The 144179-nt window shown below is 41.4% G+C and overlaps 2 protein-coding genes and 1 long non-coding RNA gene across 10 annotated transcripts; 1 reads left to right on the top strand and 2 right to left on the bottom strand.

Moving 5' to 3' along the window:
- Positions 1-59655: 59655 nt before the first annotated feature.
- edn1 (endothelin 1) lies at positions 59656-62606 on the bottom strand. Its single transcript, XM_033637481.2, has 5 exons — positions 62374-62606; positions 61974-62124; positions 61560-61709; positions 61226-61330; positions 59656-60621 (listed from the first exon to the last, which is right to left on the bottom strand). Exons 1-5 carry the CDS (start codon positions 62432-62434, stop codon positions 60483-60485), a joined length of 606 nt encoding a protein of 201 aa, XP_033493372.2. The 5' UTR covers positions 62435-62606; the 3' UTR covers positions 59656-60482.
- Positions 62607-67704: 5098 nt separating this feature from the next.
- Positions 67705-140391, bottom strand: hivep1 (HIVEP zinc finger 1). 8 transcript variants are annotated; one of them, XM_033637464.2, is made up of 9 exons: positions 140255-140391; positions 137792-137922; positions 82944-82997; positions 72487-78299; positions 72264-72397; positions 71965-72140; positions 70932-71033; positions 69701-70227; positions 67705-69430 (listed from the first exon to the last, which is right to left on the bottom strand). In XM_033637464.2, the coding sequence occupies exons 2-9, from the start codon at positions 137829-137831 to the stop codon at positions 68306-68308; spliced, it is 7971 nt and encodes a 2656-aa protein (XP_033493355.1). In that variant the 5' UTR covers positions 137832-137922; positions 140255-140391; the 3' UTR covers positions 67705-68305. The 8 variants fall into 8 exon arrangements, with proteins under 8 accessions (XP_033493355.1, XP_033493352.1, XP_033493350.1 ...); XM_033637461.2 differs by having other exon boundaries at positions 140276-140384; XM_033637459.2 differs by lacking the exon at positions 140255-140391 and adding an exon at positions 139911-140222.
- Positions 70980-97598, top strand: LOC144467331 (uncharacterized). The gene is made up of 3 exons (XR_013493598.1): positions 70980-71064; positions 85100-85241; positions 93283-97598. It is a non-coding gene; the product is annotated as an uncharacterized LOC144467331 (long non-coding RNA).
- Positions 140392-144179: the final 3788 nt, after the last annotated feature.

The raw sequence follows: 144179 nt of genomic DNA, 5'->3' as shown, positions 1-144179 counted from the left end.
ATCCAACAGGCAGAACGTAGCTTTCAGCACAGAGCAAACATTTGATCCCACAGCGGATCAGCACACTAACCCTCATTCCCCCATTAACCTGCTGTGTTTCACTCCATTGGTCTTTTTTACGGTGTACAGATTGAATAGATGCAATAGAGCTGATAGTAACATGGAGAAAAGATTTATTTCCTGAAGGATGACATGTACACAGCCACAACAAGCTGCTTCAAAAGAGACATCTATGCTGGTGACTTCAGTTTAGAGATTGAGACATTAGCTGTGATGGGATTTATAGGACCAGAAAGTGAAGCCTTTCAGCCCCCATGTTGGGATTTGGGGACAACTTGTTTGTTGTTGGAGAGCAGCCTGTGGTGTTAACCCATGACCCCGCTGCCCTCTGACCTACAGGACGACAGCTCCATCCACGCGTCTGGGAGAAGGGCTGTCACAGCAACATCCAGAGCACAGGCAGGGCTGAAAGGGAGAGGAGGAACAATTAGGGGTTGGTGCAGCTAACACAGGATCAAAAGCACCGCGCAAGCTAAGAGTGTCAGGCTACTGGATACATAATCTGTCTGCAGGAAAAGTGTGAATAGATACCACAGGATGGAGAGGAGTCAGGATTAAGAGCTCAGCTTTGTTAAAGGTTTCTTGGAGCAAGTGATGTGAGCAAAACGACCAGTTAAAGTTGCAGTGTTAACAATAGCAAAGATAGTTATACACTTCCACAAAAGCTCAGTGGGTCAGTACAAAGATTAAAACTTGCAATATGTTTACTGCAATAAGTTTATTAAAGGAATCCCTTATTTTTACAGTATAATTTGGCATTCATTGTCCTATTGATCCCGAAAGCAGTGTGATGTCTGGAGTTTCTTAAGTTTGTACAGTTTGCACCGATGAAGCAGATGCTCTTCTCTTCATATGTTTGTAGACTGAACATCTAAGGTTTTGGACTGTTGGTCAGACAAAACAAGAGATCTGAAGACATCCTCTTGGATTCTGGAGAAGTGGGATGCACATACAGTATTTCACAGACGTTCAACAGCCCACAGGATTCATCGGGGGAAAATAATCGTTAGTTGCGGCCTTAGAACGCTCTATAACATGAAGAAGAGAAAAAAAAATCCCAGAGCCTAAAGGAACACCTTCAAACTGCTTGTTCTGTGATTGATTGAATCACAGAGAACACTTTGTAAAAGCATGCACAAACATTAAAAAAGTTGATTATTTTTATGGTTGTTTATAAAATGTCAAAAAATTAGAAAAATGCACATTACAATGTTCCAGCGACCAGGGTAGCATCTTCAAATCACTTGTTTTGTTTGATTATCAGTGCAAATAAAACCAACATTCAGTTTCCAGTGATATAAAACGGAAAAGCCGCAAATCCTCAGGTTTGGGAAGCTGGAGCAGACAAATGTTAGACAATTTTGCTTGAAAAATGAGTTGAATGATTATTCAGTCATCAAATTTGTTGTCAATTTGTATTCCGTTAAGCACTTAATAATTTTATTTGCTTAAATCCAGATGATTTTGTTTTGTATACTTACATTTCAAGATTTTTGAAGCAGCCACATGTGCAGAATTTTAAGGGTACAGTACATGAAATCATGCACAAGATATTTAAAATGATTAAATGTAATGGTATAGCCATTAAAAAAAGTGACTTGGATGGAATATAGAACATACAGTGATTATTTTCATGATTTATCTGTTTTTTGTTTTGTTTTGTTTTTTACAATTAATCAATGAACCCATTATCAGTTTACAGTGATGCAAAATAGAGAAACACAGACAATCTTCACATCTGAGAAGCTGGAACCTGTAATTGTCTGGTTTGTGTGCTTGATAAATGTCTTAAACTATCAGCTGGTGAAATGATAATGAAAATCTGTGAGCTGTGTAATCACTTGATCAACTACGTATCTCAGCAAAGATCAAATAGAACAAAACAAAACATTTTTTATTTAGCCATTTGATACAACAGTGGAAGTTTACAAAATGGTGTCTTGGATAGAATATTTTCCGTAGTTTAAACTTTAGTTCAAGTTCAAGACATGAGGTGATTATTTTGCCCTCTAAACTGCTACAGTGTTGCCTTTTTCCTGGGTTTGTTTTGGAGAAACTGCAGGTTAAATGTTTCTTTTGAGCAAGAGCATATAGAGCATATATGGAAAGCTAGCTACTTAAAGGGAAACTTTAGGGGAACGCTTGAGTTCAAACGGTCAAAGCCTCTGCTTTTACCTTGCTGTTTATGTTATCTGAGCTCTGCATCCATCAGATTCTGATGGCTCGCTGAATTTATCTCTGTTTTTGCTGATAACCACCTTCCAGTTGGGTTAAGAAGTCCATATTTGTCATCTGTTTTTTTTCTTCAGATGACAAGTTCCCCATCTACCTTGCTGATGTGGACAAACGCTTTGTACGCCCGGCTGAGGGAGTTTTTTCTGTTCCCGTCTGTGAGACCTTCAGGCTGTCGGAGAATGTCGAGGTGGGTGACCACAAACATCCGTATGCCAGCGCAGTGCCACACATGTATCACACAGGGTCACATTATCTTCAAAGCCTGTCGCCTCCAACATGTGATACGATTCAGACCTTCAAAAAAAAGAAAAGAAAAAACGGCAGACATCTTGCATTCCTGAGCCCATTCCACAAAGTACAATAACTTCCTTGAATTCTTCGACCCTCGACAGCGGAGCCAGGGCACATCCTGTTGTCCTCGCAGCACTTCCTGCTCATGTGGCTTAATCAGTCTTCCTCGTTGCCATGGCCACTGGAAAACACTGTGCTCATGCTTAATAGGCATGCTAGCAGGAACTGCTCGGATGATTGCGGAGCAATGAGAATATCGCTTTATAATTGGCTCGTAATCCTGTGATTTCAAAACCTCCATCTACAGTGTGAGCATGGCTCATATTAGCATGATAATACCAGTGTGGTTGGTTTTTTAACCTCTTAACTTTGATTTCCTTAGTTTGATTCCCTTTTATGAGCGTTGCTGTTGTTAAAATCATCTTATTATAACACCTGTCTGACGAAAAAACATGAATATTCTGCATGAGCTTGTTCCTTCTTGTCACTGAAGCTTCATGATGTTAGACCAAGACAAACATTCAAACCCAAGGCTCCACATTTTCATGGATGCAATACATCAAATGGGAATATTCAAGATGTCTTCATGCATCATGTTGCATATATTTTGCCAAAATTCTGATATTGAGGTATCTCTGGAAACTCTGGGCTCAGGGATCAGTGAGTTTTCAGATGATAAACCGTCCAGGCATTTACTGAACTTCAAGGTTCATTTGTTGTCATTCTACAAAACAGGGTTACGCATTGAAATGCAGTTATAGTCCTTTTTAGGGCTTTTGTCCACATAGCCCTTTTTTTAAGTGTATGGGTCTTTTTTCAGTTGTTCCCAATCCCAATGTGTCAGTCAGAAACTATCACAGCAAAGACAGAAAAGCCCATTGGTGGGAGCAGATCAGCCAGACACTGAATGTTGCTGGTGCTTTTATCACGTGTCTTTGTCAAATGTGTAGTGAAACCTCGTAGCATTACGTTAGTTGCCTAGCTGAAGTTAATGTAGATATTGGTGTCGTCGAAACAAAACCCACACGTAGGACCTCATTTAAAAAAGCACTGGGAGCACTTCTCTTTGAGCGCCCTGCCACTGTTTTTTAACGAAGAAAAACTTTATGTGGACACACTCCTTTATGCTTCACAATAAAGAACAAGAACCCAAACAAAAACAGTAATGCATTCCTGCTGTGCATATTTTGAATTTGCACTGTAGGAGGGATGTTTTCTGGGTACAGTATGGCCAGTAAATCAAATTTGACCACATTTGAGCTCCAAGCATCACTGATGTAAACACAGAGTTTGCATCCTCCCATCTCACCAGAGTCCTGCACTCTGCCTTCAGCCAATGGTGCACCCATCATGCAACAACCTGATCTGGGATGTTATGATGAAGCCAGGTCTCTGCAAAGATGTTGACCCTACATGCTCTGATCTCCTGTTGCTGGGTTAGCCTGAACACTGCTTGAACATAATTTCATTCTTTCTTTATTCTCCCTGTGTCTGTCTTCCTTTGGTGATTTTAAAATTCAGAGAGCACATTTAAAGTGAGGTGCAGACCAGTGGAGGCTGAGTAAGCCATGCAACATTTGTGTGACTTGCCAAATATGTTAAATGAAAATGTCCTCTACTATTTTGGAAATGAGTTTTATAGCTTTATTTTCAAAAGTCAGTCTAATTGTCAGTCGTCTGTAGCACATAAATATGTGTTGTGCCTGTGAATACCATATGCATTATGCTTGTGTATCTGTGGACTCTGTACATCTGCATAGTGTTTGGTTGTGAAATGAACAATTCAAGTACAAGTGTGCCTCATCCAAGAAAGTCTTTGTGGTTGTGCTGAGACACTTTGACTTAAACAGTCTTAATTAGGGCCGATGCTCACTATTGTAACGCCTCCAAGAGCTGTATACTGTGTGTTTAATTTTTGGATGAGAGCTTGGTTCGTTTCATAACCACATTCTTGCTGCCAGCCCGGTGCTCATTTGTCAGCTTCCAGCACGGCAGTCCTGGCCAAACTTTCATCCTGCTTTGTCAGAGAGAGAGAAGAAAAGCAAGTAGGCTCTCGAGGGTATAGACTAACCCCAGAGGGATGCATTCAATTCTGCTTCCTGCACTGCTTCATCTTTGCAAGAGTTCACAAGGCAGAGGAAATCAGACTGGCAACAGTCCTGTTTAAACAGACGTTTAGCAGGTCAAAGGATTTTTCTGATTTTCTTCGAAAATGATGTATTGAATAAACTAGAATTTGTGTTTCCGTCGTATTCAAATGATTTCTTGGGCTTGTTTTTTAAACATCACTCCACATAAACCCCATCTGCAAAGATCCATCACTTGACACCAGCTCTGAAAGCAGAGGAGGGATGTTACAAGCCCTTATACCCTGATGGGATGAGGATGAGTGGCCATTTGAAACAGACAGTGATAGCAGATGGAGGTGGTGGTCCATGACATCATGCGCCAGGAAGGTGATACCGCCTCACCTCGAACCCACCCGTATGCCAGCAGTCTAAACGCCACACCTCCGTCTGCTGCCTGTAAACATGGTGGCTGACACACACTCTCTTGCATTAGTACAGGAATGTTCAGAATCTGTCTTATCAACCAGATAGCTGGGATTGGACAGGAATGAACACTTCCTTCTTACAGTTCATTTCAATTTTTTGCTCCAGTGTTTAACCCAGCTAATTGTTGTGCCACAACACTGCCTGCAATTCAGTCGAACAGATTTTGACATTTAGTGGACAAAGTTATAACGTTAAGGAGGCAATGAGGGTATTCGTGACTGTACACTTTCCCCATGATTTATCCCGTATCTTGTCATGCTGAGGAGTTTTCACGCCCTTTGGATGAGCCGTATCAGATGGCACACCGGATGCGTGTGTTTCGTCAAAGGCGTAGCTATGCTCGGATATTCTTGAGATCAGGTTTTTAATCTAAAATGCCCCTATGCAACCGATCCCAAACACAACACAAGCAGCATTTTAATCCAGCAACAGGAATGTATGGACATTACATATTTTGCCTAATATGGCATTTTTTAGGGTCTCTGGCACCAAATAGTTGAGTAAACCTTGTCGACTCTCAATGTGCGTCATCATTACATATCAGTATCACATTCTCCCCTCATTTCAAATGAAGTTATGGAGGTAGACAATCATTAGGGGTGATCTCTTATCTTAGATGGTGCTGAAATCTTTTTGACATTACCAGTCCTATTAACTGTGACAGTCAGGGCCAGTTTGTATAAAGCTATATGTTAGTAGTCATAATCTTAAGAATAAAGTTATTTTGCTCTTATTAAGAGTTAAGAATAAGTACCATGCATACACATGTTTAGGTCTCATTTAGAGTTCAGCATTTAAAGGTTCAGTGTGTAAGATTTAGGAGGATTTAGTGGCATCTAGTGGTGAGGGTTGCAGATTGCAACCAGCTTAAACTTCTCCCGGTTAGAATTCCTTCAGTGTTCGTTATTCAGGAGATTTTTACCAGGAGCCAAATAATCCACAGAGGTCTCTTCTTCTCCAAAACAAACAGACAACATGGTGATCTGCATGAACGAGGACATGCTGCCTATGTAGATATAAATGGCTCATTTTAAGGTAAGAAAAAAGCTAATTATACACTAAAGAAAACATACTTATCATATTATATTTCAACATATCCCCCTAAATCTTACACACTGGACCTTTTTTAAAGTTTTTTTTGTAACCTCCTCAAAACCAAAAACACAAGAGCAAAAGTGTAAGGAATGGACACAGTCTGTTCATCTTCAACATTAGCAGTTGTTAGCATGCCCAGCTTACTACCTTCCTGTTTACAGTGAGCATTACCTCACAAACCAAGGACCACATAATTATCTAGTTTGTTGCATTTCAGGGTAAAAAGCCCTGTTCATGTCTAACACATCCACTGTTAGCATTTTCCCCTTGCATGTGTGGAAGCTGATCCTGGATGCTATCAAGGTTAGGCTAATGCTAGCAGCTCTATTCTGCTGTTCATTGAGCTTAGAGACATCGAAGCTCCAGGAACTTTAGCCAACATTACCTGACACAGCCTCATGTTAATCAAACACATCTGTTATGGCCTATTTCCACCAGATGTGTGTTGGTTGCGTCTCCGCTCCGGCACTCCGGAGCCCTCCGCAACAGATACGCAGGACTTCTATTTTTGCCGGATGCCGGAGCACAACGCAGCAATTCAGCACAGAGCAGATCGTGCGGGGCAGGAAGTCGTGCACAGAAACACAATAAAACATCCGGTTAATTTACAAAATAAAATACACAGTGTTCACGGCGGATCATATTTCCCTGCACTACACCTTGAAAACTACATAATGGGCAGAGGCAGGCCTGAAGTCAACAGTTCAGAGGTTTTCAGACTCATTTCACCCCGTTGATACCATGGACGAGAAGATATTAATCATGGCAGTGTACCGAGATGTCTTCCGGCGGAGCTGCACCGCTCTGCACAGCAAACGCAGCCGGTGGGTATTGACGGACGGCGGAGCACGCAGCGGATAACCAGCGCTGCCGTTCCGCAACGGACGTGCATCCAGTGGAAATCCGGCGTTAGTCCTCATCCTGGAAGCCATTTTTCCTTATCATACTTGTAATACTACATTATTGTAGCCATCAAGTGCATATTTAAAGCCACACAGAGGAAGAAAACACAAACATCTGGCTTTGTCTTTAGTGTGAAAGGTAACTATTTTCAATTTGCACTGGGACAAATGGTTCTACAGTAGTTACTAGTATTTATCAACTTCAGCTCCAATCAGCAGTGATAGAAACATGACACCTGGGTGGACACGCACATTATCACCCCTTTTCCAGCACAACTCTTTGTCATCTCAGTCTGGATTCTGTCAATTTCCCACCAAGCAGCACATTAACATTGTTTCAGATTAGTCCACACTAAGTTTGAAAAATATTTATTAAAGAAATAACCACTGTTACATATTCACTGCCCTCCTTGCTGCTTTCTACTGTTTACTAACCTATTGTGCGTCTGTGACATTGAACGTGACAAGCAAAAAAAAAAAGAGAGAAAGAAAAGAAACCCATACTCGTCTACTGGCAATGGTAAAGGAGTCTGTTGTTTATTTTCAGCAGGCGTTTTCGGCAGGTAGGCCTATAAGACTCCTTTTACATGTTGCGCCCCTTTTTGTTCTGTGCTTCAATAACAGTTGAGCAAGTTTGGAACGTAGTAGAGCTTCAGTCAACATTCACCTATTGTGTGCTATGGTTAAAAATGTTGAAAAGAAAACCAAATTTTGAAGTTGGTTAAAAGATGTGGTTGGGGACTGTCACATTCTTCATGGACACATTACATTGTATAGAGCCACATCTTAAGTTGGCTAATGTTAGCAGATTATATTATCCTTGTGAAGCTATGGGGTGCCCCAAAGTAGTTGATGTTACTTCCTACAGTAATGAGAGATTAACATTAGGTCAGCACCATGATCTGTCTTCAGTAATAAATACCATAGACTGTGTAAAATCATGGACATAGCTATTGTAACGTCATCCATTGGTTTGTGGACTGCCATTTTTGAAGCCTTGAGTTTGGTATTCTGGCTGTCGCCATTTTGTTTTTTTTGGAGCCAGAGTGACCATTTTTAAATGAGAGGGCGGAGCTGTGGAGGAACTAGGTGTGGATCTGACTCACAGACTATTGTGATGCCTCGCAAACAGCCTGTCACTCAAGCAGCCCTGCCTTTAATTGTGCATAACTTTAAGCCTTAGTAAAAGGTAAACTGAGAAGTTAGGGGCCGTTCACGTGCCGCATAGAAACACGAGGTTGGGCGGCATCGAAACACGAGGTTGGGCGCTGGGTGCTACTTTTGTGCCTTCTCCGTGCCAGCTTTCAAGTGTGCGGCAGCAGGTTGCGTCTGAGGTTAAGCACCGTACCATAGCCCGTTTACCTGAAATCCTGAGCGCAGAGCTGATTGTCTTCCAGGTGCTGTTTTTAAGTGTGTCTGCCTATTGTCCGTGAGACAAATGTAAAGCTCTGGCAGCCCTACATTAAAATGATCAACTTCTCCCTCGTATTTATCACAGACTGATATTTATGGAAGAGGGGAAAGATATCTGTCGGCTGTGATTGACATGCAGTGTTGCGCTGCTGCTTTCTAAAAGTTGAACTCGGTCTATCTATCGCTTGGGAATGCGTGCGTGCCAGGACCGTATCGCTCTGACGAATAAGTGCACCTGCTTGTCTATACTGAAACAATGAATTTGAGGGTACAGAAAACGCGGCATGTGTACCGCCCCTTATGTAAAAATGCACCCCTATACAGTTGTCATAAATGTAGAAATTAGCTTTAGAGACCAGAACTGTTTTTTTTTGTACCAGACTGTCAACATATTTATTTTTGCTGTAATGTTTGGCATCTCAACATGGGGGTCTATGGGAATTGACTCACTTCTGGAGCTTCAAGTGGCCATTAGAGGAACTGCAGTTTTTGGCACTTCGGCTTTGGCTTTATTTTTCAGCCCTGGAGGTTGCTGCTTGATAAATACATAAAGCGCTTTACTGATCCCCAGAATGGGAGAAGGGGACGCATATCTGTCAGGAGCAATGTTGACAGATAGTCTTGTCATCCTCGGTCTCTAGTTCTCCCTTTTTTGTTAAGACCAGAAGCTTCAATATGCAGTATTTATCCTTGTTCATAAAAGTTAACATTGTGAATATATACTTTCATGACATACTGTGGTTTACTGTTGGCTCCTTGAGGCTTTATTGCTCCATGACAAGAAACTATCTAATAAACACTAGCACATGACTTCGCGGTACCAACATTGCCATGTTTTATGTATTCCAGCTTGTCTGACTGAGCAACAGTAACTAAGGCGCGACTTAGGATCACTCAATTAAACAGATAGTTAAATCACATGTAAACCAATGATCATCAGTCAGGACAAAGTGTGCATGGGGCTGCAATGTTTTGATGCAATGCAGCCGTGACACATCATCTCTGCAGGCCTGCTATTGGCTGATTCAGTGTTTGAGGGAGGGCAGACATAATCGTAGTCCTTATTTTACAACACTTAAAAGTCACTTTGCTAATAATTACTTTTATCTTCACCATACAAAGCTAGCGAAGCAAGACAGAAGTACTTTTAACAATGTAGGACCATTCTTACAACCACTTCTTCAGTTTTACACCTGATAGAAAATTTTTCTGGCATTCATTGTAGTAAGAACTATTATTGACTTTACATACCCAGCAATTAGACACCAGTCAAGCAGCCGTGAAATTAGATGGGATTATGTCAAAGGAACACAAATAACTGAACACCAGACTGACATGTTGAAACATAAGAGATGTGTCAATGTTTTGGATGTTACAGTGAAATATATTTCTGTATGTATGTTTCCAATGTGCTCCACTCTGAGTTGGACTAAGCGACACAATTTATTGGCTCCAACGTGATCAGCAAAATCCTCGTTAAGCCTCTCTCTCCTCAGCTCTGCACGCTCATCAAACTTCACACAAATATGTTATGATCTTCTAACTGCTTTCCCCGTCAGGGTAGCATGTAAGGAATGCTGCTTAATGTCACCGGCTGTCAGTCCGACTTAACGCGAACCGCTCTGTAACACTGCGAAGATGTTAAACTCTGTGATGTCATGGCATGTGAGTTGGGGAAAGAAAAACTGTCGGCACGCGATGTTATTAATAGAGCGATATGCGTGTGTATGTGTACTGTGTGTGTGTGTGTGTGTGTGTGTGTGTGTGTGTGAGGAGCAGACATCGCATGGAACAGATTGTCTAATCAGAGCTCCCAAAGGTGTTTTAGGAGAGGTGCAGATGTGTGTGTAGAGATCAGTGCAGATTAAGAAGCAAACGTAAGAACTCATGAGGGATTCTTCTCTTGTTGCTGACTGAGTATTGAATTTTAATTTTTTTTAATGGCTTTGTTGTTTGTTTTTGTGTCTAAAAACAGGCTGTTTGCTTTGAAATGGTTCAAAAACTAAAATCAAGTTTCTAAATCGAAGTTCAGTCTTGACTTTGAGTGCAGCAGAGCACAAATTCTCCCCACAAGGTCCATTTAGTACCTTGAGCTTTCAATCATGTCACTTTTCAGTCATGTTAATTTCTTATGGGGTTATTTTGTCAGCTGCAGTTTCCAAAGTCAAGAATAAACTTTGAATCTCAACTCTTAAGCCAATATGGACGAGATCTCCTCAAAGTGCTCACAAAATTGAAAATTTCCTGACATCTGAGCAAACACCATCTGTTCATGAAGATCATGTAGTATGATTAAAAGCTTCATAAAATCTACTGAATGGACCTTATGTGAGATTTTGTCAACTAAAACGAAGTTGAATTGTCAACAGTTACTGTAGCATCACTTCACCAGCATCATCCCCAGTTATGACTACAACAAACTCTACAGTTCTTTTATGAAAGTCATGGTCTTCAAGACGACATAAGGTTAGCCTTTATTATCAGGCTGTTAATTCGAGTTGTTGCAGCAACATTAGGACAGAAATAAGTGCATGTACATAGAGGAAGCAGAAAATAAGAGGTATATAAAGCTAAGTAGCGAAAATGGGATGTAAACGAGAGCAATTAGAGTCGAAATTACAAGGCAGAGGTGACAATGATGTAATGTGATTGGTAGATATCATGATATCTTTTATCTGAAACCATCTGCTCCATTCACTTTTGAATAAAAGAACCACAATACGCATGTGACACTCAAGATGACCTTGATATGTTAATATCCCTCCGTAGGTCATTTTTTATTGAAAACACAACAAATGTATTAACTTTGAATAAATAACTTGATATTAAACCTGCATGAATTTTTGGGCCACTTGGAAGCAGAGTATAAAGCCTTAAAGGAGCTGTTCATGACATTCATGATTCAGAGTCTGATTGAGGTTGTCTGAGCACTGTTCTCAACATGGAGGTGGCTGAGCCAGTGTCTGGCAGCTAACAATGCTTACAACTGCAACAGTGCTAACAACTGCAACAGTGCTAACGGAGCTCATGGTGGACTGGAGGGGGAAGGCTACGCTTACATGACAACACCGTGCATTAGGATGGTGTTAACGCAGTATGAACCCAGTGCTGAATACTGGCAATTAGCTAGGATTCAAACACAGGGACTCACATGCTCTAACCCACTCTAACATGCATGCATGGCCAGACCATGTACCACAACAAAGAGGAGAAGCTTGGATTACACACAGAGAGAGTCTGACTTCATTTTCTGCTCAGGACGCCATTACTCCAACTATATCTTTATCTAGCAAAATTGTGCGATGCTTTATGAATGCTCTCAATGTTGTATACAGAACCTTTAAGCACAATACTGACATATTACCACCTTATAAAGTTGTTGTAGCTGATGTGAATGGAGCACCTGTTTAGGGAACCTATATCGTTAAATAGAGTAATATGTATGTTGATTATCATACTCTGCAAACGTCAAATTAGACACTGGAGTCAGTTTACACCTAGCTACACCTGTTATCAGTGTTTGAAATGTGCACATGTGGTCATCTGGTTAGTAAACAGTACAGACCTACATGTGAAAGTGGGGTAATGAGATGATATCTGATAACAGTGGCTCATCAGGCGATAACCTGATGAAGATGGCTGCACCACATGTTGTGAGCTTGGTTTTAATGGATTTTACATCAGCTGCATGTGCTAAAGGTCAAAGATCCAACAAGATATGCAAAAGGTCGAACTGAGGAGAAGACAGGAGGGAGACAAACAGGCATGTACGGACCAGAGGTACAGGCTCCTCATCCAGAAAATTTAAAATAAAATTACATATACAGTGGGGAGAACAAGTATTTGATACACTGCTGATTTTGCAGGTTTTCCCACTTACAAAGCATGTAGAAGTCTGTAATTTTTATCATAGGTACACTTCAACTGTGAGAGACGGAATCTAAAACAAAAATCCAGAAAATCACATTGTATGATTTTTAAGTAATTAATTTGCATTTTATTGCATGACATAAGTATTTGATACATCAGAAAAACAGAACTTAATATTTGGTAAAGAAATCTTTGTTTGCAATTACAGAGATCAGACGTTTCCTGTTTGCACACACTGCAGCAGGGATTTTGGCCCACTCCTCCATACAGATCTTCTCCAGATCCTTCAGGTTTCGGGGCTGTCGCTGGGCAACACGGACTTTCAGCTCCCTCCAAAGATTTTCTATTTTGTTCAGGTCTGGAGACTGGCTAGGCCACTCCAGGACCTTGAGATGCTTCTTACGGAGCCACTCCTTAGTTGCCCTGGCTGTGTGTTTCGGGTCGTTGTCATGCTGGAAGACCCAGCCACGACCCATCTTCAATGCTCTTATTGAGGGAAGGAGGTTGTTGGCCAAGATCTTGCGATACATGGCCCCATCCATCCTCCCCTCAATATGGTGCAGTCATCCTGTCCCCTTTGCAGAAAAGCATCCCCAAAGAATGATGTTTCCACCTCCATGCTTCACGGTTGGCATGGTGTTCTTGGGGTTGTACTCATCCTCCTTCTTCCTCCAAACACGGCGAGTGGAGTTTATACCAGAAAGCTCTATTTTGGTCTCATCAGACCACGTGACCTTATCCCATTCCTCCTCTGGATCATCCAGATGGTCATTGGCAAACTTCAGACAGGCCTGGACATGCGCTGGCTTGAGCAGGGGGACCTTGCGTGTGCTGCAGGATTTTAATCCATGACGGCGTAGTGTGTTACTAATGGTTTTCTTTGAGACTGTGGTCCCAGCTCTCTTCAGGTCATCGACCAGGTCCTGCCGTGTAGTTCTGGGCTGATCCCTCACCTTCCTCATGATCATTGATGCCCCACGAGGTGAGATCTTGCATGGAGCCCCAGACCAAGGGAGATTGACCGTCATCCTGAACTTCTTCCATTTTCTAATAATTGCGCCAGCAGTTGTTGCCTTCTCACAAGGCTGCTTGCCTATTGTCCTGTAGCCCATCCCAGCCTTGTGCAGGTCTACAATTTTGTCCCTGATGTCCTTACACAGCTCTTTGGTCTTGGCCATTGTGGAGAGGTTGGAGTCTGTTTGATTGAGTGTGTGGACAGGTGTCTTTTATACAGGTAACGAGTTCAAACAGGTGCAGTTAATACAGGTAATGAGTGGAGAACAGGAGGGCTTCTTAAAGAAAAACTAAAAGGTCTGTGAGAGCCAGAATTCTTACTGGTTGGTAGGTGATCAAATACTTATGTCATGCAATAAAATGCAAATTAATTATTTAAAAATCATACAATGTGATTTTCTGGATTTTTGTTTTAGATTCCGTCTCTCACAGTTGAAGTGTACCTATGATAAAAATTACAGACCTCTACATGCTTTGTAAGTGGGAAAACCTGCAAAATCAGCAGTGTATCAAATACTTGTTCTCCCCACTGCATTTGTTAGTCCTGTGACCCTGCATAGAATAGAATAAGCAGTTACATTATTTGGTAGTGCATGTATATCCATGGGGTAAAAGTTAACATTTTTAAATTTTCCACTGCAGTAATTACCGCAAATGTAGAGATTATCTATTCTCTAAAACATTAATTTCAACAGTTATATTCAGATATATTTACTGTAGTGAGTGGGGTTGAGGTTTAGAATTCGTCACCACAGTGAATCATCTGCCTCCATCTAACCCTATCCTCTGCATCCTCTTCTCTCACACCAAGACTTCATGTCCTCTTTCACTGCATCTATAAACCTCCTCTTTGGTCATCCTCTAGGCCTCTTGCCTGGCAGTTCCAACCTCAGTATCCTTCAACCGATTTCAACTTGTCGTTAAATCTGTTAATAACAGTTAGGTAATGTTAGCCATTGATGCTAACAGTTAGCACTCTCACTATGTGTGCGCGGCCGGGCGGACTCCCACAACTGCCTCGGCGCAGAGCTCATTCTCCAGCAGCTACAACCCATAAGGTCTGTGTGTGGTGAAGCCGACTTCGGTGTATTTGATGGAGTTGGGAGTTCAGTGTGTGGAGATGCCACCAAAAAATTTGAAATGAAGGCTATACCACATGCCACTCCAATCACATTATGGGTATCCAATAGAGTACTCTACTGGTAGCAGAACCACGTTAAGATTACTGGTATTGGTACCCAGCCCTAATTACAACCCACTTAATTAAAAGATGCATTTTGAAGAAACAGTAATTTGAAGGATACCAGAGCATCTAAAAGGCCTGTGTCCCTATAACATGTGATTGTCTGCTTGTCTCGTACCTTGTACACTTAATATAATTGTTTCTATCAACACTGTCTCAAATTAGTTTATAAAACCACCCTCCCTTTCTCCTCCTCTGGAGGCGCTCATGAATGTTTACTGTAAAGAAAACTGAGAAGATGACAAATGCACGTGGTATTCCAGTGAAATGTGGTGAATGAATGTGGTGTTTCTTGATTTTTATCCAAGTCTAACCTTTGTGGGAAAATTCCACAGGTTAGCATAAAGACACATTCGAACTAATACCTGTGCTGGATGCACGACAAGTCTACATTCTTGCTGTTGAATCTCATCTGAATTTGAGCACTACAGATTTAAGACTTCTTTTAGTTGGACTACTCTAGATTAAAATGTTGAGGACTGGGACTGAACTTGTACTAAAATTTTAGTTACTCAACATCTAGAGGGAGTGTTTTGTTGTGAAAACCTTATCGCCCATAGAGACATATTTCTCTCAACTGGAGTGCAGTTGAGGAATACAGTAGCAGTCAGATCAAAGTCGGTATAACCGCAAACCTTATACATAACAGAACCTGTCTGCCAATCATAATAACCTGGCGTGCTTCCTTGTCCTAATTACAGAGTCCATGATGAGGAGGAACTGTTCCAGTTGAACCTGAATAACAAGCAAACAGCAAAACACCAGAGTGAGAGTGAGGGAGCAGGAGTGGTGGGAAACGCTCATTGTTTTTAAGTGTTAGAAAGAACTTAGTGTTTCTCTGAGTCATCAAACTATTGGGACTCTCATTCCTACTTTTGTTTTTTACCTAAATTCTTCAAAGGCCCTTGATTTGAAGCCCTCCTTCCTCTGAGGCAATTTTATTGGTTGGGAACCTCTCATGAGGAGTGGTGAGAATGTGTCTCTGGCTCGTATGCCAAACTCCTCAGGGCATCCATAGTTCAGAGAGATTCTCAGCAACTTAATGGTTGACAGGCTTTGTTCAGGATTATAAAATGCTTCCGTGTAATCTCATGGAGGACTCGAAATTACGGCTGTCAGTCACACTGTGGTGTCCTTTTTACTCTACGTCTCTGTAACTTTAATATCCAGGTCACAATGCTCAATTAAAGATGGATTACATTAACGTGGTTGCTGAGAGGCATAGTTCAGGACAAGAGGAAATCAAATTAAAGTCTCTCTCCAGACATGTTTTAAAGTATAAACAAATGCTAATATTTTAGCTACAAAGAACTCTGAAATAGGGCTGGACACCGATCTACATTTTCTCCCTCATTGAGAAAGTTGCTTGCAGAAAGTTTCGCTTTCGCACTGACACTGCACTTGATTGGTTGACCGGTGAAAGAGCAGTGCGCATCAAAATAGCTTGTGTTAGTGTTAGAGGAAACACTGGAGAGATTCACACAAATATGTTGGAGCCTCAGTCAGACCCAGACTTGTGTTGTGTACAAAAATCAGTGAATAGCAGACATATCAGAATGCTAAGTGTAGTTAGCATCTTTTATTTTATGTTGTTTGTTAGCTTGTAACTGGCAGTGGCTGACAGAGTAGTTGCACATACAATAATATCTGCTATGATGAGGTTTTTGGCAGATAGAGAAAGGAAAATCTAGAGTCCTATTTACATCTAAAAACCACATACTTGCTCTTTGCTGTCAAAACTTTCACCATGCTAATGCTAACTCTACTCTCTGTACTGACTGCACTGGAGGTTTCAGGTTTCTCGGCAGCTGATATGTTAAAGTCTGTTCCCCTGTCAATATGTGTTTCCGGTATTAGACAGTGATGTGCTTCCATTGCCTGACGCATGTTTAAATCTCAGTTTCAAGAAAATACACACACATTGCCCCCTTCAGGAGAGGAATATCAAAACACCTCTCTAGTGACATACAGATATGCAGATGCACAGATACAAGTCAGTTTGTTTTCCCTATAATCATTTTTGTTGCAACTAAAGCATGATTTGAGTGTTTATGGTTATGTTAAAGGAATTATTTGACACTTTGGTAATTACATGTGTTCATTTTCTTACCAAGAACAAGATTGGTACCACTCTCATGTTTGTGATCCAAGTACAGTGTGAAGCAGGATCCAGGGGGCTGTTAGCCTAGCTTAGCACAAAGAAAGGAAGGTAAGGTTAAAGAAATATGGCTACTAACACCTCCAAAGCTCACTAATGTATATGTTGTATTTGTTTGACTAATTTGTACACAACTTGATATCTGAAGCTGACAACGTGTGGTGCGTCACATACTGTAATTTTCTTTGTCTGAGGATCAAATAAATGAGATGCTATGTGTCAATTAGTTCAGAAAACTTAGAGGGCTTATTCATACAGTGTAGACAGAGCCAGGGTAGCTGTTTCCCCCTGCTTCCAGTCTTTATGCTAAGCTAAGCTAAGTGCATGCATTAGATAAAGAGAAACTTTGCAGATTTTCAGCCAGCTCTGTGTCATCACAGTGTGTAGTGAGTGCAGATGAACAGTGTTCGGCTTCCCCACCAGCAGCGAGTGCCTACAACTCCCCGCTCTTACTGCATGCCGGTGGACTTCGATAACATGTTTTACGTCATGGGGGAACATGGGGGAAACAAAACACTGTTCATCTGCACACACTGCCCACATGACGACACAAAGCTGGTTGAAAATTAGCAAAGTGTCCCTTCAGTGCAAAGACATAAGAGTGGTGTCCATCCTCCTATCTCAATGTTGGCAAAAAAAGGTTGGTAAACACACTTCTAAAAATATCAAACTAATCCTTTTTGGCAACTCAAAGCACTTTGTTAGGGAAACAGAAATATTGGAACTTTGATTGACGATTAAAAAACAGACTTTAAGCAGGAGACAGGATGTATTTACTTTTGAAATACAGTACAGGCCAAAAGTTTGGACACACCTTCTCATTCAATGCGTTTTCTTTATTTTCATGACTATTTACATTGTAGATTCTCACTGAAGGCATCAAAACTATGAATGAACACATGTGGAGTTATGTACTTAACAAAAAAAGGTGAAATAACTGAAAACATGTTTTATATTCTAGTTTCTTCAAAATAGCCACCCTTTGCTCTGATTACTGCTTTGCACACTCTTGGCATTCTCTCCATGAGCTTCAAGAGGTAGTCACCTGAAATGGTTTCCACTTCACAGGTGTGCCTTATCAGGGTTAATTAGTGGAATTTCTTGCTTTATCAATGGGGTTGGGACCATCAGTTGTGTTGTGCAGAAGTCAGGTTAATACACAGCCGACAGCCCTATTGGACAACTGTTAAAATTCATATTATGGCAAGAACCAATCAGCTAACTAAAGAAAAACGAGTGGCCATCATTACTTTAAGAAATGAAGGTCAGTCAGTCCGGAAAATTGCAAAAACTTTAAATGTGTCCCCAAGTGGAGTCGCAAAAACCATCGAGCGCTACAACGAAACTGGCACACATGAGGACCGACCCAGGAAAGGAAGACCAAGAGTCACCTCTGCTTCTGAGAATAAGTTCATCCGAGTCACCAGCCTCAGAAATGGCAAGTTAACAGCAGCTCAGATCAGAGACCAGATGAATGCCACACAGAGTTCTAGCAGCAGACCCATCTCTAGAACAACTGTTAAGAGGAGACTGCGCCAATCAGGCCTTCATGGTCAAATAGCTGCTAGGAAACCACTGCTAAGGAGAGGCAACAAGCAGAAGAGATTTGTTTGGGCCAAGAAACACAAGGAATGGACATTAGACCAGTGGAAATCTGTGCTTTGGTCTGATGAGTCCAAATTTGAGATCTTTGGTTCCAACCGCCGTGTCTTTGTGAGATGCTGAAAAGGTAAACGGTTGGATTCCACATGCCTGGTTCCCACTGTGAAGCATGGAGGAGGAGGTGTGATGGTGTGGGGGTGTTTTGCTGGTGACACTGTTGGGGATTTATTCAAAACTGAAGGCACACTGAACCAGCATGGCTACCACAGCATCCTGCAGCGACATGCCATCCCATCCGGTTTGCGTTTAGTTGGACGATCATTTATTTTTCAACAGGACAATGACCCCAAACACACCTCCAGCCTGTGTAAGGGCTATTTGACCAAGAAGGAGAGTGATGGAGTGCTGCGGCAGATGACCTGGCCTCCACAGTCACCAGACCTGAACCCAATCGAGATGGTTTGGGGTGAGCTGGACCGCAGAGTGAAGGCAAAGGGACCAACAAGTGCTAAACACCTCTGGGAACTCCTTCAAGACTGTTGGAAAACCATTTCAGGTGACTTGGTTCTTGCCATAATATGAATTTTAACAGTTGTCCAATAGGGCTGTCGGCTGTGTATTAACCTGACTTCTGCACAACACAACTGATGGTCCCAACCCCATTGATAAAGCAAGAAATTCCACTAATTAACCCTGATAAGGCACACCTGTGAAGTGGAAACCATTTCAGGTGACTACCTCTTGAAGCTCATGGAGAGAATGCCAAGAGTGTGCAAAGCAGTAATCAGAGCAAAGGGTGGCTATTTTGAAGAAACTAGAATATAAAACATGTTTTCAGTTATTTCACCTTTTTTGTTAAGTACATAACTCCACATGTGTTCATTCATAGTTTTGATGCCTTCAGTGAGAATCTACAATGTAAATAGTCATGAAAATAAAGAAAACACATTGAATGAGAAGGTGTGTCCAAACTTTTGGCCTGTACTGTATGTAACCGAAAACAAAATCTTTTCCTATTTCCCTGTACAGTCTCTGGTGTGGATTACCAGAGCATTTTATGGATATTTTAGAGATTTAGTTTTGGTCTAAGGCACAAAATGTCTGGATTTCTTTTGAAAAATAGCAGACAACTTCTGTCGCATCAAACAGTGTATACAGACACAGTGGATCTATTCAAAGTGAAATAAATGCATGTAATTCACTAACTCACAAAAGAGTATTTAAACACACAGGAAAACATAATTATGCCCAGACTGGAAATAGATGTTGCCAGTGAACATAATCCAGAGAGCAATTACATTTCCTTTAAAATACATTTTGCAAAACCATTTAGTAGCATGTAATTGTAATTTCTAGGAGAGAGGGGTGTTTATTCCATTTCTCAACAGTTTTGGCATTTAGACCACAAATCTCAAATTCAGCTGTAATGATACGTTAGTTGATGTTTTCGTTCCAATTTCCAGATATACCTTCTGTGTCCCCCTTTTTCTGTTAAGTTATTTTTGTGCAGCTCGAGGAGACTTTTATGCAAGAGCCGTTATCTATATTTAAAATGATTAATCTTAAGCGTATGATGATTACAAGGCCCTTAAACGCAAGTCGTAGCAAACCGCAGGCTTGTTTATGACACGTCCATCCTTCAAAGGAACAGATTCATTTTGTAATCACAGAGTGTGGTGTCTACATGCAGCTCTGCAGTTTGTCAGCAGTAGCACGCCCCGAGCATACCAACTTGTATTATGTGGTAAAGAAGATATTAAATAAATGCAAAGCATGACCTCGTTCTACCACAAAAAAATGGGTCTTTATTAGAGTTACACAACATAGTGGAAGGCCCTTTCCTCAGGCCTCTTCTGCTTACTGATGATAAAAGACGATAAGAGAGTTTGTTTTTGAAGTACTGGTTAGTATTTTCATAATATTTTTAGTCAGGGAGACCAACAGCCAAGACATTTGACATTAATGGGAAGTTGTCCTGGATTCCCGTACAAAAAACAGCGGGCTCGGCCAAATCAGTGTGCTGTATTCGCTTCTTTCACCTTTACATTCATAATGACTTCCTGTTGAGTTTGCAGCATGCGAGGGCGTAGAGGCAAGAACAGCGAACAGCATTCCAGAAGTCTCTTTATGTTTTCCATTACATCAGTCGTCTGAAGGACATAAAGAGAAGAAAATGGCTGTCATTTAGAGAGACAAATGCGTCTCGTTGTCATCATTAGCCCTGTCATTGTCTGTCAAAGAATAAGAATTCCATGATGCATGCAGGTCAGTCACAGAGACTGGCGTTTTGATGTGTCATGCACTGAACATTTTGGCTCTGTCCTCTCAGATTCCAGGCAGTGTGTTGTCTCGAAATAGCTGAATATTATCGGCATTATTCATTACTGGAACCTTTTTATGAGGCAGCTTGAACAGCCTCAGGTCTTCATTCAGCGTGGCTCTTATCTGCAGCGCTGCAGGAGCCACTCTGTGGTTCCTGTTATTGAGATCCCGCGGTGTGCAGGCAGATACTTGCACCCACTTTTGGCTGCGGCCAGAGCGCTCGCCTTTTCCACTGCCTGACAATTCAGATTGTATAAACCTCGATGGCAGAAAATAAGGACTGTTTGTTATTACAATGCCAGTCTACAGTGGCTTGAGCGTGCGTTGTTTTGACTCTGAGAACAATCAACTGTTGCAATAAAAGAGCCTCCCTCCCTCCCTCCCCCGCTCAGCTCACCTCCTCCCCTCTAACCCCTCTTCCCTCCCCTGTTTATTTACAACAAGAATTCCTCTAAAAATCTCGGCATTCTTTTCTTTACTTTTACTGGAACGGAGGAAACACCTCCACCTTTGTAATTTTTTGGAATAAAACACAGAAGGAGTTTCCTTTCGTGTTGACAGCTGTCAACAGTACGTCTCAATAATCAGATAATGATTTAAAGGTGTGTTACGTAAGATTGGAATGAAGGCATCATAAAATCAAAGTACAAGTATGTTTAATATCAATGTCCTGGAAGTCTGTCCAATGAGAACCACGCAGATGAGGCTCAACACATCCATATAATTCATTAGTTGACATTCGACATTATTTACTGCTTTTTAAACCTTCAGCACAGGAAACTCTCCGTTACTGACGATGCCCCACCCTATTCGTTGCTGCTGCTACGCCCGTCAAACTTTATATACTGCCACAGCACACATGCGGTTTACCATGATAACTGTGGCAGATTTATAATGAAAATTCCTACTATTCTTTTTTTAAACAATCAACCTTGACTTCAGACAGAAGTAAGCAAAAGCCAACTCCTAATTTGTAGACAGCAGCTGACAATTTTCTGATTGAAATGACAGCTGTTTTTGGCAATTTTTGCTTTAGTTAGCCAGATAACTAACATCCATTTATTTATTTATTTATTTTTTTCAATCATCAGTGAGGGTCAGCTAAATGACATCAACATCTCTACCTCATAGACTGCATAAAAGAAGTGGACATAGTCACAGAGATACCACTCTTAACTTTTGGACTACCGTTTTGAGGCCTCAGGTTCAGCATTGAGGCCTCTGCCATCTTGATTTTCTTTTGAAGCCAGAAGTGACCATATTTGGATGAGAAGGTGGAGCTGTGGAGGAGTGAGAGGTGGATCTGATTGAGAACCTGACAATACCGCTGTGGTAGCCACTTGTCAATCACAAGGAAGCCACACCCTAAAGCATGCCCTGCTTCATCCTCAATTTTATGCTAAATGGGATCATTCATTCATTCATAATTTGCTAAATGAACATCATGCTGTACTGAAGAAACTAATGCTTGAGACCATAAACTCATAGGAAAATGTTTACATCAAGTGAGTATTATGGTCATTTTCTCATAGGCTTGTATATGATTTGACCTCTTTTTGGACTTGTTTTTTTGAATCAACACCTCTTTTTCTGTAACAGCTTATCCTGTTAGGGGTCGCGGGGGGGCTGGAGCCTATCCCAGCTGACATTGGGCGAGAGGCAGGGTACACCCTGGACAGGTCACCAGACTATCACAGGGCTGACACATAGAGACAGACAACCATTCACACTCACATTCACACCTACGGACAATTTAGAGTCACCAATTAACCTGCATGTCTTTGGACTGTGGGAGGAAGCTGGAGTACCCGCAGAAAACCCACACTGACACAGGGAGAACATGCAAACTCCACACAGAAGGGCCAACCCCCAACCTGGGTTCGAGCCAGGAACCCTCTTGCTGTGAGGCGACAGTGCCAGACAGCGTTGCCAGGTGGGAAATGTAGGATTATCATACCAGAGACTCAAAATTATCGTATTTTGAGGGAAATTATCGTACACCCGTCATAACCAAAGTAACGATCCTACTAATGCGCTATAGGCAAATATAGCCACTCTAGTGTTTACTTTTTTATTTTACTTTTTTTTCCATTTTCCTTGCTTCTGTTTTTCCTCTTCTTCTTCTGTTTTGAATCTCATTCTCGCCTTCCTGACGGGTCCTAGCATCTCGTGGGGCAGGTACAGCTGACCATTCAGCCAATCGTGCTCATTGTTCAGAGACAAATGTCACCCGTATCTCACGCTAAGCAAAGTGTGATTGGCTGGAAACATGTCACATGGGAACAAATGCCTTCAGGGCTCACAAAAAAACTCTGACATACTGATTACAACCACACATTCACAAAATGGTCAAATTATCTTACATTTGGCCTTTTTTGGGATTATTGATCGTAGATCGTACAGATTAGGGCCAAATTATCGTACAAATAGGATAATTATCATACACCTGGCAACACTGGTGCCAGACCACCCTGCCGCCTCTCTTAAACAGTTTTAACAAAAACTGAACATTGTGATGGTCATGACAGAGGTATTTATTGCAGGACGTTTGTATTAAGCCCAGGTCAGACCAAAGATTTGCGATGAGACAGAACTCATTTTAAAACATTGCAGAGAAAAGTTGCAGTGGTCTGAACTGACTGGTCTTAGCTCAACTGAAGCTGGCTGATGGTGTTGCCTGCAACTCGGCTTGTCAAGTTAGCAGTGTCCTGGTTTAGCATATGTCATCCATTTCTACAGCCAGTCAGCATGTAGTGAAGTCCGCTTGCCAACTCAGTTACAAACTCTCAGCAGAAGGCATGTTTCACTTGCTCCCTGCTGAGCCAGAGTCTGTCTTATTTACATCCATGCGGCTGTTGATACATATGTCGGTCTCCATTCTCACTGTGTGTCGGTGTCAGATGGTGGGTCGCTGCGCTGCTAGCTGTTACATACTCAAAAAAACTTAGTTCTCTTACATTACTTGTACCTGAAAAGCTGGACGTTAGAACAGAAGTACAGAGAGCCGTTGCTTTGGAGATGATTAAATGTCTCATCTAGTCACATTAGTATAAACGGGCAGGTTTTCAGAGCATTGCAGACAGGACGCATTGCAAGTAGTTATACGTTTCAATTCGTGTCATGGCCAATCTGTGGTCCAACTGAGCTTTAGCCTGCATTAGTTTCAGTGAGGTGTTCCTAATGAGCTTTCATCTGAGTGTATTTCTAGAACTGAAAGCCTTCCTGATGAGCAGCAAAACATCTTCAATAATCTGAAGCAAGTCTAGTTTCTTTAACATTTCTAAATATGATATGTGGAGGTCAGATAAATGAAAAAACAGACTGAGAGGACTTGAATGGCAGTTTACAGCATTATTGCCTGGGTGCACGGAACGAAAAGATTGATACCATCACCTCACAATGTACTATACCATTAAAAAAAAACTAGCTGTTTCATTGTGGTTGGTACCGCTTTATCTTAGGAAAATCTGGAGTGAACAACAGGAAGCAGGGCTGCATGTTTATGGAACAGGTAGCTGAGATGTTTACGTAGCTTTTTGTGACTCAAAAGTTGTGAATTAAATCACTCCGCAGAGAAACCATTTGAAATGGAAAAGTACTTACTGATACACGCTTTGAAAGCTTTTTCCTCTCCAAGACTTTCCATCCTTTTCTCATGAAACTTCAATGTGTGTGTGTGTGTGTGTGTGTGTGTGTGTGTGTGTGTGTGTGCGTGTGTGCGTGTGAGGGGAGGTTGTAGGTGGACGGTGGGAGGTGGGAGGTGGAAAGGTGGGAGTCTCTCCTTTCAAAAGGGCCGAGAACAAAACAGGAAACCATCCCCTTGTTTTGGCTCATGGTTGCTACAAGTGTTTGGAATTTCGTGGAGGTGAATTCACATGTTATGTTCATGTCTGCACTCAGGTCAGAGCATGCACACACACAAACACAAACACACTGACGATCACACACAGTGGAGGGAATTTCTGGCATGCCTCAATAAGCAGAGACATGAAGACTTAGAACCCCCCCCCCCGTTGTAGTGGATGTTATGAAGAGCAATCGCTGAATAGACTAAATACTCGCTGAGATGGTTTTGTGACCTTGGTTCAAATCGGGACTCGTTCTTTTGTGGGTTAAAGTGCTGTTGATGCTTGTGTCTTTATGATTTTGGCTAACAAGTTCAAAAAGCATCATGACCTCTTTCACATACTGTAAACTGTGCGCATGTCCTGGAGCTTTATCTGACTCTTTGTTGGGAACTTACACAGAGGATGGATTCTTGGAAATTATCTTATCACCTCTAACAGACAATAAAAAAAAAAAAAGATGTGATTTGCAGGAATGAGCTCTGTTGTTGTTTTAAAGGAACTCTTGCCTCTCGTTGTTATTGTCATTTCTAGTAAAAGGCGGCTTTCCTGCACCTCCTCAGGCATCATATTGTTTGGCATAGTTGGCATCCTTGTGCAGTTTGTGTGTTGATCAGGGACTATGCTATTGAGGTTAGCTGGCATCCTCCACTCCCTGACAACAGAACTACCAAACAAAGTGACACCTATTCTTCTCTGCTCATGCGAAAGAACCTCCCCTGCAGATGCCTTCCTGTAGCTGTCCATGTTTTGCTCTTACCCTCCTGATAAACAATGTGTGAGGTGATGCCTCTCCTGTTATTAAAGGTTTTTAATGCTTCCTATTATTGTGGGAAACAATTTGGTTACATTGAGGTTAACGCTACAAAGAGAAAAAAGAATGCTGGCCTGTAATTGACACATTGATTTCAGTTCATGTAAAAAAAAAAAAACATCAATCAAACCTTTTAATTCCTCTGTCACAATATTCAGAATCCAATTTAAATACTAATGGTTATTTCAAAGGTAACCCTCGGTCCACTCCCTTGCCACTCAGCTTTCATATGAGTAATGGTGTTTGGTGCACTTGCTTCATCATCCATGTGACGTCTTTTATTGCGCTACAGTGTAGAAAAGGGTGCTGCAGACTGACATTGCTGCCCCGAGGCCCCTCATCAGCGGGGACCGGTGATGCAAAGCTGTGCTCCTGGTTGCAGGAGGAACTGTTGCTTTTGGGTGCAGAGCCTTCCATATCCCGCCAGAACTCTGACTGCAAGTCAAAGGCGGCAGCAAAGCTGGATCAGGGTCAGTCCGTAATGGTCTTTAAATCTTTAAAGCTTTAAAACTCCTTGGAGTCAAACAGCAGTCCATGTTGTGGTACAGTTGGTATTCATATCTGATGCATACCATACCAGAGTACACATGAGCCGTACTTGAGACCACCTTTTCCAGTGGACTTGGGCATGGATGGATGTGCTGTGTCTAGGTACAGTACACAGTGTTCACACTGATCATACGAGCTGGACCCTGGGGTCAAGTGTACTTGGATCTGGGTCGGGTCACTAATGTGAAAGCCACCTAAAAAAAACAGAAAAAGAAGCTGACACAAGTTAATTATCTCTGCCAGGTGTAAACCTGGAGGGGATTGTGCATTTGTGTGTGTGTGTGTGTGTGTGTGTGTGTGTGTGTGTGTGTGTGTATCTGTCTGTCTTCAACAAACCTCACATATTACTGGACCAATCAGCCTAATATCTTGTGTGCACATTTACGGCTGTATGTTGAAGGACCTCTCTGCGGTGATTAACAATTGTTGAGTGGCCTGTTTTATTGATTATTTCAAACCATCATTTACTGCTGACTCACTTTACCTCACTCCGCTTAACCAGCTGGCAGGGGCCGCAAGTCCCCAACAAAATCACAAAGCAAAAGCAAAGAGCAAAAGGCATTTTTGGTATTCAGCTCGGCTAAAAAAAAGGAGCCTGCTTTTTTCTTTTTTATTAACAATTACTAAATCATACAAATAGTTGCAGACTCATTTTTGTTGATCAACAGATCAAGTGATAACTGATTAATGATGTACACTGTGCTGCTTTAATTATTACTTTGGGTTTTTTTGAAATTTGTTGTTGATACCATTTGCAGTGTGACTGAGATATGGACGCTAAAGAGCAATCTTTAAATTTAAGAGTTGGTTTCCAAAACCTGATGAAAATTAAACCAAATATGTATCACCTTTTGATAATGGCAAATACTGATACATGAACAGGCATTGGGTATTAAAGTTGAATTAAAATGACTTTCCTTATATCTTTCATTTATTATAAATGTATAGAATAAATCAAAGTTGTTAAAAGGTTGCAGCCTTGAAAACTTCCAACAGTTTGGAAAAGTAATGTAGCAAATAAAGGCAACATTTTCTTTTTTGTTCCTGTGAACCCAACATTTCTCTCATTACACTCAGTGTTTTTTGTTTACATGTAGACGTTGTCACTCAGGTTCAATAGCATGGACCTTTGACCCCGCAGAAGTACTTCCAGGTGGGGCCTCTCTGGTCTCGGCCCTGACACCGAGCACAGACCTCCTGCAGCTACACAGATATTTCAACCCTAAACAAACAGTGATCTGACCGCTCAGAAATGTCGCCTGATTTCTGTGAACATGCCAGCTCAGCCATGCAAAGACTGACATGCCTAAAAAATCTAAAAACACCTCTGTGACTAACGGTGATCATCCATATTTTTACTAATGCAAAAAAAAAAGACATATTACTTTTCTAATTTTCAGAAATCTGTAGTGATTTTTTCACTGTGGTAGCCTACATGTGTGTGACAAAATGTGTTGCCATGGTGCTATCAATCAGTGTCTATCTGTACAGCTACTTCCTCAACAAGTACACAAGTGTTGAAAGCAAAATGCACTTGAAGTACAAAAGGTAAAGTAATCATTAATGTAGCTACTGATGCATTTATGTGTACAAATGTTGCAGATGATAAGGGTGGAGCTAATATTAATTACTTTATATACTGCTGAGTAACTTAATCCATAATTATATATCATAATTTATTTGTTTTCCACCTTAAAAGTTAGAATAACGAGTACCTACATGTACCACTAGGGTTGGGTATCGGTACTCAGTACCTTTTAAGGTATCGACCACTGTTTCACTGTGCCTGCATTTAATCATTTTGTGCCGAGGGTCTGATGCTGGACCATCCCGACTCCCCACCTAATCAGCAAACTTTCTTTCAAACTTTCATCTCTGCAGCCGCTCTCCTTGGCAGACGGTCAGTTCAATGTCTGCCTGGTTAGCATGTGCTAACACAGCAGCAGCGGCTAACATCCAACAACAAGCCAGTAAACGGTCCCAACAAACACACACAGACACCAAAATGGCTTGACTCTCATGTTAAACCCGTTAATAACCAATAGGTAATGTCACCCGTGTGATGCTAACAGTTAGCCCTTTCACTGTGTACGCAGCCAGGCAGACTCTCATAATTGTCCCCGGCCAAGAGCCCACATCACTGCAACAGCAGCTACAACCCTACAGTCTGTGGTGTGGCTAAGCGCAGTGTGTTTGATGGGGTTGGCAGTTCAGCATGAGGAGATGCCACCAAAGCATTTGCCACCTTATTCACATTATGACTATCTAAGTGGTATCACTGTCATTTTAAGGGTACTGGTTTTGTAATTTTTTAAATGATACTCAGCCCTAGCTCCAGTGAGTTTGTATTTCCAGCACTCCTCCTGTGATGAATTGCATTAATATCTGAACATTTAAATATCCAAGATCTGTGAGTACGTATCCAGGAAATGGATATTTGGTATGACGTTTGTGCATTGCTGAGTCTGTGTAAAAGGGGCTAAATATAATATCCTTCCTGGATCTCTCTTGGCCAGATTAGCATAGCAGGCTTTTGAAAGGACTCCCAAAAGTAGAGAAATGAATATTCTCCCACCAAAGGTTTGCAGTCTCTCTCCTGAATGCTTTGACAAGGAGTTCATTTCACAGATTACATGAGGACAATCATGTAGATGTAGAAATATTTGAGCACAGTGAACTACCACTAATGATTATAGTCATTACCACAGTATTATTCCATCCACATTCAACCTGTCAATACAAGATTACCCTTTGCAAGTTTGTGGGGGGGGAAAGTGCAGACATGGGGTTTCCTTAATAAGGCCCGCACTCACCAAACTGACATCAAAGAACTAGTGGTGATGAAGGCTGACTGTGTCGCCTCATGTTGCCTGTGCCAAAAAGGTGCACCTGAACACACTGCAAAGACTAGCATAGTTACCACTATAATGGTAGCAGTCTGTATTCGACATTCAAAAATGGAGGACTGACAGGACAGATTCAAGATGGGCCTTGGCCAGTTAGCCGCTTTGCTCACTTCTGTTTCAACATGCTGAATCCACCAAAAAACAGCTATTAAGTTGACTAGTGCCAACGGTTTGGGACACACTGCAAAAACTAGGGTGGCAGATGCTAACCGACATTGACTGATGGCTGACCGTTGGCTTGGTGTGTCAATGCCCATATTGACTGAGGAAACATTGCATGTAACTGCAGCATCCAGGGTTTGATTTCCAGATGTGGAAGGTTTGTTGCATGGCATGCTCCTTCATTTTTCTTTCATTTTTTCTTCACTGTCACATAGGGACAAACATTCATGCAAGAAAGACGGACAGTCGCATCTCTGGTTTAGATAGTTTTGGTCACCTAACCTGTATGTCTTTGGCCTGTTGGAGGAAACTCTGCAGACTCCACACTGAAAAGCTGTAGTCAGCCTGCTCGGGTTCAAATTCAGGACAATTTTGCTGTGATGTAACGTTATAGTGCCTGGCAGCACATTTGTCCCCTGCTTTACAAAGGAGCTCATCAAAGTGAGTTGTGCATGATGATTCGGTTGATGTAATCTCTTTCCATCACAAACTGCGCTGCTTGTGGCTGCAACATGTTGACAGTGTATCAGCCTACCTCTTCACATGCAACACTCACCCGGGGCTCCAAACATCATCAGCTAACGATCAGCTGTCAGGCCATCGTTCAGCCAAATCTGCTCCATGTGTCAGAGGAATGTGTGCAGGACAAAGGCTGTGGCTTGTTGCATTAGTGAAGCTGGAAAGAAATTATCATTCCTCCCTGCAGTACCTCAGGAATGCCGGTGTGTGAACTGAGGGGTCACCGTGAAGCAAAGAGAACATGAATGTGAGGAATTTCTTTTTCCAAAATCCTTAGCAGGTGCCTGAAGGCATACTTACTGTACATGTAATCTTCCCTAAGGGGACTGTGGCGCCCCTAATATCACGCAAGTCTCTGTGCGACTTCTTAGTCACATCATTCTTGGTCTGCTATACCTGCGTGCTAAGCCACAGTTAGCTATCAGGATGACTTGTACAACTCTGTCTTATGTTCAACTCTGCAGTTGCCACCTGGGAAGTAGATTCCAAAATTATGGAAAACATCTCGGTCATCAGGCCCACCTGCTCTGTGGAAAATGTTCCAGATGAGCTTTTGGAACTCAAGCCGAAGCATGAAATGTCCACAATGAAATGAAGTAACACTTTAAAAGAGTTACACAAGCGAATCCATCTACGTTTTTCAGCTGATTTCACTCAACCTGAATGCAGCCATTCACGGAAAGTTTGCAGAACTTGCAGGGAGGTCTCTCGGCTGCAACAGACCACTGAACAAACAAACTCGGATGCATTAAGATGATGCTGAGAGAGGCAGCAGTGCTGAGGAAGGGGATGTTGTTCACATTGTGGTGGTGAATGAAAGACACCAGGTGCCACCTGCAGTGGACAGACCCCACAAGTTTCCCACTTGTTTCTGTCCTCACATTCAGCCTGTTTATGTCACAGAGTTCCAGTCAGTTCGCCGGGCATTACCGCCACAGTTCCTGTTGTTTAATGGCATCTCTCTCTCCTCTTCCTCTACCTCCTGTTTCTCTTCCTCTTGTTCTGCCAACTTTTCTTTTAGCTCAGTAATGGGAGGTAGATTTAGTGAAGGTAGGTTGCCCTCTTGCTTTTAATAAAATGCATCTAGACTTTTGACCAAGACTGAATGTCGACCATTAAAATTACACATACACATTGCATGTCACAGTTGGAGATGAGTCCAGTAAAAATCCTACTTACAATTTGTGTCAAATACAATATCAGATCACACCCAGGACCACCCTTTTTACAACCAAGAATTTCACTCCATTTTCTGACAGTTGTCAACTTTCATCTGGACAAAAACAGACGGAATTGGACAGTCAAGGGGCCTGAAGTCAAGTCTCAAGTCCTCATTTTGTGCACATCCAGCAAATTTGAAAATATCAGGGCTGGTGTAAGCCTGTAGCGGATCATGCATTTGGTCGTGTGTGTATATATCCATCTGTCCACAACAAATTTTGCAAACTACTGGACCGATCAGCCAAATAATGTGTGTGCACATTTATGATTGTATCTTTGAGGATTTCTCATGGTTGTGGTGGTTCACAATGTTCGAAAAACCTCTTTGACTTTTTAATACTGTCATTGACAGCTGACTCCTCATTCCTAACTGGCTAGCAGGGGCTGCAAGTCATCAACAAAATCATGAAGCAAAAGCAAAAAACCAAAGGCATTTCCAGCAATCAGCTCAGCTAAAAACTACAAGCCTTACCATTTGCTGCAGGCCACATTTGGTCTTTGTCAAAACTCAAAAACTGACATCCATAGAAAAGTTTGGTTTCATTTTGTACAGGAGCATCTGCAGATTGATTCCATAACTGATATGTTAAGTTCCAGTAACGTGAGGCATGATGCAACATAAAAAATAAAAACATTCACCGCCATTATGACTGTAGAGGATAGTTTACCCATTACATTAGGCTCTGCTTCATGTTGAGTGTTATTTTTTCATGCTTTTTGTTGCAGGTGCTCAAAAAAACTCACATTATAACCCTGTCATTAAATGTGCTTTATGAATCTGCCTCTTATTAGATAATTTAAGTCATATACAAGGCCAGGTAAAAGTTGAGAGAAGCTTTGTGGCAGTATCAGTCATCCCTGCTTCCTCTGGGCATTGCTGGTGCCTGTACTGTCTTTCACCCAAAACCTCCCCCACACGCCCCTCGACGCATTTACCCCTCATCTCCCTGAACCCACTGCAGGATTACCCCAGTAAGAAGTTGTCTGTCGACGCCTGCAGCCTGTGGTGGCGAGGTAATGGAGCAGTTAAGAGTGTTTTGGGTCGTGTATCTGTCGAGCTGCTGCAGGCTCGCTGCTCTGGGATTAGCATGACAGAGGAGAGAAGGGGCTGTTTCCTCATATTTGAGTTGACTGGGTGACCTCATTGTCTGCAAAAGACACACTGCATACCATTAGTCTTTCTAATCGCCTTAGCAACACAAGAAAATATTTCATGTTAAGGCCAGAGAGCAAGAAACTGTTAAGTTTATTGCATTAGTTTGTGTAGCCATTGTTTCCGCAGTGTCTTTGATGACTTTAATCAGCCCACAAGGGGCCTGAACTCTGTGACCTCTGGGTCCAGCTTTGATCCATGGCGTTGTTTCCCGGGATCTCTGAGGGATGGGTTAGGAATTAGCAGAGAGTCAGGCTCCCTCTACAAACAGGCGGTGTCACCAGCACTTTGCCAAAATATTTCACGCTTAGCCAGGCTTTCCCTGCAGCTCATTACCTAAGTGAGGAGGAGAAGGGGAGGAGGAGGAGGGGAGTGCTGCCGGTGACACCAGCATCAGGCCAAGATGAAGAATGTGGATAACGCTGTTTTTAAGGATCTGCCTGCATAGGAATTTAAAATAACAAATGTCCAAATGGAGTCGCCAGGAGTTATAAAGTCTTTCAGCAGGTGTTAACAGGGATTTGCTGATTTTTTTCCTGTCGTCCAACAATAACAACTTGCAGACATATTGACGCTGTCAGGGAAAAATATTGTATCTCCAAACAAATATTTTATAGACCTGCATGTACTGCTGTTTATAATTGTTGTAACAGAGAATTATTAGGAAACATTGACATGGATCCTATTTGTTTTAACTTGCTTTAAACTACTTGACAACTTTCATTTGAACTCAAGGTCCATTTAGTAGCTGCTCTGGAGCTTTTAATCATATGACATCGGCAGATGCCCAAATCTCAGTTTTTCTGAGTATTTCTCAACCATGCTGAGACATGTCCACATAAGGCATAACAGAACAGAAAAGTGTTTTGTAGCAGTTGCAGTACAAAGTAGGAAAAATATCAATAAACAGATCAAAATCCAAAACATACATAATGCCAAAAATATAACAAAGGTTAAGAGAAAGGGTCACAAGGTGCTCATAAAAAAACAAATATGCATATTAAGATAAAAAAAATGTCAGTAAGCATCAAGTAATGTGTGCTTTTTAATCTGATGCAAGGATTTTTCAGTTAAAGGTGAAACAACAAAGATATGATGGGTTAAAGTGTGATTTGCACTGCCTGCCCCAGTGACTCCAACAGAACTGAAACCAAAGTCTGGCTCCTGGACTGCTGTCACTGTCGTCATGACCGTCCCTTCTTTTATACTTTTCTTGTTTTTCAGTTAAGGTTATTTCTCATATAGAGAATGGGGGTGTGGTTGATAGTCAGATCAGATCTGTTAAAAGCTTTGTCTCAATTAAACCCCTAGTCCCTTTTACTAGCCCAGTATGTGTACACAGTTTGACAAATAAAGGCCTGTCTCAATTAGAGGCCTGGTCTGGTTACCAAGCAGTTCATTTTTATAGAAGTTCTTTGATGTATAAAACTGGGTTGTTGGCAACCCACTTGAGCTAACAATTGTTAGCTGCTTAGCATAGCTTAGTTAAGCTTAGTTTAGCAGCTTGCATACAAATATCACTGTTTGAACTGTTGTCAATATGGACATGCTGCAAAATGTAGACATGCTGGCATGGTTAGATTCTCCACAATTCAACTGTTCAGTTCATTTTACTGAAACCATGTGCACCAACGAATAATTCAGATTTACCAACCTGGTTATCAAGAGAGACGGAAAAAAAAGATAGTGACTCTATCTCTGAAGTGGTCATAAAGTCAAATTATGTGCCCATTCATCAGTTACCTGGTAAGTTATTCATATTTCTTCAGTCTGTGAGGGTCCACTGAAAAGAATCAAAAGGGTTTTCCAAAAAAAATTAATCCAAGATGTGAGTATTATTTTAACAGGATAAAGTGGTGTTGTGCCAGTATGCTCAGTGACGTAATTCGGGGTGCTGTAAAACAGGTGTCCTAACTCTCTCCCTCTGATGTGTTGTCTGTCAGAGCTAGATCAAATGAATGATTCATAATTAATGAATATTTTTTAAATTTTAACTCAAAGACCTCTAGGCAAACTTCTTTCAACAACAGCCAGCAAAACAACATTCATCTGCACACACTGCGATGACACAGCTGGTTAAAAATCTGCAAAGTTTTCCTTTACACAGCCTACTGTAGTCTATAGATTTTAATATACCCATAAAATAAACAAGGTGAAAAAACTGAAATTATACAGTGCTGTGCTAGGGTTAACATCTTGTTCTGCCTGTCACTCCCAGAATACGCCTTAGGTGTCCTGCAGGTGTAGCCGGTAAAAAGATACATTTCATGGCCCTGTGAACAGACCACATCCCTCACGTCATCAGTGTAGCCAAAATACAAGTTAGGTTGACTAACTAGCTCACCTTGATGTTTTGTTTTGCCACTCAGATGCAAAGATGGCATGGCAATGCACCTGCGCAAGCTCGGAAGACGACTTATGACCTGCAGCATCTGCTATACTGTAATCATATGCAATCTTCCTGTTTAAGCTACAACTTTCTTTATTTGACAAAAAAAGACGGCATGACTCCATGAAATTACTATCACGTCTATAAACTACAGTATGTTTTTTTTTACACTTCAATTTTTGTACAGGTTAAACAAACTACATTAACATGTTAATTGATAAGCTCTAGAGATACTGGTAGACAGATTTAGTTTCCTTTGGACATAGGCGGGCTAGCTGTTTCCTCCTGTTTCCAGTCTTTGTGATGAGCTAAGCTAATCAGCTGCTGGCTGTAGCTTTATGTTGAGCAAACAGAAATTAAAGTGGTATCGATCTTCTTATCTAACTCTCAGCAAGAACACAAACACATTTCCCAAAATGTTTAACTATTCTTTTAAGCAGAGCATTTGAAGAATGTTTGTGGAGTTCAATACAAACACTACCAGGTATCTAAAAAACAAAACATGTCAACAGTGATGTTAGCAACAGATCTGTTCTCACCATCCACAGGTGACCTGGATTGAACAAACACTGCATCAGCTTCTATTCACCGAATCAAATGAACCAGAAGAAGCGAAGCTCAGTGAATCAAATATGTGCAAAGTGTCGGATTAGTTGTGATTTTACAGTACATGTTCAGGTACTCTTGCATCACACTGCAGATCGCTGCGATGAGTGTGGCATGAACGGAATGACTGTGGCTCGTGTTTATTTTAAACGTGTTTTTCGTAGGCGTGTTTGGATAAAGACAGAATTCAGGATAACGGCTTCATCTGATACTATCTGTACCTTCTCATCTCTCTCGCCTTTATTTGTCTCTTCCTAGGTTTACAATAAACACTGAGGTATTTTAGTATCTCAGGATCAGGTGAGACCTCACTCTGGTCTATCGTAAGCAAGTGATAACATGAACATGGGGAAATGTGTTGAAATACCAACAGGACACTGGTGAGATCTCACCACAGCAGGGAGAAAGTAGTCCAGGCAATTAGAAAATAAAGCATGTCTGGGTGTTAAAATCACACCACGGCATGCTGGCTGTTAATTCACTCATTATTATCAATATGTATGTGTTATGCCATATTAAGAGGAAATGTTGTAGTTCTGCTTTGAGCCTACTAGACTCTACTTTACCCCATGCTGGCACTTTGCACTCTAACCTTCCTGGACAAGTTTTTTTCTTCTTCTCTTCATTCATCTCTTTCTTTCAGCCTTTTGTCCTTGACTCTCTCTTCCTCTGGCCTTTCAGGAGAGCGTTCTCGTTTCAGGTTCAGTGACCAACAAGCATTTAACACAATAGTTAGGAGTCTGAGAAATCAGGTTCAACTTTGGTTCCTGTGCGGAGAAATCCAGTTCTTTCCAGTTTGTTAATGACAGTGAGTTGTTGTCTTACCAGGGCTTTAGAAAGTCTGTGGTGACAATCAAGTTATTAAAGGATCAGTCTGGAGTTATCCTGCATTGGTCTCATGTCAACAAATCCCATGAAAAGACAAAACCTACAGTAACAAAACATTATGTAATGCAATGTGTACAATAAAAATGGGAACTTGATTATAGTGCTATAATAAAAATGTAATCAAATATAGAATAAAGGGTTAAATTTAAAAAAGATTTATTCTATTTTAGTCTCATCATTATTATTGCTGCAAGCATCTCCTTCTGAAATGTACAAATGGTAGTAAAATCAAATTAGTATGTTGAAACTGACAGTTTTGGATCCCTTGTGGATGGATAATGGATTAAAGGACACATAAATAATGTGGTCAGTGGTCAATGGTTAGTTGATAAACCTGTGTAGAATCACATTAGACTCTGCGGATCCTCTCGGGTCTGTGGAACATTTTAGAGTCTTTCAACTTTTTGTTTTGGTTTTATGGCTGCAACTGTTTTTCATTCTCCCTCATTGCTCTCGTCAACATTTTTTCATTGTTTGTTTTCAGTGAAGCTCTAAACTAGAATTTCTGCCTTGCAGTTGTATGCCTCTGTGTCCCAGTCAAGTTGCTTTTACAGTTTACATCCGCTTCACTTACTTCACACACATCTTCCCCTGGCAACACAGTAGATCTATACAATCAGCAGATTTGCAATGTGGGCACCCGAGATTAGTGTCATCAATTCAGCGTCCGACCAAATGTCTCCCCGTCTGTTCCTGAGTTATGATGTTGAATAATGGCCAGAACATTTACAGAGCATTATAATGTCACGGTGAAGTTGACCTTAGACCTCTTGAATATAAAATTTCACCACTTCATCATTATATTGTATCAGATGTTTGTGTGAAATTTTGTTACAATAAGTGTGTAAATTCTTGAGTTATGGCCAAAAACATATTTTGTGTGGTCACAGTGACCTTTGACCACCAAAATCTCATCACTTCATTGTTGAGTCCAAGTGAACGTTTGTGCCAAATTTGACAATGTCCCCTCAAGGCGTTCTTGAGATATCACATTCACGAGAATGACAAGGATGCAAGGTCACTTTGACCTTCGACCACCAAAATCTCATCAGTTATTGGTGGATGTTTGCCAAATTTGAAGAAATTCCCTCAAGGCCTTCTTGAGATATTGTCTTCACAAGAATGGGACATACAGACAGACAACCTGAAAATACAATGCCTCTGGCCACGGCTGTCACCGAAGCATAAAAACTACTGTACACTATCTGCTCAGCTCCAGCAGACAGACATTGTTAGAGACTAGCTGGTGAACACTGTGGAGCAGTTAACAGCTAGAGAGGCAGATATTTCTCTCGGAGTTGGTGGAGACCAAAACAGAGCTAAAAGAGAGTGAATGTTGCACTTACTTTCATCAGGTGGACACCGAGCAGCAATCTCCGAGGGTGAAAAATGAAGCCAGCGCACAAGTGGCAAAAACTGCAGTACATCAAATGGCCACTTGAGGCTGGCTCCAAAACAGAGTCAAACCCTCATAGTCAAACCCATATGTTAAATTTTCCAACTTTTCCAACAGCAGAAATAAATATGTGTATAGCTTGGTATAAAAAAAGTTTTGGTCTCTATAGCTAATTTTCCAGTTGTGACAACTGTAAAAGGGGTGAATTTTATATAACTCACCCATTTACATTTTATTAAGACTTATGTCATCCCAGCTAGCTAGTCGCTAAAGTTTGCCTCTTGGCCGTGTTTGTGGTGTTGGTGCCTTTTGGATTGTTTTTTAATGCTGATGTTGGACAAATGATGTGGCTAACTTTGTGGTTAATTGTACAAACAGACCTTCCGAGAAGTTTGACCTCCATTTACTTCAGAGAGTTAGCTCATTATCCAGCTACTTAGACAGCTTATGATTTGATCATGAGCAATTATTTTAGACCACACAAATGTTTGATATGCATCCCTACTTTGCTACGGTCGTGGTTAGATGGTAACCTTACATTTGTCAAAGTCATGTGAGCTGCTTCAAAATATTCTTGTCTCACTGTTTCATGGTGTGATAATGCTGTGGTTGAGGTCTGGTTAGGTTATAGCACAGAAACCACATGGTTAGGGAAAGATAATGGTTTGGAGTATTCACAAATCTAGGGTTACAATCAAGACATGATCCATGGCTAGCTATGTAGCTACATACAGAAAAAAATGACATAAAAGTTACTACAAATGTGGATGAGATCAATTTGTCTGTACAGGTTGTAACAAAAATGACAACTATTTCGTGCATATTCTTTGTTGTAAAAAAAACCTTATCGGCTTAACAACAACAGTGTAAAAAGTAGTGTCACTGGGTACCAGTTGTCTCAGGGCAAAAATTTAGAATAATTCGCTCTTGCAACAAGAAATCCTGTAACATACAAAAAGATGTCAAGCTAAATGAATTAATTGAAACAAAATGGTTTTCTCTGGTTATCATTTTTCACACAGTTCCTCTCTGTGAAGCAGCCAACAGGCAGACAAAACTCAAATTTTTCATGATCATTCAACCAATAGAAACCATAAATAGAGGTCATTTTAGTGAAAAGTACATCCCTTATGTCTTCATATACAGGACAGAAAAACAAGAAATTCAACTCATTCTCAACTTCGCAACTTGTGCTCCTGAGCACAACTGTTTGGTGACATTAAGAGTTATTAAGCTCTTCCACTTAACCACCAGTCCTCCTTATTGACCCAAACTGTCACACCATCAGTCGCATTTTTCTTCCCACCCCTCCAAAAACAACACAAGTCACTCAGGTGAGGCGAGACGCTGGCGAGCAGCAGCAAATCTCCCAGCAGTCACTTTTGAAAAGTGGCTTTTCTGGATTCTGGCAGTGAAATTGCTCCTATCTACAAAGGGACGTTAGAATTATTTATTTTTTTCTCCATGGTCCCTAAATGCCTTGTAAAGAATAATAAACAAGCTGCCAAGATAAATCATGTCATGTTTTTCACTCTCAGTTCTAAAGGCAGACATTTCATCATGCTGCTGTCATCCTCGCAGTGAGGTTTCTGAGGCAGATAAAGAGTCAGGAGACTAAGAGGGTGCAGAAAGCAATCTGTCCTCCAGCTTTATTCACTGCACACAAACACACACCCAGTTTGCATCCTCCTGTCTGTGGCTTTTGGCAAGTGAGCTTGAAAGGGAAATTTACATTGATTTGTCCGGATGTCTGCATCGCAGCGGCCAGAACGCTGATATGAGGTGTTCTCACTGAGGAGATAAAAGAGCCGGAGCAGCGGCCACACGGCAGAACACAACACTAAAGGGCACCATCGGGCAGGATACACTCAGTTAAACAAATATGACCTGTGCATTGATAAAGGTGTCACTAAGCTATTATCACTTCCGCTCACTCTTATAGACGGCACAAGATTTTCCCTTTTTACAATCTTGGAATGCCAAACAATCGTAAAGGACCAAACTGCTGTTTATGTACGGCATGTTCCATGTCAGTGGCTCTCAAACTTTTTACACCGTATATCATCTCAGAAATTCGGCTGTCCAAGTGCCACCACAATGATGGAACTTAAAATCTAGTTGTGTTGGCCTACCCTGTTCAAATATGAAAAATATGTACGAAATGTTCTTCTCCTGACACACATTTCTCTTCCTAATCCTGTTTGATTTCACTCTGCACTCTGCTGACTGTCTTGCCATCACATTTAGCATGTAACTAACCATGGACATATGGACATGCTACTGAATGTTCATGAACGTGACCACATAGCAGGTTGATATTAAAACAAAAATATAACAGGAAAGGCAAAACATAATTTAAATCACAGTTCAGGAATCTCGTAGTTCCTTCTCATCCACTCGAGTCTTTTCCTCGACTTTGTAACTCAACTCAAAAATTTGCTTTGCACTCATTTTGAGCACACCTTTGGGCTGTTCACTAATACGTAAGGAATGCTGGAGCTGATGGGCTGAGTTACAATTCAACCTTTAAATGGTGCCTAAAAAGAAAAGCACCGTTTAATCTTGTGTCATGAAACATAATACAAACAGGTAGTTTCCACCAGGTGCAGCCAGTAATCATCAGTGGTTACATGCTTCAAATACATGGCTCAACATTATGTACTTGCCCTTGAAGTTATTGTCTCAGTGCCCCCAAAAGATGAGAGTCATATCTGAATGAATCCACATGAAGAGATGCTCTTAAGTGTACAGATGTTTGTGTGACTGAATGCTTAGACAAGAAACTATAGGTGTCTGCAATGGATGTAATTGTGCGGTTGCTTTGCCTTCTTTCCATCTGAATAACGATCATTAGATCTTTTATTTGTATCTGCTCAAAGCATTAGGTGTGGTAACCCTAGAATGCAATAGCACCATGTTGTGATCAGTCTTAACTGGCATTTTGTAATAACTAAATCACCTTGCTTTGATTGTGGAACACTTTAAAACTGCCTCCACCCACAGGTCAGTTTTACACTTGGTTTTTCACTACCTCTTTGCTGGTGGTCTGTTGCTGCTGGTGATGACTTGTGTGGTCTGAGAAATGGATGTCAGGGGATACCATAAAATCTTACAGATTTACACAGCCCAGCTATGAGCCCATAGTGCCCAGGGGAGAAAGTCCAGCAAAGAGAGAAAAATGGATTGATAAAGGCTCTTTACATATGTGCTGGCTTGGTATGACTCGGCACATCAGCCCAGCGCAGCAGGGGTTTGTATCTCCACACAACAGGGTTACTTGCTTGAAGGTGTGTCTTTAACCAATCATATGCTTGTGCTTGTGAACCAACGGAACTTTAATCTGTCCGCCCAGCTGGTGTTATTGTGGTCACAAACTTTTTTGTTTTGTTGTGTGAGTTTTAAAATTTTCACATTTGCACATCTCCTGTCTGCACACTCCTCTTGCTCCCTGTGCTTTTTTTGAGACACAGATGAAAAAGACGAAGTATCTGCTTTGTCCGGCGATAGCAGCAGCGGAGGCTATTTAGACATGTTGCTGAATCATCACTGAATGTTGACACTGAATAATGATGCCAAAGCCCATCTGACGTCACCACAACTTGCTTAGTGCTTGCAAGTGGTTGGGTGCATTTTGGACTGACTTAAACTCTGTGTATTTAAACTAGTGATGGAAACAAAAACAAGCGCGGCATGGTTTGACTCAGCGCGGCAAATAGAGCCTATGGGAGAGACTTAATGTGTCTCACTGTAGGAAAACAATGCTGAGTCACTGCCTTAGAACAAAGCAGCAAAGTTAAATATGCAATTGATAGACAATGTCAGTGGTATGACATCAGCGTCGTCATTTAATGATTTGCAGAGCCATCCAGGGTCGATGACATATAGCACGTAATTTATAACCAGCTAAACAAGTGTGGTAAGTTCTTTTTATTACAAGTCTGTGGGCATTGTGCTTCAATTACCTTCATGTTGGGTGAGGCAAAAAGGTCCTCCTCTGAGACTAATTACTTTTTAATGTGTCTAATATGTACATGTATACAAGAGTCAGCACTGTAGCAACGCAGCAAACTTTGACACAGTTTCTACCGTTTGTGTCTCACTGAATATCAGTATTGATCACTGGCAGAGCTACAACTTATCTGTTGGTGTCACTCACCAAGCTACAGTGGCTGAAAGGAAGACAATGAGCAGTGCCGAGTCTCTGCTGTTATCGCTGAATAAACTCCATCTGACACAGAGCCAAAAAACCTGCTCAGTGTTCAGCCACACAAACTGGACAAAATGAAATTCGGATTATTTTGGGGACGCTTGTTTCTAGTTACTTCTCTTTTTTAAAACTAGATAATCTATTCATTTTTATTTAAATGTTGGTTGTTTAAAGGTGCAGTGTGCAGGATTTAGTGGCATCTAGTGGTGAAAAAAGAGCCTTGTCTCACTTCGAATTCGTCTAAATCCAGTGCTTGGGTAATGACTTTTGACGTCAGACACCGATGAAAAAAGACATCCTTTAACCTCGGCATAGTAGGTTGCCATTGTAGTCTAACAATGGAAGAAAGGGGGATGCAGTGAGACAAGAGTGAAAGTTGAGGCGGCAAATGTCCGAGTGGTGTGGACGGGTGGGGTGGTGGATGGGTTCAACAAACACTGACTGTCATCCGAGTGCGCAGTGTTCGTGTCCAGTAAGATTATAAAGTCAAACCCTGTTCTCTTTTCCTAAACCTAACCACGTGTGTTTGTTGCCTAAATCTAACCATGATGATCAATTTGCGATGTTGTATCGAGGTAGTGTTTTTATTTTGGAAGAGACTGTATGTAAACGTTGCCTAGTGTAGTGGTTAGAGCACTGACATGTGGAAGGTCAAGGGTTCGAATCCTGCTGGGATCCTGCCAACACACCCAGGGTACCTTGCATGTATGTGGACGTGGAAAGTCCATGACCATCATGTCAATATGTGACGAGGACGGAGTGAGAATGTGTTGGAAAAAAACACAATTCTTAGTTTCAGGTGATCGTACAGGACAATTCAAAATTATTTTTGTGACCTCTGACCTTTGTTTTTAGTGCCACAATCAGGTCAGACTTTCTCCTTTTTTTAAAACACACTTTTGTCCATGATGTGGCATCTTCAATCTTCAAATTAAATTTGCCATGGACATTCATTCATTAAAGCTGTAGTTGGTAACTTTTATAAAAAACAACTTAAATCATATTTGTTGAAACTGTCACTACATCCAGTCAGCAGTACATGAGACAGATAATCTGTGAACACAGCATGTTCCTTCTGCCTCCTCATAGTGCTTCTAACGGCCTTATCGCACGAGAGCAAAAACAAGTTTATGAACCAGTTGGCATGTTGGAAACAGTCGACCAAAGTACCAAGCAACGCTCACCAGCTGACGCAAACACTAAAATATGTTTGTGAAAACATTTGACAAGCAAGACATGGCAAGAAATAGGCAATGCAGTAACAGAATCTTTATTTATATTTGATCAGCGCTGCCTAGTTCTTAAGCAGTGTCTGAAATGATTGACAGCTGTGTGAGAGACTCCTTGGCTCTGATTGGTTGTTTTCTAACAGACGTGCTAGATTCTAGCTGATGATATTAGAAGCACGAGTGGGAGGCGAAACCTGATTTTGTAACAGACTACATGTCTCATGTAACACTTTGTGTATATAGTGACAGTTACAGCAAAAATGACAAAAAGTTATCTTTGTCATTTTTTATTCAAATTTTCACTTGTGCACTGAAGTGATAGAAGTCAAATGAACAGATTTCACTGAGGCTCCCCTGAGGAAAGTCTCTTATCCATTATTTTTACTTTAAATTCTCCGACATTTCCTGTAACATTTACCTTGGGTTCAAACAATCATCTTAGAATCTACCAGTTAGATTACCATGCCATTTCATGAGCATCTGCATAAACCAAAAAAAGTGACACTAAGACCTTCTTATAGCTGCAAAAAAAATAGATGAATTACAGATGATGGTGAGGCAGCACAAGGAACCAAAACACAAATATTAAGTCTTTGGGAAAACATGTTTTAATTGGCAGCGGCGTTCCAAAGTTGCAGTTCGACATGCGTTCCACACATTTCGTATCATTTCTTGTTTGTATAAAATAGTAAAGTGCATTGATTTCTTGTATTTTGCAACTTAAAGGTAAAGTGTGTGAGATTTCGGGGGATTTGATGGCATCTAGCAGTGATTTGCTGCCTGTCTGTCTGGCCAGAATTCCTTTAGTGTTCATAAAACCATCTCACGTTTCAAATCAGTGCATCTATGACACTGTTCAGCATCTTGGAGATGGACAGCTCGCCTGCAACATGCTATTGTGTGCTCATTCCTTTTGTCTTATAAGTTAATGAATGCTCATCTTATTTCTGAGTCAGATGTTCAGGAGGTTTTAACCGTAAGCCGAATTATCTGCATATTCCAGTTGGCCATTTTACTATGGTGGCCAACGCAAAAACCCAAATGGCTGTATCTAGAGCCAGTGTTTGGTTTGTCTGTTCTGAGCTACTGTAGAAATATGGCAGTGCAACATGGCAATCTTCATAAACGAAGACCCGCTTTCTATGTAGATATAAACTGCTCATTCTTAGGTAATGAAAACACAATGATTCTCATTTTCAGGTTACTATACACTAAAGAAAACACACTTATTGTATCATAATCCATTTCCACTAATATATCTTCCTAAATCTTACACACTGGGCCTTTAAACACCCTGCTTAAACAGCATACCAGTAAATGAGTTATATTATTTCTTGCATACCCTGTAGTATTAAAGTGGGACAAAGGCATGTATTGCGTATTAGATAACACTGCAACCTCATGGGGCTGTTACTGGAACTTTAGCTTTATGGTCTGTTACCTCTTATTTAGACTTTAATAACTGTACACTGTTCTTGGTCTCCAATTGATACTGAAGTAGACTGTCTCCATGTACTGTGTATACTACACTCATAGAAACAAGTTGCATATTATGGAACATGCTGCTCAGTGTTTACAAGCTGACAAGGAGCGATTTTTGTTTTGAATTGTCATCATAAAGTGTTTTGGTACAGTGTGTGGTGTCAGATGATTACTACAAAGCAGTGTGGCTTTCAATATTTCATTTTATTACAACACCCAAACAAGAGTGAAGTACATCTCCTTTATTCTAGCCCAAAACATAAACATCCAAGAGAGATAACCAGCCCTAGTTTTCTTATCTATAGTCAGTTTCATGTCAAAGAGTCACAGATGTGGTGTTCGGGGTCACACCTGCTACCGATCTTTTACTGTATCACCTGCACGGTCACAGGTGGTACAGTAAAAGTTTCTGTACGTCACAGCTGCCAGATACTGTTCCACCTGCAAGATGCTAAGCAGCTGAGACCATCAGAAGTCTTCCTTGTCTGATACAACCAAGACGTGGCCTCTAAACCTCTTCTTGCTGCCCTCATGTGTCCATTCCCAGTGGGTGGCCAATATATTTTTCCACAGCTTGTGAAGGTTGGTCAAACGGAGGCCATTAAGAAAAGGAGAAAGATATGTAGACCCCATTGTTCCCCTGTCACTCCCTCTCTGTTTCAGAGCCTGTGTCCCCACAGGCAAGGTCATCACGGCCTGAATGGCGTCCCCAAATAGCCCTCATAAAGGCATAGTGGATGTGAAACCCTCTGTGGGGATCAGGTAGTGCATCGGGGGTCCCATAGATGAGGCGGGGCTCCACACATTGAGGTTGGTAGGAGAGGAGGGCGAGATCTGACCCTCAGGAACAATGAGGTCAACCCAAAACCAAATGTTATTGTGGATAAAAGATTTACCTTTGCCTTTAGCTAAGAAATAGCTATGACATGCCCAAGCCCATAGCCAAACCAATTTGTCATCTTCAGTCTGTCAATGGAGCACCGCACAAAACACCTTGTATTGTACATCATGGGTGTCGGGCTATTGAAGGCAACATTTACTGGAACTGACATCCCTCGTTGCCTGGCAACCTTGAAGCGATGAAAAGACGTAGCAGGAATAGGTGTATTTCCTAATATGTCAAACTGCTTCTTTACAAGTTACAGACAAAAAATTAATATATTATAATCTCAGTGTCATTGTTAGCACGTTATGTAATAAGCCTCCCCACTTTTTCTGTAATGTATACACCAGTTTAGCAGATGGTTCACCCTGGGTTGTGATAATCTTCCATGTTATTTTGGTTAGAGGTGTCTGAGGCTGTGCCGGGTGTCAGCTGGCTCACCCACTGTTGACAGAGTTTGAGTTTTGTTTGGGAACGGCTGCCTCGACATGCTGCAGGTGCACACAATCTTGTTTAGCTTCAGGGAGATAGCACCAAAGCAGTGAGGGAGAGGGTACATTATGCGACGACGGGGCAAAGCAACACTATCAGAGCTGCAGATGAACTGAAGTAGCTCGGTTATAGAGGAGAGACTGGGGTGATGGAGTGATAGCAGCGTGTGTAAACACTTTCCTTTTGTGTCTGTGTGAGTTTCTCTGGAAGTCGGTGCCTGCTGCTTGTGAAGACAGGTCACAGTGTAGGTTTTTTTTGTTGGGCTCTTTTCACCCTGAGACAATTGGCACAGACGTAATAGTGCACTGCAAAGAAGTAGATACTTTACAGGAAATGTGTTGAATGTGTTGTAGAGTGAAAGCTACACTTTGGAGACGTGGGCCACTGCAGACAGACAGTCACATAATCAGATTAGCTGACTGTAACTGGGATGTTTACACAAATTTAGGCTGGAAGAAAAACTCAGACCACAACACAGCAGAAGGTGCAGGGTTTTGCACAACAGCACAAAATGAATACCTATACAAGTGTCTCTGTTTTGTCCAGTGGTTTAGCCCACATCCCAGTTCAACCAAATGCAGTTTAGCATCCAAGCAGATAGTACAGACAACAGCGACGTGCTTATGAGAATGAATCAGTGTATAAAATGAATAAAAACGTGTATAGAGTTTGTAATGTAGAGTGAATGAATGTAATTATGTAGCATTTAAACATAAAAAGGAAGCTTGTCCTGTTGAATGCATCAAAGTGAAAAGTAAAGCCGATAAGATTATACAAAATAGATTTAATTACATAGCTAAGGGAGTGCAAATACAGTTAGCGTGACGACTATGTGGCAGCATGGGGTAGTGGCACAATAACAGCTGTGCCAAAGGTGAAGTAAAAGTCTCTTTTTTTCAGTCCTGGTTGATTTGACAACACCCTTGGCTTGGCCTCAGGTAATAACAGGAAGTGTGGTTTAATATCGCGTGTCTGTTGCAGTGCAGCCAAAAAAACTCATGTTTTGATAAACACTGGAATTGATCATTGCTACTAAAAACAATGTACTTCCTGTGACTTTACAATAAAATCCACCCCACGTTTTGCTACTGTAGTTGCAGCAGGTGAAAGGTCATCTGTGACGTGCTCTCTGCTATGCTAACGTTTGCACCTGTGATCAGGGACGCTGCAGACGGACGCTCAGCGGTGACGTTTAGATGGTGAGTTTCATTTGTGTGATTATCAAATAATATTTATAGTATGTGTTACACAGCATCATCATCAAATTGTGCATCAGTTAAGCAACATGAGTTTAATAGTGGCCCTGACTGCTGGTTCTTACTGCAGTGTCCGTTCAAGTGAGTCATTGTTTGGGAAAACCTGACAAAGACCCACAATTCAGCAACACTTAATGACTGTATTCTCCTATTTAATGAGAATTGCTGTGGCTGCTGCGCACTGTTGCAGTTGCATCGCTCACAGTCACTTCAAAAAACAAAATAATCAATTAGGCTAAACAACCCCAAAAATGCTTCAAAGACTTTTCTAAATAATCTTAAACAAACATAACAAACAAAATATACCCAGATAAGGTCGGAAGTCTATAACTGCACATATGTGCAGTTATAGACTTCCGACCTTATCTAAGCGCTTATAATGGCATAAGTGGGTATATTTCATTTCCTTTCGATATTAAGATTACTTAGAAAAAGTGTTTGAAGCATTTTTGGGGTTGTTTAATTGATTATTTTGTTTTTTGAAATGACTGCACTGAACAAACCTGGTTGGCTCATCTTGAAGGGTTGTAACAAGTTTAAACTTTGTCCAATACTGAGCTTTTCCCTTGGTGTTGCTCACCGTCTTAAGTTCACCATCTTCAATCTTTTTCTTTATGTTGTCCATGTTTGTGGCGGGACCTGTGGGCTGGACGCGTGAATGGGATCAGTAAAATATGATGAGTGAGGTGCAGCGGAGAGGGAGAGGCACAGCAGCTGCTGCGTTCAGGTGTTGCCGTTTAAATTGGTTAAACACAAACACACACCTCTCTAATGGGCAGGTTAAAAAAAAAGCCAGAGCCCAAGCCCGGCCCGTGTCCAAGGTAATGATGTGGTAATTGGCCCGCAGCCCGGCCCTCGGGCTGTCGGGCTGTCGGGCCCCTCAGGCCTCGGGCTCCAGCACAGGGCTCTACCTCTTCAGTCTCCTTATCATGAACGCAATATCTCAAGGGCTTTGAAGGAATTTCTTCAAATTTGGCACAAATGTCTACTTGGACTCAATGATTAACTGATTAGATTTAGTGGTCAAAGGTCAAGGTCACCTTGACCTTTTGTCAGTCTCATTCTTGTGAAGTGCGATCTCTTAAGAACAACTTGAGGGAATTTCTTTGAATTTGGCACAAATTTGTGTGATTTTATGGTTCATTTTTTTTCAGAAATTTAAGGGAAAGTCAGCTGAAATGACATTAAAACACATTCATAATTTATTCATATTTATTTCTCATAGACCCTCTCCAGTTTCATTGGATGTAGGACAGTAATATAGTATGATGTGGTTTGTTGTAAGATATGATGTTATATTCAGTTTTAATATGAGTTGCTAAACTTCAACAAATTATATTGTAACTTACTTCAAGTTTCTTGTATGGTGTTTTAAATTATTGTTTTATTTTGCTCCCCTTTTAACTTTAAGCTCTTGCCCCCCTAATGGTCTCTGTCCCTGTTCTTGGTCAGTGGATTTACAACTCTAATTCTTTCTTAAAATATTTCATGCATTTTTTTTTTTTTAGATTTTACTGGGTTTTCCTTAAATGTATTTCAAGTGTTTGCATTTCAAAATAGGCCCTTGTGTCTTTGTATTTGCTGCAAGTACTGCTGTGCCACACTGCGCCATACATACATCTCCCTGTGATCCACAGTCTCTCACGTGATGGGGCCACAGCACCTGTCTGACCACGGGCCTCAAGTGCAGCTGCACTGTGTGTACCAGTGCTGTGAGTGTGGGGTTCAGTGTTGAGTGGGGACATGTAGAGCCTCAGTGCAGACTGACAGACGCTTTGGGAAATAGGACAAAGTCTTTCAGAAAAAAATGCCAGGAATGTGTTACAGAAAGATAGAGAGAGAAAAACATGACAAACTTTCATAACCAAACCAAATGAAGGTTATGGTAACAATACGGTCATCTCCTAGTTTATCAGTGATGTAATTGTTTAACCCCTTGGCCTTTTAGATAATTTTCAAGGATGTTGGCCAAGCTGTGGATATCACTTACATCAGTATGTGCAGTAATTCAGTTCAGTAACTTAGTTAAGGTAATTGGAGTCAAGGTTATGGGTCATGTATTCTATATAATGTAGTTTATTCTCCGGTATGTGCTACTTTACATCCTCATCTGAAACTGACGTCCCTACTTTGGACAGAGCCAGGCTAGCTGTTTCCATTCTTTATGCTAAGCTAAGCTAACCAGCTGCTGGCTGTAACCTAAACAGTCAGATACTAAAGGGGTATCTATCTTCGTACCTAACTTTATTCAAGAAAAATGTAAGTGTATTTCCCAAAATATTGAACTGTTTATTAAAGGGAATATCAGCATTTAGTTGATCTTCTACCAGCCATAGACATGTGAACATGTGATGCTGATTTCTTTGCACTAACAGAGTCTCAATCTAAGAACCATTGGTTGAGACCTTACAACAACATGACCTTTTCAATTTAAGGAATAATCTCCAAACCCATAATGTAAAGCAGATCATGGAAACAACCCAATTTAAACATTTAAATAGGCTTCGTGTCAGCCCTGGCACTTTGCACAGACCTGTTGGCTTGCACTGCTGTGCACTTCAAAGCATTTGGATGTTTACATACCGAGTTGCATCCACGTTGTATCACTACACACATGTCAACAGTCCTCTCACTCCTGAGAGCTCCCGTATTTATGGACCACATTCTGCAGCTCGTCCCGTATTGTTGTTACTCCCTTATTTTCCTTCTCAGGATGGGATTAAATCTCTGAACTTCCACTGCAGTACATCACTCCAATTTAACACATCAAAGAAATGTGATACATGTTGAAGGCTGCTTCAACCAGCTCAATTGTTCTGTTAATTCTTCTACAAATATTACAGCAAAGCCATGATGGTATAACAAAGTGACGACCTGTTACAACAAAGGCTTGGGGAAACTTAAGACTCTTTGAAACAAAAATTAATCAGGAGCAAAAATGTTACATAATCTGAGTGGCCCTGTCACTCATTTGAAAATGATGGAATGACAATTATTTCCATTTGAAATTATTTTCATGAGACTGTATCATCAAAAATGTGAAAAATGCAGCTGAATGAATGAGACTGTAAAAATATCTCCAGAGATATTAGTAATGCAAGAGCAGAGGTGAATCATAGTGGGCAGAAGTGTATATTATTGTTTTGGCTGAGACTGCTGTCTGATCAAACCACTTTCTTTTTTTTTGGACAATAGAGGGGAATGCAAAAAATTCCAGACCCCAGCATGAACAATCATCTTGGCACGACTGTATACAATGAAAGGCTGAGCTAAAGAGGACGATGATGGAGCTTATAAAAAGACTTGACACAATGAGTCGAACACAGAAGTTTATCACTTGGCAGCCGTCCTGACAAAACAACAACCCAGACTCTTGGTGCTGTCACAGCCCAGGTTGGCTGCTGCTGGCAGCTGGATGGCAGAGAGGCTCTGACCACGCACTTGAGTCATTCACCTCTTAATACACTGGGTTTCGTGTCTTTCAGGTCAGTGTGCTTCGTAGTTTAGCATTAAGACCAGACACAGGTGAAAACAGCCAGTCTTGCTCTGTCTAAAGAAAAAACTAGAGACCATCTTGCTGCCTTCAGATGGAAGTGGTGGCTCGAGGCTAACAACTTAGTGAGCTAGTGAGAGGATCATTTAATACAGGAAACGCAAAGGCTTAAAGGAGAAGTCCGGTATTTTGCACTTTGAGCCCCATTTCTGGGTTGTTTATCATGAAATAGAGTGGTTAAGGCCAAAATAGTGATGAGTGCTCCTTTTCGGAGAATTTGGCTTTCCCCTGCCTGGCTTAACACTGCTGCCTATGACCATGTGTGTGGTCAGTGGTGTTCGTTAACGTTGTGACATAAAAATCGTTGCAAACTGTGGTTTCCGTGATGATTTATTTGACATTTTATCGAATCCATTGGTTTTCTATAGAAGCCTCATTGTCCATTGGAAGAAATCTGCCACCGGAAATGGAAAGGGGGTTGTTTATGACAAGGTTGTAGTCATTGTAGTCTTTTAGCTCAGCGGAAGTGCCGGCTTGACGGTGCTGTGTGCACTCCTGGAGGAAGAGCGAGAACGAACGAAAAAGTTTTGTAATAAATTTAAATAACTGCACAATGGATCACTCGCTTGTAAACCTTCTTCTTCTGCTTCTTCTCTGTGTCCCATTACATTGCAATGTTTTCCTGCCGGTTGGTGACACCCACGTAAAGGAGCATTATCGCCATCAAGTGGGCAGGAGTGTATAATGCTTCAGGGTCAAACGAACGATCAAGCGGAAGTTTACACACGGATGTGAGGCAGCTGAAAAAATAGCTCCACAATCGCGATGACTAACAAAAACACGGATGGAAACCACAGTTTGCTACGATTTTTATGTCAGAACATCACATTCTCCGAAAATGAGCAATTGTCACTATTTTGGTCTTAACCACTCTATTTCATCATAAACAACTCAGAAATGGGGCTCAAAGTGCAAAATACCGGACTTCTCCTTTAATGATAGAGAGAAAAGATGAAGCTGTTGGGAATATCAACATTTTACTCAGACATATTTAAAAATTGCAAAGAAAAACTATACAACTAAAATATATTAGCTTAATATCCACCAAAAAATGAACTTCCACAGCTTCTGCCCTTTCTGAGAACATCAGCAAACAAGTCACAACTTGTGAACTTGAAGCTTTCAGAAAATTTCCATATACAAGATTGTGAATTCCACAAGAGGGTGTATTCATATGCGTTTGTCTCGTGAATACGATAAACAGGACCCCATTTGACGACAGCATTAAAATGAACTTGAGCCAGGGGTGTAAAGTAGGTGGGCAATGGCCCCTTCCCTACTTCCTAACTCCTACTTCCAGCCCCCTACCTCAGACCACACCATCTTGAAACCCGCACACGCACAGACTCACAACTTGAAAACAATACTTGTTGTCATGGCGTTGTTGTGGCTGGTGAATATGACAGTAGTTGAAGTAAATTGACATTTTGGAAATATGCTTATTTACTTTCTTGTCGAGAGTTAGACGAGACGTTCAATACCACTCTCATATTGGTACACTGAAGCTGGAGCTGAAGCTGGAGCCAGCAGATGGTTAGCTTAGCTTAGCATGAATACTGGACACAGTGAGAAACAGCTAGCCGGCTGTCTAAGGGTTAAAAACACAAATAGCAGCACCCCTTAAATGTACTTGTACACATTATATCTCATTTGTATAAACAAAAACATAAATGTTAAAATGACAATAGTGCCTGAGTCTGCACTGGACTGTATTTTAAATTGCATTAGTAGTCTATTTAAATTATTCCCTCAACTCCCTGGTGCAGTTACAGTTACACGTTATGTCCAGGGTGGGACCTATTTGATCATCTGTAAAAAAAAAAAAAAAAAAAAAAAAAAAAGAGTTTGGAAAAACAAGGATTGTTTTCTTTCTTCCCAACATGTTGACAACTGAAGCAGTTTACCACTGCACTGTACACAGTAACCTATAGCATTGTTGGCTTTGTGTTACGAAATACTTTGTGTACTGATGGATAAGCTGCTCCAGATAAAAATCGCTTGAATAACTCAACACACTAAAAAGTTTTTGTTGTTTCAAACCCACTACTTCTAAAGACTGATGCAAGGCTTTGATATTTTACGCGCATTAACAAATGAATTATGAGATAATGTCAGTGATCTCTGATGAAACGTCTCTTTCTGAAGAGATTTACACACAAAGGAAAAGGCTTCATATACACCATCAGTGTCTATCACCATTCACCTTACATATCTTTCAGAGGGGATTTTCATCACGTGTTGAGAGACCAAGCAAGAAAAAAAGAGAGTGACTGAAGAAGAGCTACATCTCCACCTGCCTAGCAATGTAAACAAACACAGTGATAAAGGAGAGCAAAACAAACAGAAACACTCTTAATAACATGTGTTATCATGCGTGCTGCTGTAAGTGAGTGTCCCCATTACTTTATGTGTTTTTCTTTGAAATTATCTTTGGAAACCCAGAGCAGATTGATATCCATCTGTGGCTGAGAGGAGTGTTTTCTCAGATAGTGTAATATTTATTCTTGGTCCAGTATATCAGCACTTTCAGAGCAATCAGAACAATGAGAAAAATATGGGTCAAAAACCTCAGGCTGAAGTTGCACATTCTCCTTGGACTAAAATAACCTTGCAACAGTTTGATTCTGTGTAGAATAAGGCTTCAGGAAGCAAGACTGTCACATCAGGGACCTGGGTCCTGATCCAAAAACACTTGACCCCATAGTCGCCCCTTGGGACGGTATGCTGATCATTTGAAAACGTGGTCTGAGATGATTCATTTATACTCTGGTATGGTACGCATCAGGTGTGAACTCCAACTGTACCAAAACAGAGAGTAGGACTGCTATTTAACACCACAACATGGAGATTTTAACCAATTATGAAACAGTCTCAATTTGACACTAATGCCTCTATATCAAACAACAGTGCAGCCCGGAGTGGATTGTGGCTATAAGCCTGCCATTGGGCCGCTGATGATCCCTTCCTTTCGCTATCTGGGTGTTATTGTTTCCAATTTCCCATCGCTACGGGAAACAACAACCTCTGAGCCAACAACTTACACCCTGAAAATGGCATGTTTTGACAAAGATTTGGGTTGTGCAATCAGACATGCCTATTTTTTGTAAAGATCGCTAACAAATTAAACAACTTGTCAACGCACCATTTGGAGAGTATTTGCCGCATCTTTTAACTCCAGCAGCAGCATGTGCCAGTAACACTGACTTCACTAATGTATTGATCTGTTCTACTTAACACAAGCTTCTGTGCTGTCGTTGTAAAAATGTTCTGCTAGAGCCACGTACAGCCAGCAAATCATCAGTGAGCTCCTCTAGAGCTTAGGTATAGTAATACTTCACCTCAAGGACACAGATTATCACATTTTGTTTGCCTGTTTTATTAATAAAAGTTGAATCCCACAGTGACAAGCAACTGTTAATGTTCTAAGTGGCATTTTCCTTCTCAGAGCCATTTTAATGACAGTGCTCGCCTACCTACATGCAAATGTTCCACAAAAACAGGTTCATCACCGACACTTTTTTGCAAGCGCATCAGTTGTGGGCCAGTTGTACTTGGGAATGTTATGAATCAGTCGCACATAATATGAAAACGCCTGAAGAGTCTACAGCAATGCTACAAGGCCTGTGAGGCTCTATTTAGATACAAAGGCGCTTTGAGCTCAATGCTAACATGCTAACAATAACAATACCAACATACTGATGTTGAGCACTTAGAATGTTTACCATAGACTTTTAGCATGCTAACATTAGCATATCAGCAATAAGCACAAAGTACAGCTAAGGCAGATGGGAATGCCATAACTTAAGCATATATTTTGTCACAAACCAAAATCTGATCACACTAGAGGGAAGGTCAAGGGATCAGATTTATCATAATTCATCCTGAGGGGAACATGAATTTCTGAACCATATTTCATGTGCAATTATTGCTGGCATATTTCAGTAACCAATTTCAGGATCGCCAATATCATTGATACATAATCTGGGAACCTTGAATGCCTGCACCAAATATTGTGCCTATCAGTTCAGAAGATGCTGAGATATTTCACTGAATGAGAAAAAACCTTGGCTTGATAGAGACAGAGGGTCACCGACGTTGTTAGAGTTCATCCTCTGGAGATCTTGAGTACTATGTGTCGTAATTCTAATGAAAATCCATCCAGAAGTGGTCAAGACATTTCACTTTGAACATCAAATGTCCACCTCCTGGTGTTGCTTAAAGAGAGGTCATCCTCTGAGGACCATGAATGTCTGTACAAACTGGCAATCCATCCAGTACTCACTGAGTTGCCTGATATCAGCCAGAATTGTTGACTTGTTCCATTTAGTTTCCATGGTCAGTCTGACATTGAGTCCACTCTAACTGGTTTTCATGTGGGAGGGGGACTTGATTTTCCCCAACCAGTAACTTAAGACCAATGTATCTGTCTGGCATCAAGTCCACACTGAAGTGCAGCCATGCCAACATACCTGTGGAGCGGAATGAAGTAAAAACAAACTACGATATCTGATGATATTGAGAAGACATGCTGATTTAAAACCGGCTTGAAAGCAGTGTTTATCTTGTCTATAGGGGTCACCAGTGTTATTGTTTCTCCTTATTGGTTCCAGTGCCATTAGTCCCGCCTTTGCCACTGATTGGTCATTTTTTATTTCAACCAGGAAACCACTGTTGTATGCCACGATGCTGGAGGAATCAGTCAACTTGAACTCAGTGGAGTGGGCAGACTCAAAGGTCTGGACCCAGGCAAGTTGTTGAGATGTTTCAGGACCAAACTGGGGCACTGACTGACTGACTGACATTACCATCCCTCAAGCAGCGCTGCTAGCATGACCAAAAATAACTGAAACTGTGACTCTTTGAAGTTAATTATGCTGGTTTAAAGCTTTAACTGGACTTAAACTGTACTTGTACACAGCACGCCTGCAGGCTTTCTCTCAGTTGATGAACGTTCGACAGTGTGAATAACTCCATCTGGAATGCTTTAAGACAAACACCTGTTAACCACTTCAACAAAAATGCAAATTATTACTTCAAGTGCCAAATAAATGCATATTTCACCATCCATTTATCATCTGTCTGCACCAAGTGTATATATTTGTTATGTAATATGTGTATATTTGAATCTATGGAATATGTGTTTTTCATCGTCCCCGACTTTGACTGAGGTAATTTTGGACTTAAATGGGATCTGTTCCTAAAACTTGGTGTATAATTCTTTGCATACTGAACATTCCCTCCAAATGTGCACATAAGCAATGGGTGACAGGGCCCCCCACTCTCTTTGATTCCAAACTACAGTAACGTTGAATAAACCCAGGGAAGAGCAGGGGCATAAAACTGCAGACAGGACTCATCCTGGCATTCATGTCTGCCAGCAAAGCATTTTTTGAATATCTCAGGGATATATCCTGTAATGCTTTTCAGTTTGTGTTGTGCTCCTTGCAGGCAGGGAGGGAGTAGCTGGGTTGGGTTTTGACAGAGAGTGGGATTACAGGCAGACAAAGTGCTGAGCGATACCTGCAGATTCCCATAATCAGCTCTCCGAGAAGTGTGTCATCCCCTCTCGCCCAGATGTGATGACAAATCAAATTCAACCACAAAGGAGACTCACTGGAGCTGCCAATCTTGACTGTCTCATGCAAAGCTAGACTCTAAAAAGGCAACCCCCCCCCCCAAAAAAACCAACCCTAACCCCTCAAGTAAAGCTCTCATGGTGTTTAGTCATTCAGCTGACTCCTGGTGACCCTTTCAGCCAAATCCCGAGTTTGACTCATCCTACCGCAGTAATTAATCCCCGCTGGTTATGCTGCAAAAGTGTTTCGTGAGATGCTTTGGCACAGCTGGAAGAGTTAGTTGGAAAACAGGGTGTGTATAGGTAAAAGTCGGGCGTTGATCAGACGTCAGAACTCGAGGCCAGTCCGCCCCGCCCAGACGTTCTTTGCACAGAGTCCTATTGTTTGGCTCCTGAGCTCAAGAATTCCTGTCGAGTCGAGGAGATTCCTTGCTGTGTAATGGGGTATTATGTTAGCGCTGGCTCTATTCAATAGACTAATGAGTTATGCCAAAAGCTAATGTCTCAGGGGAGTTCCTTGCATAGAGCTGCATACTTTAGAGGGTAAGTACCATTGTGTTTGGTCCCAGGCCGGTCCACGTGCTGTTAACCTCTTCAATGTACAGGTACATCAAGGCATCTCCTTTTTAGCAATGCTCCTGCAGAACTGAAAGCTTAATAAAGCCATGACTGGTTCATGACGTCAGGTGTATGGCAATGGTTTTGAAGATATGAGTGAAAGAAGTCATAGAAGCAAACACGCAGCACTCATTTTGATAAAGGTGATCTGATAAACTGTGGAGTCAGTGTGTTAAAAGGGCTGTCGTGATATGGATTTTCAATAGAATAATGTCAGTAGTGGAAAGCGACTAAGTACAGTTACTCAAGTAGTACAATTTCAAAGTACTTGCACTTTAATTTTCTATTTAATTCCACTTTATCCCTTTACTCAACTACATTTCAGAGGGAGATGTAGTTTTTTACATTCTGATTTTACATAAAAAAAATAGATAAAATTAATAAAATTATAGATCATGTGTTTTATCAATTAAACGACCTAACAGTATGTAAAATAGTTCCAATAAGCTCAATATCTCATATTTTAAAATCAGTGCTTAAACAATACTCTTGTCGCAGAGGGGCTGCCAGGGTTTAGTTTGTCCATTCTGGGCTACTGTAGAAACATGGCGGTGCAACATGGCAGATGCTGTGGAAGAGGACCCACTCCCCATGTAGATATAAGCAGCTCATCTAAGGTGATAAAAACACAAAGAGTCTTATTTTCAGGTGATTATACACTAAAGAAGACATTATATTTTATTTCATTTCTGCCAATATATCCCCTTAAATCTTACACACCTGAAAACCTAAGTACATTTTGCTCAAAATACTTAGTTTTCCTCTGTGGCATTTTCACTCAAGTAAAGAAATAAATACCTCTGGTGAAATGCATGTAGAGAAATGTAGTAATGGAGCATTATTGAATTGGAAGGCATGATTATTATCGCTTAGCTTCACTTGTTATGTAACATGTTGTGGACAAAATGTTAAGCATTATGCTGGTTTCTTGTCGACTTAATAACATTTCCTTTACAAGCTCAGGGGAGCACAGATGTACTTCCATTCACAGGTTTGTTAGGCTGCAAAGTGCACACTGTACCTGCACTGTGATTAAATCCATCCCAACACATTTCTTGAAACTCTATTGTCTTCAGACTGTCTCTGTAGATGTAACTGTCTCCTGCAGCAGGCAAGTCTTAAAATTGCTTTGCAAACAAAGAAGTGGGTCTTTCTCGGAAAATATGACATCAGTATTATTTTGATTGGACTCTGCACGCAGGAGGATACCACAGTGTTTCTTATAATAAGCCTGAGGCACAGAATCCACCATGGATTTGTTTGCTAAATGGGCTGGCTAGATAAGACTTTTCAACCAATTTGCATTGGATTGTTCTCCGCTGCCAGCTCAGGCAGCTCTGTGATGAGTGATGGGAGTGACTTATAGGTGTACCAATGTTTGAACTGAACCCAAGAACAACTTGTTTGACATTCATCATATTTACAGCTGATATAAAGGGGGCAGATTTGACAAACTGATGCAACACACTCACACTGCTTTAATCTCTGCTTGGCAAAAGTGCTTGTGACGGTAGAAATAACTTTTAAGAGCTACGGACTTTAATCATTACACCACAAAGAGTTTCAGCCAAGTCTTATTTTCTAATCCATGCTTATCGGGTGAGTCTTATTAACAGATTTTTGGAAGACATTGTTTTGCTGTCCATTGAAATCCCTGTTTAATGGCAATCTTTACACTGACACTAAATTGAAGGATTACATGCACGTCTATGGGTGTTTAAAAACTGATTATATTATCTCAAAAATGCACTTCTCTTAGTTGCAGCAAAGGTGATGCAGGCTTTTCTTTTCAACAGCAGCAAAATTAGCTAGATGAATGATTTACTCAAATAAAACAAAGTTGGTTTATGAGCCGAGATGGAATTAAGGATATGCGCAGGGCAGGGCCAGCAGGTTTGGTTTCATTTAGGGAAGCAAACAGATGTAAAGGCCACCAGAGGAACAGCAGTAAAGGCTGATTAAGGGACAGCAGCTGTAAATTATGGCCTTTATCTGCAGTAATTGCCAGAGGTGAGCGGAGAGGCCGGGGCAGGTAGTAAAGAGAACATAACATAACATAACATAACAGTGACTCAGGCTTTGTTGGATTTCACTGAGTCACTCATCAGAAGTTTGGAAAAGCTCAGGTTGGAAGTATTTTAAAAGAAGGGAGATCATTAGAGAGCTGAAAACAAAACAAAAAAACCCTGCTGGATGAGTGTTTGGAATCTGAGCTGCTGAAAGAAACCTAAAACCACTTGCAGCTGATTTAGAAATTGCCGTGTGTACGCCGGTTTGGCACAGACATTAAAGGGCTGGGTTAACTGGGCTTTATTGCTATTTGCTTTATTGTCTTCCACATCAACATGGTGTGTGCTAGCATACTGCTCAGTAACTGCTGTCTGCTGTGTTTTTGTGTGTGTGTTTTTGTGCCTCTATGCCGCTGCAACCTAATTTGCCCTTTGGGACATTAATAATAAAACTGTTTTCATTAGTGAATTAATCACCTGTAAATAACAATCATGTTTCTGTTACCTTATTTATATTTACACCTTTTCACACCATCATGTGTCTATAGTAGTGCAGAATGGATAAACCATGCCATTGCTCTAGATAGGGCCATTCACCTTTTTAGTTAGCGGCCCCCATGCGATGAGAGTGTTAGAAGATCACTTATATTTTAGCGTGAAACTGCTTCATTCTGTGTTTTTAGCAATTTAAATTAGCAGGTCCATTTCTTTTTAAAAGGAAAAGACCTCTGCAGATAGTTCGGCCCCTGCTAAAAACTTCCTAAATGCCTCAACCTTAAGTTATCAAAGAAAAAAAAGGTGCTAGGTTAGCTGCCCTTGTGCAACATGCTAAATAGTGTAAGGTTAAACTGCTTTATTCAGTGTTTTACCAGCTTTAATTACCTGCTCTGTGTGTTTTGGAGGGAGAAAGACGTCTGCGGACCCTGGTAAAAAACCTCCTGAACAATGACCTCTGAAGGAATCCTAACCAGGAGAAGCTTCAGCTGGTTGCAATCTAGTAATCTACAATGTTCACACAGCTCTTTTAAGATGGTGACAAGCAGCTTTTTTTTTAAAGTCAGTGTAGCTTCAAAGATCTAATTTACAGCAGATAAAATACAGCACAGCATATGAAACAATAAAGATGAAGGAGTTGATTTTAAATAAGTGTAAAAATTTATTTAAGTTGGGCCAAAATTTGGCACCTTGGTGACAAAACATTTCATAGAAATGGCAAACCCAAACATGTGACGGACCAATGTGGCCGTCAAAATACAAAACGTAAAAAGAATAAATAAATAGCAAACATACATATTTAGTGAAAAAAATTAAATTATGATAAATGCTCAGAAAGCTGTGATAACATCAGCATGGAAAACTCCCAGCAGCTACGGTACTGCACAGCTACAATGACCTGACACACAGGAGATGACTTGTTACGTAAAATGCAGTAAATAGTTTCAGTCGGTGAGAAAGTGTCTTGTGTAAAGCAGTGACACAAGGCACATAATCCCTTCTACACAGGTTTAACAGTCTGCTTTTGCAGCTGTATAATGGTGTTTTGAAATATAATAAGCAGAACTGCCTTCACCCGTATACGGCAGTGATTTGTATTTTCTGTAACAGAGGATTTATGTTAAATCCTTCCAGTAAGATGAAATGCTATTGGTGATTGAGTCCAAAGGGTCTGACCGTGACACCTACAGGATCAATAAATGTCCTTGATTCTGCAGACTGAGGTCAAGTCCACTGTTCGGCTTATCTCCTGTCACCTGAACTCCCCATATTGTCTGTGACCTCGTTCCTTTGCCTGAAGTGCAGCCAAGCAGAGTTGTGAATGCTCTGACACTGCAGCCATGAAGCCAACGTTTGCCATCCTCGTTGGGGGCTCTCTGTTGTCTTCCACAGGGCTGCCCACTGGCTGTAGAGAAGGGCTTACGAAACCCTTTCCCCCTCTGTGTGTGACAAGGTGCGGAGGTGATCTGTCGTCTTTAGGAGGCCGTGCTCTCGCCCTCCCATGATCTCGCCCTGTGGCGCTGTCTCACCCTCCACTTCTCCAGCAGCAGACGGGTCTTCAAAGCAGCCCTGATTGCTGGAGGTGACACCCGTTTCTTGTTGCTGTGTGTCATCCTGCACACAAAGACAGAAAACAATCAGACATCCGAGCCATGATCTCTCAGGGTTATGCAAAATGTAAACTTAGCTGGGTGGATTTTAGCTGTCAGTCAGTCAGTCACATTTAAACCGCTGAATGTCATGCAGAACACACTCTCAAGTGGTTTTTGGCAGATTGAGGTTTATTTTTACAATTATTAATGTGTCAGAAAGTGCAGACAAACGGCGCCGCAGATACGGAGAGGTGTTTGAGTTTGAAACAAGATGGTACATGAGTGCAGCTGTGGCTCTGTTACCACTCTCACAGTTAAGAGATGCAGCTGACTTCAGGTGAATTCCTTACAATCTTATGAGCTTTTAAGGAATTTATCATGGTGCTCAGTCATTTTGATATACAGGGAATTCTTTGCTTGAGGGTAAATCCTGAAATTCCTGCCTCTTACATACTGTTTTTATCTCCCAGGCTCACCATGCAAGCATGATGTACTGATGTACTCTGATATACTTTGCCCTACAAAAGACCTCACTGTTGCGTGTGGTTCTAATTACCACCTCCATTTATTTTGCAAATACACTTGGAGGTTTTTCAGCCTCCTTGAGTGTGAGCGGTTTGTCTTACCTCTTAATCCTGCCCGTGTCGGCTGCCAGCTTGTGTTTGCACTGCGCCCCAACACAACCATCGCCCTCGGCGGAGCGGATCACCGTCTCTGGCGATGTTTCATACCTGTGAGCACAGAAAAACACAGCATGAGTATCTGGATCACGTTTCATTTATTCATCCCACAGGACTCTCGATGCACTCGGGGGGCATTTTAAGATAGGCTACGGAACTTGTTCTCACATGTGTGGAGACACGCACAAAATGATAGACTCTGGTATCACTGACATTAAATATGATTAATCTTCGGCTTATGATTGTTATTGCTTGTTGCTATGAAATGTAAATGACATACCTGAGGTGGTTTTCCGGCCGGCAGAAGTTTCTGCATGTGTTGTCGTTTTGGCGGAGACACTGGCAGCGAGGTCCGCTGCTCGTTGCCATGGAGTCCGCGACTGCGCGCCTCGTCCTGGGAGCGTTGCCCAGTCCGTATGAGACCACGCGCCTGGAGAGGGACAGGGGTTAGAAAGTACAATCAATCATCTGAAATGATCAGTCAGTACGGGAACTGTCTAACTCTATAAGCGTTAAAGTTTGCTTGTTTTACCTTTAAAAGTAACACTTAAATGCATTTAAAAATGTAAGCGTGTAACACCTATCCAATACTTCAAATGAGTAAATTAATTAACTTATTTTTGCCCAAAATAAAATGTCTCATTCTCCTCTAGGGCTTCTGTAGAATGTATTCAATCTATTAATGCTGACTTACTCAGGTGTGTTGACCCAGATGATGTCCAGGTGGCAGAAGTAGACGCACTCCTTGTCCAGGAAAGTGGCGCAAGAGCAGCGTTTGGTCCGCACATGGGGCCGCTGAGTGTCAGTGGGCACAGTGGGTGTCTCTCCAGCTGGTGCTGACAGCGCTGTAATGAAATCATCTTCATCAAAACACTGCAAATCAGCTATTAATGTAACACTATGTGGCAGAAAGTTGCATAAAGCCGACGACGGTGCGTGCAGCATGGTTTTACTCTGCTGCGTTGCATCGATATGATCCAAATTTAAATGTTACTTAAAGTAGCCTAATTCAAATAGTACTTATATTGTGCACCTAAAGTGTATTAGTGTTCATGCACAAGTTAAAAAGCTGTAACTAAACATGCAAAAGTTACCTGTCCACAACATCCAGGAGTGCATCACTGACAACACGGAAATCAAAATGTATACATCCATTTCTCCAGGTTCTTGTGAATCAAAAATATAAATCAAGAAAATTAATAATCCTCCAAAGGTGGACAAATAACCATCCAGTGTTTCCCTCCTCGGCACAATGTTTCGCTGATCGTCCTCAGAGATTCACGCAGGAGCGCAGAGGCGTCAGTGTGGAGTCTCTCTGTGTCAGTGTGGCCCCACATGTGCAGCCTTTTGACTTTATACAAGCGCTTCCCACCTCCCCTCCTCCTCCTCCTGCTCAGCCATACACTTTTGTCCCTTGGCTTTTACCCAGACAATGATGTTTGCCAGTAGTCGGCCGCTGATAAGCAGTCGCGCAGACCAAGCGGAGGACTTTGAGATGCCTTGGTTCCGAGGAGATGGATAAGGGGAGACGCCGGGTGATTGAATGCGACCTGTGCCTGCGCTCTTGCTGGGCTCTGTGGGTGAGTTGCACCTCTGAGACAGCAGGTGGCAGTCAAGCGACAGGAGTCAGTCCCCTGTTTTAATGGAGGGAACTAAAGCAGTGCTGGGGATGAGGTAAGATTTTATATGATGTGTATAATAGAACACATGAATTGAAAGTATAGTGAAGTACTTTAATAATCACAATGAGAAGTTGCATTGTCAGCAGCCATAACACACAAGTTTGTTTTTTATTCAAAAGATCCCATTGAGTTTAGAAAACTTCTTTTGCAAGGAAGATAAAACTATACAAAGATGAATCAACACTAAGAGCAGATAACAATGAGGCAAAAATAGACCAAGAACAGACAATAACAATGGGAGTCATTTACTGTAAAATTTACAATAGTCTTGAAATTGTCCAGGGATACCAGTTTCCTTGATTTACAATTACAAATGGGACAAAGGCAAGATAAAAAATACAATTAAAAGCCATAAATAATTCTAATAAAATACAATATAAGACTACAGACAGAACTAAAACCAAGGACAACATTAGACTCTAAATACAAGTGTGATGAATACACTAAACAATGATAGTGCCCAGTAATAAACTGCACATTCTTTATGTAAGACAATAAAAAAGCAAAGAGTGCTCTCAGTAACAGGGTCACTGTGACATTGTCATTGTAAATGCTCCGGTATACAAAAATGTGGAGATGCTCTGGTGACAAGTTTTCATTATAAAACTTTTGTTAGTTTTCCTCAGTGGTGGAAGTAGTATTCAGATTTTCTTACTTAAATAAATAAACAAAACGATTAGCATCAAACTTAAATTATCAAATGCAAAGGTACTAATTTTCAGGGTGGTCCTTTTCAGAATCATATATTCATTGATGCATTATTTTGGAAGCATCACTTCAGTATTGCAGCTGGTAAATACGGGGCTAATTGTAATTCAAATGCCAGTTATATATTGCTTTATACCAGTGGGTAGCTTGTGAATTACACCCCTGGCGATCAGTGAAGTCTTATTGATATAATAGCATTAGCTTATTATTTATTTGTTGATTATCTTTTATACTGTTAATCTAGTTCTAGAATTTAACTAAAGTTATAAAGTAAAAAGTACAATATTTGTGGGGAATCGGTGGATTATAGATAGAGCAGGTGCCCCATGTACAAGGCTGTTGCCGCAGCGGCCCAGGTTCAACTCCAGCCTGTGGCCCTTTGCTGCATATCTCTCCCCCTCTCTCTCTATCAATGCCTATCAATTAAAGGCAAAAATACCCTGAAAAATATCTTTAAAAAAGTACAATATTTGCATCTGTATAGTCGTGTATAAAGTAGCAGAAAATAGAAGTCCTTAAATTAATGAAAGTGAATTTAATAAAAAGAATGAAACTAAAAAACCCTGGAGGAATTGATCAAAAAATTTAAAAAAAAAAAAGACATATGTGACCTTTGACCTTTTTGTAGTCATAGGAGTAAATTAAGGATTTTTTAATTAAAATTTGACATTGCACCCCAAAAAAATATTGCACCAAAATCACTGTTGTGGGGTATGATTGACCCTTGTCAGACTGAGATAATAATAGCAGAATAATCTCAATATTTGTTGGTATGTTGAAAATGCTTGAATATTTGTCTTTTTTAACAAATGGAAATTAGTGGAATATGATACAAACTGGCATGTAAAGGGTTAAAATTTAATCAAATAATGATTTAAATTAATTAAAAACAATTTAATTAAAAGAATCAAACAAAAAAAACTGGAGGAATTTTTCAAACATTTTTTAAAAAGTGAGGGCACAAGGGTTAAAGTCCTCGATTGTGCTTACAGCATTTATGTACTTCACTGATTGGATCTCCTTAGCACTTAACAAGTTGGTGTCTTCTGTCATTCTTGGCCTTTGAAAACAGAGTGCCATACTTTAATATGTACATCAAATATGTCCTAAAGTGAGGATATACTAAAAAAACTGTACTAGTTTTACTTCAAATCTTACAACAATAAAAGTTCTGTAAGTGTTACACATTCCAGTCCATTCTAAAGCAGCGATCTTGACATATATTGAAGAACTTTAAGAGCCAGTCCACTCTGTAGGACAAAGGAGTTGCCTGCTAGAAGGCGATTTTTCGCTTTGCATTGTCTGCACTGGAGAGTTGGCATTAAAATATGCACTTCACTGTCTGTCCCCAAGCTCATAGTATTATAGGGTTAAATCTTGGAATGGACACTACACCCAGCATTATATAACCAGTGCAAACATGTTTATCTCCAGTCCTTTCTGTGCAAGATTCTTGCTGCAGATTGAACATTTCAACAGGTAATCAGCAATGAATATAGGCTTCTGCTGTACCTTGTGCTCCACAACTGAAAGAAACTGTTCATATATGATGCAAGTGGATGTTAATCTAATGGTTTCCCTCCACCACCAATTGTAAGAAACTATGGAAACCAAGGGGCTACCTCATTTCCCTAAATCAGAGACGCTATGCCGTGAGGCAGCTGTGGAAAACTGACCTTGTTTGTGCGTGTGCGTTGGTGGAAAACTCTTAGGTAAAGTATCCTGACATGCTGCAGCTCTGAGGCCCCTAATCAGAGGCTGGTGTTAAGAGTTTCCACTGGTCAGGGGAACAGCTTGTGCTAATGACAGGAGGAGAAAGAAACAACCCAGCAGAGCAGCATCACAGTGAAGGATTTGTTAAAGTTTAGCCAGCTGAACTGTGCAGCTGCTGTGATGTTGTGTAACAACAGAGATTTCTTCTGAGTTGTCGATGTTGTGGGCACATCTTCACTTCACAACCTGCATCTTGTTTTCTCAGCACTAGCAGATCATGACCTCTAGGGGGCTCTGTTTGCTTTGCTATGGCTTCCACCCACAGGTTTCATTCAGGCCTGCAGGAGGAGGGGGAAACATCATGGGGTCTGTACTGTACTGTAGATGGATGAGTCACTTTCTGGATAGCATGGAACAAGAGAGATATCACTGTAAAGCCTCTTCAGATTGCTATGTTTGGTCCTGGTACTCTGACACCATGACTCTTAATGTAGATGTAAAATAATATTGATTTAGGCTATTAATCAGTTACCACTCATGTCAATGGTGATTTTTAATTTAATTGGTATGCTCATAATGGTGAGAGGATCTCAGAGCTGTCTCCTGGGGATTTACAATGATCTTTGCTGTACAGTAGCTCCTGTTATGACAATTTTAATAACATTTTATAACATACTATACTGTCACCTTTTATGATATTTTTTATGATATAACATACTATGATTTTTTTTGTGTGTCAGTTTTTAAGGGCATCCCATACAATGATGTTCTAGATCATACTACACTATGACATTTTAAGGATTTCTTTTGACAGTATGACTTTTTTATGACATTATATCATTAATTTTTGGACACACAGTTCTATGATTTTCTTTTCTTTCTTTTTTGTGCATACTTTACTATGATTTTTTTATGGATTATTTTATGACACACTATACGATGATTTTTTATGGATTATTTTATGGCATTTAAACTTTTGTTTTTCCTGCATACTATACTGTGACTTGTCATGCATTTTTTATTGATATTCTATACCATGACATTTTTTATGAATTTCTTTGACATACTACCACGACATTTTTATAGTATAAATATACTATGACTTTTAGGACAAACTTTACAATTAGGGTTTTTTATTTTTTATTACTATACTGAGAGATTTTTATGATTTTTTTATGACATACGGTACAAGTTTTTTAAAATATACTTTTTTTCTAGTGTATTATACTTTTTAATGACATACTCTACTGTGATTAATTTATTTATGTATTTTTTGGCATACTAGACTATGATTTTTCATTAAATTTTTATGGCATACTATACTGACATCTTTATGATTTTTTTATGGCATTCTATCCTATTACTTTTTTTATGAAACTTTAATGACACAATTAACTGTGAAGTCTTTATTACATACTTTACATTTTCTGGTCTTACTATACCATGTTTTTTTCTTTTTATTTTATATATATTTTTTGCACACTACTTGATGACATATTTATGATTTTTTTATGACATACTAAACTAGGACTTTTTTTCATTGTGTACTATATTATGACCATACTATACCGTGACCTTTTTATGGCATAAAATACTATAACTTTTCTCATGATTTTCCACTGAAATGTTTATGACACACTCTGACTTTATTTATTTTTTACAACACTTATTCATGTCACACATTTTCATGAAAAATTTTCTGACATATTATACAATGCCATTTTCAGGACTTTTTGTTTTACTACAGTAAGACACTTTTTGATTATTTTTATATATTTATTTTTATTTTTATGGCATGTTTATGACATTTTTTACGGCATACTATACTATAACATTTTATGACACTTTTTATGACATATTTTATGACATATTTTTATGACAAAGATATTTTTATGACATTTTTTGACGTTATGCTGTGTATGTTTTTTTATGACAAACTATACTGTGACATTTTTATTTGCTTAAAGAGATTTGTAAAAATAATTAATCAAATATCAAAACTTTGCTAATTAATTGTCTGTCCAGTAATTTTTGCAGGTCAAATTATAATATGTTTTGATATGAAAAATGTGGCATCCAATATTAAATGTGACACGCTCACTGCACTTCTCACTGCCCTTACAATAGTTGTATCTACCAATTTCATTCACTGATCGTAAGAATTCATACTCCTTTTTTATTACTAATTACTAACATAGTCTATGATTCAGCCTCAGAGTGTGGATGAATACCTATCCTCTAATAGATGTTCAGCCTACCTTTAAAGTATGTTATGATGATACAGTTCTAGTGTTAAACTGTATAAAAATACAATGACACCAATTTAATGTTTGTAAACAAATTTTTACTGATACAGTTAAGAATATTGATACAGCAATGTAAAGCTACCATAATGCACATAACTATGGACTTATGAATCAAAATGGGCACTAGATGGATTATAATAAATAGTTGAACACAACATCTGTACACAGAAACATTGCCCCATAATCCATAGAAATGTACATATACCAGTACAACATTTATATTTCCATAAATTTACGAATGACAAATCCTCCAAAATAAAATTGATATCCTCCATTTTTCTGCCTCGCTTTACTTCTATTTTTTGAAATAAACACAAGCAACTACTGAATTTATGAGGAATTATGTACAGGTTCCTAAACAAGAAACTCCATAAAGGCACAATTGTCTATACAACATGTACAAAAAAAAAGAAACTGTCTGGAGCTGACAAAAAGTAAAAATAAAATGATTGGTCATTATTATAATTATCATATGATTGCACATACAATATGAATGTCAGCATCTGTGCTTTGAAAGGTGATTTGCAACGAAACAAACCCCTGAAAAGTGTTTTCAGTCTTACAAAGTGACAAGAATTACAAAAAGAGAACAAGAAGAGCTTTCCACTTGGGTATTTTTAGGTGGCAATGACCAGTCTGTCTTCATCATCACTGGATACCTCATTATAGTCATCAAGTACCTTCTGCCAGCTGGTCACTGGCGGAGGTCGTGGAGGTGCTGACTCACCAGCGCCCTCAACTGGTGACTCCTTAGCACTTTCTGCTCGGTTCTCAGGAGCTGGTGATTGATGCTGCTGTGGAGATTTATCCCTTTCTTGCCTCTCAGTCTGTGTGAGCTCTGCTCTGCTGCTACCTCCGGGGCTAGCCCTGCTGCCTGAGGTCACTTCTGGACAGCTGCTGACCTTAAAAGGGGCGGGCGGTGAAGCAGGCAGCATGCAGCTCCGCAAAGAACCGAGCCCATGTTCACTTTGAGATGGCTGTGCTCCCGGAGCTTCAGGGCTGCCCTGCCTCTCTGAGAACCCAGGGAGAGGACTTAGAGTGGAGATGGGGCTGAGAGAAGGAATGATGGCAGGCAGGGCAATGTTAACTATCTGCAGACCTGGGACATGTGTCTGGGGGCCAGTGCTGCTTTGGGAGGTGGGGTTGGCAGCAAGAACCTGCAGCCCGAGGGTGGCATTGAGTGTGAGCCCTTGCTGGGGCAGCAGCTGGGTGGATGCCAGGCCTGTGTTGGTCAGCCCCATGAGGTTAAGTGTGTCTAGACCTACTGGCTGTATTGTTTGAGCCTGCAGGCCAGTGACCTGCCCTAAGGGGAAGCAGGGAACAACACTACTGATTGGTTCTTGGACCACAAGTGGCTGGGTTTGCAACCCCTCCGGATGGGGGGGAGTGTTGGGAGCTGGTAACGGGCTTGTGTTTCTGTGAATGACGCTCACTGCTGGGATAGTGAGCTGCACGGGGCCAGCTTGGATTGGTACAAAGGTGGAGTAAGCTGCCAGGCCAGCGGGCACCAGCTGGATCCCCCCAACTGGGACCATGCTGTAAGAGGAGCGAGAAGGCTGCTGGGAGTGCAGGGGCAGGTGACTGAACAGGTGTGTCTGCGTCTCTGTTCCTGGTGTTTGGGATAGACCCTGTGGGGGAAAGTGCATGAGACCTTGAGAGGCGTAAGAGGAAGTCTGAGTGCTCCGGTCCACTGGTATGCCTGATTCACTTGTTGCCACAGCAGGAGGTGTCGATGAGATGTCCTGTGAAAAGAGACAAAAATCAATCTTATTCTTTGTCTTCATTGTGGCACAATCCTTGAGGATTTAAACAGGGCTAATGTAAAATGGTATTTGGATTAATTAACGAAGCCTAATCAGAATCAATAAGACTATTCACCTTTTTAAGTGCATTCACAGGAGCTTTGTGGAAGTGCCTCGCATGCAGGATTCAAAGTAAGGGTATGGATAGGAAAGAAAGGAGGAGGGCAGGGAGGGGTGGAGAGAGACACAATGAGAATACATGGGTCTCACCTGGCCTAGCTTGGAGCCCTTGCTTGGCACTGGGGGACTAGGGGGCACATCAAAGTCAGGGTAGTCGATGGACATCTGCCTGCATGGCGACACTGGGCTCATCATATGCACTGACTCTGTGTCTGAGGTGTAGAAGTCTGATGTTGTGGCAACAGGCGGAGGAGAGTAAGGGAGGGGCACTGAGCTGCAGCAGGACCCAGAGATGGATATCTGCTTGCTCAGGGATACGGGGCTCATCATGGGGACAGATTCTGAGTCTGATGTGTGGGGAGCCGGAGGCTGGGAGAGAGGAAGGGAGACTGAGCTGATTGACATCTGGGCTAGGAGGGCGCTAGGGGGGACTTCAGCCTCTTTGGAAGGGATATGCTGCGGGCTGGCAGAGACAGAGGGGTTGGTGGACAGGCCAGACTCTGCCTGGCTGTCCTCCTCTTCCTCCTCATTGTCATCATTCTCCTCATCGTCAGGGCCATCGGAGTCATCACCATCTGAATCTTGGCGATCAGCGCTGCTCACCTGACTCCGGTCTCCTGTAGACGAGAGAATAAGTAAGAAGGAAGTCTATTCTTGGTGTTCTGCAGAACATATGAGACATCAGAGCTAGTATGAAAATATATAAACTTTTTGGTAGCACTGAACCACTTTCATTCATTAAAGATTCCGAGTTCCTTCCATACAGAGAGACAATCCACCACTATAAATACCATTCAGTGATGTTTTGTGCTGCAGTGCTATACGCCCTAGACCACCATACGCCCCTGAGCTCCATCGCAGGCAGAGGAGGAAAAACAAATATGCTCTTAAGAGACTGGGACCATAGAATGCTTTCAGGCAGCTCCTCTCTCTCTTTTTTTTCTAAAATTAGATGCAGCAATTTCCTCTTTCTAAACGCTGTGCATGCCGCCCACATGCGCTTTGAGTTAACAGAGGAAGAAGCTGCATTTAGAATTTCTAATTAGACCATGGCAAAGCTATTGATCGACATAGCAACAGAGCACAAGCAGGGACAATCTGTGTTTTATATCTCATGCCATGAACAGAAAAAACTAAAGAAGGGCAATCCTGTTGTTTGAAACCAAAGCAAACAGGACCTGTCTGTATTAAGTCACTTTCTAACTGTAAATAAAACCCTTAATTTACAGAGAATAGTTCATTTTGTTTGTTAAGCTTTTGAGCACACAGCAATCCTCCTGTTTTTCCTTCTAGGCTAAGCCTGTGCAGTGAAGCACTGTACCTGAGTCCTCTGCATCCTGATCCTCAATGAGACCCTCAGGAACCCCCATCTCCATGCATTTCTTACTGTGGGCCTTGGATTTCATGTGCTTGGTCAGATTTCCTGCAAGAAGAGAGGCAGTGAGGTCTTGCAGGTGGGTAGAGCTCAAACAATAGCACAGAAGGAGTTTACGTAAGAGAATGCGGTCTTTGGGCAAGCTGTATGTAAAGGGTGAGTAACTGATAAAGACATTTTTAAATGAACGTGGGTTGCTCTGACACCGAGTACTGTTCTGCAGTGTGGCGTGGGTAGGCAAGTTCGATGAAGAAGGGTGAATCATACTGTCTTGGTTTAAGAGATGGTGAAAGAACATCTTTAATTTTATAAAAGGATGAAGATGAACTGTGGCAGTTCAAGGCTATTAAAATATATTGTTTCAAATGTAAATTTGGGTGAAAACAAATTGTGTGTTCAGATATAAGATGAGTGTCTGCAAATATAATTTTATTTAAAATTGTGGTACCATAATTGTCATGGTGTACATGAATCCACCACCACAAATAGTGCAGTTCACTAAAGGAATTTTTCACCTATAAATTGATCATTTGTTTATCAAATACACCCCCCATCGAATTAGGGAAAACAGTTTTTCCTGAATGCTTCCAGAGTGAATTCAAAAACTGAGATAATTATTGATGAATTAGAGTAAAAGGGAGTTTAACAAAAGCAAAACATCCATTACATCCATTACAAACTCTCACACAACTAGTGCAGAGTAATACAACTCATTTATTCAGTTAACATGGACCACTACAACTTAAATTCATCAAGAATGTTCGCCTTTTTTGGATTCTTTGTTCATTGTGGAGGCATGTGAGAAAAACTAAGTTTTCCTCATGAATTCAGTGTAAGGTGTATTTATTTGTGTACCTGAGAATATATATATTGTTTATAGATAAAGCATCTCTATCACATCATGGCATATGTACAGAAGTACAGGTGCAGTGGTTTTTGATTTGTAGCATTGAACACTGATAAACTACCAAGGTCTAACCTTTTGTCTTGAAGGAGAAGTTGCAGTGGACACAGTGGTATGGCCGGACATCAGAGTGGGTGCGGATGTGTTTGCGTAGCATGCTTGGCTTCTTGCAGCGGATCCCACATTCCTCACAGATGTATTTACCGCGTCCACGCCCACGTACATAAACATACTCTTCATTAGATTTGTATCTGTGGGGTCAAAATAGCACCATCAAAAACACAGGAAATTGGAAGACAAACACATAAAACCAAGCAAATAAGATTTATATTTGTAATGTAATGTAAAATGAATTAATCGTTTACAAATCGTACCCGCCATCGAATATTTTGACCCGTCTTGGTTCTGTTTTAGATGCCACATCCTTGTCTGACTCATTGCTGGCCTGAGTTTCTGGTAGCACTTTACTTCTGGTTTCAACTGATGCAGACTTCTGGGTTATTGGCACCTGCAGGGGGAAGTGATTGATGTATTGATCTGGGTTAAAAAGAAGGCAGCAATATATTAAAAAACAAAAAAAACCTTTGCATTTCTTACCCTGGGCATGACATCTTTCAGCTTGCCTGAGTAAGACAAGATGTCAGATTTCCCGCTGGTTCTTATGGCCGAGGTGTAGTGTATTTTCTTGGAGCTCTGCTTGGAGTCGAACAGAGACATGACGACCTTGGTGGGCAACCCGAGTGGGTTATGGTTGTTGGGGCTTACTGTCCAAACAGCATATGCAGAAGTCTTCAGGTCAGTCTGTGGAACATGAAGAGATTTCCTCTTCATCAAGAAACACCATGTGAAGGTGGTGGTAGTCTTCAGGCTGGGGAAAGACAGGCGATGACTGTCTTTGGTGTTAACCACAGACACAGATGTGGTCAGTTTTACCTGACCACCATGGAAACTGGAAGGTCTAAGCGGAGATTTGGCAGGAGTCCATCTCTGTTCCTCAGCTTTCTCTTGGGGCTTCAAAGTGTTATGAGCTGGCATGGATGTGCCCTGGCTGCCAGGTGTAGTATTCAGTGCAGGGCCGGCCTCCTCGTGTATAACAGTGCTTGTGTCTTTATTCAGCCCAGTACTGTCAGGTGACATAGGCTTAACATCATCAGTAGCCTGTGAGTCCTTCTCACCATCTGTTTTGACCTGTGGCAGAGGTGGGGCCTCAGTTTCAATGGGACTGTCTACCGGCTCAGTTGTGCAAACCTGCCTAACAAGTGTTAGCTTCCGCTGTCGGGTGACCTCTGACATCTTGGAATTAAGATAATTGACTGACCTGCCATCAGTTAGACAGGCCACACCATGCTCATCCTTTGCTCGTTTCTGGTGCTTTTCCATGTAGATGTCCAAGCTGTTGGCAGGTGACAGCATCCGTTTACTTGAGGCAGTGGGTTCCTGCTGTGGGCAAAGAGTTACTGATGCTAGTTTCTGTGTGCAATGTAATGACCCAAGAGAAGGTGCTCGTTCTCCAGTATTGTTATGAGTGCTCACTGTTTGAGTTGGAGGCCTGTCCTTCTTTGCAGTTGGTACAGCATGAGCACCACTCTCTACACTGTGAGTGGATGAGTGGCTATTTTTATTGGACACAGAGGGGGCAGGGTGCATCTGCTCATGAGTTATGAGGATCTGTGGCAGTGGTGTAGTACCTGCTTGGGCCTGATCAAAAGGGTCCCTTTGCTGTTCACCTGACAAAACAACAGTCTGTGTCTTGATCTCAGAGGCCTGTTGACTGGGTTGACCAACATATACATTTTGGAGTACATCTGACGATTTTGAAACACTCAATATTGGATTGGCAATAGGTATTGTTAAAACTGGCAAGGCTATCTGAGTCCCCTGTGTGCTGGAGAATGAAAATGTTTGGCTTGCTCTCAGAGCGGGACACTGCAGTTGGTATTTGGGCACAAAACATTTCTTTTCTTCAGAGTCGGCTTGTTTGTTTTGGACATTCTCGCTGCAAACTAAGATCTGGCTCAGCGGTTGTTGTATCTTTTGGCATATTTGAACCCTTGATGTTTGATGCCAAGGGTGTGGAAGGCCATGGACTTGAGGCTGCTGAGCTGGGCTACCCAAATTAATGCTTTGCACCATTTGCTCATTCTTTTGCAAGGGTGCTTCTCCAGTATGCAGGATAAAAGGCTGAGCCATGGTGCGTCTATTGGCAATATGAATCTGCTGGGATCTATTCTGAGTTAAAGAGCTTACATTTGTAATGGGAGGTTTATCTAGTGGTATGACAGCTTTCCGAACAGGCTGCTGACTCTCGGGCCCTATCTTTAAAGACATTTGGCGAACTAATGGCCCCCGTCTCCTTTCAATAAGTGGCACCTGGGCAACTTGGGAGATCTGTCCAATTTTTGGCTGGCCAGCAGGTGACAGAGATCTGCTGGGAGATACATTGCCACAGTCAAAGGACTTGCTACGGTAGTCACATGAAATCTCCACGGAGGGTTGAGTACATGTGATCTGTTCAGATGCGGCACGCCTCATCATTCCAGGCACACCGAGGGTGTTGAAGGCTGTTGGCAAACCTTGAGGCTCTGGAATTTTGCTGACACACTCCCCCCTAGAGGGACTCTCAGACCTGGATGGCTCGTCTCTGTCAAATGAGGCTGAGATGCTGGAACATCGAGAAAGACTACTGTCCCTGCTGAGGCTTCGCGAGAGGCTGGACTCAAAACTGGATTCACCCGAGGAATGGTCCATTTGAGCAAGACGAATTCTTTTCTTTTTTGGCGGAAGTTTCTCTGCTGGTAACTTGGACAAACTCTCACTTCTCTGAGGCCAGCTGAACTGATCTGCAGGCTTATCTGCTGGCTCAGTAGTCTGTGTTTCATGTTCTCTGTCAGGCTCTTCTGTGACCAAAATCTCAGGAACTTGGATGTTATTTTGACGAACCAGACGAGACTGATGGACGGGAGTGGTGTTTTCACCAACTGCTGCTACTGATCCATCAGTGCATTGTTCCTTCCTTTGTTTTCCATAGTCAGCACTCTTGGGTTTGGACATTTTTTCATGGTAGCTGTCAGCCGAGACATTTGCTATTGCATCTGTTTTGAGCTTGTTGAGGGAATCCTTCTCTAAAATATCCACAGGAGAGGCCCTGTCGATAGAGTCAGTCTCAAATGAATTGGGTCTGCTGAGAGAGTTGGTGTGTCTGATGACTGAAGTACCACTGCCTTGCCGTTGCAAGTCTCCTTTACTGGAGGTGCTGATCTGGGTCTCTCGTATTGGTGACAATCTGGAGTCTGAAGTATTAATACCTCTTGCTACGAGCTGAATCTGAGGTAGCTTTGTCTGGTTGTTTTTGGGCTGTATGTCTACTATTACAGCATGCTGAGTGAATGTCCGACTTGCCAGAGCTGTTGGTAGCTCAAAACTAACCGAACAAGGTGGAATGGTGTCAGTAGGAGACTGATCATCCTCATCTCCAACACTTTTCATTTTCCTTCTCTTCCTAATTGATGTCTGTTGATCAAGTATCCCTGAGCCACTAGTTGATCTGGGTGCTATGGGCTGCATTATGTTAACGTGAAACACATCTTGATCAGTTTCTTTAACTGTGTTTGGCTTGTTTTTTGGACCATGAAGCTCAGAGCAATAAAACTTCTTGTGAGTTTCAAAATTTTCTAACTTTCTGTACCGATTGCGACACGTTTCACACTCATACATTGTGCCTTTGTTCTGCTGAGGCTTTCTGTTTCTGTCCTGGCTGTGCTCAAAAGATCTACTCCTTTGCATCAGCTCTGTGGAACTGCTCTGACCATGATAGCCCTCATCCATGGAACGAACAGTAGGGAGGCCATGCCCCTCACTTGTGGTAAAATCCTCCACCGCTGCTTGTCTGACCAACATTCGAGAATGTATCGCTGGATTTGGGGTCGATGGGGCGGATGAAAAGACATCATCATTAAACGAACTAATTTTGTCATCAAATGACTGGCAGATTCGCAGAGGGTGGGGGAGAGGGGGAACATTAAGAGGAAGAGCAGAGTGTCCTGGTGTAGTAGGCATAGAGTTACTTCTTGTTATTGGCAAACAATCCATTGGCGGATATTGAGAAGGTACAGAGAGAAGAAATACTGGCTTTGATTTATCTGTAGGAGTGAACGGGGACTTGGGGATGTCTGAGCTGGAACTTGACCTTCTTCCCATTGGTTTAAGATCAAACTGAAAAGAGTCTTTAAATATGTATGACTTTGGGGAGTCTATGCTACCTCTCCTTGAGAGAGATGTCCTCCTTGGCTTCACACTGTCCAGCTGCTTGTTGTCAACTACTGCCTCATTATCAGATATCAACTTTGAAATCCGCTCTTCCAGAGAGAGTGCCTTGGCTTCTAATGGTGGACGCATCTGTCCGTCTGTGGTTCGTGGCTTCTGCTCAGCTGCTACATGCATTACTGTGGCAACCACAGGAGGGACAGTGGGAAGGGTGGGAAGGGTGTTCTTAGCGACGTCAATGTCCACTGGTGGAGTTATCTTAACGAATGGGCTGGGTGGACTCATTGCCTGGTCGGCACTTTCAGAACGTGAGAAGTAGCCAGAATCTGTACTTCCCAAACTGCGGGGGCTTAGTAGACACTTGACCTGCTGCTGTTGAGAAAAGTCTGTTGCTTGTTGCCTCTGAAGCTGAGCATGTCCGCCTAACAGTGGAGACTTGCACTGCTGGTCTTCATCCTCACTCACAGTATCTAGTGAGGGATTTGTGCCATCCACCTCTTTCAGAGATGAGAGGAGTGTGAGGCTTGATCTCATGCTGGCAGTCTGAAACTCTCGTTGCCGTTGTGCAGCCGCTTGCTCAGGTGCTGCACATGTGACTCTTGGACTATCTGCCCTCAGAGGGGAGACATTAACCGGGTATACAACGACTTTTGGAAGTGCAGCTGTCACTTTGGGCTCATGCGCCCTCTGACCTGGGGCTGGTTTAACGGACTCAAATACACCTGATGAGTCCACTTCCACTTGACTTGCTTGGGTTGTACCTGCACACTGTAAACTATTTTCAGACAAAGCTGCCACACTGCTCTGTGATGAGTCTGGGTCCAAGTCTGCAGTGCTACCATCCTCGTCACTGTCACCGCTCTCCTCCGCCTCTGAATGCGTTCCTGCGGCTTTGTCAGATTCTTGAGAGAGCGATCCACCTCCAGATTCAGAGCGTGCAATGAGACCCAGTTTTATAGCATGAGCGTGTGACTTCTTGTGCTTGTACAAGTTGCTCTTGGTTTTGAAAGAGAAGCCACAAGTAACACAGGGGTACGGCCTTTCTCCTGTGTGAGACCTGATGTGTTTGAGCAGTACGCTGGGTTTTGCACACGCCCGGCTGCAGTATTCACAGACGTATTTTCCGGGCTTCTTAGGCTTTTGGTCCTTTGAAACCTGATCAGCACCAAAGTTCATTACAGTGGTCATCTGAACTTGGTTGCTGCCAGGTGTAACTGGGACCTGAATGGTGCTGGGAACACTTGCTGAGAGGGACTGGCATGTGTGCACGACTGGTGGTTGGCTTTGTGGCAAAGCGTTGGAGCCTGAGGGAACAGGTGCATGGGTTATAGTGGATGGTCCAGTGTTAAAGCTCATGTGCAAGCTGGGCTTTTCTGGATTTGAAGCAACAGGCATAAAATGCGGTGTAGCGAGCGGAGAGGACTGCATGGCTGTGCCCTGTGGAGATGTCTGCACATTTCCCTGTAGAGGTGCTGCAATGCCTATAAAGTTTCCTTGCTTGTCAATATAATAAGTCTGCATATGGGAAGGTTGGTTCTGGAGACCAACATTGACAGCTGGCATTGTTAATTCACCGCTAGATTGAGCATTAAGGGTGGAGGCTGGTTTTCCAATGGCTGTGACCTGCAAGGAGTTTTTCCTCTCAGCCAGTGTACTGAAGTCAGGCTCCATGGCCTTGAGTAAAACATCAAGCGGAGCACTGCTGTGGTAAGGGTCTCCCTCAAAGCTGGGGTCTCGGCTCTTGCTGTCTTTGGGCTGTGACGCTTTACTCAACAAGCCCTCCTCACCATCAGTGGGCTCAATGGATGGTGGTCTAGAAGATGTTTCTTCCTGCTTCAGCCTTTCAGCGTCGGTGGAAGGTGACCCCTTGTGAGGGGATGCTGTAACTGGTTGAGCATACTGTGGGTCTATTTTCCCAATGGGTGATGCTGAAGGATTGTGGGAAGGACTGTTGGCCGAGGAGCAGCAGGAAGAAGGTGTAGTTTTCGTGGCCGATGCTCCGTGGAGTGCAGTTTCAGATGTTTTTAACTGCAGAGGCTTCTTTACCGGAGATTTGGGAATTTTCTCTAGCCGATTCTCTGCAACAACCTTTTTCCTCTTCAGGCCTTTTATGTTATCTGCATTTCTCCGACTGCTTTCAGATATCCCTATGGGAGAAAGAGACAGAAAAGCACAGTTAATACAACACCATCTTTCTCTAAACTTTTCCCAGCACTCACATACCATATGGGCAGAGTGAGCTCTAAAGTCCCCTCTGAGAAAATGAAGTCTCTTTCCTGTGCTTCATTGTTAAAGTGTTGTTATTGGCTTATGAAACTAATAGCATTTAAATAAAAAAATAGACTGCAGATAATTTCCAGCATATCGTATTTAATTTAGAGGTCAAAATTTTTAGACATTTAGTCATACTGCCTTTTTCCAAATTAGTAAAATTGTGGAGACAGGGGAGCCCATCAAGCTATGGCACTTGGTCTTGTGTTTTTTTTTTTGGTTTTTTTTTTACATAACAGACATTTTAATATCAGTTATATTTAATCAAATTTTCATTCCTAGTTTGCATTTACAGTTAAGCACGTGGAAGAAATATTTTTCTCCCCAATAATAAATGAACAAGTTATTTTATGTTCGACATTCAACACACATTGATAAACACCAACTGATCAATTATAAAATCTAATTACAATTCTTCTCATTAATTAGTCACAGTTGCTTTACAACATTTCTCTGCAGAGATAATATTACTTTCTTAAGCCAAAAAAGCAAAGTACTGTTAACTACCTTATAACTACAGTATTTTGAATTATTTTTATATATGTAGTAGTAGTATCATTGAATTAGACAACCTTTATTAATTGCTATTGTGAAAAGTTAAATATGTTTAAAGCTTTAGTTGGATACTTTTATCAAAATATATTTTTTTGCCACATTTCCTGAAACTGTCACTATATTCAAACAGTACAACATGAGACAATAATCTGTGAAAAGAAATCATGTCTCTCCTCCTCTTTGTATTTGCTACAGTCTACCGCAGCACAGGGAAAACAACCAATCAGAGCCAAGGAGTCCCTAACTCAGCTGTCAATCATCTCAATCACTTCTTGTGAACTTCAGTTAAACTGTCAAACTCGGCAGCACTGTTCAAATAACCAAGATTCTGTTACTGCACTGCCTATTTCTCACCATAACTGTTTTCAGATAAATTTTTTAGTGTACTGTTTAGCTGTAAAATGTGAAAATTTGTGGCCACCATGTCGGAATCAGTCGAGCTGAAACGAAGCACTGCCCTCTGGCTGGACCAACTTTCTCATTTTATAGCTAAACAGCACACTAAAACCATTTGAGGCAAGAGATACGCAATGCAGTAACGCAATCTTAATTCATATTTGATCAGCGCTGCCTAGTTTGACAGTTTGACTACAGTTCATGAGGAGTGATTGACATGATGACAGCTGTGTTTGAGACTCCTTGGCTCAGATTGTTGTTTTCAGCCATATGCAGTAGGCCAATATAAACAGTTCTGCCATTAGAGGCAGAGGAATATGAATTTTTTTTTTTTTTTTACAGATTATACATCTCAAGGGATTTCAATAATTGACCATTAAACAGTTAAATAGAATATTTTTGACTGGTTATGCATGCTGGTCTTTGGGTTAATTTTGCTACCCTTCAGTTTACTGCACCGCGCACCATCTGGAACTGGTGGGAGACAGACAACTGCCTAGCCATGTTAACATGCAGAAACATAGTTTCCACTCCCTGCCCGCTGGTCTACACTGATTGGCTAACTTAGCCTTGGCAGCTCTGCACTGCACACCAGTGGTGTTGGGTGGGAGCTAAGTTAGATGGTGGCACTGATCATTCGCAACTACCACCAGTAACAGTAGTGTGGTGGGACAACATTGCTGCAGGAACATTGTGCCCGCCCTCCAATCTCCCCCCAGGTCGCCCCGCTGGGTAAGTGGCTAAATTTTGAGCCACAAACCCCCTTTAGCATCACTGTTAGCTCTGTTAGCAGTGCCAGAACTGCTTGTGGTGCTAACATAGTTAACAATGCTACAGGGGGTTTGTGGATCAAAATTAAGTTGCTTACTCAGCGGAGCTTTATGGGGTGAGACCAGAGGGTGGTCACAACGTTGTCTCACCTCCGGGATGCCAAATCAGTGGTAACTGCCAATAATCAGTGCCACCATCTAACTTAGTTCCCACCCGGCACCACTGGTGTGCAGTGCACAGCAGCCAAGGCTGGCATTAGCTAACAGCTAAATAAAAGGCAAGACATTTACATTACAAAACATTAAAATTTAACCACTCCTAATAAATTATCACTTTGAATTGTGGCACTAAAGCTCAGAGTCAGTGGAGCACTGGACTAAAAGAAAAGTCCTCTTGTATTTCACATCATTTTATGTTTCTTTTATATTGAAACAAATATGTGTCATGTGGGCTCCTACTGTGTGGATAATGGTGACAGTTTCAGTAAATATGATTAAAAAAAACTTTATTGTTATAAAAGTTACCAACTAAAGCTTTAAGCATATTCAAGTTGAATGATTCTGTGCTCTATCAGCTGTGTATGGTGACAAATTTACACTGCTGAACTTTCAGACTGAATCAAAGCTATTATTCTTGTTTGAATTGTTTCCTTATAGAGCCATTCAGTCGTTCTTGAAACCTGCAATTTAATGCTGATGAACATACTGAATAATTATACTGCAGTGCAATTGCATAATTGATATATAACATCCATAAATGTTATATAAGACAAAATCTCGACAGCTGTTTGAGTGTTCAAAAGATAAAGAGCATAATCTTCCACATTGAATTTCTGAAAAGCTTTTACTGAAGCTGAACACATTTACTTTTTATTTTTATAGTTTTTTTTTTTTCAATAACTTTTGTGTTGAAATTAGATGGGGGCATATTTTATAATTTAGACACGTCACCCTTTTATTTATTTGCTGTGTGATTAACACCACAAAGGCCCACGCTTCATTACATAAGATTGTCGAGGTACGGAGGCTCGGCTGATCGGGGAATGTAGGTGCTTTTGAAACTGCATTCCAACAATAAAGCAGTGCTGTTTTGAAAAGGGCGCACCCATACCATGGTGTCCCATAATTTGTCTAGTTGGCCCTGCCACAGTGATTCATGCGTGTGTGTTTAAGGACATGTTGCATAAGGTTAGCAGCGCCCTGTCACAGTTTCCTGGCTTGTGTAGGTATTTCCCAAGATGAGGTCAGGGTTCCTTCAAGGTCTCTAGTATAATTAGATTGAGGAACGCCTTGTCTTTACATAAGTTAATCCATTCTCCATGCAAACATGCAACCATTTTAAAGCGGCACACAACCCAATGTAACACGCTCTCAAAGCAAACCCTGTGATTTTTTAACGACTGGCCTGACAGAGGAACAGATTTGTATCAACTGCTGCTGAAGGACATGGGAAAAGGATTAGCTCTTCCTACCCACAACTAGTCTGCAAAATAGATTCCATGATTCACCACAACTTTTCCATCATAAAAAAGGCACTTCACAAACAAACATTTGTCACTGTCTTTCTTCAGCTGCAACTTTTATTGTTAAACAGTTGTTTAGGCGATCATCGGCTAAAAATAAAAATCATCCAATCAGCAAATTCTGCTTGATATTATTTGCCTCCTTTCTCTAACTATTATATCACTACATGGAGGTTGTGGTTTTAATGATAAGATAGTGCCTTAATGATAAAGTGTGAAAGAGCTTCTGACAGATTTAACTTCCTTTAAAAGGCGGCTGTCAGAGGGATTAACCTCTGACATGGACATTAGTACCTCCTGTACTTTGAGAGGGGGATTGAGATATTCTTATTTGTTCTCTTTCTATTTAGCGTCTCCACCCAGCCTCAATTACAGTGGATGATTCAATCAAAGCTTGCATGTCCTGCAAATAAGCTGGATGTTTGTTTTTTTTAAAAGGACAATGCTGCAGCCATGACTTAAGATCAGCTTTGACAGAAACCACGAAGCTGCCTCGGCTCAAACAAACTGACTTTTCTATTCTTCTCTTGAATGCAGTTACATAACAACTCACTTAACAACAGAAAAATGTTCCTCATGTGTGTCACAATGGCGCTGCTGTAGTGTACTGCAATACTAGGTTCTTACATCAACTTTAATTTACAAGAAAGTGATTTTCTCAAATGATTAAGGCTTGAAATGTTACAATTTTTCCAGTTTTCTGGATAAAGATTTATCTCTGTGATGAAAATAATTTAACTGCAGTGTAATCATTTAACTTTCTGCAGAATGTGAATTAAAATTTAGAACTGACGGGTCACTGCTAAAACAAAAGAGCACATTAAGATATTTAAAACAAAGTTTGTACCACCACAAACCTAAAACCCTGCTACTGTTAAAATATTTACTCAGGCATATAGAAGCTAAATAAAACTTTTTTATTACAAAAAGTATTTATAGTAAATATTATTCTTTAACTTCACTCACTGGTAAATAAAGGACATAAAAATCAATAATGAAGTTCAATTTAAAAAAAATAAATTATCAAAATTCCGATAAACCAATACTGCAGGGATAAAATCATTAACATTTGTAAATTACATTTATTTTGTGTATTTAGTGAGAAACCTATTCTAGGTTAAACTGTTCATTTTAAACTACCAGGTGTTGAACAAGAACGAAACCCTACTTAAACAAACTTCCATTTAAATAAAAGAGAAAACATTTCACCTATTTCTTCTTAAAAAAAAAAAAAGTATTAACTTTTCATTCAGGGTCTTGATAAAACATCTCTTACCTTTCTGTGAGCCTTTGGGGTCTTTAAGTTCTTTCTGCGCCTCCTCGATTTTATCTGTAAGACAAGAACAGAAAGCTTTTTCAGCACAGATGCACACAGAGTCTCGCTGCACAGCGCAGGCAGTGCAGAATGTAACTAATGATACTGGGGATGCTTCCCACACGGCTGCAGCACGATGAAGGTCTTTCAAATGAAAAACAGATATTCTTCCATAGCTCAGAGAGAGTGCACTATTCCATTATGGAAACTACTGTAATTATGAGTTGGGGGGGGGGGGGGGGGGGCTTGTGTGCACACAATAACACAACCAGGCAAGCACATCCACTTACAGAAATACCAGTAAGAGTATGTATGATACTCAGGTTAAGTTTGCAAACAAGTCAGCACGGTGAGTTCACTCTCATTATCACAGAGCGAGCAGTCACCCACTGATCAATCTGCATATTTAAACAGCATTTACACCCCTCGGGGACCTTCCTCTATACGTCACAGTCCTCACCCACAATGCATCAGGTGAAGAACCTGTTTCTGTATAAACCATATGGATGTGTGGGAGGTGGCGCAGTGTTTACCGTGTGTTACTGTAATCAATATTAATTACATACGCTGGCTCAGCGTGGCGTGAATGGGTTGTACGCAGTGGAGGAGAGGCTCCTGCAGGGTCACTACCACAGGCTGTGGGAGTGTGTGTACATACATGCACGTCCAAGGCTCATTAGTTTAACGCATGTATCTCTTAGTGCTGTCATCAGTGGCGTGGACTTTGTTTCAATACTGGGGGGACACATGTGAAGTGGTGGTTTGAGGGCACAGTATCTCTTTGGTTTAAAAAACTGTTTGTGAATAATACAATTCCCTCGATATAAGAAATATTTACATTGCAAACTCTAGTTTAACACCTTTTTTAATCACTTTTTGTTTGAGGAAATCCAGCAGCTTTTTTGTATTTTGTCCTATTTTTCTTTTCACTTTTTGTTCTGTGAAACATATTCTGCTCACCACAAGACAATTTTGTTTACTGTAAACTGCAGTAATCAGTTTCTTATGTGCAAAAGCATTTAACAACATGAAAAATTACAACCCTGATTCCACAGAAGTTGGGATGCCGTGTAAAACATAAATAAAAACTTTTTTTTTTTCAATGCAGCTATTCACATGAAATTTAGACCAGATACTGGTATTACCTCAGTAAAACACTGATAATGAAAAGGTAACATTTCTACCCATAAACATTGTGTGCAATAAAGTATAATGACACAGGGAGAAAAAAAGCCTGCTAACTGAAATTTATTTAATATTTGGAGAGGCCCTTGTTTGCAATGCCAGCCTCAGGACACTTCCTGTATGAAGAAACAAATCCCTCACAGTGTTCCTTCCTCCACACAGTCGTTAAATCTTGGAGATTTTGGGGGGCCCACTGGTGAGTCTTGAGAAAGAAATTTTACTTTCAAAACTTTCCCAAACACTTACTCAGTGTTGTTACAGGAAAAGGTTGTAGAGATCAAATTTAGAATGAGTGTATATTTAGAAAAAAATAATAAAGTTTTTCAGTTTAAACATTAAATATCTTGCCTCTCAAATGTTTTCCATTGAACAGAGGTCGAAATTGATTTGAAAATCTTTGCATTCTTACTTTATTTTACATTTTACACAGCGTCCCAACTATTTTGGAATCAGGGTTGTAGTTTAAACCAATCTGCTTTTTGTGTAAATCAGTAAAAATAAAAACAATGTGCCTTCTACATGTTTAAGTGCAACTGTGTGTGCAACACACTCACACTGACCGCAGAGGAAAATGGGCGATTACTGGAGAAGCCCGGCATGTTTCTGCCTCCCATGACCATGGAAACTAGATGGAAAAATAAACCCTCTGTGGCTTCTGTGCCCTGCATATGACATTACAGTACACGACGAGTCCTCGAGGACCAATGGTAACAATTTTGTCCTAGATTGCACAAACGTTAATGGAGGGTGAAAGAGGATGTTCATCTGTGGTTCCCAAAAATCACAGCGCGGTGCCGGGAATACTCAGAGGAGGGGGTGGACATGAGTGGGCCACAGAAGAGGTCAGTGGATTATGTCATCGTGTGTGTGTGTGTGTGTGTGTGTGTTACTACAGTCACACCCTTCTCCATCTCTCTCTCTCTGCATCCCAGGCACACGCCACGGATTACATAATGCGTCCCCACCCCTCCTTGCGCTGCCGTGGAGCAAAACAAAGGCACCCTGCCAGCAGAAACACAGCAACTGAGGCTCATGAGGAGAGAGAGGGTGTTTGTTTATGTCTTTGACGGTAAGGTATGTGTGTCTTTCTGCATATAAATGATCATGTGAACGCCCTCCTATAAAAAGAATCAGGTAGGTTGGGTTTTCCTGGCAGTGACAGAGAGAGGATCCCGAAGCTTCCCTCACGGGTTACCACGACTCGACCTCACAGCTTCCTCAAGTAAATGTCTGTTATTGCAAAAACCAATTTGAGATAATAAATGCTTATTTAAGTGGTTAGAAGATTTGGAGGTAGATTTTTTTGCGAGCATATGCTTCATTGTTTGCACAGCTTGATACATATGTCTCGTATTAGACCACACTGGCAAACCGAGGCGCAAGTGATTACTGCCCAACAAAAATCTTATTAGTGGTTGTGTATGGTAGGAGACCAGAGTGTAAGCTATTATGGATCGGATTGCATTTCTTACATAACAAGCCACAAAGAGGACCCCTCACGCTGAATGACACCCATGGAGTGAAGCTCTGGAGCATGGAAAAGAACAGGAAACACCCAAATCAGTGGAAAGGGACAAGGCAGCCTAAAAAAAAAAAGGATAAAAAATATTCCATGCACAGTGCCCGAGTTATTAAGACAGCAGGAAATGATTATAGGGTCGTTCATATTTCCCTTATTATGGCTGTTGGGGTTGCTAAAGTGGTCTGGGTGATGTTACGCTGCATATTTTACTGCGGATGCTTCGAGATGCCATATGAAATTCGTGTAATTGCCCTTTGACCACGTGGGAAACAATACGAGGAATGTACACAAATGTTTTGCATGTTGCTGGTGATGAAAACCAGAGCGCTCTGATGAAAACATGACCACGAAATTTGAGGCAAACACAGTTTGAGGGCACTAAACACAAAGACGGTCCCACTTATAGCTAAACTGTTTACAAGTGCGGTCTTAGACAAAACTTCGGAATACTGTGCTTAACATTCTGCAGACAAGTCACACTGTAAATCTTTTTGTTAGAGCTCCTTCCAACCAATAAATGGCACAAAAAATTTACGTGGCTTAGTGAATGCTTTAAAGCTTGGATAGTTGCCATGGTAACTTATGTCCAAATCCTTATCCTAAATAGCCCATAAATTAAGAAATAGTAATCCAACATAATTCATTATGCATCAACATGAATAATTAAATATTCTTAAGCAAGGACATATTAACTTAGTGATAGGCCTAGTTTTGTCACTACGACAGTTAGACCACACATGGCAGGCTTACAGATATGCTAGCATCATGTTAAAAAAGTCAAACATCTGGTGTGGTTTACAAATTCACAAAGATGACCCCAAAAAGTTTGAGTGCCAGATTTGCCAAAGGAAACTTCCATATCACAAATCTACAGCCACCTTAACAAATCACTTGAAAACTGTAAGTAACAGCAGAGTGGTCTTGCAAAGTATTTTTTTTTTCTAACTATTATGGCTAATGTTACTGCGACCTGCATGCCAACAAGCCCCTTTTACACTGACTATTCAAGGTGGGAATTTTGCATTGTTGTTCCGCCTCGCTGTTCTATAAAAAAAAGTCTGATTGCGGAATGGGGAGCAGAGTTGTCACGCCTTAAAGCCGGCAAGGGAGGAAACAACAGTGTCTGTGTCTGTAAGAGACAGCTGACAGGACAGGATCGTGGACGTGACGAGCCTGACGTTTTAGTGATGCGTTGTGCATGGGACCCACTGCCAGCAGGTTTAAAAAGCAGCTGATAGCAGTTAGCAGCTAACTCAAAAAAGAGGCACAGCGGACAAAGATGTCTGCCAGTTGGGGAAACTATGATGTCCAGGAGCTCCTTAACCTCCGGGCAGAGTACAAGATCAGCTGCCATGTAACAGGAACACAATATGTCACACTACAGGCCAACACTGTTGTTTTACATATCACACCCATCATGCCTTTTTTGCTTTTGAGGTGTCAGCATGCTGTTTAAAATGACACACTGGAGCAGCATGATGCTGCTGTTGTTTGGCTCTGTGTAAAAATGCAAAGGCGACATAAAGAAGGGACTTCTCAGCAGCCCTATCGCACGACCTCTGCGTAAAAAGGGCTGAAGTAGCTATTGTCACATTATTTTAGGTGCGTCAACTCAAAACTGGTGTTTAAAAAATGTTCTTATGTGTGATGGTGGGAACAAGAGGTGCTGTCCTGCTCCTGCTGTGGATCACTGGTACACACTGTACAGAAGCGGCTGCAAAGGGGAGTCGCTGCCTGCGTTGTGGGAGGACTGATCATGCAGCTGTCTTGTTGAGGTCGGGATGTGTGGACAGTTAAAATCATTCCACAACCAGGAACCATGGGTTATGAAAACCATCCAGAAACATGGAAAATTAGTTTTACGACAAATAAATGATAGATTGATTGATTGATTGATATTTTTCACTGAAGTTTTATTGCACCAAATTTGGTATTTGGGACAGCCCTAAAAATGACCAAGAATCTGCACAGCACACTGAACCACTTGCCTGAGAGGTTTATTATGCTTCAGTAGGCTGTAAGCAAAAGCATGTGAAGCATCTCTTTAATAATTTAGTCATTTATGAGGCAATACACTCCGCAGTTATAACTTAAAGATGTGGCTGTAACATTACAACTCTGTCAAATCATAAAAGAGATTGATCTTCATCTTGTTTACTCATGTTTCCCTCCCTCATCTACCTGACCCCTCTCTCCTGATGCAGTGCTGCTTAACAACAGTGCAACAGACAAAATCTGAAATGCAGATCAAGGTTCAGTCTCAAGGTGGCCGACTCGTGATCTTTGATCCGTGCAACGTGACATTTGTGCAAGAATCGGGCTGGGAGGGGCCGGAGTGGGTGGGTACATGTCAATTAAGCAGGAGTTTGTAGGCGAGGGAGTCAGTGTCTCCTCTCTGGTCGCTGTCATGACAACCACGAATCTTTAATGCAAACCCCCTGGCTCGCTGCATCTTCCAGCCCACTCCTCTCTCTGCACTGTTGAAGACGAGTGGGAAATGTGATTATTCGCGCCCCGAGGTGCAAAGTGACGTCACCAGCACAGGAAACGTGCACACTTCTAGATCGTGCCGCCCACCTGATGTGAATTTACAACCCATCAGCTGTGGCCGAGGGGGGGGTCGCTCAGTGGGAGGGGAAGTTCATTGCAGCTCCATTAAGGCGTCTGACAGACAATTATTAGTGAGGACATAGCCACGGATACAAACACATGCTAATGAGCTGGAGTGCCAACCCACCCCTGGAAATGGACCTAATAAACCATACTTGTGTGTGGAAGTAGACCCCTGCCTGTCTAATGAATAACATTACATTGCAGATAAGTGGCAACTTCAACCCACATGGAGCAGCAGCACAACTGCATCTCCCTGGCACTGGAGCCCCCTCCCACCCCGAGAGACCCCTTCTGCCTGTTGGCCAACAAATACCCAACAGGCTCCACACAACCCCCCCCCCCAACCACCCCCACCCCCCCGCCGGTGCTAGCCTGAAACACATTCATATTTTGCTCGACAGCCTGCCCTGCTGGGCCTCAACATGCCAAATGGCAGCCATCAATGGCAGCTTTTCACAGAGTCCATATGCACAGTGTCCACGTGTTTCAGACGGCCCTGGCGGCTCGGCTCCAGCTTTCCCTAGTTGCATCAAAGATATATGTTTGAGGGGAGGGGGGACAAGTTGTTTTGCAAAAACAGCATCTGTGAGGGTTGAGGTGTCATCAGTATGCGTGACACTACACCAGTACACCAGCAACAAGCCTGAACAATGCCAGTGGACCACCGTGTGTGGGCAGATGGGCGTCCACCAGCGATGATGAAGCACAGCAGCAAGTCACTTCATTCCCCCGTTTTAGGACAAACGGCGCTTTAAGTGTTAAAGGTTGAAGTCATGTACCTGTTAGTGTGGAGCAAGCTGTCGATACACACACAGACCTACAGTGATAGCAGGTTGATGTCTGGGTGCACTGCCAGCTGGATGTGGACTGCTCACAAACAAACGCAGTGTTTGGAGAGGAAGAGGAGGAAGAGATACCTCAGCAAGCTGAGGATGACGAGATGGGAGTCGGCAGCTGCCCCCTTCTTCCCCGTCACTGTGCGGGAGGGAGATGGAGATTATGTAACTCGAGCACCTCCACTAGAACTGCTGTACACGCCCGGCTGTGTGCAAGCGCATCAAACACACCCTCGCAGTGGCTGATGCATTCTCACATTGATTACTAGCAAAGACATTTTCCAGTAAACACAAGCAGATGGAAACTTAAATGTACAAGTCGATTCATCAGAAACTATTTTGACATTTCATCAATTGTTTCAGTACTTTTTCAAGCAGACAACACACATCCCAAGCTTCCACACTGTGACAGGCTTTTCTTTGTCCTATGTGATAGCAAACTCTTTGGGTTTCATACTGTTGGTTGGACAAAAATGACCTTGAGTGTGACTTTACCTTGCTCCTGACATTGTGCAGCACAGCAGCTTAATCAATAAGGAAAATAATAGTTAACTGCAGCCCTCTACAGTAGAGCAGAGGCGACTAGTTTGGATAATAATAATTAATAAACATAAAATTCATGGTTAACAATTCGGACATCTTGATTATATTTACAGTAATTACTCTAGCAGAAATTAAATGCTTTAGTTGGTTTTGTATAATAATAACTTGATTAACCTTTGCTAAGACAAAACAAGAACTCAGAAGACAACATATAACACTCTAAGAACAGTATTAGAGAACTGAGACTTAGTCACATTGTTGCGCCTTCCCAGAGTCCCATCCATGTTTACTGTCTACCTGGTTTGCTGCTTCTAATTTGGTGCTGGAGAGAGCGCAGCTATTCTTCACCGTTTACGAGCCATGACTAAAACTTATGATAATATTAAGCATCTTTGACTTTGCTGGAACGGTAAGGCACTAAAGAGACTGACTTAAGACATCTCGGACTGAGTTTTCTGACCACCTTACACCAAACAGTTGAGATCATGAGAGCGCGCACCAACAGAGGTAAAACTTGTGATTTTATTCCCACACTGAAAACTTGTCTGTGACAGTGAAAGTCACAGACAGTCACTTGAAAAGTCATCTGATGTAACACCAGCATAACTCCACAGAAATTTCCAAGAGTTTTTGTTTAAATTATTTCTGAAGCAAGATCCTGCTGGTTCAGATGCAATGATTCACTGTTCTTTGTCTTATATGGCAGTAAACTGAAGTATTATGCAGATTACTGTTAACTTCTTTGTTCTTTTGTATTACAGTTTCATACAACAGATGTAAAAATATTTCCTTTCCTTTGACTGTGGGTCCACATCAGTGTCACTCACTGAAACAAAATGCAATCATGTGACCGTAGCTCTCTTATTACACCAGGATGTCTCCTCCTATAATAGTCACAACAACAGCTGGGCGATGCACGAGCACCGCAGAATTCCCTGTCATCTTTTACAGGGAAATCTGTTGATCTTATCTCAGCTTTTTTCTTCCTGCGGCCTGCGAAGGAGACGCAGCGTTTCTGCAGCCCTCAGCAGCTGACCCGTGCAATAAGTGGCCATAAGGGTTACTGTCAGCATCTGACACATTCTTTATCTTCGTAGACACGCCCGTACAAAGAGACGGCCTTGAGGGAGATGAACCGGTCTGAAAGCAATGACTGAAAGAACAGGAAGTGCTCAGACGATGATGCAGAACAGAGGAATCCCCCCCCCCTCCTGCCGCCATACCCAGAGTGTCCCATTACCCTGCAGTCCATCATCATCAGCTGGCTTAGAGGAGAGCGCAAAGTGACTTCCCTCCCTCTCCTTCCTCACATTAGTCGGACTGAGAGCTGGAGTGGCTCGCTCTATCAAATCTAATCGACGCAAAAGGACAGAGATAGGGAGGATGAAAGATGGAGAATGAGGCGAGGCGCACAAAGAGACAAGCATGGAGCCACAAAACTACTGAAATGTGCTCATAGTGCTCAAACAAGGACATTTTGATAATTGATTAATGTGTAACTCTTTTTGTTATAAATTGTATTTATGAGCAAACAGAGTAGGAAAAACACGTTTATATCAGCTTTCTAACTGTAATTTTCAAACAGCAAAAATATCTCAACAGTCAAATGGCTGAACAGAGTTTGTTTGTAGCTGGTTACACCTCTTATGAACAGCTTCCATATACGTAGCTAAATTAGGCTATTTAAACAGCGTGACTAAGGCTAAGAAAATGTGAATAATGTACGTACGTAACCGGGAAGTGCATCGTACCCGCCCCGCAGACCCTAACCACACCTCATTGACGCAACTCTCATATTCCAGCTGGTGCAAAAGACAGAGCTGACACACACTCAGCAGAGGATTAAAACATTAAAACATTCTATTAATTCTTATTTCATTACAAACCTTATCATCCAACACCCACAATCCAACCCCCATGTTCTTATTCTTTCACCCAGAACCTAACCAGGAAATTAAATTAAGACAAAATAACACCTACAAATCAACTTTTTTGCAGGTATTGGGTATCTGCAGATACCTGACCTGATGAAGGACTCTGTGGTGTTGTACACGGAATATCTTTATGTTTTGAACCTTTTGTATGAAAGGAAACATCTCATTTAGAGACATCACTTTGAACATTATGAATAAAATGTTACATAATAATGAAAAATGCCTCTCTTAATCTCCTTAAGTTCAAATATCTTTACATGTCTTTGTTTAGTCCAAAACATCTTGAGTTTATAAAAACAGAAAAGCAGACAAACTGAATCCAGCAAATGCTTGGCATATTTGCTTGATAGATTACTTAAAAAAAATTAACTGATTGTCATAAGAGTTGGAGATTTTTTTTTTCTGTCAGTCATCTTATCATGAGACAGGTCTCTCCGACCATCAGGTCTGTCCAATCACAAATTTGTGCTTTACTGGCTCTTTAAAGATTGTTCATCACTGGAAGAGTCCTACAAAGCCTGATTTTGATTCATGGTTAATATTAACTCTAGGGCTGTACTACAGTCAGTCATGTAAGCTGAATCAGATTTTGCTGTTCAATATTTGTTTCTTATTTTTCATATAGTTTTAAAGTTTGAACAGGGTTCAGCGGGACATTCAACATGACAGCAACATTCCTGTAGTACAGTAAACAAGCCAACTATGCTGACAATAAAACTGAAATGTGTAAATTAACCACTTCCAAGCAGAGGAGAGAAGATAATGTTGTCTCAGAGCCTGACTGGGCAAAGCCTCGCCGACCCTGGGCAACTGCCTCTGTATCCACAGCTGCCTTACTTAAGAGCGACGTGTAAACATTAAGTGCTCACTCTGTCGCTAAATGTGGGGACCAAAATGTCCCCAGAAGTGCACTGTACACTGAATGACAAATAAATAAATTAAACATGACTGCTAGACTTGAAGGAATCTCAGTCGACTGAGGGGTCACTGACTGGTGATTCAAATGTCCAACTTTCAGAGGACGGCCCTAATCGACGCTTTTGAATCTTTAATCGCAAGGATAATAATTATCAGGGAAGTTATATGAAGTCTGGTCTCATTTTTTAATGTATGCAGTTTAAAAGTAACATAACAGAATGAAAATATTCCTACTTTTAATGAAGCATAAATGAAGAAGCACATTTTCATTTAGGTTGTCTGTTTTGTTTTTCTTCCTTTTTTGTTGTACATTTAACTTTTAGGCTGATTTTTGCTTTATTCTGTTTGTTACTTGTTCTTTACTCATTCACTGTAGTATGTTTTCTTTTGTTGCATTATGTTGTTTATCTATTGGAAAATTTAATACAAAAATTTCAATTACTAAAAAAGATAACACTGAATGTCTTGTCATCTTGTTTTTCATTATTTGATCAGAGAGTTTCTGATTTAAACTTAAACACATTTTATTGACATGTTCTCTTGGAGCTGCTTTTGTTCAGGCAACATTTCACAATGCAAGAAAAACATGATTAAATTAAAGTAAGGCACACACAGGTATCCTATCTGCACTGGAATGAAACATTTCAAAAAATAAAGAGCAACATGCAGAGCAGAAGAAGAAGATGGTTTGATGCATCTTAAAAACACTCGACATAAAACAGTGACGCAAAGTCCTGCTCTCTCTGCAGGGTGGAGACCAGCTGCTGACTGCTAAGCATCGCGGTGGAGGTTGTGTATGAGCAGCATGTTGAATGGAAATGACAGAGCCAGGGCAGGTATGAGTTAAAAAAAACATCGCCTTAACCAGAGCTTTGGGCAGGCAGCCTTTTCATAATGCATGGCTATAAAAACAGGGAAGGATGCTGTACAGAAACACAAGCTGTACAATTATACGCAGAAATGTGGATTTGTTTGAGTTTCTGTCCCATTTTCTATAATAATAATAATAACAACAATAATTAGAGGACATGTTTGGAGGCGAAGTCATTACTTCCTTCCCTTGTAATAATTCGTGACGAAGCTGCAAACACCCAGTCAACAAATGAAATATTGATCACACAGACAAAGACAGTGGTTTGGTAGCTGTACAGTACTGCTGCCCCCGCAGGAAACTGTAGGTGGAAGAAGCAGCAGACTGGAGGCCACTGATTATTGGGACTGCGTGGGCACCCTTGTGAAAAATTGATATAACGAGAACTCTACTGGGTGGGTAGAGAAGTGTGTGTATGTGTATGTGTGTGTGTGTGTGTGTGTGTGTAGGGGGGGGGGGGGGTTTAATGGTGCAGGCGGGGATGAATGTGAATGTTAATATAACCTCTTACATCTTTTTCAGACCACACACATAGATTTAACCCCCACTAACAAAAAAAAAAAAGATCTGCCTGCACCAAAATAGACCATAAAGAGCCAGACTCCAAACACAATACAGAGCAGTGACGCCAAGAAACACTAAATAATGATTTCCTTCCCTCGCAGTCACAAATCATGGAAGGTGTGAAGCCTGTAAAGGATGTAGTAAAATAAATCACAAGCTGCCCAGAAGAATCTGCAACTAACATTTATTTTCATTATCGATTCATCTCAAGTGTTTTTCCATTAACCAGCATAGAGGTCACAAATTCAGTGTGAGGGGGTTTTAAATGGACATTAAAGCAGAAAAAATATTTTTAATACACAAAATCCTGCTCTTTCATTTGGATTTTTTATTTAATTTTTGGGGATTTTTTCCTTACAAATTACCTCGTTAATTTATGTAGTCAAAAGAAAATCGTGGTTGACATGAAATTCTACCTAATCTCCGACCAATCAATTGTTCGAAGGGGAAAAATATCTGGATGTTATCTCAAGATTAACTAAATCAACTACAGTGCAATTTTTGTTTTCCTGATGCTATTGTTGCAGTGGGACCTAAGGGTGCTACACTACAGTACTAATGCCAGTGGTGTGATGAGGCGTGAGCATCTATTCTGCATTGATGGTTTTGAGGGTTGAAAGATGTTTGAATAAAATGCTTCAGCCACTCATCACTCTTACTTTTCACCCATCCAATCATAGTGACGAAGAGGTGGGACAAATACCACAAAGACCAACCGTCACATCATCTACAAGTGCAGAACAGCAGTGCTGGAGCGGAAACTAATACTGAATCTGCTCAGATCGGCGGGACCGTCCTCCCTGCCTACGTGCTTCAGCCTTCGCTTCATCCAGAGCAAGTACTCTACCTTGTTCTGGCATTTTCACTTCAGTGGATGTTCTGTTTCATAGCAACCAGACACAAACAAAGCGTCTCAGTTGAAAATAATGCTGCGCCCAGTTTGGCATTTTCACAAGAGTGCCTGGGGGAAGAAACACTTTGAAAGTAACACCAGCAATTGTCCAACCAATGAGAATGTGGTCAGACTAGAGCACATCGACCAACTAACTGACCAGCAGAGCAGAAGGCATCAGCTCTGATTATTTTAGCATAATTTAAACACAACAAGGGAAATAAACCATTTTGCATTAACTCATCACAATCAGTCGACATATGCAACTGATTAGGAGAGCTTTGCTTTAAGGGGTCATGAGCCAAAATGGTTTGGAAACACTGATTTAGTCGATGAATTTAAAAAACAAAAGCAAAAACACCAACATTTTTATAGAATCCAAAATTACATCATCAAAATGCTTCTTTTGTTCGACGTTACAGAAATACAAAAACAGGCTTGCACATCAGAAACTGCTCCTTTTGGAAATTTTAATCGTATCACCACTTGTGACGTTTCAGGCACCAGCCCTTCATCAGACATGAAAAAGACAGGCTTATCTTATTGTTGACCTGTTTTTGTTTGTTTGTTCATCCAGAATTTAGCATTTATCATTTCTGGATGTGCGTGCTGTTTTTTGAGTCTTCTGTTGGACCTAACAGCCCAAAACCCAAAGATGTTCAGTTTACAATCAGATAAAACAGAGAAGTAAATCCTCACCAGTGGTGGAGGAAGTATCAAGGTCCTTTACTGATGTAAAAGCACTGATAGTAAGCCTGATCTCACTCCCAGGGCATAAAAAACAAACAAAAAGCCACGCGGTCAGTGGCCCCCGGCATCAGACACCGACACACACTACACCCTCTAGCAACTGTATGAGAGGCACCAGACTTTTGACAAATTGCAATGTGAACCCACCGACATAATTATTAGATGTTCAGAGCAATGGACGAAGTATAAAGAGCAAGAAAGTCCGCTTTGAGGTGGATGCATCCAACAAGCACAGGACTTTAAACCAGGATACTGGTGTTCATGTCCTGCGTGAAACTAAAAATCAGTGTTGAGCTGTTCTGTCATGTAAGTCAACTGATGTCAACCACAATCTTTTCCTAACTCTAAGTAAGTAGTTCTGTTAACCTAACCGCCAACCTGTTGCATCAAGATACAACACAAAAGGCTGTCCCCGGCATCGAAATAATGACGCGTCTGCCCAAGCATTAAAATATGACGACCACATGTACCACACAAAATTCTCTGTTGCAAGTAAAAGTTCCGAATTAAAAATGTTACAATAGTATACTCATAAAAATTTAAGTATCAAAAGTATTTAATACAGAAAAAATGTCCCGGTGACTGTTGGGTTAAATATATTATATCATTACATTATTATTACTCATTTTTATTAATCTGCCAGTTGTTTTCTTGATTAATCCATCCATTTGATTTGTAAGAGACCTATTAGAAATGCCATCACAGTTACCCACCATCCAAAATTATTCAATTTACTGTAACTTAAGATAAAAGCAGCAAATCGTAACAGTAGCTGAAACTATCAGTTATCAAAGGAGTTGCAGATTAATTTTACGGCGATCAGTTAATTAGATCATCATCTGCATATTTCAGCTCTAATTCTACACTCTGTTGGGTAATTAAATGTTTCACAGTGCATCTTATTTTTAAAGTTCCTCATATGTTTTGTATGTTGATCTAAAGAATCAGTAACTCTATGGTGGAGCAGAAGTATAAATCAAAGGAAAATGGAAATACTACTGATCCTCACATTTAAGAAGCTGAAACTTTGGTCTTCTCACATTCAAAGGTTACTACTGATGATTAATTTTCAGCTAATCATTTCAGCGACTGCTCTATAAAAAGTCCTGACTGAGCCCTCAACTTTTCAGTTTAGATTCCTGTCAGCGTTTGAGCCTAATAGTTTCAGATAAGACGTGAAAACACTCATTGAAATTCAGCAGCGAGCCCTCGACTGTACACAAACACCCACTTCTTTCTTTCTTTCTTTGCCGAGGCTAAAAAAAAAAAAAAAAAAAAAAAGTGGAAGTAAAACAAGCTGCATGTCAAACTTCGTCAGCGTCTCGAGTTCCCCCTCTGGGTTGTGAGGTGCTGTGACACAGAACTAACTGAGCTCAGTGACTGACGGGCGGCCGCCGCGTCGACGGGCCTCGTGGGACAGGAAGCACGTTTCATTCGTTTCAGTGTGAAAAACAAATTTTGCACACATACAGTGAGCTCTGTGCGTCAGCTGCAGGAGGAGGGAGGGAAGGTGTCACATGCAGCTCAGACTGTATTTATTAATCATGTTAATTAGAGCTGAAATGACTAATTGTTCAATCTATTTGTTGATTGACAGAAAATTTATAAATTCATTGTTTAAAATCTCAGATTTACATTAAAAATAACAATAACTTCCTGCTTTCCTTTGGGGGTTTTTTGTGAATAAAACTGAATATCTTTATTATTGTGACATGGATACCCTATGATATTTGCTCACAATTGTTTTATTGTAAGAGCATTTTTTTCATGTGATGTTAATTTGGCTGGTTTAGGAATTAAATAAAGAAATAAAAGATAAATTCTACAATTGGCTAATTCTGCTTGCCGAGGAAGACCCTGTGATTCAATCAAAAGCCAGAGAACAGATACTGAATGGACCTTGAAGTGAGACTGTTCTGCCAACATCTGTTTCTGTTTCAATTAAACTGAGTATCTCTGGGGTTCATCCAGCAAAATCATTATGTAAGCTGTTGCTGTTGCAACTAGCAGTCAGTCACAAACTCCATTTTTTTCAAATGTGTGCACCCCAAAATAATTTGTTCATATTTGTTACATTCATTTATTCATTGTAACCGCTTATCCTGTTAGTGGTCAAGGAGGACTGGAGCCTATCCCAGCTGACATTGGGCGAGAGGCAGGGTACACCCTGGACAGGTCACCAGACTATCACAGGGCTGACACATAGAGACAGACAACCATTCACACTCACATTCACACCTACGGACAATTTAGAGTCACCAGTTAACCTGCATGTCTTTGGACTGTGGGAGGAAGCCGGAGTACCCTGAGAAAACCCACAATGACACAGGGAGAACATGCAAACTCCTCACAGAAGGGCTCCCCATCCTGGGTTTGAATGCAGAACCCTCTTACTGTGAGGTGACAATGGTAAACACTGCATCACCGTGTCACCCCTTTTTCTTATTCGCGATATTTTAATAATGTAGTCACATTTGGAACCAGAACCAGACAACACTGCACGTGCTGGTACATTTACTCGCATGCGCACAGGCATCTTCTGGTACTCTGTACACCAGGAATTGAGGATGAAGATATTAACTTAAAACACTTAAGATTCAAATTCTGAAAGAATCAGACAAAACACAAACTACAGAGAGGTCTGTTTTGTTACTGTCAAATATTCATAACTAAGTTGATGTAAAACTGCATAGTATCTCAACTACTCAAAATATGAGCTGACTGAGAATGACATCTTTTCAGTTTCGCCACCCAAAAGCTGACGCCTGCTTTCCCTCCTGACAACCACTTTAAAAGTTATCGCTGAGCTCTGGTTTCAGCAATGATGAAAATAATAGTTAGCTGCATCCCAGTTAATAAACCCACACATCTGTGCAGAAAGCCAAGCACCTAACAAATACTGCAGTTGCACAGCCTCTGAGTGTGGAGAGCTTTACAGTAACAGTCGATTATAAAAACCAAACTTCATCACAAATTAAGCCCAGGACTCACATGTCAGTCTGTTTGCTACAGAGCAGCCCGGCGTCCCGCAGCTCCTGTCAAACCATTACTGAGAGCAGCGCTGCCTTCAGTTTAAGGAACTGAACTTTGAAACAGTCGAGAACAACTTTGAAAACACGCTCAGGCTCGACCGTCCCTCTGCTCGCTTGTTGTTGGTTACCGTGGCGCCACGGGTGAGTGGCAGCACTTCCTGTCTGTGTCTTTCACTCTGAGGAGACCTGTATCATTCAGTTTCACAAGAGAAGGGGTATTCTGCTGTTGATTTTTAGTAGAAGTTAACAATAAAAAAAACCACCACAAATAAACAAAGCTGCAGCTGCACTCAGGTCTGACCTCAATCTGACCAGCGACACACTAACATCTCATTCAGCACAGAGCAAACAGCTACTTCATAACAGTAAATAATGCAACATATCTCTGCCTGTTTCACTACAGGACAAAATGTTCACTTCTTACCCTGCTGATGTTTCATGGAACAAACACCATGAAGCTCCTTTTGTTCGGGAACAAAAGGCAACTGGAGAAAGAACAACAACTGCACACACACAATCCAGTGTCAACACAAGCAGTCACAAGTCTGCGTTTCCGCCCTATCAGCTGTGGCTCTGCAGCGGTGCGGGGCGGTTTCCTCCGAATAAAGTGACGAGGAGGGGAATTCCTGTAAGGCCCAGGAAGAGAGAGAGGGGGGAGGGAGGGAGGGCCTGCCCAAACAGAGCAGGCCGGGTGACGTCACTTAAACCGGCTTTGGCACCCTCCAGGGGATCCTTCTCTCTCGCTCTCCCTCCCTCTCTGTGTTTGTGTCAGAGGGGGAGGAATTTAATGTGCCCTGCCAACTGCTGGTTGCCCAACAGCTCACTCACCGGGTGAGAAAGACTTCCAACTCTCGTCCTACAGCTTCTCTTTCGGTTCCTTCTCAACAATGAGCTTGCAACTTTAAAGTTGTACAGTTTCATTATGTCTTTAATGAGCTTTATATGACTGAGGCTCCCTTCAGACGGGTTTTAAGATACTTTGTTTGGTGTTGAATGTCTGGTCAGATTCTTGCTCAGATAGTTCCTGCTTGAAATCAAAATGTTTTTGTACACCATTTTATTCGGGCAAACTTTTAGCATGTGTGCATATTTCTGTATAATTATTTCACTACCTGTTTACAAGCTGTTTCTCCAACATAGTATATTTATTTACCTATATTTACCTTAGTTTTGTCTTACTTATGTTTGGTAGGACTGTTTGTCTTTCTGTTGATACATATAGTAGAGATATCTCAGTATCCTGTGTCTGCTTTTGCTTGGTTTTTCAAAGCAATTTGTAAACTCTTTTTTTAAAGGTGCTATATAAATAAAGTTATTATCTCTCATGTCCTATTACTGCATCTTGCTAACTCGGCCATTCTAGATGTCACTAACTCGGTTTCTTCTCCGGAGCCTTTGTGCTCCACTATCTCTCAGGTTAACTCATATCACAGCGGTGCCTGGACAGCGTGACGTGTGTGGTTGTGCTGCTGCCATGGTCCTGCCAGATGCCTCCTGCTGCTGCTGCTGTTATCATTAGTCATTAGTCATACTTCTACTGTTATTATACACTTATGATTACTGTCACACATGTATGCTGCCAGATATTAATACATACTTCCAACATATTGTACCACAGTAGCCAGAACTATAACTATAATATTATTACTTTCATTAATGTTGTTGTAAGCTACTGTCATTACCTGCATCTCTCTCTCTCTGTCTCTCTGTCTCTCTCTCTCTCTCTCTGTCTCATTGTGTCATACGGATTACTGTTAATTTATTATGCTGATCTGTTCTGTACGACATCTATTGCACGTCTGTCCGTCCTGGAAGAGGGATCCCTCCTCAGTTGCTCTTCCTGAGGTTTCTACCGTTTTTTTCCCCCGTTAAAGGGTTTTTTTTGGGGGAGTTTTTCCTTATCCGCTGTGAGGGTCCAAAGGACAGAGGGATGTTGTATGCTGTAAAGCCCTGTGAGGCAAATTGTGATTTGTGATATCGGGCTTTATAAATAAAATTGATTGATTGATTTCAGCCCAGTCACCAGAATGGAATGTCGTCATTGTACCTTTCTGTAAACCACTGTTTCTGATTACATGCTTATGAAATGACTTTGTCGTCAGGAGGTGGTGGGGAAGCAAGATGGCTACCAAGCTGTAGATCACTGTTCGACACCAACCGGTTGTTTTTTGGTAAAAACATTGGGCTGCATTTCCGCTACATAAAAACGTGCAAATGTTACATATCCAGGGTTTGCAGAAATGTACAATGCCAACATTAATTTGGGTGATGGGGTTGTTTTAATATAACATAGTACCTAGTTTTAAATTCTGCACAATTTTATGCCTTGGATTCAAATTTTAATTGCGTGATTTTCTTTTTTATACATATTTGTATGAGCTAAAACATTAAATGAACATATTAAAGTGGCAGAGGACTTATATTTGGACAAAATTATAGATATTTTCACCATAAATTGATCCAGAAAATGTACAAATTGGTGCATCACCAGAATGCAGAAAACTAAGTATTTAATGCTCAAATTTTTTTGATGGAGGAACTCCAAATCCCCCAAAGTTATAACAAGACCTAACAATATGCAAAAAAATATATATTCTGATTAGTTTTTATATATAATGTGTATTTTCCTTTCTTTTTTTGTTACTTGTATTTTTTAATGTCCGTCTTTGATTGATAATTTAATCTGAATGTAATGTTATGTAAAGCAAATAAAATGTATGAAGTCACTGCTGTTCTTCATCTTTAACTGAGGAAATCCGTGGCAAACGTAGACACCTGGCAGCAATGTTGTTTTCCTTTCTATCTCCAAAAAAAAGAAAAAAAAGAACATTTAAGGTCTGTGTGTGGGCGCGTGGAAGTGCCTGTAAAAACTGTTGAATTTTTAAAGTCAACCTTAAATTGTGCCTCTCTGGACTGACTGAGTGACAGAGAGATGTTGACAATGACAGGCTGAGATAACGCTGCAGGGTCTCAGTCAGAAACAGCCCGCAGGTCACTGTGGGAGGGTTTTTTAAAGGGCCGGTCTATATTTAAAGGAGGGATTCACCCCACTCAGGGCTGACAGGCTGATGGGTGTTACATAAGCACAACTAGCCAGACGCTAAATGACACACGCATCTCCCTGGGTGACGCTCGCCTGTACATTTCACCTCACTGTAGCGGAGAAAAGAGGAAGCTCCCTCTGCTTTATTTTTGGATTAGTCATTACGGGGAATTCTAAGGGTTTTACATTTCTGCCGCAGAAGAGGTTCAGAGAATCAGATAAATATTTACCCAGGGCCAGAGACAACAAACAGCGTGACCAAGCAGTTTTTGCAGTGTCATTGCCGGGGTACAGAAGATAAATACTTCACAGGCAAAAGCTCCAACATCAACATCATGCTCTGTAATTAGGCCGGCCAAAGCAACAGCATAAAGTTGGTGTTGGCGGGCTGAAAGCAAAAATAAGCACTGAGTCACTGAGTTCTTTAAAATGACCTAAGGAGGGATCACTCAGAAAACACTGCCCCTGTAAGTGTGTGTTTGAGTGGAGAGCAGAGGAGGACACGCCGCCTCATCCCTGTGGGAACATCTGAGTTAATGACAGCTAAGCTGGTGATAATGAAACAGAGCCTGAATGAAGTAATCCAGCTAGTAACTCTAATACTCTGCCCTCTGTGTGTGCCGGCTGCCCATCAGGTTAAAGATGTCTGCAAACACACACGATCACGCACATCCTCACAGTCAGTCAGCTTGAAAATAGTCATGAATTAAATCATATTTGTTGCCAAAAACTGTTCAATCCTCTCTGCATATAACCAGACACCCACGCTGACCCCTTAATACTCTAAATACCAAACTGAAACCAATCCAAAACCACGCGGGGAGGGACGATGAATAACAAAGCTTAATCGCAGAGTTAGACTCCATTCAGACAGCTCCCATCATAACCTTCTTTTCACTTGGCTTCATCAAAAAACTTTCATGCATACAGTCGCTATCAGAGCCGCATTCAGCCACACACAAAGGCCGCATTCACATGTCCTTTTGTTTGTCTTAAATGAGCTGACTTTTTGGCAAAAATCTGAAGCAAAATGTCAAACTGCAGCCTGAAACCAGTGCTGTCACTGAGTTCATTTATGTGAGTACAATTCTGAGATACTTGTACTTAAAACTTGAGTATTTCCATTCTTTGCTACTATAAACTCCAACTCTGCTACATTTAAGAGTAAACCAGTGGCTCCTCTTACAAATAAAGCAGTGGCCAGTTGAGGCTCCTTGTCATGTTTCAGATATCTGTGAGATGTTCCACCATAGAGCAACAACCCTTCAACCCATACAACCATATCATGGACATATAAGGAGACTTGGATACAGCGTTGGAGTTGGGGCCCCATTTATTCCTGTGACAACTGCCCAGTAGCTCATGAAACCAAAAATGTTCAACTGCCGCATATCAAATTACCCAGATGATCGGCATCTGATCGGCATTCTGCATCATTGGGCCCCCAGAGCAAGCACACGAGAGACTTATGATGGTCAAGCCAGCTAGATTAGTTCAAGTTTAGTACTCCGCTAATTTTAATGGGGATACAATTACTTAATCTCGTTGCCCTTCTAGACTTTCCAAATGTTATCAGACCAAGTGCATCAAATCCCAAGGGTGAAATGAGCCATTTTGCAGAGGTTGTGATGTGATGCACAAAAAAAAAAAAAATCCATCCATGGATTTACAGAGGTCGCTTTCACAATGTAAGTTCATGGGTAAAATTCTTTCAGGGCCCAGTGTTATCAGATGGCACCTCAGAAGTCGCAATTCCATTGGTTGACCACTACAAATTGGCTTCAAAGCCTAGTGAACTTCCTGGGGGCCTGGACCATATACATCGTTTGTTCCTATCCTCTGATGGGACCCACAGAAGCATTTGCTAAATTAGCACCCCTATCAATTAGCTTAGGTTTAGGAAAAGAATTACCCTTGGAGCATCTTTACATTATGATTTTAATGTTACCAGGCGATAAGCATGTACCGTAATGTTACGTACGTAACTTAGAATAACTCCAACGGAAGTCTCCTGTGTGAAAGTCCTGTGTTTGTTTGACCCCTCCATCTATCCTGACCACCTCCCCACACATATGTTGTTACTCTTTAAACCACATACCCTGGTCATAACTACTGTGGCCACTAGAGGTCACTGCCTACACTAAATGTAATGACTCGTAATAAGCTGCTTGTACAATTTTAGTTTTCTTTTTGAGGAGAAGATGGTCTCCAAAGAGGTGTGAAAAAGTGAAATAAATTTAAAAAAAATAAAAATAAAATAAAAAAAATTGTGTAGCAGTTGTCATCTCACATCCCAATAGATTTATCTTGTGACTCTTCTGAGGGTTCCAACCGCTAGGTTGGGAAACGCTACACTAAACTGTCGATAAAGTAATTAAAAGCTGCAACAGTAAAACACTGCTTCATGTATAATAATGTATCAGTTCCAGGGGACATTTACTGAGGAACAAGCACTTTTACTTTTGATGCTGTGATATTACCTCTGTACTTTTACTTTAGTAGAATTTTAACTGCAGGACTTTTACTTGTATTGGAGTGTTTTGGTACTTTTAATGAGTAAAGGATCTGAGTTCTTCTCCCACCGCTGCTAAAATTCCAGAGAAGCCTGAACATGACCACTTACCATCAGAGACACATTTATAACTCAGAGGCACTGACGCAACTGTGCGTCCAATCAGAGGAATCTAACACAATTCTGGCCAATAAGTTTCATCCGGTTGACAGATGTTGCTCTCGTATCTGTAAATCTAATCACAGCGCCATCCTCGCTACGTGAGAGGAGACTATTACAGCAGCCGAGCCTTCTAGGAAAAAAGACAACTCTTAATTAGATCTGGAGCTTATGATGCTGAGTGCAGTGAGAGGCAGTGGGTGTAACAAAAGGCAGTGAGCCTATACAGGAAATAAGGATCTAAAACGTACACCAGGTCATTGATCATGTTACAAAACAGCAGTGGGATCCTGCTCAGGATCAGCTTCTGTATCTTGGCTGCCTCTCACCTATTCTCTTCCTCCCTCTTCCTCCTCCCTTTTCTGCTGTTTCGATTGCAAAACAAGGCTCGTCTCTTAACTGTCAGCCTCTCCTCCATCCGCTGCCTCCCACTGCTCACTGCTCGCCCCTCAGGGGAGGAGCTGAGATGTTAATGAAGCTGTTGTGATGTGAGTGTACGTGAAGCGTTGTACTGTACCTGGAAATGTGAGGCAAGTTTACAGCATGAGACACATTTAGACAAATGTCATTTTTGTCTTGACTTGATTGTAAACTGCAGACACAATTCTTATCAGACTGTACAGCGTCAAGCCAAAATGACTAATCGATTAGTCAAGCAGCAGCTGTTGGATAACTGATTAATCAGTGTGCTGTTACAGTGTGTTGTTACAGTGCATTTCTGCCTTACTGTGTGCTGTTACAGTGTGACATTTCCCAGCAGGAAAAGCAGTCACGTCTCTGTAAAAAAACAACCACTTTTCAGGCCACTATCCCGGGAAGAAAAACAGTATCTCAGTGTCTCAGTAAAAAATAACAACTGCGTTTCATGCCAAAGAAGCCACTGGAAAAAAAGTGACGGGTTGCCACAGAACCCCCACATTTGGTGACTAAAAGGCTGCTGGGAAAAAAGCAATGACTCGCTAAATAACAATCTCTTTTGTGTGTGTGTGTGTGTGTGTGTGTGTGTGTGTGTGTGTGTGTTGGGCTTGAACAGTGGTCTACAGCTTGGGGGGTGTCTCCATCATCCACCATCCCCTTCACCTGCTGATGTCAGTCAGCTTAGATATTACATAACTTTACTAACGTTGATATGATATGCATAGAAAATACAAATGTAAGGTATTCGTGATGCCAACATTTTCTTCTAGACAGACTGCTGCTGTGAATTACAGATCGTTGCTATTCATGGTTATGATCATAAAATGGCAGAAGAAATCAGTACAATAATTCTAAAATCATTATTTTGCATCACATTATGATTTCTCCTGTAGGTAACCATGCAATAAACAGGATACTGTACAGAAAGTGGGTCATTATGGCGAAATTATCCCTTCAGGGTGATTCAAGACATCACCGTGTCGGTTTATCTCGCAATGCTGACCCTCTCGCTGTACATTATCCCTCACTTGCTATAGTGTGTTTCTCTCATGCAGTGTATTGTTACAGTGTGTTGTTACAGTGTGCAGTTGGCTCGCCTGGAGAGAGCAGTGGCCGGCTTTGCAGACTCCCACAGGGTTTTCCTGCAGCTGCTCTGAGGCTCTCTCTGGTTTCTCTCTCTGTGGATGCCGCCAGACAACCATCTGCCTTTATAGCTCATTTAGCACATACACGCTCTCGTATATACGTGGCTGGTGCTGCATGTAAACACAGAGGGACATGTCTCGACAGTGGCCACAACAGACAGCCATGTGCATGTCAACCAGTGAAGCGTTAGCACCAGAGACAGAAATCAACCCTCTGGAGGGATTTAACCAAAGAAAAAACAACCATAACATTCCATTCTCACAGAAATACATCACCTACAACTTATTTTTTTTACAGAAATAAGTCTGGTGCAAAAACTGTACATGAGGCATTCAAATGTTATCATCCTACAGTCACTACCCAGAGAGAAGCTGTGCACTCTGAAAACACTGCAAACTGTCTGCCAAATTACTATTGAAGCTGCAACAATCATTTTCATTATCTCAATCAGTTCCTTGCTTCGTCTACAAAATGTCGCAAAATGGTGAAAAACTGAATGTGCTGAATTCCAAAATAATGTCTGCAGATAACTTGTTTTATTCAACAGTTCAAACCCCCTCAAAATGATTAACAGTAACATAAAAGTCAAAGAATAACAGGTTTTGACACTGGTCATCTTCATCAGGTTGAATTCTGGGAATTACAGGGAGGTAAAAGCAGCTTTTGACCTTTGATATAGTTCTAATGGATACCGCTGCTGCTTCTTCCTCTGTGGTGTTATTGTTGCCACCCACCTCCACGCCATCCACTGCTGTTACTCTGCGCTTTCCTCTGCCATCAGCAGTAGGCAGGAGGTAACATTACATAACCACACCGAGCACCAGAGACATGGCGTTCCCTTACTGTCTTTTTATGTTCCTCCTCCTCCTCCTCCTCCTCCTCATCATCTAAATCCTCAATTTCCCCACCTTGTCTTCCTGTTCTCCTCCCTCCTTTCTGCCTCCTCCCATCACCATCACCCTCTTTTACTCCCCCCCTTTCCCATTTTCTCCCTCCCCGTCTCTTTCCTGCCTCCGCTGCCCACTCCCCGCTCCTCCGTTTCTATCACTTCAGAGGTTAAAAACAGAGCGAGGATGTGGTAACCAACACGTCTGTGTATTGTAAAAGTGTTTTATAAACCCCATCCATCTGAGCACAAATGTGGCTGCCAGTTACTATTAGGGCTCCATCATTTTCATTATTGATGAATCATGTGGCCAATAAAACGCCGATCCTAAAGCCCAAGACAATGTCTTCAAATGGCTTGTTTTGTTTGACCAGCAGTCCAAAACCCACAGATATGCAGTTTATGATAATGTAAGAACCTAAATATACTTTTTCTCACAGACTTACATCCAGTTCTCTTCATACATCCATGGTTTCATGTGTTAATTTGAAGAATGTTATGGACTCCTCATCATTTGTTTTGTCTCTCCAGTGGAAGTTTAAAGGCCTAGTGTGTACGATTTAGTGGCATCTAGTGGTGAGATTGTAGACTGCAACCAACTGAAACTACTCCCGTGTACCAAGCATGTTGGAGAACCACAGCGTCTGACATGACAATGCAAATGGCACTATCTAGAGCCAGTGTTTGGTTTGTCTGTCCTGGGGTACAGTAGAACAACATGGCGGACTCTGTAGATGTTGATATAAACAGCTCATTCAAGGTAACACAAACACAGTGATTCATAGTTTCAGGTGATTATAAACTCATTAAAACATAGTTACGAATATATTATTATTTCACAGAACCAGGTGACTGGAAACTTGGTGAGTAAATGCCACAAACAGGAAATCCTGCAACACCGGCAGATTAACAGAGGCCACCGCTGAGGAGGATGTTTCCAGGCGATCTAATAAGATGACGCACTTAAAAGAGCGTGATGAAATTACAGCAGTTAAAAAAACATCAACAAAAGGATATTTCCAAATAACTTTGGTCAGGAGTGCATGCAACAGCACTGACCTCAGTGTTTCTTCTCTGTAATAGCTACATCTATTCTTACATGAAGCCGTCCAGTGGAGGGGGAGAGGGAGGGCAGCTAAGAGAGTCTGATGATCTCATGGTGTGTTGGAGAAGAAGTCAGAAGTGTCTTAGTTCAGCTCTGCTCTATCTCTGGACCGAGCTGTTGCATAACACCAGCAGCTCATCCACAGGCTTATCCTGTCCTCATGGTGTACGTCAGCTGCTGCAGTCTGGACGCTGAGGACGAACACGCTGCTGCAGACAAGTGCTTGTTATTGTTGGGGGCTCAGAGAGCTGCCGGAACCATGAACCCTCTGACTGATGTGAATGGGCGGTTGGTAATGTTTTGGAATGTGTGGAATGAAATAATTGTGTTATAAAGGCAAAAACAATCTTCAAAAACTTGCGACATTGTGGCATTTAGCTTCTTTTCTGTTTAATTCAAACTGTGAAAATAAGTTTAACTGAAACAAATAAATGATTAGTTGACTATTGCAGTTATTTTTGCGTAGCTGTTTACAGCACAAATGCCGAACATTTTATGGTTTCAGCTTCCTAAAATGTATATTGTCTTGTGTAAAAAAGCAAACTGAAAATTTGGGGATTTTGGACTGTTGGTTGGACCAAAAAGTGCAATCTGAAGATGTCACCTTCCTCCAGGAGACTGTGATGGATATTTTTCCCTATTTTCTGACTTTAAAAACCATAATACTTTTAATCAAGAAAATAATAAGGCAGATTAATCAGTGATCCCTAAATGAGCCCCATCACAGCAGGATCAACCCCCTATGAGACAACACTAGAAACAGAGAGGCAGGAAGGGGAACCATTACAAAGTTTGGCAACATTCAGGAGAAATGAAATGATGTAATGACCCAAGAGAAAGGAAAACCAGGAGGAAGATAGAGTCAGACAATAAGACTGAGCCCACGCTGAAGCAAAAAGCCTACATGGAGGAATAAAACACAAACTGATCAGCACAAAGACGAGCTCTCTCGGTACAATACCTGTTAGGAGGCAGAAGTGAACCAAAGAAAGTCGACACTTTCTCAGAGAGTAGCTGCCGGCTGGCTTGCTGGCGGCTGCTGCTTTTCCCTCCTGGAGTCAGTTGTGCTTACGGGGGAACACCTGACATTCCCGACCCAGACAGACACACACTCTCCCGACCAATAACCGCTGACATTCCTGTGCCTCCCTGTCTCCCAGAGAGAGAAAAAGAAAACTGAAATGCCACTGCAGAGCAGAAAGCCGGGCGTCTGGCCGCTGTCTGTCCTCACACACTAACACACAGCTGTGTCGCTGCGCTTTCACTTCTCACTTCTGCCTGGTTTCTCCACTGTCAGTGTAGCAACCACGCTTCTTCCTCCTCCCTGCCTGCCTTTGTGTTCCTTCTCCCTCCCTCCTCTGCTCTCTTCTCCTCCCTCCTCGTCTTCCTTTTTTTTTAAAGTCCCTACTCCAAATCAGGGAAAGCCCTCCCTGCCTGCCTGCTTGCAGGAGCGCTGACTTCCCCGAGCTGAGCAGCAGCGCTCCCTCCCTCTATAAAAAAAAAAGCAAAACAAAGCAGGATGGAGGCTCTAAAAACAGCACTAATTCCTCTGTATCTCACACACACACACTGTCAACATCAGATTAGCAGCTAACCTACTTGTGGTGTACAACCTCCCACACCCCGGCACAGGCTATAAATACTCACCTATCCGTTCTGTGCATTGATCCTATCGGTGCAGGGCCAGTGCAAGGGACAGCAGAGACGGCAGGACTAATGAAGGCACTAATAGGAATAAGGTGTGTGACGTACAGGGTTAACCTGCCCCTGAACGCACCAATGCATCCATATCAACATGCAGGGACTGCTGAGTCCAGATGGTTATTTTTAGGACTTTCATTATCACTTCATCTGCACATTATTATCTCAATTAATCACTATGTTACGTAAAAGATTCTCATTAGATTTTAACTTACACAGTTTTTTATTCTATTTATTTCATTGCCAGTGACTGCTTCGCTGCAGTTGTTTTGCACATGACAACAAAGAATTTGAACTTAATCTTTAGTCTTTATAGTTAAATCTCAATTTCCTGAAGCTTATGTGACGACTTCAAATGTCTTGTTTTGTCCGACAAAAAGACATTCAATTGAACTGTCACATAAGATAAAGAAATGAAGCAAATCCTCACAGTTGAGAGGCTCGAACTATGGAAAATTCTGCATTTTTTAGCTTTAAAAAATTACTTGTATCAGATAAGCTGTGATGAGTCAGTGGAATAAATGATTAATCTATGTATAGTTCCAGCTCTAATATACACTCCACTTTATTAAATACACCTTTGCAGTCTAATGCAACCAACTGTTTTGCCATAAAGTACTTTCATCCTGCCTACAATGTTTCCTTTTTGCTGATTCTGTTACAGAGGTGTTAATTAGTCTATGTTTTGCACGGCATTATATTGAAAGGTGTTTCTGATGTTCTGTACCTTCTCATGTAACTAAAATGGGCATATTACTGAGAACCCAGGAAAGAGTTGAGCGCAAGCTCTTGAGTCCTACTGGTCATATTTATTAGTAGTGCATTTTGTACAGGATGGAGCTGTGGAGGAATGAGGGGTGGATCTGACTCATGGACTGTGTGGTGACGGCTCGCAGCCTGTCACTCAAAGCGGCCCCTCCCTTACAATCATTCAAACAGGTGAGAATAAAAAGTCACCCCCTGTACAGTTGTCATGAACGGGGAAATTAGATGTGGAGACCAAAACCATTTTTGTACCAGGCTGTAAATATGTTTATTCCTGCTGTAAAGTTGGGCATTTTAACATGGGGGTCTATGAGGACAGACTCACTCTTGGAGCCAGCCTCAAGTGGTCATTAGAGGAACTGCAGTTTTTGCCACTTGTGCGTAGGCTTAATTTTCCACCCTGGAGGTTGCCGCTTTGTTCCAAACAGGCACATTATGAACGGGTGCTGTACTTGTGTATGTAAATAGGGATGAGAAAAAATTAGAAGCACCTCTCAATATAATGCAGTCACGTATAACATATATGAAACCATAATAAGCTGTAAATCCTCACAGTTAGGAAGCTGGAATCAGTGAATGCTTGGTATTTTTGACCAGTATGCTTATTTGCCTTCAAACCTAGAGGGGTCCAGGGGCATGTTCCCCTGAGGATATTTATTTTTCCATTTATGGCAGCTATATGCACTGTTTTTTAAGCCATTTAGAGAATGCCTAAAACTTTGTACTTAATTTGGGAAAAACATGATAGTCGCCAAGGGAAAAATATCATCCTGTAGAGTGTTGTGTCAAATTGTTCTCAAGCTGTCTTCGTCACACTGAAACCACCACACAACAAATGTTGAGGATGACTAATTTTCACTCCTTCCACCCAAAAAGAGGCAAAAAACTCTGATGTTGCTATTTTTAAGTTACATAACATAGGTGAGCTAGGGATTTGGTGTAAACAGCATTACTAATCTTGAAACCTGTTCTTTGTTATACTGTACTGGAGTTCACGGGATGATTGTTTCGCTGACAAATCTGCTGTCTTTGAACCCATCTCATAATAATCTGGTCTGCTCCAATTGAAAATCAAGGATCCCAAACAGTGCAAAGTAAATGAGGTTGTATACTACCAATTATATAGGGCTGCCCCTGAAAGTCAGAGATTTGAATTATCAGCTGGAGTCAGCTGAGATTCCTTCAAGTCGAGCAGTTGTTTTTCTCAGTTAGTGTGCAGTATACTTTTGGGGATGTTTTGGTCCCCAGATTTAGCTGCAGAGTGAGTGCTCCTTGCTTTCACACAGCTCCTGGGTACGGGCAGCTGCAGACACAGAGGCAGCTGCCTGGAGGAAGGGAATTCACATTTTCCTCTGCCTTCTGCTTAGAAATGGTGAATTTACAGCACAAAGCAAATTAATACAATACAGTCTCTGGCTTTTGTTTGATATCTATTGTCAGAAAAAATGTTGCTGCACATTTCCGATCCATTGTTAACTTAATTAGCTCGTTTATCATATTTTCGTGAATGTAACTGTCATCCTGAGTGTCCCACTGAGCCATAAGCCCTCAAACTATCAGACTCTGTTTGGGAAAAAAAGTATCAGCCAAATCTGATTCAACTGGTATCATTCTGAGTCACATACAGCCCTACAATTATATAAGATTTACTGAGGGAATACCATAGCTTCAGGGCTTTTGAGAAAACATTTGGGTCTGGAGAAGCAAAAAACCACACCTGTGCTCCTCCCTGTCTTAATGACAGGATTCCCATTTAACTACAAATTGGTGTTTTTACTTTTCTGTTTGTCAACTAATTAAACAAAGACACAGATAAGTGTTAATTAGTAATCTTTATAGGTGCTGATGGAGGCTAATAGAGCCGAGCTAACAACTGTTTCCATCCTTTACGCTAAGCTAAGCTAACCACCTCCTGGCTGTAGCTGTACATTAAACAGACAGATGAGAACTGTTGAGATCTTTTGCAGTTGATTAATTATCTGTTCATATTAGCACTACAAGTGAAGATGCATATATTCATCATCACACGATTAGCAACCAGGCTGATAAAACACACCCACACACACACCATCAGACACAACACCTGCACACACACACTGCTGAGACTCACTGTTAGTTGTGTTGTGCACATGTTGAAAAAAACTGCGGTTATACACAATGCCTGGATTTGATTTTACGAGGCACACCTGAACTAGAGACTGAGTCACACACAGTTCCCACACACAAGCACAACTTCTGCCTCGCTCACACAGTTTCACATGGCAGTGGGTTCCTTATTTTTTATTTTAAATGTTTTTGGAAGTAGCCGGCAGCTTTGCTCAGTGCTTTGACTAAATATCATCCAGAATGCAAAGTCTAAAAATATCACCAATGGATTTTTTTTTTTTTTTAAATGTCTCTTCTCTGTTCGAGGAGGGAAGTCGCAGCTCAGAATTCCCCAGAGTCTCTCCCACCCATGAGGCATCGGGAGCTCAGAAACCCCCCTCCCAACATCTCTCCCCATGGCAACAGCAGCTAAAGGAAGAGATGGCCCATGTTACGCAAGAGGATGAAGCTTTGCCAGCAGGCAGGCACCCCGTCCTCCTCCTCCTCCTCCTCCTCCTCCTCCTCCTCCTCCTCCTACACATATTTTCACAGCCTATTCCCTATTAACCCTCTTTACATTTGTCCCTCTTGCTCCCTTAACCTGACATCATTCCCTCTCTCTTTCACATTCCCTTTCACACCCTTAACTCTGGCGCTCTGCCATCTTCCCCTTCCCCATCTTCGACTGCTGCTTTGCCCCCTTTTCTTTTTCCTCTTTCACCCTCTCCTCGGGTCTTTTTCAGAGGCATTTATCTTTGTCCGTGGCTGCAGAAACACTGTGATGATGCTGCTGCTGCTGCTGCTGCTGCTGCTGCACGGCTGAGCGGCTTTCCATTTTTAAAAAAGAAGCTATTTCCACAGTCAACTGACCCGATCGCTTGATGTAGGCTCGATGTGACCATCTGACCCAGCTGAGGGGAGTGGAGCATGAGTTTCCCAGAGTAAAGCCTTCGTCACGTAATCGAGGGCCCTGCAGGGTTCACTAAGTTTAAGACTTAGAAGATGATTTTAATACCTAATGGTATCATTAAATCAATGCAGCCTGGATAAGTGGCAGAAAATGGATTTATGGACCAATTAAAAATGATTAATTCATTAAAGGTTTTTTTTTTCTAAAATGGCTGGCTGCTGTGGCCCACAGTAGTGGCAGTATTTGTTAGGGCTTATTTATACTCCGGAGGCAGTGTTGTAGACAGTAGTGATCTGTAAGACCATCAGATACATCTCAACTTGTGAATGAAGAATTCTTTTCACTAAGTTCCTGATTTGTTCCGTTCTGCCATTTTAAAAATGTGTCCTACACTTGTGTCTCGTTTAAAATATGCTAAACTGGCTCCAAGATTTCAGGAGGTACTGCACCGTATTCGTAAGCTTTCAGCGAACGTGAACAAATACAGACAAAATGAACACACAGCACAGACAGAAGGCTCCGTCTGTGTCCGTATCCAAAGTTGAGCATAAATGAGATTTTACAGATGGTTCTGACTGCTCTCCACTAAAAGAGTTTTAGTCATTTTTTCTTTCATTGTTTCCTTAATGAACATCTGGAGAAGAATTAGATGGTGGATGGTCAACGGTTAACTTGGAACTTACAGTCACTGATTTTTTCCAATGACAAAACAACAGATCGCAGACTCAAAATGACACCACATCCACATGACTTGATAAAGGTACATTACTGTGGCTTACACTTCTCCCAGTGTCTGTGTGCTGCCTGCACTTTTTTAGGATTTGTTTCGTTGCTTTTGCAAATTGACTATTAGTATATCGCTTACTTTGTTTTTATGGCATGCCTCCACGGTGAATGGAGAATCCAAAAAGGCAAACACTATTCATGAATGGAAGTAAATGGGGTCATTATCTAACCCCGTCACAAAACATCTGTTACAGTTTTACTGTAACAGATGTTTTGTTACAGTGGAACTATAACAAACCATCAGTTTACAAACTCTCATGCAGCTCCTGCAGTATAATTCAAGTCTCACTTATCCAGTCGTATGCTCAGAACTTCCGAAAGACATGCATTTTCGCTAAAATAGTATGATTCAAAACATACCAGTACAAACAGTCTGATGCAGAGTTAAGTATCCCACCTGAGCATTGAACACGCGCCTGCTCAGGCATGCTCAGGGCGCACTTGCTGTGTGCAGAACTGTTAAGTTTTAGCAAAAAATCACGTTTGGGAAGTACTTAGCATTTGGATTTTACTGCACGAGTTGTGCGAGAATGGAACACATTTCATCAGAGGTTACTTTATTTTGGTCTCATTTTCGTTGTGAAATATTATATCAATAAATTAACCCTGTCACAAAGAGCAGATACCATGTTGAGAGATCCATCCTCAATAACCATTTTACTTTTTACATTTTTGAGACATGACAGATACTTCAGCTAACAACACATCCTCTTTATAACGGAAAATATTTCCTTTCAAAATGTATTTGCTCTGGCAAACCACTTGCATATGAACATATTTTCCAGGTCACAGAGTTCAGGGCTTCCTGGACGATGCATCAACTAGTTTCACCTGACTATCACCTGTCACTGCTGTCTGCACTCCTGCAACAAGCTAAAGATGATGGCCGACAACCTCCTGACCTCCCTCTAAATATATATGTGTGTGTGTGTGTTTGTGTGTATGTGTGCGTCTTTAAAATATTGACCCGACCTCTCTGACCCCGCTCAACCTTCCCGATGACTCACACTGTTTAGGGGCTTTCAATCTTTCACCATCGACCCGCTGGAGTCCACGGAAGGTCCTGAGTAGCCAAGGACGAAGTCCTCACCCATGCACTCCCCTTCCCCTGACACTGACAGACACTTCAGGGCGTACAGCGCTCACTTCCTCACCCCTCCTCCACATCCTCGCTCAGTCAATACCTCACAAATACACAAACCGCACAGATGAAACAACACATTTCCTGCTGATGGCAACATCAGCGAAGAAACAACACAGAGTTTATGAATGAACAGGCTACTTGATATGAGGCAGGGCCCCTGTGTTTTTTTAAGAGGCCCTGCGGAGGTGAGCTGTTTGCTGACATGCAGAGGGTCCACTGATTCCTGTAATACGCCCACAGTCTGAAGTTATATCACTTTCAGCTTCATTATTCAGCATCCTGCTTTCTGCTGATGGACTACTGAATCCCACGTGTGTCTCCAGACTGTGAGTGAACATTTACATGAATGTATTAAGTAAGCCTCTTAATCTAGCTAGCCTAATTTCCAAAGTAAAAACAAAACTATAAAACATCTCTGAAGGTCAGTACCACATATCTTGGTTTTAAAGGAGCTCAGGGGTAACGGTGCTAACCATGGGAAAGTGGATGGTGGGCGGCATGCTTCCGGGTCAATGCCATCCTGAAAATAAGAGAAATTGCTGTATAAGCGCAGTGCAAAGTAGCAACGATGAGCTAGCCCGTGGGATACACACATGCACTACCACAACAAAGCATACAAAGACATAGTGTGACGCCATTACTATCTTTACATAGCAAAAAGCTGTTTGCTGGTATATTAAAGCTCTGAATGTTGTACACAGAACCCTTAAATAAAAGCAGGCGAGATGTTTAAATAGCACCATGGACAGGAGCTATTGTCTCAGCAGTGTTGCATCAACAAACAAAGAGCATCCTGAACTGCACACCACAAAAGGCTTTCTGCAATCTTCCCTAATCATTTTAAATTACTTGTTTTGCTGCTAAATGCACAGCACTTCTTCAAGTTTCTGCCTCTGAGCATCTCCACAGATCACTAAGTGTTTACGAAGGAGAGCACAAAAAAAGTCAGTAAAGTCAATGCTTGAAAAAAACAGTGAGAGACGAGGCGATGGGATGATCTCTACTGAAGCAGAGAAGTGTTGTGTGGAGAGTTTTTTTTTTTTTAAAGACAGCAAATTGACACATCTCCTGACAATGAAGTGTTGTAGACGGAGAGTCGATTCAGTTTGTCGCCTGTAAGCAAAGCGACAGTTTCTGTTCACACGAGATGGTGATGGTTAGTCATTCCCCCATCTGATGCATGTGACCCCCACACAGCTGTGCTCTGATTGGCCGCTGTGCTGCAGTGATGATGGCAAACGTCCCACGCAGCAGAGAAACAGCAAGTGTCAGTGTTGGTAAATACAGCCCACGGCCTGACCTTAAGGAAACCGCACAGCTAACCTCTGCCTTCTCACCCATCTGCCCACCTGCCCTCAACATCTGGTGTGCACAGCAGCAAAGGACGCTCCTCAAGGTCCCCTGACTAGACTCACAAACTGAAACTTTAAAGGGACAGTTCACTTTAAATGTCAACTTCAGCATAATGTTTGTAATTGCTGAAGAAAATACAGCAGGGTTAACGTCCCAGACGCCATGAGCAGAATTAAGATGCTGACATTAAATTAATTATGAGCTATTGTGTCGCTGCAGCAAACAGCTCCCATTAATGCTAATAGCAGAGCAGCCTTACAAATGTATATAAGGAAAATCAGAGTCAGCAGCTCTCCTGACGGCCTTATGAATGAATGCATGATGCGAGCGCAGCCTGACTGGCCACTGACTGGAAAAAAGGATGACGAGCAGAGAGGGGGATTCACAGAGGAGGTTTTTTGAAGCAGCTAGGAATGTCTGAATGTACCTCCGGGCTTGTCACTCACAGGACAGGAGGGGAAACACCAGATCTAAACTGACATCCACACATGCAGCCATTTTCTCCATCAAACCTCAAACCTAGCTGTCCTGCACTCTGCCAGGTACGCGGGTTATCTGACAGTATTGTTTCCCTTTCCTCCTCATAGACTGAGTTCTTCTTTTTTCCCCCTCAAACTCACTCTGACAGCATGACTTCAGTTATGGCCCTCGACTTTAAACCCGTTCAGACGTGGAAACATAACACTGCTGGCTTCATCAAGCTGGTGAGGTGCAGGCTCTCTGTCACTCAGACATACTCGGTGTGTCCTTTACGTTTATGAAAAGTTTCACGCTTGGTTGAGGTGAAAAAGATGGTGTATTGATAAAAGCAAAAGTGCAATGTAAACAGATTGAGCACGTACATCATGACGTACATGAAGCTTGTGTTTAAAAGGTTCACCAAAGAGAACTAGAATCACCTCACGGTTGTATCCCTCTGGGAAGCAGTCAAGCTGCAGTTAGAGTTTACCTGAATGCTTCACACACATCTTCAACCCGGCAGCATTGACGATCCATACAATCAGCACAATTTTAAGGTGGACACCCAAAAGAGTATCTGATCAAATGTCTCCCCTACTGTTTCTGAATTATGGCGTTGAATATGGCCAGAAAAGTGTTTTTGCAGAACATTATGATGTCACAGTAAAGTTGACCTTTTGGATATAAAATATCACTTCATTTCATCCTATTAGGCAATTGTGTGAAATTTTGTCATAATTAGCAAATGAATCCTTGAGCTATGGCCAAAAACATGATTTATAAGGTCACAGTGACCTTGACCTTTGACCTTCAGCCAGCAAATTCTAATCAGTTCATTGTTGAGTCCAAGTGGGCGTTTGTGTCAAATCTGAGAAAACTCATTTAAGGTCTTCTTGAGATATCGCGTTCACGAGAATGAGACAGAGCCAAGGTGACACTGACCTTGACCTTTGACCACCAAATTTTACTCAGTCGTTGTTAAGTCCAATTGAACGTTTGTGCCAAATTTGAAAAAAAAAAAAAAAAATCCTTTTCGGTATTATTGAGCGCTTTTAATAAAATGGCATGGACAGATGGACAGACAACCCGAAAACATCAGATCTGTGGAGCCTTGACAAGAAAGTAACCTTCCTTAAATGAATACATGACACAAACAGAAATGTTATAAAAAAAAAAACAATCACCAGAAAAAAAAAATTCACATTGTATAATTCTGTGAACCAGGATACGTCACATTTGCACGTAATAATGCAGCAGAAACTTGAAACTTTGCATTTCTCAACAACTCTGTAGTGAAGCTGTGTTTCAGTTTTGGCGCAAAACAATTTGGTTTGCTGTGTCGGTAAAAGAACACCCAGGTTCGGTGCCACAAACAGCTGTGGAAACACAGTGACCTGCTCATTCAACCAGGTCATTACTACTGTTGTACAAAGCTCCCAGAGCCATAGGTGACTTTTTCAAATGTCTTATTTTAATCAGCCACAACCCAAATATATTCATCTGACAATAATATATGACCAACAAAGACAGCAAATCATATTACATCTGAGGAGCTGATACCAAAGAACGTTAGACAATTTTTTACTGTATTTGCTCGAAAAATGACTAAAACAATTAAATGATTACCAAAAAAGAGGGCAAAAATTGTTTTCAAAGACTAATCGGATGAAAGAAAAATCTCCTCAACCGACCTAAAAGTAGCTTTCTTGAAGGGCACCGTTTATGCTTTCCCTTATTTCTGTCATACAGTACAGGCCAAAAGTTTGGACACACCTTCTCATTCAATGCGTTTTCTTTATTTTCATGACTATTTACATTGTAGATTCTCACTGAAGGCATCAAAACTATGAATGAACACATGTGGAGTTATGTACTTAACAAAAAAAGGTGAAATAACTGAAAACATGTTTTATATTCTAGTTTCTTCAAAATAGCCACCCTTTGCTCTGATTACTGCTTTGCACACTCTTGGCATTCTCTCCATGAGCTTCAAGAGGTAGTCACCTGAAATGGTTTTCCAACAGTCTTGAAGGAGTTCCCAGAGGTGTTTAGCACTTGTTGGCCCCTTTGCCTTCACTCTGCGGTCCAGCTCACCCCAAACCATCTCGATTGGGTTCAGGTCCAGTGACTGTGGAGGCCAGGTCATCTGCCGCAGCACTCCATCACTCTCCTTCTTGGTCAAATAGCCCTTACACAGCCTGGAGGTGTGTTTTGGGTCATTGTCCTGTTGAAAAATAAATGACCGTCCAACTAAACGCAAACCGGATGGGATGGCATGTCGCTGCAGGATGCTGTGGTAGCCATGCTGGTTCAGTGTGCCTTCAATTTTGAATAAATCCCCAACAGTGTCACCAGCAAAACACCCCCACACCATCACACCTCCTCCTCCATGCTTCACAGTGGGAACCAGGCATGTGGAATCCATCCGTTCACCTTTTCTGCGTCTCACAAAGACACGGCGGTTGGAACCAAAGATCTCAAATTTGGACTCATCAGACCAAAGCACAGATTTCCACTGGTCTAATGTCCATTCCTTGTGTTTCTTGGCCCAAACAAATCTCTTCTGCTTGTTGCCTCTCCTTAGCAGTGGTTTCCTAGCAGCTATTTGACCATGAAGGCCTGATTGGCGCAGTCTCCTCTTAACAGTTGTTCTAGAGATGGGTCTGCTGCTAGAACTCTGTGTGGCATTCATCTGGTCTCTGATCTGAGCTGCTGTTAACTTGCGATTTCTGAGGCTGGTGACTCGGATGAACTTATCCTCAGAAGCAGAGGTGACTCTTGGTCTTCCTTTCCTGGGTCGGTCCTCATGTGTGCCAGTTTCGTTGTAGCGCTTGATGGTTTTTGCGACTCCACTTGGGGACACATTTAAAGTTTTTGCAATTTTCCGGACTGACTGACCTTCATTTCTTAAAGTAGTGATGGCCACTCGTTTTTCTTTAGTTAGCTGATTGGTTCTTGCCATAATATGAATTTTAACAGTTGTCCAATAGGGCTGTCGGTTGTGTATTAACCTGACTTCTGCACAACACAACTGATGGTCCCAACCCCATTGATAAAGCAAGAAATTCCACTAATTAACCCTGATAAGGCACACCTGTGAAGTGGAAACCATTTCAGGTGACTACCTCTTGAAGCTCATGGAGAGAATGCCAAGAGTGTGCAAAGCAGTAATCAGAGCAAAGGGTGGCTATTTTGAAGAAACTAGAATATAAAACATGTTTTCAGTTATTTCACCTTTTTTGTTAAGTACATAACTCCACATATGTTCATTCATAGTTTTGATGCCTTCAGTGAGAATCTACAATGTAAATAGTCATGAAAATAAAGAAAACGCATTGAATGAGAAGGTGTGTCCAAACTTTTGGCCTGTACTGTATATCTAATGTAACAATATCAGATGTTCATCTTAAATAGGGCCAAAGTTCCAAATGATAAAGAAAACTTGTATAAAAATATTCCCTGTGAGCAAAAACCTCAGGCTTCAGACACTGCTGAATACTCAGCTTCCAATGTGTTTTTCTACTTTTGAGATAAACTAATACCAACATGTGATAGATTTCTTTATATGGTCATCTGTTCAGGGCACGTTACTGCAGTGTTAGTGTTAATATTACCTCGCCTACACTGCTACATGTAGCTACATTCTGACGTCGGGGAAACATTATCTTGGTTGTTGATGTTGATCATTTCTCCCCGATTTTTAACAGTAGAAAGTGACACTGTTCTCTGTTATTGTCATTGCTTGGCTCCAATGACAATGCAGAGATGCTGGACCCAAAAAACACTGACCAATCAGAGCAGATGGGGCTTTTTCGAGAGGAAGGCTTAAAGAGACAGGCACTATAATGGAGCCTTTTCAGACAGAGTGAATAAAAGTGTTTCAGCACAGACAGTATGAGGAACACAGATGGGTCTTTTTACCATTTAAGTATGTAAACATGTTCTAGTAGAAACAAAATATAAGTGGGCGGCTGTGGCTCAGAGGGAGACCGGGTCATCCACTAATCAGAAGATCAGGGCTTTGATTCCCGGCTCCTCCAGTCTGCATGTCAAAGTATCCTTGAGCAAGATACTGAAGCCCAAACTGCTCCCAATGGCTGTTCCATCAGTCTGAGTGTAAGGTAGCCTCAGCCACCAGTGTGTGTGTGTGTGTTTGGGTGAATGTGGAGTATAAAAAGTGCTTTGAGCAATCGGATGCTAGAAAGGTGTTGGTCCATTTACCAAGTATGAACCTGAAAATGAGCACAATAGGTCCCGTGTAAACTGATTTTTTCTTCATGCATGAGAGATAATGATGAATATGACACATTCAGTGATCTTGGAGGATGGTGCATATTTCTGTCTGTGCATGTTTCACCTTGTGCTGCTGTGATCTTTACTTAAATCTGACAGCATTCAAAGTCAGTACTACTGTATGAAAGTGGTGCAGAAATCTGACCAGGTCGGATCTCTTAAAATTTCTGCTGTGACTGTTTAGTAAGAGTGCTGCATGTAATAATCCCAACTTTAACTGCTCTTTACTATCTGCTGTGTATCTGTATCAGATCTACTTTTACCAGTTTTCTGAGCTCTCTTTCCCCCCAGAATTCTTCCGTGCCCTCCCTCGTCTCTCTACCCCTCCCTGCACATTCGTAGGAGGTTCCAGCAGTAGGACACAAGGAACAGCACCTGCAGACCAAGACTCATGCTGCTCTGTTTCCCTGGCAACCCCTACATCAGGCTTTGCGTGTGCAAACCATTAAGCAATGCCAGCTCTGCATACACACACACACACACGCACACACACATCCAGCTGCACACACACACACACACTCAGAAAAGCGCCCCCACACAACATCCCTTTTAAGGGTTTCCGGCTTGCAGGCTTTTTTTTTTTTTTTTTTTCAAAATGAGTTTTTCCAAAGCTTTTTTTATTTTATTTTTTTAACTCCTGCAGCTTAACTGGCATCACATTTTCCCCACAATCATAAAAACAGACCCCCTGAGTATCAGCAGCCCCCGTCGAACAGAGGCAGGTTTTGTTGGGGCATTTCTCTGCAGATGACATACATCCTCAGTGCGTACAGGAGCTCTCTCCGCCCCCTCAATGTGTCATGAGCACATCTCCAAATAATGTGACATCCAGCCTCGGCTTAGCTCCTGCGTCGCCAACCGCCGGGAGAATTTCTTCCACTATTTTGGGTCTCTGTGCTGACGTGAGCAGAGGCAAATCCTGCCGCGCCCCCACCCTGTTTTTATTTTCTCCCCTCATCATTCCCACTCACCTCTCTGAGTTGCCAACATCAATGCTGCTCAACAAAGTTTCCAGGAAGTGGCTCCACAGGCCGCAAAAGCTCACCTGTGGAGGGGAAAGGTACTAACAAGTACGAGGAGGTCACCATTCGTTAGCTCCAATTTGCCTGAGCCCTTCACTAATGCTTCAGTTTGAAAAGTTTAAGTGCAATAATTTGACGGATTGGGCTGCAGTCCTTGTTACTGACACACACAAGAGAGTAAACAGTCGGGTCATCTGTCTTCAGGGGGTCGTACGTAAATGGCTGAGTGGGTGGCGACACACACACACACACGCACACATCTGCCTCAGCTGTGGACGTCTCAGCAGCGGCAGGAAAACAGGCTTTGGCAGGCTGTTAATGAATGATGCCTTGATCATTTGTAGAACATTTCAGAAAATGTATCTGCCTCCACAGAGCGACGCTCACAGCACAAGATGAGAAGGTGCACGACGAACACACATGCACAAGACCTTTCCTGCACAAGCAGGCAGGCGGTGTTAGCTGTGGTATTAGTCATCAACGTCTGATAAACAGGCAGAGTTTGACAGACATTCAAACTGAGAGTCTGCACACAGCAAATGGTTTTAGGGGAGGTGGGAGGAAGAAACGCTGAAGTGGGAGAGAAGTAAACTATTTTTTTTGTCTTGTGGCCGTAAACTAAAGATGTCTTTAAAATTATTTAAAATGTTGTTTTTTCCAAGCAAAACTCTAAAATGCAAACAATTAATGACAAAAATAATCAGCAGAATAATCAATAATTTAAGTAATTGTTAGGTGCAGGTTTAAATAACATACATTTTAGCATGCTTGGCTCTTCAGCATCATGTGGTCACTGCACAGCAGCTAAAATGTAAAGTCACATACTGTATGGGAACAAGCAGATTTAGACTTTTTATTTGATTGAAAATGGTTTATATTGTGATCATGATTCAGTTACAGTCATGACCTTTGCAGTGCAGTAATTAAAGAGCCTGTTAGGACGAACAGACTCTTCAATATTAGATCTTTGGTTTAACATTTTAAAGACACACACGGATGTTATAATGGGAGAGAAATGTCAGGTCACAGAAGACGAAAAGAAAACTATTATTACTCTAATATAGCTTGATGATTATTGCTAAAAAACGGATTCATTAATGCCAGATCATATTTTCTTGTCTTCATGAATGAGTTGATATATTGTTTTCTGATTGGACCTCAGACCGCTTTATCTGTTTTATAGCTTATTTATTTTTAGTTTATTTATTTTTTGGTTATTTTCCAATTGAGTTTTCTGCTCAGTCTGTTAATTGTACTGTTGTTATGGTAATCTATTATTTACTTAATGCTGCAATGGTCAGACATTGTTGACCAAAGATAAACTCTTCAAAAAAAGGAAAAGAAACTTGTTAGCGTCATCAAAACGTCTAAAAAACAGGAAAAATTCAAAATGTTTCAAAATAAAATGTCTGGCAGTGCTACCCTATTTAAAAAATAACATACACATTCCTAATAAGGCTGCAACTAACAATTGTTTTTATCATCAGTTAATCTAGTTAATCATTTTCTCAATTAATCTATTAATCGTTCTGTCTCAACAGTACAAAGAAACCAGTAACATCACAATTTACTACAGCTCCAAGACGTTATGAATAAGGACTCAGATATTCACCTAAGTACAAGTAGAAATACTGTGTTCTAAAGGTTTTACTGGAAAAGTGACTTAAATATATCAGAAAAAATAGTTGCTGATTGATTTTAATTAATATTCCACCAATCAGATGAATTATTTGACAAACTGATGCACCTCTGATTCCTATAAATTAATCAGAAAACAAGGCACCTAATTTAGTGATTAAAATGTAGGCCATGAAAATAAAAATTTAATATTTCTGAAATGCTCTCCTCTTAATTAATGATATTTTCTGAATTCCCAGAGAGCACAATGTAAACACATGACTCGCAGTTTCAACCATCCTCCCAAATTAGCCGACTCACAAATTGGTTTCCTCTAAACCAGATGTTACCAGGTGTTCCCGAGGATCCTCTCTCCACCACCGCAGTGTTCTCGTTACCCAGAGGGCTGATTTGTCACGGAGAGAGACTGCCCTCCACTTAGCAAAACGCCCAAGGTGATGAGAAAACACCGCCATTTGTGAGATACACCTCACAATTAAGTGTTCACACAAAATAAAAAAGGCCACAAGTTCCTGATGATCACGTTTTCCATCATCAGAAATGTATTTTGCTGAATGTCTGAGCCATTAAAACCAGCACACAGTGAAAAAGATCAAGTAAATGCTTTTACTCCTCCATTAATAGGAAGGAATAGACATTAACCCACATTTCAGGATGGCAAAGTGAGCTTTTTTTTTTAAACCATATTCAATTTCATTCATACAGAATATGGCCATAAAAATTCCTCCCTCCCCGTCCCAGCACTGCCTCTCTGTCAAAGTGAAAGCTTCTCTGAGGTTACCACTAATTCAAACAGACATCCCTGAACTAGTTTCAGCCCGTCTGTTGTAGTTACTGTTGCTAAAACCCCAGTTTATTCCTGCCTCTGGGAGAGAAGTTCCCTTTGTGTGAATCTCGCTGCGTTCAAACACACACTGTAATTTGAAGGGACCGTACGGAAACACTGGTTTGGCTGCCTGAGCATGACACAACATGTAAAAATCCATTCACTCGGGCGAGATGTTAACTCTTTCTTTGCACCTCTGAAGCATTTACATGAGAGAAATATCTAAACAGCATAGTAGAGTCATGCTCATTACAATACTGCACACTGAAATTTACTCTAACTTTTTAAAGCAGTTATCCTCTTTTCTAAAGAGGATAAAATCATTTTTGGACAAACTAAACAGCATTGGTTGACAGACTTTTGAAGGCCGGTGTTGCTAAGAGACGCAGAAGCTAGCAAGCTAGGCTACCTAGCTTACAGCCTGAAAGTGGAAGCTAGTTAGCTAGAGGTGGAAGAAATCTGGCCTTTACACGGAAAATGTATTATAGTGTAGAAATACTCTGTTACGAATAAAGGCCCTGCACTTAAAAGTTTAACTTAAGAAAAGTACACAAGTACTATAAAATACACCTAAGTATAAACTTAAACATAAAAGTAGGCTACTTATTATGCAGAATAACTTAACTTGTTATAAAATAAATGTAGTAGAGTAAAAAGTACAGTATTTCCCTCTGGAATGTAGTTAAGTAGCAGAATATGGAAATACTCAAGTACCTCAAGATTGTGTTTAAGTACAGTACTTGAATAAATGCAGTGAAGTTAGTTACCACTGCTGTAGTTAGCCTAGCATGCTAATGTTGACAATGATTTCAACTTTGCTTACATTCTATCAAAAGTCACAGTAACAAGTTCTGTGACCACAGCTCTCTGTACATTATCCCAGAAATCCAATTATGATAAAGAATAATGTGCAAAGTAATGTACAAAGTAACATATACAATAACATACAAAGTGACGTATAAAATAACAGAGTAGCATACACAGCAATGTACAAGTCAGGTAAAAGGTCACATACAAAGTAGCGTACAAAGTAGCATACCAGTGTACAACTTAGCACACTAGGTGGACCAGAAAGTAGCATACAAAGTAGCATACAAAGTAGCATACAAAGTAGCGTACAAAATATCGACAGAGCAGTGTACAACGTAGCACAAAAGGTAGACCAAAAAGTTGCATACAAAGTAGCGTACAAAACAGCGTACACGGAGTAGCGTACAAAGTACTGTACAAAGTACTGTACAACGTAGCGTGCAGAGCAGTGTACAATGTAGTGTACAACGTAGCACATGAGGTAGACCAAAAAGTTGCATACAAAGTAATATACAAAGTAGTGTACAAAGTAGCATACAGATCACTGTACAGCTTAGCACAAAGGTAGCCCACAAAGTTGCATACAAAGTAGCATACTGAGCAGTGTACAACATAGCACACAAGGTAGACCAAAAAGTAGCATACAAAGTAGCATACAGAGTAGCGTACAGAGCAGTGTACAACTTAGCACACGAGGTAGCCCACAAGTTGCATACAAAGTGACAAAGTAACGTAGGGTAGTGTTGAGGATACAGATGGTACAAGCAGCAGCTAAAAACATCAGCTGATTAACTGCCTTTGTGTCTGATAAGAATAAAGTAATATCACAAATAACTTTCAGTGCCAACAAATATTACTTTGATCAAAACTAATTAAATAGTCAGAACACAAAGTTTAGGGGTCTCTGTGTCTGTAGAAAAATAAATTACTCTCTTTTTTAATACATGCAAGACTCATAACAAACACCATAAATATTCATCACTGTCTTAGTAAAACACACACAGCCAATGGGTGCTGAAGCAGTGGTGTGGTATGCAGGAGACCCTGACTGTGGTCTGACAGGGAGATTAAAAGGGACTGAGAGGGAACTTCACAGCAGGTTAAAGACAAAGCACAAGGCCAGGGCAAAGAGCTGACAGAGGCATCGCAAACCTCTCTGACCTTCATTTTTAGAGACGTCTGAGGGTTAAATGAGGCTCACACTGTAAAAGCAACAAACAAACAGCTCCGTGTCCAGTGTCGGGCCAGCTCTGGGTTACCATATAACTCTGATTAGAGCCATTTATCCTGACCCTGGATATTTAACCACAGTCAGCGCTGAGGTCAGAAGCACAGTTAATCATTAACAGGAAAGTGTTGTCAGTTTGTTGCAAATCACCGAGGCAGTGAAAAACAACATGGAAATCTGAACTGTCTTCATCCTATCACATTGTGGCTCATGAAGGCAATTTTTGTAACAGCTTAAAGCATAATAAATCCACCAAACATTATTTAGCCATCAGACCTAATGTATTAAAACACACTAACTTTATTCCTGTGTATAAACACCCTTGTCAGCATGGTAAAGGATGTTGAGATGGATGAGAAACTCCATCTCCATGTCCCTGTATGGGCTTTACAGGGTAAACATTTTCCACCTTGTTAAATGTACCCCCCTTTCACTGCAGTTGTTCACCATTTATCACGCAGCATGTTCTCCACTAAAGACCTGTTGGGTTCTGGTGCAAGGAGACTTTTTATAAGACATGAGGAATGCAAGAGTCAGTTCTATAAACACTGGTGTTGCTAACAAGTCTGGGCATTTTCAGGGGCACTTTGAAAACCCTACGCCACACAGACAGATGACAAATACCACCCAGCCACTGAATGCCCCATCTGGATGAAGATGCCAGCGGTGGAAGAAGTACTCAGAGTATTCTTTTACTTATGTAAAAGTACTAATACTTCACTAAAATCTTGCAAAACGTTACTTAAGTAAAAATATTATAAGCAAAATGTATAAAAAGACTTATATTACTGCAGTATTAATGTATATGTTGCATTTTACTGCTGCAGATGTTTATGGTTGTGCTAATATTAACTCCTTTATATACTGTTGGGTAGTTTAATCTGCAGCAATGCATCATATTCTAAAAGATCATCATGTGTTTCTAGCCCGGCTGTCCTGTGAGAACCACATATCTCTTAAAAGTCATCTTTCATTTCTAAAAAACAGCCCTGTTCTCAGCTTTATGACAATACAGCTGATCCATGAGGGTTTTCCTCAGCACATAAAGGAACACTTCATCCATCAGTTTACCACAAACCATCGACACATTTGGAGATACATGGTTTTCACTGGACAGGAAGGGCACATGATCTGTAAAGTAACTAAAGCTAAAATGACTATATTTCCCTCTGAAATGAAGCAAAGTAAAAGTATTCAGTTGCATAAAATGGAAATGCTCAAGTTATGTCGAATTTTCACTTGCGTTAAACGTACTTAGTTACTTTCCACCATCTGAAGACGCTAACAGCAGGAGGGGGAAGAAAAAATGACGTTAGATACTAGATGTATAAAGACAGTGAGTAAAAGCAGCAGAAATGTTTATAAACTTTACCTAGTTCTAAATGTTTTAACTTTGGGTCACATTTTTCCAGTTGCAACTAACTAACTGTGTCTCTCATCCTACAGCACGCTACACAACAGCGAATTCAGAGCACTTAAGTTGTGAAAAACACTTGTAAAGAATCAATTATTTTATGCATTTATCTTGAGATCTTGGAGTCTTGAGAGTTACCTTCACACTATCACCTTCAGAATTACTGGCTGCTCAATTATGACAAAACACATTATCTTGATATTATTTCGGTCAGCACTGAGATCATGATATTCAACACATTTACTCAATGACTTTGGAAACATCAAGCATTTATTGAACTTTCAAAAAAAAGGGGATTTTCTGGAAGAAACTGGAGAAAAAACATTTAAAACTAAAAAAATAAATAAAATTTTTTTGTAATAGATAAACACGGCGAGGAGAAGGAGAGACACTGTGTTGCTGGCAGAGGAGCTGTGGACTGTGATTACTCTGAGCAACATGCATGGGAATGAATTACAATGAAACATATTTGAATATATTTTTCTCTTTTTCCCCAATGGTCTGAATAAGTTGCAAAATTTGTTGTCAGTAGCTATTGAGAAAAAAAACCTAAGGGGGTTGGATAAATTGCTAAATATAGCAAGGGACTCGCCAAGTTTGCAACACCGAGCACATCAGTGTAAAGGAAAGAGGTGCGCTGGATTTATAACATAAGACAAAATGAGAGGATCGTTGCAAAACAGCATGCCGCACAATAATTGTTTAATCGCAGTTATCTTGTTTTCATAATCATTGGAAGCCAAAGTTATGATTGAAAATTAAAGTTGATTAATTGCCCTGTCCTGTTCACAATGCTTGCTTTGTCCAACCAACAGCACAGACCTCAAATTCAATGAAAGGAAAAGAGGCAAATCTTCACAGTTAGGAAGCTGGAACCATGAAATGTTTCAGCATGAAAAATGACTTAAATGATTGTAAGAATAGTTGTCAATTAATTTTCAACGGACTGATCATTTCATCTCTACTTTTTAATGTTGGATTGTTTAAATTATAACAAAATATGATATTATCTTTGTAAAAACCTAATTTTGAAAAGTAAATAATGCTGCCAGATAATTTGAGTGTATAAAAATTCAATATTTCCCTCTGAAATGTGAAGTGAAGTAGAAGTACAAAGTAGCATGAAACAAAATACTCAAGCACAAGTAAGAAAAATGTGCACTACAGAAAATACAGCACAGATTTACTCACTGAGAAGTAGTAGTTGGAACAACACAGTTTAGCTTGAATACACTAACTTTTGTTTTTTACTGCACACATTTAAAAACCCTAAAATTTCATTACAGTTTGCCTGGCAGCAGTGTATTATTATTATCACTGTGTATTTCTGCTGCTGTCCACAGAGAGTACGTGAGTGTGTCTGAAGGGGAAATTGCTGTGTGTCCCTGCTTGGAGACCAGCTGTTTGAGAAAAGTAAACAAAGACTTGGAGGAGGGGGAGCCGGAGTTTCGAACTTCCTGCATTGTTGCCCACAAACTGCGTCAGAGGACAAAGAAAAACAGGAGCCAGGGCTCAAAGTTAATGGGTTATTTTTCCACTTACCCAGTCAGGCAGGTGGCTCAGAAATCTACTTGCCCCGAAGTTCATGTTGACTTGCCCCTATACAAATTGTTTCATTTATTAAATATTATCAAATAACAACAAAAACTGAAGCTAATTTTTGCATGAAAGTGCGGTGCTAGTTTTACCAGCCACAGATGCATTTCACCCGCCATGGGCAACCATGCAATCCTCAGTGGCCACATTTCCACCTTACAGCCATACGTAACCTGCACTGACATGTATCTAAACTGTAGATCTGCTTTGTGTTCGTAGCCTTAAACATAAGCAGAGTTGTTAACAGGCGGTAACAGCTACGTCACTACTCTACCCAGCTCCCCCTGTGTTTACTCCTTATGCAGATGATACAGAGAAACGTCTCCATCTGGATGGTCATCCACAGAACAGGGTGGTGTGACATTCTCAGAATAGAAAAGAAGAAGCTGGCCTGTTTACGGTCTCTGTCACAATCGATGGTATATTTAAACACAGCGGGTTTGTGCACTGAGTTCTGGTCAAACACGAGTGTTGACTCTCTCTTGACCAATCAGCAGTCTGCAGTGTTTCTAGTTCCACCTTTTAGCTTCAGTTTAGTTATACTGGTCCTATCCACAACATGCGACAATGGAAATGCAAAATTAAAAGTTCTCATGTGTAACAAACTGACCTGAACAGCTTGGTGGAAATGAGACTTTACTGCTGAGCCCTGAGGAGCACTTGGGCAGGTTAGAAATCAGAAAATTAGCTGTATAAATGCCGTAAAAGCTTCATAAACATTTGCGAAATTGAGATCTGAGTGAGTGAAATCTGTCACCATTTATGCATTTCACCCTGTTCACCTTTATTTTGTTAAGCTGTGAATTTTTTATGAATGAATCTCACAAATGTCCCTGGAGGGTGAATGATTCATTGAGTGCCTGTGAGCAGGTTTTTTTTCTTGTCTTACTTCTCAGAAGAGGATCAGAAAATTACTGAGCACACTGTTTAGTCTCTATTTGTCCACAGCTGATACAACAGGGATACTTGTGCAAAATGCCAGAAGACCCAGGGCCAGTTATTAAATAAACATCATAATTAATATATAAATAACTAGCCCAGGCCTCTGTAAGGGGGTCCTAAAGCTCTGTGTTGATGCTTTTTATGCACACTGACACAGTATTTACACTAAAAGTAAAAGAAAAAAAATCCCAGTATGAAAATTTAATGTCAATGTGAATTAGAAAATGGTCGATGGGGCGGCAGAAGCTCAGTCCATAGGGACTTGGGTTGGGAACCGGAGGGTCGCCTGTTCAAGTCCCCGTCCGGACCAAAATATGGAGCGTGGACTGATAGCTGGAGAGGTGCCAGTTCACCTCCTGGGCACTGCCGAGTTGCCCCTGAGCAAGGCACCGAACCCCCCAACCGCTCAGTGCCAACATAAACTGATCATTATAAGCTTCTTAAAGTACAGGTTTATAGCAGCTCTGTTGTGTTGGATAGTTTTACTTTATAACAACTGACAAAAGTATTTATTTCTGCATTCAATAAGGCTCGCACTGGCTTTTCTTTTTTGCAACAACAGTTTAAAATGATATAAAACTGCATTAAGACATGATATAAAACATTAACTCTAAACACAAGTGAAGCTATTATCTTATCATGGCTCATATAAAATATAACTGACAGCTTTACTGACAGTGAGGTTGCACTCGTACCCTCATACACCAGCAGAAATGCCGTGCTGCCTTAAATTCACCTGACAGATGTCGGCAGTGCAGCCGGGTCGAGACGGTGTTAATAAAACAATTCACTCTTTGTGTCCCCCGACAGGACAAAGTGTGTCAAGACAGACTCCAAACGACCGAGAGGGAAAATGTTAATGTGGTTTCTTTTATACCAGAGTAAGACTGCTGCCAAGCCTCCGAGGCAGAAAGGACCCAAGAAGAGCCGAGGCTTCCCATCATGCAGCCAAAACTCTGAATACTCAAGTAAATACCACGTTTGCATCTGTGCTGCTGAGATTCATTTCTGCCGTGTTATAAAGCAGAGAAAATACTGTGTTAAAGGCTCATTTAGCTCCAAGCACTGAGGTTTTTTTTACAGCTCGTCGTTTGGAATTAGGAATCATTACGTGATGGCTTCAGGGCAGCAGAGTTTAGGCATGTGATAGCATGCCATGCAATTATCATTTCCTGTCTGATGAAGGAAAAGCCTTGAGTGCAGGCCCGGGAGGAGAGGTGACGAACTGGGTCAGAAGGCAAAACAAGAAGCCAAACAAATGTCTCAACAAGTTATCAGATGATGAGGAAGTGAACTTGGTACTCCCCACAACATGTTGAGTAATTTCCCCAGAACTGGAGACGGCAAGTCACATCGAGTTCAAGTCAACACCGCTAAGAGACACCATACTACATTTCAATAAGTCACTGCTGCTGTTTCAACGGCCTTTAAATTTAATGATTTACCCAATGTATAACACTGTAGCATCTTAAATGTGGATAAAGATCCTAATAAGACAACAGGCAGAGAAATGTACTGGCATTTTTTATAACAATTAAAGCTGGGGCAGGGCCTGAAGCATGGCTGCACAGGGACAGAAAATTATCCCAAAGAGATTGAAGATGCAGAACAATCACACAGAGGCACAAATCACAAGCAATGATAGAGGGACGTAAAAAGACCACAAATAGACACAAAAAAGACTATAAAACAAGACAAAACAAGAACAAAGAGACACAAACAACTCAAGACAAAACTACAAACAAATGCTAAACAACTACAAAGACAAACAAAACAAATACAAAGAGATGCAAAACTACCAAAAAGAGACACAAAACAACAATAAAATGAGGGCAAAACAACTACGATGAGACAAACAACCCCAGACATAAAACAACCACAGATATGCAAAATGACAAGACACAAAACAACCACAAAACGACACAAAAAAAAACAAAAAAGACAAACAAATAAACAAAAAACAAACAAAACAACCACAAAATGACACAAAAAAAACAAAGACAAACAAAACCAAAAAGCCAACCACAAAACAACACAAAACAACCAAACAGACAAAACAACCACAAAACAACACAAAATGACACAAAAAAAAGAAAAAAAAGACAAACAAAACCAAAAAGCCAACCACAAAACAACACAAAACGACACAAAAAACCCAAAAAAAGACAAACAAAACCAAAAAGCCAACCACAAAACAACCACCAAAAAAACAAAAAAGACAAAAAAGACAAACAAAACAACCAAAAAACAAACAAAACAACCACAAAACGACACAAAAACAAAAAGACAAACAAAACCAAAAAGCCAACCACAAAACAACACAAAACAACCAAAAAACAAACAAAACAACCACAAAACGACACGAACCCCCCCCCCAAAAAAAGACAAACAAAATCAGAAAGCCAACCACAAAACAACACAAAACGACACAAGAAAAGACAAACAAAACCAAAAAGCCAACCACAAAACAACACAAAACGACACAAAAAACCCAAAAAAAGACAAACAAAACCAAAAAGCCAACCACAAAACAACACAAAACGACACAAAAAACCCAAAAAAAGACAAACAAACCAAAAAGCCAACCACAAAACAACACAAAACAACCAAATAGACAAACAAAACAACCACAAAACGACACAAAACAACCAAAAAGACAAACAAAACAACCACAAAGATAGACGAAAACATGGGGACAAAAACTATGAAACAGGCAAAACAAAAACAAAGAGACACAAACAACTCCGGATACAAAACAATCTCAGAGATGCAAGATGATTACAAAGAGACAGAAAACAACTCTGGTTAGAAACAAAACAACTACAGAGATGCAAGATACAGAGATGGGGGGGGGGGCTTCTACATGTGTCTGCCCAGAGGCCTGTTGTCTCTTAATGTGTCCATGGCTGTAGACTTGGGTTAACATACAGCAGCCATTTACTGATTTTATTGAACATAAGAATAGTTTAAATTATTCATTTGACATGCAATTACCACACTGAATACAAAAATGCACCTCTTAATAATGTATAGTTCATTATCTGTGAGAATCAGGGCTTTACATTTGAGTCTTAACACATTTTTACTTATTTTACAAATGATGAATTACCGCTCAAGAGTCTGTAAACCCGCCCAAATCTTAAGGATCCTCCATTCCATTCAAATCACTGTCAATTATACTCTTTCCATGTCCAGATCTTTTATCCTCATGCCGAAGCACTGCAGCAGCTGCAGCTCTATTGTCTGCACCACAAGAAACGAGGGAACAGTCACCATTAAAAATAGAATCAAGTTTCATTTGGCCGCTGTTTCTATCGTCCTCTGTTGGGGCGATGTAATGTGCTGTTCTCAAACTTAATTATTTATGTTGTTTGGCCAAGTAATGTGAATGAAACGAAAAGCACAGGAAGTGTTTATATGATAAATAAACAGAGGGACTCTGGCTCGCTGCTCACAGACATGAGGAAATCTGCTGTGTGGATCTGCTGCTGGGGAATGGCAGTGATGCACATTTTCACACCCAGCATGTAACGCTGCAAAATCGTAGATCTGTGAACTGCAAACGTCTGTTGACACGTAAATCTGTCAATTCTCAACATAACACGAAATCCCTCAAGCCAATTGGTGTTCTGTGTTCACAGGGGAAGATGCTGTAACTTCAGCCTGCCCTGTCGGCCCTGGTGTCTCAGTATGGACTTATACTGCATTTTGTTGCATTTTTGTTTGGATCCAAGTGTGTTCTGCCGTCTCATCTCAAACAGTGTCCATGCTCTCACTCGTTCTTCACACCATATACTGTTTAAATAAATACTGCTTCATTTAACACATCGTTCTCATCAGATATGACACAATATGATCACCGCTGAGGGAGATCGAACACAAACAACGCAGCCACGCACACTGCAAATAAATGCCAGAATCACCCGTTTATATCAATCACCTCAAGAGAAAAGCAGATAAGACAAAAGAAAATGTGCACCAGATCATATTGTTTATGATAATACCACATACGATGTCATGCGATTCAACACTATCATATTACGATCTGACAATTTTATCATGTATTGATTTATTTGTGACATTACATACAAGCAAAGCAATGTGTGGCTGCAGTGCTGTCAGATTTGACCCACACAGAGCAGCCGGATCAGAGCCATGAACAAATGCAACTCCCAGAAACTTGCCAGAATTTTGCTTCACATGGGAAAGGGATTTTTATGTTTATGAAACAAACATATGTATTACATTATAATCACTTTTTTAAGAAGTCCTCGCTATATTAAACATCCCCATCCAAACAACATTCTTACTCTTAATAATACTTTCTGTCCAATATGATTTTTCCACAAAAAAAAAAAGTTAAATAACTCCCTCCCCCTCAGTGAAAAACAGAGTTGACCTGCTGGACACAAGACGTCTCCTGCTTCACTGTGGAGTGTTGAATATTGAACCACAATTTGCTTCCAAACTACAGTAGCTGTGGTGTCACATTATCCTCTAACACAAACCTAACCGAACATGTTAACCTGAAATTTCAGATAAAGAAGCTACCTTCCTTCAGCAGGTCGATGTGAGAACAGCCTTTAGTATCAAACTGCATGTACGTTGTTCTGCAGAGTGAGGGTAAAACATCAAAATGAAGCAACAATAGGAATAGCAAGTTTTCAAGTGGAGAGAAAGTATCTCCTCCAAGTTCCTGGATAATGTCAACTTAAAGAAAGATTTAGCTCTTCTTCAATGAAAAGCAGCCGTATTGAGAGGGGATGGCCCAATCTGGCAATGCTGGTTGACCCAACACATACACGGTAAAATGTCAGATCTACAACAAGCCGCAGTAACATGTAGGCAGAGTAAGGATGCTCTACAAGATCTCAGTCTCAAGCAGAAGCAACTGATGACTGAGAAAAATAGCTCTGTTGTCAGCTTCAGCTGATCACACACTGTACGATTTGAATCTGTTTCTGACCCAAGTTTTGAGTAACATGACACATTTTAGGGTCAGACAGAAATTCAGCTTCATCTGCGTCATTTATCGTTAGTGCACAGGAAGGAGTTCGGACTTTCAGATGATTTTCTGACATGTCAGAAGTTTCATTTGGCCATCATCAGACTCTCACAGTTGAAGCAGAGCCATGAGTTGTTTCCCCAAGATCAGTGCCTTTTTTCTCACTGTGGCTGCTCCAAGTGGGAAACAGAGCATCTGCAAGTGCCACGGTGACACGATGCATCCTCCACCCATCCATCCATTTTCAACCGCTTATCTTGGGCCGGACGCAGGGACGGCAGGCAAAGGAAGGTATTCCAGACGTCTCTCTCCCAAGCAATATTTGCCAGCTCCTCCTGGGGGATCCTGGGGCATTTCCAGGCCAGATGAGATATATAATCCCTTCAGCGTGTTCTGGGTCTGCCCCGGGGCCTCCTACCAGTTGGACATGCCCAGAAAACAGGAGGTGTCTAGGAGGCATCCTGATCAGACACCTGAACCACCTCAACTGACCCCCGAAGGTGCAGCAAGCTCTTTCCATATGCCTGACCTCCTCACCCTATCTGAGGCTGAGCCCAGCCACCCTCTGGAGAACTCATTGCTGCCGCCTATATTCACAATTTCTTTCTTTCGGTTACTACCCACAGCTCATTGCCATAGGTGAGGGTAGGAGCTTAGGTGGACCAGTAAATCAAGAGCTTTGCCTTCCAGTTCAGCTCCCTTTTCTCTATCACAGTCCAGTGCAATGCCTGCATTACTGCTGATGGCGCATCAAACTTCCTGTCCACTTCATGCTCCATTTCAGTTAAACGTGGAGGCCAGGTTGGTCGAGCTGTGGCAACAGCTCACACGCCTGTTTGATCCTTCCTCCTCCACATATCACGACCGATGAACGAGAGCAACGTTGGCAATAATGCATCATTGTGAGCCGGACTGGTGAAACGTTACACACCTCTGCTTGCAAACAAAGTTCAACTTGCCTCTGAGCTTTTAAACAAATCTTTATTTACAATTGTCAATAGCCAGAACAGTCTGCAGGGACCATTTGTGTGAACACTTAAGTCATGGCTTGACAATCGGAGTGTACAGTGTGAAGACATAAATCGTGAGCTTCAGCTTTGTATCACAGACGATTTACTCGTACAGTAGGAGCTTTAGTGACGCTGCATTTTGGATCTTTAATTTCGGGGCCTTTTTTCTTGTTCGGTGAAAAAAATTGAATCACCAAATTCAGAGATAAATGGTTTTCCCTGGACAGTAATTAAAGTTGGACCAACTTTCAAATCAGGCAGCTGTGGCTCAGGAGACAGAGCAGGAGGTTCGATCCAGCCTGCATGCTCAAGTATTCTTGGGCAAAATACTGAACCCCAAATGTGTACGAATGTATTGAATTGTAGCTTCAGCCATCAGTGTATGAATGGGTGAATGGGACATATAGTGTAAAAGTGCTTTGAGTGGTCAGAAGACTAGAAAGGGTCTCTACAAATGCAAGTCCATTTACCATCCATGACTTTACTAATTATGATGCGAGGTCTAAAAACACAAAACAAACAAACTACACCGGCAGGGACAAGCATCACTGCACCACTGGCAAGTTGTTTCAACAAAAGTCAATCAAGTATTTCACAGCATTTTATCATTTTGCCATGAACAGATCCTGCAATATCATGGCATCATTTGAGGCAACCACCTGCTCTTACCAAAACTCTGTCGACTGTATCTTCTACAAGTCTTTCTGTACTCGTATGTCAGGACACATAACAAGGAAATATCAAACTATTTCAAGCTAAACATGTCAGAGTAATATTAAGAGTTGATGCCATTACTTTGTGGTCAGAGGTGACGACTGATCAGTTCCTCTTTGCATCCAAATCAGCAAATCCACCAGAAGACAGGAAACGCAGCAAACAGCAGTGTGATCTCACCTTTTAAATTTTTCGGGTTGTTCTGCTTGGTGCGCGGCATCTTTCCGCCCTCAGTTCACAGGCGCATCTTGGGGAAAATCTAACGTTGGACCTTGAGAAGAGTTGACTCCGGAGCCACAGTCTGGGTACATCTACAGAAACACAAACATATACTGAGTCAGGATCAGCTGAACATGAACGCACAGATCAATAAAGCCACTATGTTGGCCCTGCAGTGTGTAGAGTCCTCTGCTCTCACTCGGCAGCTGTCTGGGAGTCCAGGACAGAGTCGCTGATTGAGTTAATTCCTCAAACAGGTGCCCCAAACAAAGCTGGACTTTTCATTTCAGGGCCTCTCCTCTCTGAGCTGCTGTGTAATAATGTGCAGTGCGGCTCGGGCTACTGTCTGCTGTCAGTGGGAGGAGGTATGAATAATATGTTCCCCCCATATCAATATAACCTCTGCAGCAGCTGCTATCTGCCACTCTGATCTCAAACAAAAGCCTACAGAGGTGGAGGATCGGCTGTTGTTTATGGGGAAACGTCTGATTGACGTGTCAGAGGCTGATACAGGGTGCCCGCTCTTCACTATGACGAATGTCAGCGCAGATGACGAATGATGCAAACAATAAGGTACTGTGTGTGCCGGTGATGAACGCTCAGGGCAGCTGGGCGGCCACACAGAGGTTACTATCAGAGAAACCTCCCTGTTGAAGTTAGATCACTGCATAAAGTCACAACATCAAAAGACTGAACCCACCTTTCACAGGGGAGTTGTTTGCACTCTGATGCCCTTTAAACAAAACCAAAGATCAGAAGCTTCAGACAGGTTTCATGCAAATTCTGTGAGGTGGGTGTTGAAGTTAAATGTTAAGATGTCAAACACGGAACTGCAAACGCCTTTCCCTGATGTGCACAAACAACCACAGAGGAAACATCTGCATAGACAGAAAAATCACAACATCTTGACTAAATATCTCCTTTAAATCATATTTTCTAAGCTTTCTTGCCCTTGCATCATCTCCAGCACGTCCCTACAACACCTCTACCTCCTGCTGGAGCAATACATTGCAGAGAGCAGCAGTGCTTCAGGAATCTGCCTTTGTTTCCCCCCTCACCAATATTACATAACACTTACTACAACTGGATGATGATTTTGCTCCATACAGTTGGTACATGTGGCGCTACAGCAATGACATCATCTCAAGGTGGATTTCGGTAAAGGGTCGCATGTGTGCACGGTGGCTGCAGCAGCAGCAGCAGCAGCAGCAGCAGCAGGTCGCATCAAAACACATCCAGGTCGGGTAGATGTCACACGATAGGAACATGCACAGCGTCTCACCTGTGATGCACAATCTGGTGTCAGTTCAGGATCGACGGCGCGCGCGATGAGGCGGAGGAAAGAGACGTGCACATTTTCTCTGGCGTGTCTGTCAGTCCGTCTGCCAGCCTGTCTGCTTGTCTTTGTGTGTGTGTGCGTGTGCGCGCGCACAGATATTTGAGGAAACACCCTGATACTGACACAAGAAAAAAAACATACCGGTGATTCAAGCTGAAGCGGTAACGCTGTGTCCTAACGCAGGCAGGCTGGAATGCACTTGCAGGTGACTAATGATGATTTCCGTTCACACCTGAGGATCGAAATTATGTAAAAGGTGGCGGCGGGGATGCACGCATAGTCACGTATTGACGGTGTCTGAGCGTGTGTGATACAATTAATAAGATTAAATATGAGGAAAATATAAATAAAGAGTGATGCTGTACAGATTTTTTTTTTTTTTTTTGCAGGGAGAGATGAGCGGGTTCATCGGGTGCAAAGCTGACAAGCACAACAGGAAGAGGGGAATAAATGGGATTTAACTGCATGCAATGAAGTCAGCAAAAACAATGCGTGGGAATAGCGTATTTTGTGCCTGTTGCAACACGTGAACGCCCTGTAAGTGAGGGAGGAGCCAGGGAAAACCCCTCACTGTCTCTGCAACAGCCTCTCGAATGGGATACTTCCCCCCCTTATCCAACAAAACCCCGCTGCGGCCAACAAAACCTCCAGCCGCCGCACACAGGCACATTTATCCCAACATTAGCCATGACAGTGAACACATCAACACACTCCAGGTGACAGTAACAGTGTGTGGCTTACCTACAATGCAAAAAAGAGCAACAAAGAACGCTGCGTAGGGAAGCACCGGGGAGCTCAAGTTGCCTCTTCGGAGCAAGGTTTGCGGCAGGAGTCCGAAACAACACTGCGCCAAAAAACAGCACCTGCCTCCACCTGAACAAACTAACAGAGCCTGTAAAGTTCACGGCAGGCTAAAACCGGACGAGACACACAGCCGATAGAAGCATGTCCGACTCTCTCCGGCTGCAGCTACCGACAGCGACCTATATCACAGTGACAGAAACCCGCTTGGGCAGCGGCTCCCGCCCCGCAAACACACAGAAAAACAAATCAAGCGCACTCAAAGTGGATTTATTAATACTCACAGGTGCAGGGTTGTAACACACCTTTTAGTGTAAGGAGAAGGAGGGGGGGTACAGCTCTGTATTTTCTCCCTTCACCTTCTCTCTCACTTTCTATTGCAGGAAACAGACAGGCCCACTGACGTCAACGGGGGTCCCGTCTCCGCCTCCCAGCTACAGGGTGTCCTCTCCGGGCAGCGGGGGGTTACCGACGGCCGCTCCAACACCGCAAAAGCCGACCACACAGAGGACAAAATTTCACCCGTGTGTTTGCTCCGTATTCTTCAAGCTTCCCCTCCTCCTCCTCCCCCCGCGGTAGGATCGTATTAATTGTTTCTAGCCGCTTCTGGAGGACCCGAAGCACGCTTCGTTTGTCGTAAACCCCCCTCGCGGACCCACACCCACCCTCTCCTCTGCACATACTTTAGGACTGACGGTTTTCCCGGAGGTTCCTTGTTGTCAGGTCACGTTGTGCCCCTCCGCCACTACCGACCGGGCTTTCCCATGCACAAACCCGCAGCAGGCTCATAATACTGGGTCTCTGTGCACCAGGACCGGAGCCCAGAGGGATAAATAAAAACACATGGATGAACTGTGGCCTCCATTAGTACCAAATAACCACTCACATAACTGTAGTGCAACTGTATTTAAACGGATAATGTTCATTTATGGGATTTGTCTTACCAAATAGTCATAACCTGTAAATTTCACCAGCTTGGCCTTATTTGCTATAATGGTGTTAAACACAGGAGCATTTGGGTTTCCACTCTTACAATACAAGTACCTTTAAAATTAAGATAAAATTCAAATTTATTGCAATCAAACTACAATTACCATACAGTATCACCCCCAGATCCACACACCCCAAGAGTATTTCACAGTGCCCTAGAGCCACATATTGCACAGATGCCCAAGCCAGTCCTATGCAAAATTATTGCACAAATGCCCTACACCAAAATATTGCACATCACCCTCCCCTCACACCCACATACACACACTCTCCATCTCCTACTGTTTATTAGTTTGATTGATGGTGTGACTAATGAAAATTAATACCTGTTCAGCTTGCAGTATGGTAACCTGTACCTGCTGCCTGAAGGCATCAGCTCATTCTCCTTATGAAGGACGTGGTTTGGGTCAGTGGTGATTTTAAGGCCCTGCTTCCTCACTGTGTCCTCAGATATCTCCTGGAGAAAGATGGGGCAGCACGCCAATTATTTGTCCTTCCTTTCTAATCAGGTTTTGTGATCTAAATTTGACAGTCAGGTTATTAAACCATGTTGTAGCACCATAACAAATAATGGATTTGATGGCTGCTCTGTAAAACAACATGTTTCTATCAACTACATGGACCCGACATCCTCAACATGATGAGCCCATTGCAGCTGAGAATCAAAATGAATACCTAAGTACTTGAATACTATTACCTGTTATTAAATATTAGTTTAACTCACAGAGGGAATCTACAATTCAAGTAGAATTAAAATTATGGGAGTTTTGTACATTGCACAGTTAGTATTTCAAGTTTATGCTCAAGTTAATGATAATAATAAAAGGGGGGCTCTGGAGGGTCCTCCTTCAGACAAAAATTTGCAATTTGAATCCTATTTTCTGAGTTTGTACACACATTCAGGGACTACTGTAACCAAATCTAAATCCAGAAAATCCAGAAAACAGTAGCGTGCTAAGAAAAAATAAAGACAGAAAGAAAAAGAACACAAAAATGTACGTTACCCCTGATAAATACATTTCTTAGAAATAAGTGAAACAAATCTAAGTGCTTCTTTCTGTATCCAAATGAAGCTGGGGAGGAGGACATGCTACCATGGATGTATAAAGAGACGTGGTTACAGCACTGGAGGCCAGGCCCCGATCAAAGTTGCTCAGTGGCGCATGAAGTCTAAAAAGTTTGACTGCCTGGGTATAAAAATAGCCAGATCTTCTGCATCATGGAGCCCATGCAAACACACCAGAGACTTCCACCACCTGAGTGGATAACTTCCAGTTTAGCCCTCTGCTAACTTGAATGGAGATAAAATGCACAGCTCCTCTAGACTCACAAAATGTAGGACCAAATGGATCAAACTGTGATAGTGAAATGAGTCATTTCGCTCAAATAAATGTATTAGTTTGTTAACAAATGTCTGTTTCACAATGGAACTCTATGCGAAAAGTCATTTTGGGCCCAATGGCATCACATGACGGACCCAGAAGTTGTCATCCAACCAGTATGTAGAATTGGTGTCAAAGCCTGGTGCTGTTCCTGGGCTCTTGATTGCTATACCTCTATCCTGATTCACAGGTCACCATGGTAGTGACTCGTGCATACCCTGCTTTATCGTCTATTTTACTCTAAATGGGACCATAATTACTAAATGCACATCCTTCTGTATTGAAGAAGACTTGAAACTATCAATTGAGACCATAAACTCATTAGGATCATGTTTACAGAGTTAATAAATTAAATAAGAAGCGAAGTAATTTTCTCATATACTCCAATACAACCTGACTGATTGTATTTGCCACCTGGTGGCATCGCCCCCTGATGGCCATTAGAAAGATGGCAGGTTTGAAGCAATGACAGCTTCAGTTTGTAGACCTGGAGGCTAAGTCCACTTCTTTTATACAGTGCTCGCACACCGTGAAGAGCTTAAAAACTAACCTACGAGTGTTAAGATCAGCCTTTTAGACGATGAAAGTGTTAAGCATGTTCTTCAGTATTCGTGCCAACATTACATGAAAGTTAGCAGTTAGCAAAGCAAGATTGTGAAGTCCACTGTCTGTCAAACATGGAGGCTAAAGGAGCCATTCATTTTCAAAGCCAAGATATTTATTCTTCCCTTTAAAAGTAAAAAATTAGTTACCAGTTAACAAAAGGCAGATTAACATAAGTCTGAAATCAAAGTAGCCTACTTTAACACCTTTTGACAGCAGAAATGAACGAGCTCTGCAAGAACTGAATGACGGAACTACACAAAATAATAAAATCTGCAATGATTGCTGAAATGTGAGCACACATGTAGAGTCAAATGGGTGAGGTTAAGTTTCAAAAGACCTTTTCGGTGTTCGCGCTCACTTGTGTTTCCCCTGCATTAACTCATATTTTCCACAGCAGCTTTATGTTAGCAAGCCGTTAGGCTGTTGTCTTAAAGCTACTAAAGAGAGGCATGGAGGGAAATTTTACTTGTTGCTCAGTTTCACCTTTCTTCCAATAAACATGTGAACCACAAAACAAGGCCGCCCCATAATGCAACATGTTCTTACTGCCCACTCAAAAAAAGGTCTGTGAAACAGGATGATTTTGAAACTGCTGAAACAAGTTGATTATAATCATAGGCAGATTATGAGACAATGGGCCCCTGGGCACAGAAGTGCAAAAGGCCCCACCACCTCTCCCACATAGGGGCAAGACAGGCAGACTTTGCGGTGGTTTTGCCTCTTTTTTGTTGTTGTTTTGCACCTCTTTGTAGTCGTTATGCATCTTTTTGTTTGTGTCACTCTGCAGTTCCCTCTTTTCCTTTGTGATATTTTTGTGTCTCCTTGCACTAAGTTTGATTCTCTTCCTGCTCAGTAATTTGAGTGACATTTTGCAGAATTTATTTTTCTGTAAATTGTCAATATGTTCATGTCATTGGCAACAAAAGAAACCCATATTATATTTATCCTGTGTCTGCAGTCCTCTCACTACAGCCACCATGAGCGTGACTTAGTCCAGCTATGACATATCACGGAGTGAGAAAGGTCATGCTATTTTTTGCCACATAGTCAGAAATAGCTCTTAAAGAAATGTGTGAATAAATTCAAAGTTTTCACCCACATTCCTCGTAGAGAAATGTGTTAGCGGAGCAACAACGTGATGAAAAAAATGAGAAAGCATCACAGTATAATTAGAACACAATCCACAGTATATTCTACTTTAAAAAGGCTAATTTATTGAGCTTAATAGTTT

Source organism: Epinephelus lanceolatus, chromosome 16 (genome assembly GCF_041903045.1).
Source record: "Epinephelus lanceolatus isolate andai-2023 chromosome 16, ASM4190304v1, whole genome shotgun sequence".
In the NCBI taxonomy this organism is placed as follows: Eukaryota; Metazoa; Chordata; class Actinopteri; order Perciformes; family Serranidae; genus Epinephelus; species Epinephelus lanceolatus.
Note: the sequence above shows the minus strand (reverse complement) of the source record. Positions and strands in the feature narration are given on the sequence as shown.

What these genes read in the sequence shown, in the direction of transcription:
- edn1 (XM_033637481.2), bottom strand. Translation starts at nt 62,434, where the DNA reads ATGGATGTATACATTTTGATTTCCGTGTTGTCAGTGATGCACTCCTGG. An exon ending in ATCTGGGTCAACACACCTGA is followed by an intron (nt 61,710 to 61,973) that starts GTAAGTCAGCAT and finishes GTCCCTCTCCAG; the next exon opens with GCGCGTGGTCTCATACGGAC. An exon ending in GACACGGGCAGGATTAAGAG is followed by an intron (nt 60,622 to 61,225) that starts GTAAGACAAACC and finishes CTTTGTGTGCAG; the next exon opens with GATGACACACAGCAACAAGA.
- hivep1 (XM_033637464.2), bottom strand. Translation starts at nt 137,831, where the DNA reads ATGCCGCGCACCAAGCAGAACAACCCGAAAAATTTAAAAG. An exon ending in GTCAAAATATTCGATGGCGG is followed by an intron (nt 72,141 to 72,263) that starts GTACGATTTGTA and finishes TTGACCCCACAG; the next exon opens with ATACAAATCTAATGAAGAGT. An exon ending in AGGGCTCCAAGCTAGGCCAG is followed by an intron (nt 69,431 to 69,700) that starts GTGAGACCCATG and finishes CTCTTTTCACAG; the next exon opens with GACATCTCATCGACACCTCC.